The 142,737-nt window shown below is 43.8% G+C and overlaps 3 protein-coding genes, 1 long non-coding RNA gene and 2 other non-coding genes across 12 annotated transcripts in view; 4 read left to right on the forward strand and 2 right to left on the reverse strand.

Moving 5' to 3' along the window:
* MON1A (MON1 homolog A, secretory trafficking associated) overlaps positions 1 to 216 on the reverse strand; it is an 11,222-nt gene extending 11,006 nt beyond the window's left edge. Inside the window, 2 exon segments of the mRNA XM_040247028.1 lie at positions 1 to 98; positions 100 to 216. The exon segment at positions 1 to 98 is cut by the window's left edge and continues 69 nt beyond it. Coding sequence (XP_040102962.1) covers positions 1 to 98; positions 100 to 216 — 215 coding nt within the window.
* Positions 217 to 5,905: 5,689 nt separating this feature from the next.
* RBM6 (RNA binding motif protein 6) lies at positions 5,906 to 89,806 on the forward strand. 6 transcript variants are annotated; one of them, XM_040247032.1, is made up of 22 exons: positions 5,928 to 6,099; positions 6,473 to 6,635; positions 21,390 to 21,500; positions 25,140 to 26,695; positions 28,365 to 28,454; positions 30,001 to 30,070; positions 44,829 to 44,902; positions 73,034 to 73,108; positions 77,516 to 77,576; positions 79,645 to 79,911; positions 80,294 to 80,454; positions 81,277 to 81,374; positions 82,072 to 82,114; positions 82,245 to 82,326; positions 82,547 to 82,632; positions 83,398 to 83,544; positions 83,861 to 83,956; positions 85,042 to 85,302; positions 86,324 to 86,398; positions 87,081 to 87,178; positions 88,767 to 88,896; positions 89,634 to 89,806. In XM_040247032.1, exons 4-22 carry the CDS (start codon positions 25,769 to 25,771, stop codon positions 89,757 to 89,759), a joined length of 2,967 nt encoding a protein of 988 aa, XP_040102966.1. In that variant the 5' UTR covers positions 5,928 to 6,099; positions 6,473 to 6,635; positions 21,390 to 21,500; positions 25,140 to 25,768; the 3' UTR covers positions 89,760 to 89,806. The 6 variants fall into 6 exon arrangements, with proteins under 6 accessions (XP_040102963.1, XP_040102965.1, XP_040102966.1 ...); XM_040247030.1 differs by having other exon boundaries at positions 6,015 to 6,099; positions 25,417 to 26,695; XM_040247029.1 differs by lacking the exon at positions 6,473 to 6,635 and having other exon boundaries at positions 5,906 to 6,099; positions 25,417 to 26,695.
* LOC120868288 lies at positions 38,201 to 39,148 on the forward strand. The gene is made up of 2 exons (XR_005722189.1): positions 38,201 to 38,635; positions 38,668 to 39,148. It is a non-coding gene; the product is annotated as an uncharacterized LOC120868288 (long non-coding RNA).
* On the forward strand, positions 70,431 to 70,503 carry TRNAG-UCC. Its single transcript has one exon. It is a non-coding gene; the product is annotated as a tRNA-Gly (tRNA).
* A 2,152-nt stretch (positions 89,807 to 91,958) lies between the features above and the next one.
* LOC120868500 lies at positions 91,959 to 92,061 on the reverse strand. The gene has a single exon (XR_005722242.1). It is a non-coding gene; the product is annotated as a U6 spliceosomal RNA (small nuclear RNA).
* A 1,713-nt stretch (positions 92,062 to 93,774) lies between these two features.
* On the forward strand, positions 93,775 to 117,829 carry RBM5 (RNA binding motif protein 5). 2 transcript variants are annotated; one of them, XM_040247036.1, is made up of 25 exons: positions 93,775 to 93,887; positions 95,204 to 95,273; positions 97,303 to 97,468; positions 98,199 to 98,354; positions 102,072 to 102,141; positions 102,631 to 102,704; positions 105,187 to 105,270; positions 106,117 to 106,177; positions 106,673 to 106,738; positions 107,455 to 107,615; positions 108,065 to 108,162; positions 108,746 to 108,833; positions 108,996 to 109,073; positions 109,157 to 109,229; positions 110,102 to 110,187; positions 110,576 to 110,660; positions 110,866 to 110,957; positions 112,582 to 112,743; positions 113,317 to 113,466; positions 113,549 to 113,620; positions 114,414 to 114,593; positions 114,900 to 114,974; positions 116,017 to 116,114; positions 116,193 to 116,322; positions 117,186 to 117,829. In XM_040247036.1, exons 2-25 carry the CDS (start codon positions 95,257 to 95,259, stop codon positions 117,309 to 117,311), a joined length of 2,448 nt encoding a protein of 815 aa, XP_040102970.1. In that variant the 5' UTR covers positions 93,775 to 93,887; positions 95,204 to 95,256; the 3' UTR covers positions 117,312 to 117,829. The 2 variants fall into 2 exon arrangements, with proteins under 2 accessions (XP_040102970.1, XP_040102969.1); XM_040247035.1 differs by having other exon boundaries at positions 93,775 to 93,883.
* The last annotated feature ends 24,908 nt before the right edge of the window (positions 117,830 to 142,737 follow it).

The raw sequence follows: 142,737 nt of genomic DNA on the forward strand, positions 1-142,737 counted from the left end.
GGGAGGGCATGGGTATCCGGCCGGGCCCAGACTGATGGCTCAGGTTCGCAGGACCACGGCCCCCTGCGGACGCAGACATGGCCACGGCCCAGGCCACCACTCCCTCCCACCGCCCCTTGCCGATTGCCGGTTCAGGAAGACAGCATTCGCCGGCCTCTCGCGGCGGAGGCCCGGCTCCAGTCGCTGGGCCTGGCCCTGCCCGCCCCTGGTGTGCATTATGGGAAATGTAGTCCGCAGTGCACGGCCGCCGCGGGGCGGGGAGGGTCGCGGGTCTGGGCAGAGCCCGAGGCTGGGCCTGACCCAGGCCAGGGGTGGCCGCATCCCGCTCTGCCTTCTGCAGGGTCCCAGCCAAGTTCAGACACTTCCCCAAACCCATAGCCCCAGGTGGATCGCAGGCCCAAACTCCCCAGATCATCCGCCCCAGCGAACAAGAGGTTTACTTTGAGGAAAAGAGATTTTCTTTCCTCCCTAGCGCAGTTTCCGCCACTAATTGTGGAAGGACAGTGCAAGTTTGGGGGCTGGATAAATGTCATAAGTGAGCCCGGCCACACTGGCTGTAAAGGATGTAGGCACACGGCTTGATGCTAAAAGGACATCTTTTCGATCACGTTTTAATATATGAGTCTCTAGAATGATAGTTCTCAATTCTGCACATAGAATGACCTGGAGAACTTAAAACACACAAATGCCTGGAACTTTTGATTTAATTGGACTGGGATGGGCTCACGCATCCATATCTTTTTTAAACCTTCCCAGGTGATTTGCCAGGGCAAGGAAACTCTCCTATGAATATTTGTAATTTCCTAGATGCAAAGTGAATGGCACCCCACTCCACTACTCTTGCCTGGAAAATCCCATGGACGGAGGAGCCTGGAAGGGACGGGGGAGCTTGGTGGGCTGCCGTCTATGGGGTCGCACAGAGTCGGACACGACTGAAGTGACCTAGTAGCAGTAGTAGATGCAAAGTGATTTAAAAAACAGGACAACATAAAGCTTTCCCAACAATTTTATTTTTGGAGAGTACTTTAAAGAAATCAAGTTAGGGATTAACAACGATATTGCTCATGTGTCTCTGAAGCAATTAAATTACTTAATAGTCTCATGGTTAATTCACCCAACACTTTAGGGATGAAGGAAAAAGTCCAAAGTCACTCCTCTGATTATCCCTGTTGCTCCAAGCACCCCAATGCAATGTCCTGTCTCCATCTCAGTCCTATACCAGAATTGGGGGAACCCTGCCCCCGGGGCTTTTCTTACAGTCTCAGACAACTGCCACTTGGAGCCCACGTGCACAAACTGACTGTGACTGACACTGTGAGAAAGCTGTGGCCTTTTATGAGAGATGGCTTTGCTCAGGGCTATTAAACTCATGCACATAGTTTAAGGGAAGCTTTCTCCTCCCTTTTAGTTAAGAATATGTGAGAAAATGCCCAATTCCTTAGCTATCCTTAGAGAGAGGAGTCTCTCCAAGTTTTCACAGTCACTCAGTAATTTTTCTCCTCATTGGCTCAGGAGGACAGGCTTCCTCCCTTAGAGTAAATATTATTGATACAGTTTTACTCTCACTAGTCCTGCCATATTACAAGAGTATAAGCCAAGAAGATCTCATATTCTCTGATTTGAACAGAAATATGCTGACTACATTCCATTAACCAGAAGCTGCAGCCCATAGAATTGATCCCCAAAGAACACAAATTTAAAGATTTCTAACATACCCAACCAACCACAACAGTCTCCAGGTGACCTCAGGGTTTCTTTGAGTCTCATTCTTGCTTTCAAGCACATCAGTTCTATCAGATAGGACCTCTGTCACTTGGAAGTATTGCATCTCCTTAGCCAAGCAAGTGACCATATACCCCATGAGCTTCTAACTAACGCTTAACCGTCCTTCACTCTATGGACTTCCCTAGCAGTCCAGTGGCTAAGATTCTGTGCTTCCAATGTAAGGGGCCCAGATTCAATCCCTGGTTAGGGAACTAGATCCCACATGCTGAAACTAAAGATCCTGCATCCTGCAACAAAGATCGAAGATCCATGTGCCTTGACTAAGACCTGGCACAGTCAAATAAATAAAACAAATAAATATTAAAAGCATAATTCTCTTTAAAAAAAAAACCTCTGTTTTAATCTACCTATTGATCTACATTTGAATATTGGGACAACCCATCCTAAATATCACTTTTGCTTATAGAATTACAAAGAAATAAATCTAGGTCTTTGGCCTGGAGAATCCCATGGACAGAGGAGCTTGTTAGGCTACAGTCCATGGGGTCGCAAAGAGTCGGACACGACTGAGCGACTTCACTTTCACTTTCACTTTGGGATAATAGCACTCGTCAATTCTGTGATGGCTCTGTGGCACTGTATGACACTCCTTTAAGCCTTGGCCTTTGCCACAAACACCAAGCTACCCTGCACCTCCAGGTCAGGGGCTCCTCAAAATCTCAGCTTTCTGTTTTGTCTAGGCCCATGATTTGCATGGATCCAGTGTGTCATCTCTGGAGAAGGCAAAGGCACCCCACTCCAGTACTCTTGCCTGGAAAATCCCATGGACGGAGGAGCCTGGTAGGACACAACTGAAATGACTTAGCAGCAGTAGTGGTAGCAGTGTGTCATCTCTATAGCAGCAGTAATGAGAACTAGTTGTAAGTAAATGTTACTCGCTCAGTTATGTGTGACTCTTTGTGACCCTATGGACCACAGCCCACCAGTCTCCTTTGTCCATGGAATTCACAAGGCAAGAACACTGGAGTGGGTTGCCATTCCTCTCTCCAGGGGATCTTCCCAACCCAGGGATCAAACCTGGCTCTCCTGCATTGCAGGCAGATTCTTAACCATCGGAGCCACCAGGAGGAAGTGCAAAGGTAAAAGACCTCTGTTCTTCCACAGATTTCTTCTTTTTTTTTTCATAACTGGAGTGGCCATTTCAGAACCTGAGATGCTGTGAAGAGGTTATAGCTGAAGTAAAAGGCCTGATTGTATCCAGAGGCTGGGATCTGTTCCAGTCCTGTTGCTGTTTTGCTGGTGTGACTCAGGGCAAATTCTTTAATGACTCTTTCAGCATCTTCAGCAGTTTCCTCCTCCTACAAATACAAGATTATATAATACGAAGTATTCTGAACTAATAATAAAAATAGTCCTTTCCTGGAAATTTCAAAGAGGTTTTCCTTCTTGCCTTTATTGCTTTTGAAGTTCCTGGTAAAGCAACTGTCTTTCCTAATCTGCTGGAAAATTTCATCTGTGGTCCTTGTATCATCTGTATCTCTCCTGGTTCCTGTCTCTCATTTTAACATTTGATCAAGTCTCTACTTTCATTGCTGAAGAGTCATGGCCCCAAGTGTGATCAAGGCAGCAATGAACCACAGGTAGCAGAGCAGCCTTCCTCTTTGCTGGGTTCATCTGTGTCAGAATTTTAGGGGCCGAAAGTAAGCCAACCCACCTCTGCAACTGGATGTTGTACTCCCCATTCTGGGTGAGGGCACTGTTCTGAATCAGCTCTTCTAAACAGTTCATACTTTTTGGTCTTAGGTAGTATAAACAGCCTTACAAGTACTATGGGCCAGTGTAAGTTAAAAAAAAAAATCCAGATGCTTCCTCTGAAAACCCTCCATTATCACCCTAAGGAGAAGGGGAAAGTTGTCAAGAGCATGAGCCCTGGAGTAGGACTGACCTGGGTTGGAATCCCCCTACCTTCTACTTTCCAGCTGCAGCAAGTTAATCTTTCTGGGCTTTGGTTTCCATAACTACAAAAGGGGATATCACGTGGTTACTGTGAAGATTAAATGAAATAATGAAGGGTCAGCACAAGGCCAGGAGCAGAGTTGTGATAAAGGGTTGCAATTATTATTGCCCAAGGAGAGTGGGCATAAGGCAAAAATAATTAGTTCCTTCATATGTTTACCTCTTGGAAGGACAAAGTACTATGTGATAAGGGAGAGATCCACCAATAATGTACCAGTTTGGGAAGCAAAGTATCCACAGTTCTGTGTAGGTGTTATTCGTCTTCCCTGAAACCTCTTAGTGCTGGTGTGCCCCAGGGCTCAGGGCTGGAACTCTGCTCTCCAGTCTATAACTCACTCCTTCATTCTCAAAGCCATCTCATCCAGGCCCAAGGCTTTAGATACCAGCACCAGTGATATGTTGATACCTCTCAGATTTGCAGCTCTAACCCTGACCTTTAATTTGAACTCTAGGCAAATGTAGCCAATTGCCAACTCCAAATCTTTTCTACTAGGCATCAAAAACAACCTACCGAAAACTGAGCTCCTCCTCTTTCTACCATAATTGCTCTTCCCACATTCTTCCATCTTTCCAGGCAGTCTCCTAACCAGCTGGCCTGCTTCTGCCCTTTTCACCTTCAGCCTATTCTCCACACAGAAGCCAGAGGATCCTGTTTACCTGGAAATCACAAAATTATTCTGTTTAGAGCCCCCCAACTACTTTCCATCTCCCTCCTTACGGAAACCAAACTCCTTTGAGCAGAGACTGTTCTTGTTTAGTTTGTCACCTGTCTTCAATAGCCACCCCCACTCCCATCGCCACCAGAGCAGCAAAGTGTATCAGCCTTATTCAAGTTCCTGTAACGCCAGCACCTGATCCAGTGCCTGGCACACAGCAGGTGCTTCATGAAGTTCTTGAATGAATGACTTCCAGACAAGATGCCTGAGAAGTGGAAAAGTAACCTTGAAGACTACTTAACCCAACAATCTCTTTTCTCTACAGATGAGTATTACTTTATTTTAGAATAATTTATAGGCTTTTCTTGCAGCAGACTTCTTTGATCCCATGATGTTGAATTCAGGCTCTGTAATCAGGTTACCTTCCCTGAGGGGACACAGTCTGAGGATACTGGGTAGCTGGAATCAGCAAGCATTTCAACAATGTACAATCCACTTGGAAGCTTGAAGCTGGCCATTTGAAGAACATTAGCTGTGAGAAGATTCTGGACATGAGCTGCACACTGAAAGCTGTGCTGCCCTGTTTTCCACTAGATTGTTGATCTGCAAATAACTTCCAGTTCCTCTGTGACCTCGCACAAGTCACTCTTGGCCAGATTTATGGCCCGTGAGCTAGCAAGGCGTCGTGGAAACTGAGTGGAATTTCCTTTATAGGTAGGGCTACTAAACCTTTAAGACAGATGATACCCACAGTGTATCTGTGAATAGCACAGATTAAATGAGATAATGAAGGGTCAGCACAAGGCCAGGAGCAGAGTTGTGATGAAGGGTTGCAATTATTATTGCCCAAAAAGAGTGGGTATAAGGCAAAAATAATTAGTTCCTTCATATGTTTACCTCTTTGAAGGACAAAGTACTACTACCCACCAGTGATATTCTTGAGCTGGGAATGGCTAATTTGAAAATCCATCAGAAAGAAAAGAGGACGAGCGTGTGATTACTGCTTCACTATCCACTCCAGTGTTCTTGCCTGGAGAATCCCAGGGACGAGGGAGCCTGGTGGGCTGCCGTCTATGGGGTCGCACAGAGTCGGACACGACTGAAGTGACTTAGCAGCATCCTATGGGAGGGTTGGGAGCCAGGCTCTTGTGTGGGCCACAAACTCCCGCCCTGGAAGGCTTAGGTGGAGAAGGCTCCCTTCCATTTCCTTCACATTAACGGAGAATAAGTCCTTTTTAAGCTAGGCAGGCCAGGGTCCTGTCCGCACTCTGGCAGGGAGCAAATCTCGAGAAACCCAAGCCACCCATAGACTGCACGCTTTGCTCATACTCGAAAGAGCGAAAGAAGACCAGCGGCGGTGGGCTAAGGGCCAAACCACAACCCCCAGCAGGCCCAGCGGACCGGGGCAAGGAAGCGCACCCTCCCATTGGACGTGGGCAATAGCGTGCCCCTCACGCCCCGCCCCCGCAGGCAAGCACACACCCCCGCCCCGCCCCCGGCCCCCGCGCAGGGTACGCCGGGAGTGGAGTCGCCGCGACCCACCGCTGTATACTCCATCTCCCAGCGGGCCGAGCGCTAAAGGCGGCGGCACTTTTGTGGAGGCAGCGGCCCGGCGCGGAGGAAGTTCCGGTCTCCGCGGTGCTGGGTCGGTGGCGGCGGCTGAGGATTAGGAGGAGCGGGCCGCGGAGGCCGCGCTGCCTCGGTAAGGGCTTGGGGTGGTAGAGAGGGCGTGCGGGAGCCAGCGGGAAAGGAGCCGGTGCCCGGCCGCTTTGGACGTCGCGGGCCCGCGCGGCCTGGAAGCTGCGGCTTCGGTGTCGCGGGGCGGCCGCGGCCTCCCTCAGGAAGAAGAGTCAAGTGGCGGTGTGGTGAGGGAGGCGCCGCCCACGGGAGGAACGCCCCAGAACGGTCGCGGGCCCGGGGCGGGGCCCGGCCTGGCGGTGGAATTACCGGTCCCGTCTCGGGGCGGCCGGCTTCGGGGGTCCGTGGTTTGCGCGTGGTTGCGGTTGGGTGCCCTTGGTCCGAGGGGCTGCAGGCAGGCGGCCCTTTCTTCCTCCTTTTTTCCCCTGCATTTGCAGGAATCTGATCCACTTGCGAGGCATCGCTCGAGAGGGAGCTTTTCTTGTGCTTAGCCCGTAGCTTCGCCCTCAGACCTGGACAGACCGGAGTGGGCTCGGCAGGACAACAGGGCGCGAGAGCTCGGAGCCCAGCGCGCCGGGCTGGATCCCGGGGAGTGGTCTGGTGGGTCCTGTGCCAGTTGGGCGAATGTGGGAGGACAGGGTTATTTCCTCGTATTATGCACTCTTTAGATTCCTTTTAGTGGTTATCAGTAAGTCTGTTTTTCTCTTGACTTTAGAATTGATCTTGTGCTACTGGGCTTAACTCTGGGCGTGCCCTTTTTTTTTTTTTTAAATAAAGGAAAAGGTCTTATTTTGTAGGGTAAACTGTAAAGGTAATTGTATTTTTTGCACATTCCAGGTTTGCTTGTGAACATCAGAGTTGCGGGATCTAGATGGAGTTTAGTAGACTCTGATGCGCCCGGTCACCTGGTTCATTTTTCTGAACTCTGGATTGTGCCCTCAGTTTGTTAGCTTTCAACTTCCTGTTGAGTAGTGCCGCCACTGTGAATGGTTTAATAATGTCAACATCAGCAGACTTGTGAGGTCTATAGGGAGAGGTTTCAAGAACTGATAAGTGAGGGTAGGACAAGTAGTGTCTAATGGTATGTTACCATTTTAGTGAGACACAAAAATTGCACCTGAACCTTGCCTGGTTAGTTAGTATCTAACCACGTACCTAGCCCATAGGATAGGCTGTTTAGGATAGGCTATTTTTGGACATCTGTAGCATTCCTCTTCATTTAATTCTGTTACCAGAATTGGGTTTACTTTTGTTGCCTTTGGGAGCCTAGTTTTTTGTAGCCTTTCATAGGAGAATTGTCAATGGAGAGGTTACAAAGTGAATGCTCCTGTGTTATTGAAGATAACATGGGCAAGGTTATACTCTTCTGCCAGTGTTTAAATACATAAAATAATGTGTTAATAGTCTAACTCAAAATTGTATTGAGTAAAAAATTGTTGGAAAATTCTGAAATGTTTAAAGATCGTAAGTCATGGAGTCGGCTTGCTTAGAATAGACTCTTCTGCTAGACTTCCACAGTAGTTGTCCGTTTCATTCGCTTAGTTAGGGGGCATCTGTTGGGTCCCTTTTATCACCTTCCTCTCACACTGATAGGAACTGTAGGAACTCTAGAAATTGATAGGTTTCAACTGTCGACCCCTCTACGAACTGAGCAACACTGAACAAGTTACCTGACTTCAGTTTCCTTGTGTGTGAAATGAGGTTAAGAAATGCAGCCACTTCGAAGGTTGTTGTGAGGTTTACGTAATCCTTTTAGGATGGTGCCTGGTGTGAGGAGAGTGCTCACCAAGTGTTAGCTGCCACTGTTATCTTTTAAAAAAATTTTTGTCACTTCCCTGGCAGTTAAGTAGTTAGGACTCTATGCTTCCAGTGCAGGGGGTGCAGGTTCCATCCCTGGTCTGGGAACTAAGAGTCCACGTGCCATGTGGTGCAGCCAAAAAATTAAAAAGAAAAAAATTTTTTGTTGAGATAAAATTCACACATGATACATTTCACCCATTTAAGGTGTCTAATTCGATGTTTTTTCAGGTATTACAGTACTTTTTTTTTTTTTACAAAGTTGTGATAAATATATTTTGTTGCGTATATTGTAATGAAATTTGCCATTTAATCCATTTCTGTATGTAAAATTCACATACAATTCAGTGCATGAATTACATTCACAATGTAATGAAACCATCACCACATCTATTTCTAGAACTTTTTCATCACCTTAAACAGAAACTCTAACCATTAAGCAGGTAACTCCCTTGCCCTTCCCTCTAGTCCCTGGTAATCTCTAATCTGTATTCTGTCTCTCTGAATTTGCCTGTTCTGGGTACCCTATGTAAGTGGAATCATACAATAATTATCCTTTCATGTCTAACTTTTTTTCAGGTAAAACAATGTTTTTTAAGGTTCATTCATGTCGTAGTGTATATCCAAACTTCATTCCTTTTTTTTTAATTAAAAAGTTGAGATGTAATTGACATCTACATTCCCTTTTAAGGCTAAACAATACTCAGTTGCTGTGTATAGGCTACATTTTACTTACCTGTTCACTTGCTGGACAGTTGGGTTTCCACCTTTGGCGATTGTAAATAATGCTGCTGTGAACATGGGTATACAAATATCTTTTCATGCCCCTGCTTTCAATATCTTTGCATATATGCCCAGAATTGGGTCATATGATAATTCTGTGGATAGCTTTTTGAGTACCCACCATACTGTATTCCACAGCAGTTGCATCAGTTTATGTTCCCACCAGTAATACGCAAGGGGTCCGATTTCTCCACATCCCAACACTTGTTACTTTCTGAGTTTTTTTGTACAGTAACCACCTGAATGGGTGTGAAATAGTCCCTCCATCTCTTCTGCCTCCCTTTTTCTTAGCCATTTTGACCATTTTAAAATGTACATGTCAGTGGTATTAAGTACCTTCACATTGTTGTGCAACCATCATTACCATCCAGCTTCAGAACGTTTTCATCTTCTCAGACTGAACCTCTGTGCCCATTAAACAATAGCTTCCCATTCTCCCCACCCCTTCCCCTGGCAACCACCATCCTACTTTCCGTCTCTCTGAATTTTGCCTGTCCTAAGAAGTGAAAATCAAAGGAGAAAAGGAAAGATATAAGCATCTGAATGCAGAGTTCCAAAGAATAGCAAGGAGAGATAAGAAAGCCTTCCTCAGCGATCAATGCAAAGATATAGAGGAAAACAATAGAATGGGAAAGATTAGAGATCTCTTCAAGAAAATTAAAGATGCCAAGAGAACATTTCATGCAAAGATGGGCTCGATAAAGGACAGAAATGGTATGGACCTAACAGAAGCAGGAGATATTAAGAAGAGGTGGCAAGAATACACAGAACTGTACAAAAAAGATCTTCACGACCCAGATAATCACAATGGTGTGATCGCTCAGCTAGAGCCAGACATCCTGGAATATGAAGTGAAGTTGGCCTTAGAAAACATCACGATGAACAAAGCTAGTGGAGGTGATGGAATTCCAGTAGAGCTATTTTAAATCCTGAAAGATGATGCTGTGAAAGTGCTGCAATCAATATGCCAGCAAATTTGGAAAACTCATCAGTGGCCACAGGACTGGAAAAGGTCAATTTTCATTCCAATCCCAAAGAAAGGCAATGCCAAAGAATGCTCAAACTACCGTACAATTGCACTCATCTCACACGCTAGTAAAGTAATGCTCAAAATTCTCCAAGCCAGGCTTCAGCAATACGTGAATTGTGAACTTGCAGATGTTCAAGCTGGTTTTAGAAAAGGCAGAGGAACCAGAGATCAAATTGCCAACATCTGCTGGATCATGGAAAAAGCAACAGAGTTCCAGAAAAACATCTATTTCTGCTTTATTGCCTATGCCAAAGCCGTTGACTGTGTGGATCACAATAAACTGTGGAAAATTCTGAGAGAGATGGGAATACCAGACCACCTGACCAGCCTCTTGAGAAACCTATATGCAGGTCAGGAAGCAACAGTTAGAACTGGACATGGAACAACAGACTGGTTCCAAATAGGAAAAGGAGTATGTCAAGGCTGTATATTGTCACCCTGCTTATTTAACTTATATGCAGAGTACATCATGAGAAACGCTGGGCTGGAAGAAGCACAAGCTGGAATCAAGATTGCCGGGAGGAATATCAATAACTTCAGATATGGAGATGACACCACCCTTATGGCAGAAAGTGAAGAGGAGCTAAAAAGCCTCTTGATGAAAGTGAAAGGGGAGAGTAAAAAAGTTGGCTTAAAGCTCAACATTCAGAAAACGAAGATCATGGCATCTGATCCCATCACTTCTTGGAAAATAGGTGGGGAAACAGTGGAAACAGTGTCAGACTTTATTTTGGGAGGCTCCCAAATCACTGCAGATGGTGATTGCAGCCATGAAATTAAAAGACACTTACTCCTCAGAAGGAAAGTTATGACCAACCTAGATAGCACATTCAAAGGCAGAGACATTATTTTGCCAACAAAAGTCCGTCTAGTCAAGGCTATGGTTTTCCAGTAGTCGTGTATGGATGTGAGAGTTGGACTGTGAAGAAAGCTGAGTGCTGAAGAATTGATGCTTTTGAACTGTGGTGTTGGAGAAGTCTCTTGAGAGTCCCTTGGACTGCAAGGAGATCCACCCAGTCCATTCTAAAGGAGATCAGTCCTGGGTATTGTTTGGAAAGAATGATGCTAAAGCTGAAACTCCAGTACTTTGGCCACCTCATGCGAAGAGTTGACTCATTGGAAAAGACTCTGATGCTGGGAGGGATTGGGGTCAGGAGGAAAAGGGGATGACCAAGGATGAGATGGCTGGATGGCATCACTGATTCGATGGGCGTGAGTCTGAGTGAAGTCTGGGAGTTGGTGATGGACAGGGAGGCCTGGTGTGCTGCGATTCATGGGGTCGCAAAGAGTCGGACAAGACTGAGCGACTGAACTGGACTGAAGTACCCCATATACATAGAACCATAAATTATACAATATTTGTCCTTTCATGACTGGCTTATTTTACTTAGAATATCTCCAAGGTTCATCCATGTTACATCTATCGGAATTGCATTCCTTTCTGAGGCTGAATAGTATTTCATTATATGTCTATATTACATTATCTTTATCTTCTCATCTGTTGATAGGCACTGGGTTGTTTCCACCTTCCACCTTTGAGCTGTTGTGAATAATGCAGCAATGAACACGGAGGGGTGCACATATCTACTTGAGTCTCTGCTCTCATTTCTTTTGGGTTTATACCCAAAAGAATTGGAATTGTTGGACTGTATGATAATTCTGTTCTAAGTTTTTGAGGAACTGCTGTATGTTTTATGCAGTGGCTGCATACATTGTACGTGCCTAACAGCAATGCACAGGGTTCACATTTCTTCACACCCTCACTAGCTTCTGTTAGTTTCGTTTGGTTTTGTTTTAATAGCCATCTTAATTGGTATAAAGTGGTTATCTTGTAATTTTGATTTACATTTCTCTAATTGTTAATGATGTTGAGAGTCTTTTTATGTGTTTATTGGCCATTTGTGTGTCTTTGAAGAAATGTCTATTCAAGTCCTTTGGTCATTTTTGAATCAGGTTGTCTTTCGTTGTTGAGTTTTAGTTTTCTATAATTCTGGATATTAATCCCTTATCAGATACGTGGTTTGCAGATATTTTCTCCCATTCATGAGTTGTCTTTTTATTCTCTTACTGATGTTCTTTGTAACACAGAGATTCTAATTTTGATGAATTCCAGTTTGTGTATTTTTTTTGTTGACTCTGCTTTTGATGTCATATCCAAGAGATCACTGCCAAATCCAATGCCTGAAGCTTCTGGTTTGTTTTCTTCTGAGTTTTAGAGTTTTAAATTTTAGGTTTAGGTCTTTAAACCCTTTTTTATGATAGCTGGGCAAGGGTCGCACTTCATTCTTTTGCATGTGGATTTCCAGTTTCCCTATGATCAGTTGTTGAAAAGACTGTCTTTTCTCCTTTGAGTGGTCTTGGGACCTTTGTTGAAAATAACTTGACCATGTATGTGAGAGTTTATTTCTGAGATCTCTAGTTCATTGTTCTGTATGTCCTTATACCAATACCACACTGTTTTGATTACTGTAAATTTATAGTAAGTTTGAAATTGGGAAGTGAGTATCCTCAATACTCACTTGATGTTCTTTTTCAAGGCTATTCAGAGACCTATGAAATTTCGTAGGAATTTTAGGATGGGCTTTGGAATCAGATGGTCTTGAGTTTGCTTTTCCTCATATTAGTTATATTGTTTTGGGACAAGCCTCTCAAACTATTTGAGTCTCATTTTCAGAGTCTGTGAAGTGGGGATTGTAACAAAATTTACCCCGTGGAGGACCTGTGATGATTAAATGAGAGAACCCATGTAAAATACATAACTGTGGCAGAGTCAGTACTCAACTATTCTTGCCTTTATTATTGTTTCAGAGGTAGACATACTCAGAAAGGTCCCTTCCAGCTTAATGTGATTGTGATTTTAAACACCTGAACATAGTAGCAATAAGAATAATATTTAGTACATTGTTGCTTTAAAATTTTCAAAAAAACTTTTGGAGGCATGACTTATATATCATAAAAGTCACTGACTGTAGCTGTTCAGTTTGATGCAGTCATCACCACAATTCAGATTTAGAATGTTTCCAACACCTCAAAACATTCCCAAGTTTCTGTTTGTTGTTAATCTCCACTTCCCACTCTAACTGCAAGTCCTAGCATCCACTAATCTGCTTTCTGCCTCTGTAGTTTTATGTTTTTATGTAACTTCATACAATTGGGATATCTGGCTTCTTTCACTTATAATTTTTTTGAGGTTCTTCCATGTTGCATTCCATTTTATGAGTATATCACATTTGTTTATTCATCTACCTGTTGATGGACATTTGGATTCTTTTCAGTGTTTGGCTATCATTCATAATAAAAATGTTGCTATCAATATACTTCTTCTTATGCATGATCTCATTTACTCTTTATAGGAATCATATGAACCACTATTATTCCCATTGTGTAGGAGGAGAGCGTCGAGGCATATAGAATTTAAATATAACTTATCAAAGGTACATAGAAAGCTGGAATTTTTTCTTCCTTCCCCCTCGACTGTGCTGAGAGGCATTCGAAATGTTAGTTACTTGACCAGGGATTGAAGCTACAGTCTCAGCATTGGAAGCATGGAGTCCTAACCACTGGCCCATCTGGGAATTGCCAGTTTGAATTCAAACCCAGGCAGTCTGCCTTTAAAACACATTCACTTAGGCCAGTGCTCTTGAAATTCCCTTGAACCATCTAAATGGATTCGGAGAAGGCAATGGCACTCGACTCCAGTACTCTTGCCTGGAAAATCCCATGGATGGAGGAGCCTGGTAGGCTGCAGTCCATGGGGTCGCTAAGGGTCAGACACCACTGATCGACTTCACTTTCACTTTTCACTTTCATGCATTGGAGAAGGAAATGGCAACCCACTCCAGTGTTCTTCCCTGGAGAATCCCAGGGACGGGGGAGCCTGATGGGCTGCCATCTATGGGATTGCACAGAGTCAGACACGACTGAAGTGACTTAGCAGCAGCATCTAAAAGGATTAAAAATTTTTTCACCCTTAAAATTTTGAAAAAATTGTTTACCACTTTGTACATTTCTAAGTTGACATCTTAACACTTCTGTCATAGATGGCTGCGAAGGATGTATTTTCTGGCATAATATATTGCATGTGTGCTTTAAATATATAGTTGACAAAATCTTGAAACTGATTATTTAATTTATGGAAAATGTCTGCATTTAAATTTATGGCAAATCAAACCTTAATGTCAGTCATTTAGCCAAATGAGTCTGCATCAGTGGGAACATTCTAAGCCCCAATGATGTTTGAAATAAACTCTTAAAATAGTACTAACATTTACTGAGCAATTTATTTATCAGGCAATGCTCTAGTGAATTTCCATTGTCATTTTTTCCTGATAACTATGAAATAGACATTATCTTTATTCCGGATTTTTACAGATAAGTAAAGTGAGGCAATTAAGTTAAATCACTTGCTTAAGGACATACCTTGTGGCCAAGCCATGATTTCCCTCCCAGCAGTCGACCTGTGAACCCCACTAGGCACAGTAGGTCCAGAGACTGTCCTCTTGTCTCTTCACTGCCACACTGGGCTATCTTATAAAACTCACTTTGCTATCTTATAGAATTCACTTTTAAACTAGGAACCTGACTGTAATTTGCTGATGTAAGGGGTGAGGATATAAGAATATTTAGAATCTGGAAAATTTCTCCTCATAAGAAAAAGTGGCTCTAATGAAGTGTTTAAATGTCTCCCGACAGTAGTGAAGTCTAATTTATGCATGAGCTTGAGATCCCTGTAGGATGGCCAAGTGGCCATTTCTGGCAGACATTTGGACTTTATAGGAAAGTCTAAGCTAGAGATGGAGATGTGGAAATTATAATAGTAGAGATGGTAGTGATAGTGATTAAATTGGGAATGGACAAGATTGGCCAGTGTCTTAGCTTGGACTGCTATAACAAAATACCCTAGATTGGGTGACTTAATAACAAATTTATTTCTCACAGTTGCAGAGGCAGGACAGTTTCAGATTAAGGTGCCAGACAGTTTGGTTCCTAGTGAGATCCTTTTGGTTTGCAGACAGCTGCTTTCTTGCTGTATCCTCACATGGTACAGAGAGAGAGCACTCTCTTTTATTCCTTCTTCATTTCAGTTCAGTTCAGTTCAGTCGCTCAGTCGTGTCCGACTTCTTGTGCCTCCATGAATCGCAGCACGCCAGGCCTCCCTGTCCATCACCAACTCCTGGAGTTCACTCAGACTCACCTCCATCAGTGATGCCATCCAGCCATCTTATCCTCGGTCGTCCCTTTTTCCTCCTGCCCCCAAACCCTCCCAGCATCAGTCTTTTCCAGTGAGTCAACTCTTCGCATGAGGTGGCCAAAGTACTGGAGTTTCAGCTTCAGCATCATTCCCTCCAAAGAAATCCCAGGGCTGATCTCCTTCTGAATGGACTGGTTGGATCTCCTTGCAGCCCAAGGGACTCTCAAGAGTCTTCTCCAACACCACAGTTCAAAAGCATCAATTCTTCGGCACTCAGCTTTCTTCACAGTCCAACTCTCACATCCATACATGACCACTGGAAAACCATAGCCTTGACTAGACGGACCTTAGTCAGCAAAGTAATGTCTCTGCTTTTGAATATGCTGTCTAGGTTGGTCATAACTTTTCTTCCAAGGAGTAAGCATCTTTTAATTTCATGGCTGCAATCACAATCTGCAGTGATTTGGGAGCCCCCCAAAATAAAGTCTGACACTGTTTCCCCATCTATTTCCCATGAAGTGATGGGACCAGATGTCATGATCTTTGTTTTCTGAATGTTGAGCTTTAAGCCAACTTTTTCACTCTCCTCTTTCACTTTCATCAAGAGGCTTTTTAGTTCCTCTTCACTTTCTGCCGTAAGGGTGGTGTCATCTGCATATCTGAGGTTATTGATATTTCTCCCAGCAATCTGGATTCCAGCTTGTGCTTCTTCCAGCCCAGCGTTTCTCATGATGTACTCTGCATAGAAGTTAAATAAGCGGGGTGACAATATATAGCCTTGACGTACTCCTTTTCCTATTTGGAACCAGTCTGTTGTTCCATGTCCAGTTCTAACTGTTGCTTCCTGACCTGCATATTCCTTCTTAGAAGAGCATTAACCCGTTTCCTAAGGGCTCTACCCTCATGACCTAATTACCTCCTAAAGGCCCTATCTTCAGTTACCATCAAGTCAGAGATTAGAACTTAAACATGAATTCTGGAGAGACACACACATTCAGTATAGTCCATAGCACCCAGGGACAGCATCATGAACAGTGCTAGGGAACATAATAGAGCCTAGTTAGCATATTTGGTGGACATTCATTTATTTAGTCAACTGATGTTTAAAGGTTTTGTATTGGGGGGAGTGTTATATGAGAGAGACTGGAGTATGCTTACGAACAAAAGCAGAGTGGTAATATAGGTCAAAAAAAGGAGTTAAGGGACTTTGCCGCTGGTCCAGTGGTTTAGAATCTGCCTTGCAGTGCCGGGGACGTGGATTCAGTTCCTGATTAGGGAACTAAAATCCCACATTCCACAGAGCAACTGAGCCTGTGCTGTAACTAAGACGTGGTGCAGCCAAATATTTAAAAAAAAAAAAAAAATTTAAATGATAGTGATAGAACAAGGTAAGGGTAGAGTCTTCAGACTAGTCTTTAATCTTCGTACACAAAAACATTCCAGGAAGATTGTGGACTTGTATATTTTTTTAACAAATCAATATGCAGACCTTTGCCTTCAACAAATGCTGTTCTTAAGAATGGATCTTGCTCCTGAATGTAAGAGCTATAACTTTAAAATTCTTAGAGGTAAACTGAAAGGGAAAGGTTTATGTGTTGGATTTGACAATGATCTTTTAAAAGATATGACACCAAGGGCACAGTTAGCAAAAGGGAAAATAGGCAAATTGGACTTCATTAAAATTTAAAACTTTTGTGTTCAAAGAATACTGTCAACAAGGTAAAAGGCAACTCATAAAATGGGAGAAAATATTTGCAAATCACATGCCTGGTAAGGGATTAATATTTAGAATATGTAGAAAACTCCTAAACTCAACAACAGCAACAAATAACCTGTATCAAAAAATGGGGAAAGGACTTAAATAGACATTTCTCCCAAAGAGGATGGAAAATGGCTAGTAAGTATGTGAAAAGATGCTCAGCGTCATTAATGATAAAGGAAATGCAAATGAAGACCACAGTGAGATACCACTTCACACCCATTAGAATGGCTGTTACTAAAATACAAAAAAAAAAAAAGAGGAGTAAGTGTTGGTCAGGATGTGGATGAACTGGAACTTGTATCATTCTGTTAGGGTTGCCATAACAAAATACCATAGACTAGGTGGCTTAAACAACGGAAAATGATTTTCTCGCAGTTTGGAGACTGGCGTCTAAGATCAGGGCATGAGCAGGCTTAGGTTTTGGTGGGGTCTCTCTCCTTGACTTGCAGAAGGCCCTCCCCTGGCCATGTCCTCACATTAGCTTTTCCCTGTGCATGCATTTTTGGTGTCTCTTCCACTGACACCAGTCCTGTTGAATTGGGGCCCCACCCTTGTGGCCTCTGTCAACCTTAATTACCTCCTCAAAGGCCACGTCTCCGAATACAGTCACAGTAGGAGTTAGGGCTTGAAGCTGTGGGGGACACAATTCAGTCCATAACAGAACCATTTCCGCACTGTTGGTGGGAAGGTAAAATGATGTAGCTGCTGTGGAAAACAGTATGGTGGTTCCTTGAAAAATTAAAACTGATCCACCAATTCTGCTTCTGGGTGTGTATATCTCCAAAAGAACTGATCTCAGATATTTGTATGTGCATGCTCATTGTTAACATTATCCAAAAGATGGGAGAATCCAAATGTCCATCAGTGGATGAGTAGGTAAAATATAGTATGTGTACACAGTGGAATTATTATTCAGCCTTAAAAAGAAATGAAATTCCAATAGATGCTATAATATGTATGAACCTTGAAGACATTATGCCAGGTAAAAAAAGCCAGTCGTGAAAGAAGAAATACTTTTTAATTTCACTAGAATTAAGAGGAACTTAGAGTAGTCAAAACTATATAGACAAAGTGGAATGGTGGTTGCCAAGGACTGGGTTAAGAGAGGAGTGGGGAGTTACTGTTTAATGGCTACAGAGTTTTGGTTTTACAAGATGAAAAAAGCTTGGATGGATGGGGATAAAAGTTGCAAAACACTATAAATGTACTTAATCCCTCTTAACTGTAAAATGGTAAACTTAAATGTATTTCAAAATTTTTTAAATAATTTAAAAAAAAAGGTTTTTATTGATTCTTCATTTCCACCTCCCCTTAATGGGGGCTTCCCTGGTAGCTCAGTTGGTAAAGAATCTACCTGCAATGCAGGAGACCCTGGTTCGATTCCTGGGTTGGGCTACCCACTCCAATATTCTGGCCTGGAGAATTCCACGGACTATATAGTCCATAGGGTTGAAAAGAGTCGGACACAACTGAGTGACTTTCACTTCTCTTTCTTACTAATGCTTCTCTCATTTTACCAAAAAGTCACCTTTCCATTTGATATCTAAGTGAAATTGGAGAAGGCAATGGCACCTCACTCCAGTACTCTTGCCTGGAAAATCCCATGGATGGAGAAGCCTGGCAGGCTGCAGTCCATGGGGTCGCTGAGGGTCAGACACGAATGAGCGACTTCACTTTGACTTTTCACTTTTGTGCTTTGGAGAAGGAAATGGCAACCCACTCCAGTGTTCTTGCCTGGAGAATCCCAGGGACGGGGGAGCCTGGTGGGCTGCTGTCTATGGGGTCGCACAGAGTCAGACACGACTGAAGTGACTTAGCAGCAGCAGCATCTAAGTGAAATACACTACACCAGGGAGGATCCCCTTTCGGACACCAAACAGTGTTTATGTCATCGCCCAATGAAGAATATTTGGGTTGTCCTCTCTCTCTTTTTTAAAGCTATTATGGATAAAGTTGTGAACATTTTTCTACCGGTCTTTTGTTTTCGTGTATCTTAAGCAGATACTTAGAAGTTCAATTGCTGGGTCATGAGTAGTATTTCTCAGACCAGTTTCTAAATTGGTTGTACCATTTTGTGGTCATTTGAGTAGTGTATGAGTTCTGATTGCTGGAAATCCTTGTATATTTGATTTTGTAAGTCCTTTTAATTTTAGCTGTTCTAGTGGGTGTGTATCGGTGGGTTTAATCTGTTTCCTTAATGACTAATAATAGTGAGCATTTGTCAGACGTGTTAAAATATTTACTCCCTGTTCTGTAGTTTACCTATTCATTTTTCAGTATCTTTTGAAGAACAAATTTTAACTTTTATATTTTTCTTTATGATTAATGCTTTCTGGTTCCTTTATAGAAGTCTTCGCTGATACCATCTCAGTGGTTTTTTTTTTTTCGATTGGCCATTTGGCTTTTGACATCTTTGTTCCTCAACCAGAGATTGACCTTGGGCTCCCTCAGTGAAAGTGCCAAGTCTTAACCACTGGACCGCCAGGGAATTCCCTATGTTTTCTTTTAGAAGTGTTATAGTTTAGCTTCTACATTTATGTAGATCAACTTTCAGTTTTAACTTTTGAATGTGGTATGATGGTAGGCAAAGCATGGTTCTGGGGAGGAAGCCTGTCACAACTGAGGAGCAGTCTTTTCAAGGCCTTGTAACTGAAATGAATACATTTAATTTTTTTTGTTTTAATGAGAATTTGTAGGGAGTAGGGGGCAAGGATACTTCCAGGAGCCACTAGTTCTAGCTCCAAAAGGGTGTATTAAAGTTGCTGCTGTTTAAAAACTCATAGTTGGATCTTAGTTTGGTAGATGCTCACACCAATCCCTGCCTGTCGTGACCCCTTGATGCTATAGCTGAGTGTCCTGTTTGCTCCAAAGCATTTACTTTGGCAAAATTAGAGTGCTTAAAGCAGGAACAGGCCTGCTGTAGACCACAGCTAAAACTAATGAAATGGGACCCCCGGTTCTGCTTTGTTGGCGTTTGGAACTTAGGTCATGATTTAAGAGGGATGGCCCCGGGTTTTGATATTAATGCTGCTAGAGGTCGATTTCTTGGACCTGTGCAGGATGGACTCAAAGTGTTTGCCAAGAACTTTTTATTAATCAAGAATCAAAGGCAGAGGAAGCTCGAAAAGAGTCATCTGACATCATGGTTCTAACCTTAAAGGCTGCTGACCTGCAATGGAGAGGCTTTCGCAAACCCACTTGTTGGTTTCCAAGAAATCAAAGTTCTTTATGTTCTGGGGGAGTGTGCTTGTAAAGCTGAAAGTTAAGGGAATCCATGAGAAGTGCGTCACTGGATTGTAGTCCATAGCTTAATGTGATGCTTGTTGTCTCTCAGAGAATGACCCCTGTTCACTGTTCATGTGGAGTTACTTTTCACTTCAACCGTCAAAACCCTCATTTGCCTGTTTACTACCACCACCAAGATCTGAACCTGCAGGCAAGGCCTGCCACCTCAGCTGCCTAAATCCCCAGTAGATGCAGCACAGCAATAAGTAGAAGGGGCCCTGTGGTCAGTAAAACTAGGATGTAAGTCCAGGTGAACTCACGTGTCTTGCCTGAGTATGCTTGTGACATTCTAAATTTTTTCACATGTATATTGCCTTGGAAATGTCTAACTTCTCACAGTATTTTCACCGCTGCTTCTCCCGTATCTGTGAGTCTGCTTTTTTAGTTTTATTAGCAGTGCCCGCCACTTTTCCCTCCAGACTTCTGTCAGGTAAAACAGAGGCAAGTACCTTGCATCAGTCCTTTAGCCTCTCCCCCATACAGAATAGAACATTACTAGAACAGAAGTACATAGTTATTTACAAATCACTTTTCCCTTTGGTTTAAGGGAAGGAGCTGGGAAAGTGGGCTGCCACTGCTTCAAGACAAAAACCACTGCCATGCTGGGGTGAGGGTTGGGTCAGGGTCTACCCAAAACTTTCTGATTATTTTGAGGATAACTTTTGCTTCATTGAGCATTCATTTGCTCATCGTAAAGCTTTGACTGTTTTCTAAAGGCTGGACAAAGTTGGTTCAGACTGCTTATTTTTTAACATTTCTGTGGAGGAAGAAGGCTTTAGAATTTCATAGTCTGTTATTTTTGCTGACGTGGGTTGTGTTTTCACTCTCTTGATAGGGTATTCTGATGCAGAAAAGTTTTCATTTTTGATCAAGTCTACTTTATCCTTTTTTTCTTTTGTTGTCATGGTAAGAAATCGTTGCCAAATCCAAGGTTATAAAAGTTTGCCTCCTTTTGGGAATTCCCTGGTGGTCCAGTGGTCAGGACTTGGCTCTTCACTGCCTGGGCCAGGGTTCAGATGAGGAACTGGTATGCCACAGGTGGTGCCGTGTGACCAAAAAAAAGTTTGCCTCTTTTTCAGTAGCTGGAGTGCAGGTCTTATGAGGACTTCTTAGTCATAGGTTACGTGCTCATCTTTAGAGCAGTCACTGTGTAATAGACTATTCTGATTGGCCAGGCTGAATAGTGTAGGATCAGCCATGTGGACTGAGGGTAGTAAAAAAAACATGGTAAGGTACTGTTTCCAAAAAGGAGTATAGAATGGGTGCTGGAAATTTTAATAAATGTTTTATGAAGCAGTCTTAGTACTTTGAGAGATTGATGGTGCCCTTTTTTAAATTTAAATTTAAAATGTGTTTTGTTGCTGTAAATTAATATATAAATGTTTAAAAGTGACTTCTAAAAATATCCTTGCTGATGTGGTCCCTGATAAGCCAAACAGGAGGAAATTGGTTTAGCCTTTACTTCATGTACCCACATACTCATTTATTGTGGTTTGTTTTGTACAGGTACTGCTATAACCAGAGTTTGGTAGCAAAAGGATCTACTTATTGGGCCCTCTTGACATAGAAAGAGATGTGGGGGGATTCTCGATCTGCTAACAGAACAGGACCTTTTCGGTAAGTCTTAAAATTTGAATATCGAAATGTCTATTATAACAATGTAGATACTGTATAACATTTATGGCCTACTATAAAGAGGGAAATTTTCTTTGTGTAGAAATAGCTTTGATTTTTTATTTCTGATTTTTAAAAATAGAAACTACTTAAAATTTTTCTAGTCATTTCTAGAGTGATTGTCAGAGTAACTACTTAGCATGCCAAGTATTTTGTGTATTAGCATTTTTTAAATATTAACAAAAAATCCCCCAGTTTTAAAAAAATATTTTTTATCTTTTTTAGCAAAGTAATACGTACTCAACTAATAAGGAAAGCTAGTAAAAATGTATATAAGTGTTTATAAATGAATGTGAATGTTTCATTAAGTTCAGTAATTTATGTCTAGAATCCAGAGCCCTGTCTTTCCTATGACACATTATATTTCAGCCACCAGAAATAGTTGTGAGGAAGAAAAATTTATTTACTTAATGCAGTTTCCTAAGCTACATTACAATTTTAGGGGTTACTGGGTACAAAGATAACTGGAGAACATGGTACCATTCCTAGTTGTACATGAATTATACATTTGTAGGGAGAATGAATTACATTCTTTCTATACAATAAAATTATATAAAATATTGAATTTATAATTCAATAAATGAATTACATTATCGATTTGATAAGTGGAGAAGGTGGTACCATTCATACTTGTAAATGAATTATATCATAGATTTATAGGGAGTGAATTTTTTATAGCCAGTGTAATAAACACTGATGATATTTTAAAAACTTTAGCATTGTGTTTGCAGTTAATGAAATGCTATAGAAATGTGACTTTCGGCTGTAGTTTGTGTATGGCAAAGAAATCTTACTTTTAAAGTTATACATTAAAAAAAATTTATGCTCCAGGGAATTCCCTGGCAGTCCAAATGGTTAGAACTCCATGCTCTCACTGCCAAGGGACCTGGGTTCAGTCCCTGGTTGGGGAACTAAAATCCCACAAGCCTCTGTGGCATGGCCAAAAAAAGAAAAAAATTTATGCTCTAATTGAAACTTTTGTTACAAGTAAGTTTTCTTTTGGATTGGCAGTCTGCAGGATCTTCTTGTGCAAATTCAACAGTTATTTTATTATTCTGAAGTTTGGGGTTCCCATGGAAAATTTAGGTAGAAAAGTGAGTTTAAAAGTAAATCCATATAACAGTAAAGCTAGTTTCGTGAATAAAGGGATCTTTACTTTCTGCTTAGCAATCTTTAAGCAGTGGTAGTGATGCTGGTTCAGAGAAGGCAGTGGCAACCCACTCCAGTACTCTTGCCTGGAAAATCCCATGGACGGAGGAGCCTGGTAGGCTGCAGTCCATGGGGTCGATAGGAGTCGGACACGACAGCGATTTCAGTTGCACTTTTCACTTTCATGCATTGGAGAAGGAAATGGCAACCCACTCCAGTGTTCTTGCCTGGAGAATCCCAGGGATGGCGGAGCCTGGTGGGCTGCCGTCTGTGGGGTCGCACAGAGTCGGACACGACTGAAGCAACTTAGCAGCAGCAGTGATGCTGGTTATGTTTTTCCTTTAAAAAAATTAAGGTCTAGATCAGTGGTCAACAGACTGCAGCTTGTTTTTGTTTGACTGGGACATAGCCCTGATCATTTGTTTACAAATTGTTTATAGTTGCTTTCATATTGCAGGGGCAGAGTTGAATAGTTGTGACAGAAACTGTAAAGCCTAATGTAATTACTGTCTGACTCTTCATGGAAGAAATGTGCAGATCCCTAGTCTACATTAGTGTGTTTGTACTTTAATGTTTAAAAATCTATTCTACTTATATTTATGGATAATTATTTTCTGCATAAGGCTGTTTACACTGAGCCTTCAGAGCTAAAGAAATAACTTCAGCTCTATGGCATCACTGAAAAGTTTTTTCCAGAACATTTTTTTCTTTGAATCTATTATATAAAATTTTATTTCCCCACCTTAATTTTAGTTTAAATGTAAGTCATTACATGCCATTTTTTAAGGTCTTTGACCAGAGAGAGGCATAGTTTATATAGCATAACTTCGGGGAGGGGACTAATTTGGGTGAAAAAAGGTATTTTGCAGGAAAATGATTTTGTATTTATTTTCACAATTTGTCTACAAATTTGGTTGAAAATGATTTTCATAGCCACCGCTGTTTCATAACTAGTAGAACTGTTTCTTGAATAGTCTACATAAAATACAGTTCTGAGAACCCTAGTATAGTGATTACTGTAGATGTATTTGATTTCAGTTTTACCTGGTAAGGTAATCCTTAGGGTAATATTCAAAGACAGTGCTGTATGTGTTTTGGTCAGAGAACATGTAGATTTAGATAGCTCAGCGCTCAGCCCATGAATGTCTGCTTAGGCTTAAGTCTTCCTACGAGCTAACTCTTGGGATCTGAGTGATTTTACATGTGGGTGACACTAGAACTAGTGGTAGTGTCTTAGTGTTAGCGTTAAGTTGTATTATTTATGAATCACATTTAAACTTGCTTCTCTTATGATGAACCCCATACACATAAATAATGTTAATATTTTTGTGTTAATGAAGCTAATGGAAGTTATGTTCTGAAAATCTATTAAATATGCATCATTCTACTGTTTGGGTTACTATTGTTAAATTTCTGTTACTCCAGGAAGGGGTTTGGCATTGTAACTGTTGCTCTTGAACTGAGTGACCCAGAAGCAGTTGTCTGTTGAGTCTTTCTATAGCAGTGTAGTCTGAGTTCAGAGGGTCATATAATAGAACCTGTATTTTCTGAGAGGAACTTGATCTCTTAATACTTTTATTTTGCTGCTGAATAGCAGGTAACCATTCAGATCATTTTATGTTTTCCTTTTTTATGCCCTCCTCTCCCCTTCAAGCTCAAGATCCTAGGTACCTAATTGCCTATTTAAATTCCCTGTCTTTTACCAAAGTCAAAACATATAAAATGGTCTGGTGCTAGGTAGTGTGAAAGATAGGGCCAGTTCTCATTTATGTCTTGAGTTCTGTAAACTGAGAATGTGAATTTAATACTATGTTTTAAAATATATTGTATTACCATGAAAAATTAGATGAGGCATTAGAATCTAAAAAATCAGCTTCTTCATTTGGGACCTGGGGATAAAGCATGAAAGCCTAATGCTCTCTCTAGGTCCCTTTTAGCATTAAGCTCCTGGATGCTGTTGCTTGGTTTGGTCAACTTACACATGCCGTGTGGCATGATTCATGCTGCCTTCTGAGATACCCTTGAGTAGTTAATAATAGGACCCAGGTGAGAGCACTTCTGGGTGGAGCCACTGTGGAACTGCGGTTTAGATGCAGCCAGGGGTGATGCTCAGCTGGTGAACACTAGTGTACTCCAACTAGTGGCTTACAGCCAGTGTTTTCTTCATTTTGGGCCTGCATCTGTTCTGATTGGGTGGTGTCCACTCTGTAGCTGTCAATCAGATACTTTGGAATATTACTCTTGTTTGCACCAATGAGGAAGACACATCCTGAAACCTACTGTATAAAATTTATAGCGCATTGATTTTTCTGATGTATAGGAATCATCGTGTTGATCTTGGAATTCTAAGTTCCCTGGCTGTAGGAAATGGAAATTTTTGTAGAGTGTCACCATTGCTAGCTTATCTGGTGTTGCGGATTTTCCCTGTTGCAGGACTGGGTGAAAGCTTTTTCTGCAGCAGTCATGTTGAAAACCTTGTGTTGACTTTCCTCGTGTTCTGAAATGGGAACTTAAAAGTTTACTCCGCCACTTCGTCTTAAAATAGCAAAACATTGCTGTTTTCTGCAGATCTAGGACCTTGTTACAGAACTCTGCCAAAAAAAAAAAAAAATGTTTACAGAAGAATGTGCTGTGATTAGAGAAGAATATGCTGGTGTGTAGATTTCAAACTCTCTGGACAATATGAATAACACTGTCTTTGTTTCTACAGTGGGAGCCAAGAAGAAAGGTTTGCTCCCGGGTGGAACAGGGATTATCCTCCTCCTCCCCTTAAGAGTCATGCTCAAGAGAGACACTCTGGCAACTTTCCTGGCAGAGATTCACTTCCCTTTGATTTCCAGGGGCATTCGGGGCCTCCCTTTGCAAATGTAGAGGAGCATTCTTTCAGCTATGGAGCTAGAGACGGACAGCATGGTGACTATCGAGGAGGGGAGGGCCATGGACATGATTTCAGGGGGGGAGATTTTTCATCTTCTGATTTCCAGAACAGAGATTCATCACAGTTGGACTTCAGAGGTAGGGACATCCATTCTGGGGACCTTCGGGATAGAGAAGGGCCACCTATGGACTATCGGGGTGGAGACGGTACTTCTCTGGACTACAGAGGCAGGGAGACATCTCACATGAACTACAGAGACAGGGAGGCTCATACTGGTGACTTTAGAGGTAGGGATGCTCCTCCTCCTGACTTCAGGGGCCGGGGCACTTATGACTTAGATTTTAGAGGGCGGGATGGAGCCCATGCAGATTTTAGGGGAAGGGATTTATCAGACTTGGATTTCAGGGGCAGAGATCAGTCCCGTTCTGATTTTAGGAATAGAGATGTATCTGATTTGGACTTCAGGGACAAAGACGGAACCCAAGTGGACTTTAGAGGCCGAGGTTCAGGTACTAGTGATCTAGACTTTCGGGACAGGAATATACCACATGCAGATTTCAGAGGTAGACACCGATCCAGGACTGATCAGGATTTTAGGGGCAGAGAAGGAGGACCTTGTATGGAATTTAAAGATAGGGAGATGCCCTCTGCGGATCCAGATATTTTGGATTACGTTCAGCCCTCCACACAGAACAGAGAACATTCTGGTATGAATGTGAACAAGAGAGAAGAATCTGCACATGACCATACAACGGAAAGACCTGCTTTTGGCATTCAGAAGGGAGAATTTGAGCATTCAGAAACAGGAGAAGGAGAAAAACAAGGTGTAGCCTTTGACCATGCATCTCCACCAGACTTTCAGAACAGCCAAAGTCCTCTTCAAGACCAGGACAAGTCACAGCATTCTGGAGGTGAACAACAGAGCTCAGATGCTGATATGTTTAAAGAAGAAGGTGGTCTGGACTTTCTTGGCCGTCAGGACACTGATTATAGAAGCATGGAGTACTGTGATGTGGATCACAGACTGCCCGGAAGCCAACTATTTGGCTATGGCCAGAGCAAGTCTTTTCCTGAGGGCAAAACTTCCCAAGATGCTCAACGGGACCTTCAGGTATGTTAATAGAGTGGTCTACTGTTTTGTCTTTTAAGGTTTTATTTATTTACTTATTTATTGGTTGTGCTGGGTCTTTGTTGCTGTGCGGACTTTTCTGTAGTTGAGGAGAATGGGGGGCTACTCTTTAGTTAGGGCTGCCGGGCTCTAGAGCACAGACTCAGCAGTTGTACGAATGGGCTTAGTTGCTCTGTGGCATGTGGTATCTTCCCAGATCAGGGACTGAACCCATATCTCCTGCATTGGCAGGTGACTTCTTTACCACTGAGCCACTAGGGAAGCCCTGAATTGCTTTGTTGAGTTTTGCTTCTTCATAAAACTTTTCTGAAGGATGATGTATAGAGTCCGTTAGTCCTGGGTCTTACTTTACACTGCCATTAAAAAGGAAGATTTATAGTCACAAGTGGAGTGTACATTTCTAGAGAAAGGACCCTCGGTTCAGATCATATTTTTGATGTGTATCTCTTCCTTATCTCGCTTGATGGTACTGATTTAAATGCAGTGGGATAATTTAGTTTGAAAGTATTTGTCTTTGGGAGTTGGTTCTCTCGTCTCTTACGTAGTCAGGCCTTGTGGCTGTTTGTGGTTCATTTTCTTACTTAAAATCATTTAGAGAATATCTAGGATAAGAGATAGAAAATACCTAGTTAGGAGGAGGCAATGTTAATGTTGCAAATATTGAAGCTAGCTTAATTGACTTAAATGTTGATTTTCTGTATGTCTAATATATAATCTAATGTACATATAATCTTAGAATTATGTTTGCAGTTGGACATTGAAAACATTACCTTTAAAAATAGGTGTTACCCATCTCTATTGCAGTTTCTGTTATTTTGGACAGTAATTCTAAGACAAGCTGGTTAGATATTTGGTTAAAAAATGGATTTTGAGAATGTTAGAACTAGATGGCCATATAATTTATTATTCAAGTCAGGACACTTTCAAGAGTAAAAGAGGACACTATTTGTAATTATGCTCGGACAGTAGGTGTGGTCAAGTAGTTGTAGGAGACTTTTTTCCTAAAGGTTAAACCCTTTTTATAACTTGAAATGGAGGAGAATCAGAGCTGAGACTTTTGTGCATATGGAAAATGCAGACTTCTCTGATTTTGTACTGTTAAGTTATATCATCAGATGACACCTTATGATTTTGTTCTGGAGATTGTTTATAGGTAACATCTTTGATAAATGACATCTGATTTTATTTATGTGCTGTTTTCTCATTCAGGAAAAGAAAATTCTAGTTTTAAAAGTCTAGTTGATTTTTTTTTTTTCCTGTTTGTAAAAGTCCCTTTCAGTGTTGTTTCTCTTCATTTTCTGCTTTACTATTTCAAAATTCCTGCAATGAGCATGGGTCTTAGAACACTTATATTCTAATGATTTGAAATAAAATTTGGGGGGAATTCCCTGGTGGTTTAGTGCTTAAGACTCTGCCTTTTCACTGCCGGGGACCAGGTTCAGTCCTTGGTTGGGGAAGTAAAATCCCACTTAAAAAAAAAAATCAAGTTTTGGAACTCAGAAAAAGAGACAATTATAACTTTTTATATCTTCATATGATGCAAGTCATTTTGATTTTTTTTATCCTGAGTACTTGTATTTCATGTTGTTGCATTTTGCACAATAACATGTATTTTTTTTAATGAAATAAGTTTTTTTGCTTTGGATTCAAGGATCAAGATTATAGGACTGGCCCAAGTGAGGAGAAACCAAGCAAGCTTATTCGATTAAATGGGGTGCCTGAAAATGCCACGAAGGAAGAGGTAAGGCTCTTGTTCTTTTTTCTCTTTCCTTTTCCTTTCTTTTTTTTTTTTGGTCAGTTAAAAAATTTTAAAGACTTTTTGTTTTGAGAAATTGTAGATTCACAGGAAGGTACAAAGAAATCCTCAGGGAAATCTTGGTTATCGTTGACTCAGCCTTCCCCTGCCTATAGAGCAGAAGCTAAACCAGGAAAGTAGCTTTAGTATAATCCCATAGAGATCATTCATATTTCACCAGTTACTGAGTACTCACTGAGGTGAGGTTTGTAATATATTTATATATGACAAGTGATTGTTGTCCTCAGACCTGATAATCATCCTTGAGGGGATAATCCAAGTAGGAGGGAGGAGGGTTGGAGTGCTTACATAAAGATGCTGTTTATAGTAGTAAAAACTGGGAACTTTCCAACTCCTCAATGTTAAAGAACTTGGTAACTAAATTATGGATGACCTTAAGGAAGAATTTGGTCAGAATATACAATCACTAGAGCAGAGCTTTACTCTCTGTTAGGCATTGTGTGATACTTAAAAGCATAAGTTCATTTATTTGTCACAACGTCCTATGAAACAGGTACTCTTCATTCATTCAAAAATGAAGCACCTTTGTATGCCAGGCAGTGTTTTAGGCACGGAGTGATACAGTGGTGAACATTATAAAGTCACTGCTTCCATGGATAGTAAAAAGAATAAGCAGAAAAAAAAAATTCAGGCAGCAATGAATGCTCTAAAGAAAACTAAAGTAAGGGTTTAGAGTATCACTCGGGTGCAAGTGGTGTTAGATTGGGTAGGTAGGGAAGACATCACTGAGGAAGTGACATTTGAGCCCAGGCCTGAATGCAAGTGAGAGAACAGTCCATTTGAAAATGGGGAAAAGAGCTGACCAGGCTGAGGGAGTTCAGGGACCATGGTCCTGGATAGAAAGGAGCTCATTGCATGATCTTAGGTTTAGAAAATGAGACTCTGGGTGCTGAAAGGTTGCACAGCACATGAGGAGGAGAGACTGGGAATACTGGCAGTCTCATTTCAGAGCCTGAGCTCTTGAGGTTATGCTCTTCTGCCTTTTTTTTTGTACCTGAGAATTTTTGAGTAATTATGTTCTACTCATTAAATTGTTTTGGAATGCCTGGAGTGTATTGGCTTAATTTGGCCTTTGTAAAGTAATCATCGCTTTAAAGTTTGTAGAATAAAAACCACTAGGGGAGATATAGAGAAGGCAATGGCACCCCACTCCAGTACTCTTGCCTGGAAAATCCCATGGACGGAGGAGCCTGGTGGGCTGCAGTTCATGGGGTCGCGAAGAGTCAGACAAGACTGAGCGACTTCACTTTCACTTTTCACTTTCATGCATTGGAGAAGGAAATGGCAACCCACTCCAGTGTTCTTGCCTTGAGAATCCCAGGGACGGGGGAGCCTGGTGGGCTGCTGTCTATGGGGTCGCACAGAGTCAGACACGACTGAAGTGACTTAGCAGCAGCAGCAGCAGGGGAAATATAATGTTTAGTATTTGATTATGATGTGTGTCATTAGTGTGCATACCATATTCTTACAGATTCTTAACGCCTTTTGGACTCCTGATGGCATGCCTGTGAAGGACTTGCAGTTAAAGGAGTATAACACAGGTGAGTTTCATGACTTGCATGCAGCCTTGGGTTAGGAAGAGTCTGTCAGATCTCTGCATCTTGTGTTCCTCAAATTTTTTTTTAAGAAACCACAATTAAGAATTCCAGAAGCCTTCTGTTGATGCCTTCAAACAACAGCCAGCTATACCCTTAGCTGTAGTTCTTTGTGGATATTTGTCCACTCATGGGTGATGAGGATGTATTTTCCAGTACTTCTGAGTGCCTATGAGATACAAAGTGAGTGTTGTAGAATTTGTCCCCAAATATATTTTATGCAATTAAATCATTAAACTTGCTGCTGATGTTCTTCATGGTGGTGGAATGTTTCTGTTTGAGCCAGGTAAGATTTTAATTACCTTACTATACGTAAAACTTTACGTTTCATTGCTTCAGCATGGAATTTTCAACTTGCCAGAGAAATTGTACAAGTGAGTAGTTTCTTGAGATTTTAGTCTTTTTCTGAGGACAGGGTCCTGCACCGTGGATTTTGTTGAAATCCATGAATAGATCCAGAAGACCTTTCTTTTTGACCTCTGCTCTACAGATTGGATTTTCAGAATATCCTCCTAGTATCTTACAGTACCAAATTTGGTCAGTTTCTTCAAACCTTATTATAGAAAAAGTAGTCGAAAGTGAAACACTCAAGATATTGGACCAGTATTTTTAGGACTACCCAATATGAAACAAATAAAGGTAATTTTAAAGTGATCTATTATAAATTAAAGAAAGTAGAGCATTAGTTTTTTCACAAGTCTTAGAATTTCAGTAATTCATGTTAAAGAACTCTTGAAGTAAGAGCAAGCCATATTTTTGAGTATATAGTTTACCTTTAAATTACCTTTAATTACTATACTATTTTTGAGTAAATAGTTCACCATGGAATAACATTTTTGCATTAACTAGATTACTTCTTCTGATTGGTTTTACAGAATAAAACTGTCCACAAAAATTTTGGTGCTTGAAATAACCTGGTGTTTGTGTTAAGTACAGAAATTGTTTTCCTGTAATTTGACAGTGAACTCAGGAGCATTATTTCTCAGAAAGCTAATTATTTCTTTGTTTGAAACATACCAGCTCTAAATTTGTGGAAATATGACTAAGAGTAGGTATGTTCTCAAACACAACTTTTTTTGGGATGAGGGGTATGTGTCTCATAGAGACTTTCCTGATTTACTATTAACTTTGGAAATTAAAAATAGAATTTATAGGCCTCAGTTGCTTTTTGACTCACAGGGCAATAACTTCAGCTTTGATCTTATTTCATGAACTGTGCTTTCGTTAAGTATTGGTGTTTAGGAAAAAGATGTGTTTTGGTATTTAAATAACGGCAATTTTAATTCTTCATTTCTTTAGTACTCATTGACTTTCTACATGTATTGTCAGATTTATTAGCAGAGTAAAACCTACATTGATCTGTAGGGTTCACAGAGGAAGTCCTTAAATTTTCTGACAGCTATTAAAATCATAATTGGCAGACCAGAGACATTGATACAAATGTGAAATCATTCAGGACAGTAGTTTTAAAAAAATCAGTTTTCAGGAAATTCTGCCTTTTCTTGCCATTTTAATACATGAAGTGATCAGTTCAGTTCAGTCACTCAGTCGTGTCCGACTCTTTGGGACCCCATGAATCGCAGCACGCCAGGCCTCCTTGTCCATCACCAACTCCTGGAGTTCACTCAAATTCACGTCCATCGAGTCAGTGATGCCATCCAGCCATCTCATCCTCTGTCGTCCCCTTCTCCTCCTGCCCCCAATCCCTCCCAGCATCAGAGTCTTTTCCAATGAGTCAACTCTTCGCATGAGGTGGCCAAAGCACTGGAGTTTCAGCTTTAGCATCAGTCCTTCCAAAGAACACTCAAGATTGATCTCCTTTAGAATATATGCATATATGAAAATGTTGAATGTGTTGGTTGCTCAGTCATGTCAGTCTATGGGGTTGACTCTGCGACCCCATAGACTATAGCCTGCCAGGCTCCTCTGTTCATGGAATTCTCCTGGCAAGAGTACTGGAGTGGGTAGCCATTCCCTTCTCCAGAGGGTTTTCCTGACTCAGGGATCAAACACATGTCTCCTGTATTGCAGGCGGATTCTTTATCTGTGAGATATCACAGAAGCCATCATATTTGTATAAGTGCACAGATGCACGTGTGGGCACACATACACCATATTTATATAAGCTCACAAATACACACACACGTATATATACTTTTTAAAATGAAAGAATTGAAAGGATTGGATTACCAGTCCCATATTATCTATATTATATCACCATATGGCAAGTAGAATGAGCTTTTGAAATTATCAGTCATGTCATGTTATTCCTTTCCCTAAAACCCTTTAACACCCTTCCATCTCAATTGGAAGAAACTCCCAGCTTCTTGTTCTGACTTAACACAGTCCTGCATGAGCCTGTCCTTGGCTTTTTGTTTGACCTCATTACATACACTCTTTACCTTTCTTAACCATACTCTAGCAATCCTGAGCCTTCTCTCGTCCTTGACCATATGGACTTATTGCTTTGTTACAGCCTTTGCACTGCTCTTCTCCCTGATTCTCATTTTCTTTGGGGGTTTAGTTCTTGGCTTCAGTTTCAACTCTTACAGGCCTTGAGTCACCATCCAATCTAAAATCATTCCTCAGTCATTTTATATCATATTTTTTTCATCATAGGATTTATCACTTAGATATTTTTCTCAGTGGTTTTGTGTGTTTTATTCCTGTCATTGGAGAGTTAGCTTCATGACAGTAGGAGGCTTTTTTGGCTTGTTCCCTCCTGTTTCCCCGGTTCTTGACTCTGCCTAGCCCAGATGGGTTCCCAGTATACATGGAATGAATAAATGTGGTGTATATGGAATACTGTATTTGGAGAGCCCCTGTGGTCCCCTTTCAAGTGAGGAGACCCCATGGCACTATAGGTTACTTTAGGTTTTACAGCAGTGCACTCTTCCTGAGTGCTGAAGAACATATCTTGAGACAGTCAGATGTTCTGAGAACTTTAACATTTACCTGTTCAAAGATTATGTCTGAATTTCAGTAGAAATGGTGTCTTTTATAAACAGCCATCAAGTTTTTAGGTTAGGATAACCTGCAAAGACCATGTAGGTTGGATGTTGCTCCTAAGAGGGGGGTTGTGGGGTAATGTTCATCCTTGTTGTTGATGTATTGGGGAGCTAGTCTGTAACAGAGAAAAGCTTAATGCCTCTTCACTGACTCGAGTAATTATCAGCTTAATTTTTGTCTCATTTAGAGCTGTGTAAGTACAGGGCTACAACTTTTATCTAAATCTTTGGGGTCAGACGAATTTATGAATTTTTCTGATTATAGAAAGGTAATGTCCAATAGCTTATATGTGAATTATATCCCCCAGTGGAATGTGTATAAGATATAATGTTTCTGTAGAAAATGAATATTCTCACTAAGAAGACTTAAAGACTATAAAGAGGCTATAGTATAGGTCAAGATGTATCTCCAAATGACTTCACAGAAAATTTACTGAAAAACTTGACACTTAGGGGATATTCAGATTTTGGAATTTCAGATAACGGATAATGAACCTGTACCTGTTGTGTACATTTGAATTTTTCTATTGCCAAGTACAGATATAATAGTAGCCCTATTAATTGTAAAATACCTTGACTTATATGATTACATTTCTGGGATACGAAGTATCAACAATGAAATGTCTTTTGGTGACTGGGCAAACAAACTCTGGTATTTACTGTGGAATACTGCTCAGCAGCGGAAATGATGACACTGTGCATGCACGTAACAAGATGGGTGGATGTCAGAGACACGCTGTTAGGAGAAATTGGGCTCAAAAGGCTACATGCTGCAGGAAAAAGAAACAAAGTACTGATACATGCTACAACCTGGATAACCCTTGAAAACTTTACACTCAGTGAAAGAAGTGAGGCACAAAAGGCCACAGTATTGTCTGCTTCCGTTTATATGAAATATCCAGAATAGCCCTATCCATAGAGACAGAAGGTAGATTGGGTAGTTTGGTAGTTGTCAGAGGCTGGAGAAGAGGGAAGTGGGGAGTGACTGCTTAATGGATATGGGATTTCCTTTTGGGGGTGATGAAAATGTTCTTCTGGAACTAGATAGTCGTGGTGGTTGCATAACATGGTGAATGTACTTAATGTCACTGAATTGTACACTTTATGTTTTGTGTATTTGATCTTAATTTTAAAAAAGACTCCATACTGTATGATCCAATTTATATGACATTCTGGAAAAAGAAAAATGACAAGAATAGAAAATAGTGGTGCCAAGTTATTGGGGGAGGAGTTGACTGTAAGATGAAAGCATGAGTGAATTGATGGGCATGATAGAACTGTTTTATATATTGATTGTAGTAGTGGTGAGTCAGTGTTAAATTCACTCAAGTTGGTACTACTGTGGTTATGTAAGAGAACATCCTTATTCAGCTTGGTGAATGCTTGACGGTAATGATTGGTCAGAGAGATCAAATAAAGTGATATCCTCTGAGTGTCAGAAATGAAATGAATCAACTTTTCATGAGTATTATAGGAAATGATCAGACAAGAAGTAGAGAAAAGTGTGTACAAATAGACCTGACTTTTTTGTGTGTTTTCTGGAAGTCTTGTTATATACCTCCATTCCAATGCATATTTTTTAAAAAAGAATATTTTCAACCTATAAAAATGTAGTTGGGTTGTTAAGAATTTGTAAATTCCCAGAGAGGAGCTGTTTTCTGTACAGGAGACCTTTGGAGGCCTTAAAGTTTGGAGACCTTGGAGGCCTTGGTTGTTTCAATTTTGGTATGGGGGAAATGTCTCCATTATTTCTTCTTACTAAGAAAGGGCTGCTGTGCCTTCAGGGAGTTTTAAAATGATCTGGAGTACTTTGTTGTTGTTCAGTCGCTAAGTCGTGTCCGACTCTGCCTCCCCATGGACTGCAGCACAGCAGGCTTCCTGTCTTTCCCTACCTCCCGGAGTTTGCTCAAACTAATGTCCATTGAGTCACTGGTTCCATCCAACCATCTCATCCTCTGTTGCCCCCTTTTCCTCCTGCCCTCATTTTTTAAAAATTTATTTTAATTGAAGTAATAGTGGATTTACAATGTTGTGCCAACCTGCTTTCCAGCAAAGTGACAAATGTGTAAAGTTGTACACATAGCCATTCTTTTTTTAATATTCTTTTCCATTATGGTTTATCATAGGATATTGAATATAGTCCCCTGTGCTATTCAGTAGGACCTTTAGGACCTTGTTTAGATAACATTTTAAAAAATGAATCAAATGTACCTGAGTGATGGTGACAGGGTAGCAAAATCATTGCTTAATGAGTAAAGCTTAAGCTTCATTAGGTTTTTCCTGGTAACCTTGCAACTGAATTTATGTCACATTATTTCCTCTGATTGCTTTTCTCCAAATCAAAGAAAAAAAAATAGTCCTATTATCTTTTTTTTTAAATATAAATTTATTTATTTTAATTGGAGGCTAATTACTTTACAATAGTCCTGTTATCTTATCTCACACTCCAAGCTACAAAAATTCCTGGCAGCAATGTGTGAGGTTATGTGTGAATTGGAGGTTAAATAATATTTGTGATATGTTTCTTCAACCTGAAAGTATTAGTGCTAACTCTGGAAGTAATATACTGTATGAGTAGATCCTCTCAAGAAATTTTTGTCAGAAATTCTGACAGACTTGACTTTAGTTTCTAAAGCTATGCAGTGGTGTTATGTTGAGGCAGTCAAGTTTTCTGTTCCATTTGTATAAGTACTTCTATATTTGTTAGGAAATTAAAATTTTTCATTTTAGCTTTCAGATCAGTATCAAGTCCTAGAATGTGCTCACCTGGTTTATCAGACAATGAATATGTTTGACAGTGTACAAGCAAATCTGATGAAAAGCTTTGGTAAACCTTAACTAAGAGTAGTCTTGTATTTTACAATGGGTGCATGGAGGACAAGTGCTGCCAGTAAGTTAGCTGATTACAGTGGCATTTGCAGTTGAACTTGACATAGGGGACAAACCTCATGTAAATTGAGAAATGGAGGTCTTAACGTGTTCTGGAATGATGTCAGCAGAAAGCAATATATGCCTCTGTGTCATACAGGCAGAAAGATGATGAGAGATTTTATTTCCTCCTCCTATGTGAAAGGCGTTCAGTTGTGTCTAACTCTTTGCGACCCCAAGGACTATACAGCCCGTGGAATTCTCCAGGCCAGAATACTGGAGTGGGTAACCTTTCCCTTCTCCAAGAGATCTTCCCAACCTAGGGATCAAACCCCAGGTCTACTGCATTGCAGGCAGATTCTTTACCAGGTGATCCACAAGGGAAGCCCAGGAAGACTGGCGTGGGTAGACTATTGCTTCTCCAGCGTATCTTCCTGACCCAGGAATCTAACCAGGGTCTTCTGCATTACAGGTGGATTCTTTACCAACTGAGCTATCAGGGAATCCCTAACATCAATCAATTCTGGCACTAAGTGGATAACTATAACTCAGCCCAGTTCCAACACTTACTACCCAGAGTTGGCATCAGACTGCAGGTTTAGGGCCTCAGTCCCACAACTGTGCCTTTACTTCAGATACCAATCACAGGTTACCCGTACTTCTGTCGGAGCTTCCCATAATCCGACACCCTCTTCAGGTTTGATAATTGACTAGAATGGCTCACAGGACTCAGAGAAATAATCAGTTTATTATAAAGGAGCAGGTGAAGAGGTAGATAGGTACTTTGGTCTGGAAGGGTTCCAAGAGTAAGAGTCTCTGTCCCATGAAGTTGGGGTGTACCGCCCTCCTATAATGTAGATACATTCATCAACCTGGAAGCTTTCCAAATCTTATGATTTAGAGGTTTTTAGGCAGTTCCATTATGTAGACATTATTGATTAACTCATTGGCCGTTGGTGATTGACCCAATTGCCACTCCCTTTTCCATTCCCTGGGAGTTAGTGAATGAGGCTGAAAGTTCCATGCTTCTAATGAAGTCTTGGTTTTCTATTGACCAGTTGCCATCCTGAAGCTATCTAGGAGCCCACCAAGAGTCGTCTCATTAAGACAAAAGACTCATCACTCTTACACTCAGGAAATTCCCAGAGTTTTAGGAGCTCTGTGTCACGAAAGGAACAAAGACCAATACCTTTCTGTGATACCACAGATGGAAATTCTACAGCTACCTCTGGCTGGTACCTTCTGCCTTTAGTTGGGCATTAGTTCTCTTTTATAGGTCAGAGATGACCTAGACTCGTGTTCTGGTCAGCATGAGTGTCGCAGCATGCCAGTTGTCTAATAACTTCTCTAGATAACTAGTTCACTTTTGGAATAGGTGAGTGGCTGGGCTAGTGTGATCTGCTGTCATCCTGAACAGCTTCCAGCTAGGAAGACATTATCTTTGTGGAATGTTCCCAGAGCTCCTTGGGACATTGGTGAATTGTCCTTTTTGTACTAGGACCAAGGCAGTGGGGGCCAGTCAAAATAAAAATACCTTTGTACCTGTGGGAAAATCAGATATGTTTTTAGTATACACTGGAAATCAGTGAGGAAATTTATCCCTTTAAAATTTTAGCAGCAACACAGAGGCAGCTGAAATCAACCCTGAATGTTCATTGGAAAGACTGTTGCTAAAGCTTCAATATTTGGCCACCTGATGGGAAGAGCCAACTCATTGGAAAAGACCCTGATGCTGGGAAAGATTGAAGGCAAAAGGAGAAGAGGGTGAGATGGTTAGATAACATCACCGACTCAGTGGACATGAATTTGAGCAAACTTTGGGAGATAATGAAGGACAGGGAAGCCTGGTGTGCTGCAGTCCATGGAGTTGCAGAGTTGGACACAGCTTAGTGACTGAGCACCAACAGGGACAACTGTCTCATCTTTAGTCCCTGATAGTGAGTAGTGAAAGTTGCTCAGTTGTGCTCTACTGTTTGCGACCCCATGGACTGCCAGGCTCCTCTGTCCATGGAATTCTCCAGGCCAGAATATTGGAGTGGGTAGCTGTTCCTTCCACAGGGCATCTTCCCAACCAGGGATCGAACCCAGGTCTCACGCATTGCAGGTGGATTTGTTACTGTCTGAGCCACCAGGGAAGCCCAAGAAAACTGGAGTGGGTAGCTTATCCCTTCTCCAGGGGATCTTCCCAACCCAGGGATTGAACCGGGGTCTCCTGCATTGCAGGTGGATTCTTTACCAGTTGAGCCAGCAGGTAAGTCCCTAATAGTGCTTTGTAATAGAAGCACAGGAGTACTAACATGCATTATCTCATGCACCCCCAAAACCACCCTAGAAAAGAGTTAACCATCATTGATACCTGGCATATGAGATAACCCAGGCTCAGAGAAAAATGTCTTGCCTGAGAGCGAATGGTGAATTAGCTATGGTTTCCTGCTTATGTACAGAACTGTAGAAATCACTTTCTTGTGTGTGCTTTGGGGATGATACTCATTACAAGTGATGTGGCATTGATGAGTGCCATCGCCTGCCAGGTGAAAAGACCCTCCACACTTAGTCTGAAATCATCTCTGCATGGGCAATTTGCGTCAGCATTGATGCTGCTTCACTCGGGTGATCCTTTTGCCATTCCCGCCAGGTTAGAGTGTCCTTAGCTTGGAGCGGGAGTAGGTTAGAGTGTCCTAAGCTTGGGGAGCGGGGCGGTGGCAGTGGTAGTGGCATGAGCAGATCTTATTCCTATTCCTGATGGTTACTCTATAGGTTTTTTTTGCTTGTTTTCAAGTGAACAAAATTTGAACTAGATCATTGACTCTATAAAGAGTAGTTATCGCCAGATAAAAAGAAATTCCTGGGGATCTAACATACAGGGTTGTGACTATAGTTAACTGTACCTTATTGTGTATTTGAAGGTTGCTCTAAGAGTTGATCTTTTTTTAAATTTATTTATTTTAATTGGAGGCTAATTACTTTACAATATGAGTTGATTTTTAAAGTTCCCATCACAAGAAAAAAGAACTGTAACTATGTGTGTTGATGAATGTTGACTAAACTTACTGAAATCTTTTTGCAGTATATGCATACATCAGATCATCATGTTGTATCCCAAAAGTAATATAATGTTGTTTGTCAATTATAGTTTAAAAAAAAAAAAGAATAGATGTTCCCTTTTTTGACTTAGCATTTTGAGATGATCTATGTTTATCTACTTGTCATTAGACTCAGCTCTCTCTGAGGACCAGGGCACGCCCCTCCTTTGTACTCACATAGTATTCTTAATGTCAGTGGAATTGAAATGAGTTGAATAAAGGTGATCATTTTCTAACAACTGTCAAGCTGGGCCCACAGAACTATCATCAGGATGAAGTGACCCTAAGATTGATTTTGGATTTTGAAAACTACTTGAAGATACAAACCAAAAAAAAAAAATCTATATATCAAAAATAACCAGTTGGTGTAGATGGAAAGCTAGATAAAATACTGAACCATATGCAGTTTTCAAAAATTTAGCAAGTAATCATCAGTGCATATCTTCCTCGTTTCATATGTTTTATTATAAACCAACAATCCTTATATGCATGGTTGAAGGGGAGAGAATTGAAAGTGCTTTAAGATGTCAAAGTGATGGATTTCATGTGGGCCAGTTTCATTCTTCCCAGATTGTAGTTTGACATATAAATTAGATAGTTTCCTAATGAAAGCTGCAGGTACATACTCAAATAAATTTGAGATTTTAACAGAGCAAAGTACCTGTTGGAAACATTCACATAGGCCCTCTCTTGTCACGTTGCTTCCTTTGATGGGAGTTCAGACATCTGGATCAGTTTTGTTTGACTTAGTAACATCTCTAACCTGATAATGTTTTACTTTTCTTCTAAACACCTGTATTCCTAGTAGAGTGGAATTAGGAAAGACAGACCGATAAAACTAAGTTGTCTTGAATTTCTATTAAGATTTTTCATGTTGCTTTTTATATTCATAATGCTTCATTTCCACAGAAATAATACTCCTTGTTTACAGGGGGAAATCCCTGTGTTTTCTTTTTCCTCAAAGATACCAGATAACATTTTAAAAATTTATTTCCCCCTCTGCCTATGTTCTTTAAAATCTTGATTCTTTTTTACATTTCATGGTTGGTATGTACATTCTAGGCTATTTGCCAGTCAACCAGTACTCTCCTAATGGGCAATTCAACTGGACTTGTTTATGTTTAGTTGGGTTTTTCTAGATCAGTTTGAATATAGGGCTGCTTATCTCATTTGCCTAATTCAAAATCTTGGTGTATAAGTGTTAAGAAAGTTGGGCTTGGTTTAGACTAAGAGTTGTCTTAAATGGTCAAGAACCGTGTTTGCTAGCATCACTGAGTCAGTTTTCTAGGGGCAGAGACTAAAAAATTAATTCTGGGTTTGGATATTATTAATCAGGGCTTTGTTTTCTGTATCTCGCTTTCTCCTAAGCGCCTGTTAGCTTTTATCACAGATACTCTTTGGGGTAACAGGCAATCACATGGTTAATAATGATGGAAAGAACTGAAAATTTAATGTTACCTTTATAGATTTCTTTCCCTTGCTTTGTTATCCATCTCAGCATTGAAAAAAAGTCTTAAGAAGCATTCCCATTTCTATGAGAAATATATACATTTAGGTTAGAAAATGGAGTAAGATACGCTTTTTAATAGTCATCTAAATAAGCCACAAAGACCCATCAGCCCACCAGATTTCTTCCCAGCATGTGACTGTAGAAGAAAAAGGTGATAAAAGAGACTTTATTACTCTGTTTAAGTGAGAATCTGTCTGTGGGGTTGTTAACACTGAGTTTACCATCTTGATGATTCCACATGGTTCCTAGCAATTCTGAATGTAAGGTTGGTTAGTGGTCTTTAGAACAGTTAGGTCTCCAAGTAGAGCATCATCTTTGTCTACTAGAACTTTTCTGTGAATTGTAAAATTACATTTGTAAACTAAAGAAAAAAAATCCCAATTATCTCAATATAACAATACAGCGACTGCAAACATTTTCATGTACAGTTGTGTCACATTACATTATTTTCAAATTTGTGTATTTTCACCTGTGCTTGCTCAACCCCTCTCGCTTGCCCCACATGGACCCCATCTTCCCTCTCATGGAGTGAGCATGAGAGGTGGGGGTGTGACCTGGCTGTGGCTTCAGGTGGTCTCTCCAGTTTCCTCTGAGTGTGAGCATTCACTGTGCTGACTGTGATTCTGTCATTTAAAGTGATATGCTTTTCATACATTATGGCCCTTACATGCAAGCCAACCTCTTCATCTGGTGGCAGCCAAAAGAAAAGTGATCTCTTGCGACGCTGGAGGAAAAACTGTCAGTGCTGGACTTAACCTATATTGAGAGATGGTATGTTGTTCTTCACCGTCAGGTGTTGGAGTATATCGACAGAGCTTGGTTTTCATCTCCTATGCAGATTTTGGTCTCTAACCTCTGAGTTAGATGCAACTTCATTGTATTTAATTCTAGTCCTTTTTCTGTACACAGTTTATAATATATAATTGGTTTCATTTTTTAAGTTTTTAAAATACTATATTTAAACACAACTATATCAAGTATCTTACATTGTAATTTTTATAATCATCATTCACAATAGGACTTTTGGGGTTTTTGTCTTTTCAAAAGAATTTTGATAGCCATTATATTCAATTCAAGAGAGTGAATGCCTTGTAACTTGCACACTCGGGTCCACTTACAATAATGGTTCTGCCATAGACATTTCAGAATATCTGTTGTGCTCAAATTTTAGTATTTCTTAACGATAGGCATAGTTTTATCTCTGCTCAGACTTGTGGGGTCCTTTCTGTAATTGGGCTCCGTAGAGTTTAGAAGTCAGGTTAACCTAATATAGTGCAGTGATTAATAGCACTTGTTTGAATCTGGACTGCCGGGGTTTGAAACTTTGTATTGCTGCTTACCATTGAGATAATTTTGAGCAAATTACTTACTCTTTCTTTGACTGCTTCCCCTTAATGGGTAAAATGACGTTAATAATCTGTACCTTATATGATAGTCTTGTGAGGATTAACTGTATATGTAAAATGTTTAGAATACAGCTTTGTACCAACAAGGGCTGTGTGTATATTACTTGGTATCATCACTGGTTTTGACAATTTATGAAAATCCTCATAGTATAACTATTAGTCTTGGACACACAAAATGACTTGCATCAAGATTGGGTACTTTTAAGTTTTTATTTATTTTTAAAATTTTAAGTATTAAATATTTTTTCTTCTTTCTCTTTTGGCTGTACTACATGGCTTCTAGAATCTTGGTTCTCTGACCTGGGATTGAACCCAGATCCTAGCAATAAGAGTGCTGAATCTTAACTACTGGACTGCCAGAGAATTCCCTAAACTAAATTTCTGTTTTTGTCTAACAGCCAGAGTTTCAGGCAGGAGAATTTGAGTGTTGGACTTGTGAATTTAAGACTATATCTATTTTTTTTTTTTTTAATTTTTATTTCTTTATTTATTTGGCTCCCCTGGGTTATGGCACACAGGATCCTCTATCTTCACTGTGGCACGTGGGATCTAGTTCCCTGACCAGGAATTGAACCCCGGCCCCTGCACTGGGAGCTCAGAGTCTTAGCCACTGGACCACCAGGGAAATCCCAAGACTATATCTAAAGTGCATTGTCAACATGTAGTATCTCAGGATTGTATAGAGGCACTATTAGATGTCCCTTATGTCTCCTCTAGACTATCTTTTCCTTCCAGTGACATTATTATCAAAGTCTGTTCTTGAGCAAACTGTGAATGTTGTCATGAATCCTTTCTTTTTCTATACACAGATTCTGTGTGCTCCTCTGGGCCATAATAGTTACCTCTTTAAGAACAGAAAGGAGACTGAGGAGTTGGCCAATTTGGTGTCAGTTCTCTGTATTTTTCATTTTGGTAGCTATGAAGAGGGTTTGCTTTCCACCCACCTGGATGCTTTTTTGATAATGTTCTATTGAGGTAATCAACACACTTGAGCGAATGCTTGTTCCACGGCTGCCCCTTTCTTGCTTGTGGGCATGCATTTGAATGTTTACAGTAGATACTTCATGAGAAAACACACCTTAGTTGCCTCTACTATTCTGCAGTGTTTCCCAAGAACATTCAGAGCCCTTTATGAAAAGCAGAATGTTTTATGTGTGAGATGGTCACTGAATTTAATCAAGAAAGTCCACTTGAAAGGAATTACATAACAAAACAATTTCTGCTGTTATAATAGGATATAGACAAATGCATATACTGTTTCTTTTTAAAGTAGTTTCATTTATTCAAATAGTTACTAATCAGAGGAAACTGATTTTGTTGTGGTAAGTTTAAATAGAGATTTTAGGAGTTCTAGTTTGTGTTGATCAAAGCTGTAAAATACAGGTAGAAAGTCTCTGTCCACTGATGGTGATGCTGAGATTTCTAGTAGATTCCTTTTCTTCCTGGTTATTTCCCAAAATGCAAAGCAAGAATCAGATTGCAGCATTGTAACATTTTGTAATGAACTTGAAGTGTTTAACAAACCTAAAGTCACAGCTTTGCTGTCATAATAAAACATTTCAGGCTGTTCATTTCTTGTGACAAGGAATCCAACCCATTTCACCGAATTTGGCCTGTTTTTAAGTTCTATTTTCTATTGCCCTAGTTTTATTGGCTTTTTTTTTTTTTTTGGCCTTTATTACCTTAATCCAGTGATATCAGTTTCCTATTATTATATATACTTTGTGCTCATAATTGACCTAGGTTTCATGTGGTTTCTCTTTCCCTGAGTTTTATTTCTCATCTGAACAGATCGCATCTTTTTCTTGCTGTTCCATCTGCACAGTGTCACTCCTAAAGATGAGCTTCTTTATCCTGTGAGGCAGTGGAGGAAGCATGGAAGCCATTTGAGGAGCGTTGCATTAACAGGTGTATTGTTGTAGTCATATGGTGGCAGTATCAAGGAAATTATAGGATGGGTTAGTATTAGAGTGTATCAATTTGTAAATCCCATGACTTCTTGTTTCATGGGTCATGAGTGTCGACGATGACAGTTCTCAGGAAAAAGGTGAAAAGTCTTTTGTAGTCTGATGGTATGTTTAATTCTTTAACATGTATTGATTGCTAACAACTCCTGTCTCTCCCCAGCCTACCCCAGCTTTGTGCATAAGCACAATTTTGGACCCAGCTATTTGTACTTATTTATGCTTTTACACCTTCTTCCTTTCATAAAGATTTTAGCTGGTTTATGACTTGAGTTGAAACAAGGAAAAAAAAAAGACGACCTGATATGGTCTGTCCCCTGCCAACCAGAAGCTTCCTGTGGTGTCCAAACAGGATAGTTGCCTCAGTCTGTCAGCACTTCTGTCTTTGAAGGTGGTTTCTGCTTGAAAAGTGGTGACTATTAGCATAGCTTTTGGATAATTGCTTCTCTTCCTGTTTTGGGATACATTGTGTTTTTTTTCCAGATACTTTCCTATTCTTGTTGACTTTGTTTTTCCAGAAGATTCAGCCTGTGGTTACAATGTTTCAGGTCCCCCTTTGAACTTTCTGTGGGATTACCCAATTCTGGGATACCCTCACCAGATCATCAGTGCTAAAGAGGGCAGAGGATCTTCTTGGTTAATAGAAAAGGCCATTTTGGAATGACTCTCTAAATCCAGAAACATCCAGACTTTTCCTTCAGTACTTTTTATCAGTTTGGGGTAGCAGTACTTTTTTCTGCTTGGGAGGGAGGGGCCATTGGGAGGGCTTGTTTTTAAGGGGTTCGGAAACAGGGGATTTAAGTGTGTCTTTTGTGTTTTCAAGGCACTAACACCACTCCCGTCTGTATTTAAATGCTGTCCCCAGGTTACGACTATGGCTATGTCTGCGTGGAGTTTTCACTCTTGGAAGATGCCATCGGATGCATGGAGGCCAACCAGGTTGCTTTATACTTCGGTCAAATGATGCTGAAAGGATATATTTTTCATGAGTGGGGAGGGAGGGCTTCAAATGATCAAACTTTGGAAAGGTACCAGAAATCTATATTTAGAGCATTCCACATTCCAACCAAGAGAAACTTTAAAAGAGGCTGAGGAAGTTTCTCTAGAAAATTTAAGGGGCACAGAGTATATTTTAGAAATGCATTCAGTTGTCATTGGATCATATTCCAAAGACAGTAGGTGGAAAAAAATGACAGGTCTGGGGTTCTTCCCTTCAGAGTGTGACTGAGCTTGGGATCCAGATGCAAAAAAACGATCCTCCTTGTCTGTGATCTCAAGGAGCTTCCTGGCACAGGAATTTTAGGTCAGTACTTAATACCCAGACCTCGGGTGAAGACTACCAATGGCAAGTCCTGTGGCAGTCAGGTCCTGCCTGCATGTGCTACTTTTGCAAGACGGCCGTTGGGGAAAGGAGACCGGTTGATTGTAGGGGTCTTTTGCGTTCAACATTGTTCTTTACAAATTGGAGTTCCGTATTCGAGTTCTTAGCTGCATTATAGTTTGAGCTGATGAATCGAAATCTGTACTTACCTTATGTTTGAAACACCTAGATGTATTTAGCTTGCCATATAGGACTCTCATCTGGGTCTTTAACTGAACCCTGCCTGATAGTTTTGGGAGGAAATATGAAATGGATAGAATTCTTCTTGTCATCATATTTCCTTGGGAAAGTTGTTTTCTTTGTGATGTCTTAGTTCCTCCATCTTTGAAGTGGGAGAAAGAAGTGCTATAATTTGATTTTTACATACCCACTGCCTGTGCGTAACACTGTGATTTCAATATACCCAGAATCTTAAAAGAAGGCTCTGCCAGGGCATACTAGTATTGCATGAGAACTCTTCCTCTTTCATAGCCTAATGCCCTCTCATCAGCTTTGTTCCATTCAGCATGGCTCATTACACTTCACTTTTTCCCTTCTTTGACCATATTCTCCCCTTATGTCAATGAGGATGACATAACTCTAAATCTTTTGGGATCAAGAAGTAACTAGAAGAAACCTGACATATCTATTCCTGTTGTTAGTAGTGTAAATACTGCTAGATCCTTAGACAATAAGTGGATTAGGGCTGTATCCCCTTGACAGAGTTCCTGTTTGATTTGTCCATCATTGAGCCAGTCATTTAACAGATGCTAATTATGTGTTAGAAAATGCTACCTGCCAATATTTGGAGAGAAGAATAAAAGTCCTAGTCTGTATACTTATAGTTGATTCCATTCTAACAATCTATGCTAATTTGAGAACATTCATTTAACCCATAAGCATTTTGTTTTTATCAGTGAGTAACTTTTAAATCCTTTGCCACTGTAAGTGGTAGAAACAGAACTGGCAAGCCATGGCAGTTGCCATTTCTTTTGTGCCATTCTCCCAACTGTGTGTTTCTCCTCGAGGGGTGTTACTTTTATCATAGCTGATTAATCTGAAAAAATAACAATATTGTGTCTTAACTGCCTCTTCCCTCTATCTCTACCAAAAATCCTATCTATCTAAAGTATCCAGCCTCCTAAAGAGTGATGTCATGTGAAACTAGGGTAGGCATCTTTAAAAATAAGGATGATCCTTATGCTGGATTTCTGTTAGAGCCACATCTGGAAAAATGTTCATTTACATAAGCAGTGTCAAGGGGCTGAGGCCTAGAGACATCTCTCCCCCCACCTTTCCCACACATTCTTTGAACACTGTTAGGACTCCTAAATCCTGCATGAATGACCATTGCCCAGTGAATGGTATACCAGAATAAAACAAGAGCAAGGCCAGAATTTTTTAGATGTGAAATAGATTGTTTTGATGGGTAGCCATCCTCATGCTTAGGGTACCATACGTTACTCTGTGCAGGAGAACAAGTAAGAGACTCTGTCTTCTAAGAGTTTATAATCTCAGGCTAAGAAAGATGACAGAGATTATTATTTAAGAATTCCATAGAGTGTCCTCTCAGACAAAGTCTAAATTTCTGTCTGGTAACATTTTCAGTGTTCACTAGAGTTATTTCCTAATAAGACATAGCTATATTCTTATCCAGATGACCCCATTTCCTAGATTTTTATTCTCCCTTTGTCGTGGGCAGAGGTTACTCTGCTAATACTGCCATATAGTAGAGTCTTCTCACTGAACTGCTTAGACTTCATGATGTGATCAGTATCCTTTTTTGAATAACCTTTACCACAACTCAGGGCTTCCCTGATAGCTCAGTTGGTAAAGCATCCGCTTGCAATATGGGAGACCTGGGTTTGATCCCTGGGTTGGGAATATCCCCTGGAGATGGGAAAGGCTACCTACTCCAGTATTCTGGCCTAGAGAATCCCTTGGACTGCATTGTCCATGGGGTCGCAAAAAGTCAGACATGACTGAGTGACTTTCATTTTCACTTCACCATGATTCAGATGTGTACAAATCATTTTGATAAGAAAAAGAAGAGTATAGGTTCTTTGGTCAGATGTTAATGTTACTTCCTAGCTGGGTTGTCTCTGGCAAATTTCTTAATCTCCCTTGGCCTCAGTTCCCTCTGTTACTTGTACCTCAGGGGACTCTGGAGCAGATTCAGTGAAATCTTCCGTTCACGAGTGCCTGCTGTTTACCAAGTACCTTTCTGGATGCTGGAGATGCTGCAGTAAACAAGACTCAGAGCTCCTGTTTTGGTTACAGAAGGCAGAGCATGCACAAGTAGACGAATTTAAAATAATATATGGTAGTGCTGAATGCTATAAAGATACTGAAGCAGGGTATTAAGAGAATGCATATGAGGGCAGTTTTAGATGAAGTGGTTAGGGAAACTTCTTGAAGAATAACATGGCATTTGAGTAGTGACTCTTGGTGAATAATGTACACAGAATACTTACCATAGTGTCTGGTATCTAGTAAGCATTTGAAACTAGACTGTCATCTCATCCTCCTCTTCTTCATGTCAAATAATTTCCAACCATATTTTGGGAAAAAAAATTTCATACATGGATATTCTTTAAGTTAACAGATGTGGAGTAAGCTCCCAGGGACATAGCAGTTCATAATCTTATGAGAGCCCTAAGAATGTGGGGGAAGAAGTCCTTAGGGTAAGGAGGAAGTGTTTGTAAAGGGTGTCTGTTCATCTCTTCTCCTTCCTTCTGAGTTTTACGTATAGACCAAATCATCTTCAGGGCACCTCTGAGTAGTCTGTATGTATGCTTCTGAGGAGGTTTCTATGAGATGGTTTGGATTGAATTTTTTATAACTCTTTGCTATCTGACTCGGTGTGAAATGTCTTATTTTTCATAGACTGATACTTACACATCTGGGGAAAGGGGATAAAGAAACCTTCTGCTAGCTTGCTTTCTCAGGTATTGTGGGGTATGTGTACATATGAGGTTGTTCAGGATGATGACTGAGGCTGCTCCACCTCTTTTCCCAGTGCCTTAATGGAAACCTCAAACCAACAGGATGCTCTGCAGCAATACTGAGCATGGTGGCCAACGGGACTTATCAGGGCAGCTCTTAGCCAACGGCTGTCTGTCTGGGAAAATAACTTCCCACAGAGGTCTGTCAACTCCTACCATCTCTGTGTAGGAGAACCGGAAAGCCAGCAAACACTGTGAAGTGCAGAGCGTTTTATACCACCCCCCCCGGGAGGGGTATTTCTAGCAGTATCATATGCCCTCAGCTTGCTTTATTGTCCAGGTCCCTGGGGATTGAGGATGACTGTTACCTACTTTCACTGTGTGTGCCATTGCACTGGGACCTGGGGAGGTGAGTGGGAAGCATTGTGGTAGAATATCTGTGTCAGTGGTTGCCCAGTTACACTCGCCCTCTCAAACCATTGTCATTTGGTCTGCAGCATTTTATTCTCTCACATTTGCAGGTTGATGTTTGTTGACTATTTCTGTTCAACCAAACTGTCGCTAAAATGCCCGTTTAGGGTTCTGGGAGAAGAAGTTATTTCTGGAGTTTTTACTCAACTTTCCTAGCATCAGTGGCCTTCTTTAGCCAGAGATGACTTGGCTACATGACAGTATCAGCCTAATTTTGTAAAGTACAAGGAAAAGAATGCTGTTATCATCTAACATGAAAATTCCTTAAGACACTGGCTTATGCTAGTACGTGGGATGAATAGAATACATGAAGTTTTATGAGTGTTTTTTTGTGTCAACAAACTTAAGAGAGTTTGAGCTTTTGTAGGTACCAGAATAGCCAGGGTATTTCTGAAGGTATGTGAAGGAAGCCAAATCTTAACTGGAATCTGTTGCCTGAAATGAGATGAATAGGAAAAGCTTATGTTTGGGGGGATGGGAAGACTGTTCTGAGACCATGATGGAAACAATGAGCAAAAACCCAGTTTTTTTTTAATCTTTTTTGGTTGGTAGCAATATTGTATGAAACATTTTAACAGTTAAATTGTGTGCTTTCAACAAAAAAATAAGTCTTCATAAATTCCTGCAAGGCTGTGATGTTGCCTAAACCCTCATGCTAAAACTACTTCACTGAAGAGAATGTGGCATTCTGGCCAGAGCTCAACTGTATAACTTGTGGCTTGAGTCATGTCATTCTTTTGTAAATCGACAATTATTGAAGAATCTCCCTCTCTGGAGAGTTGTATTCAGGAAAATCAAAAATGATTTTAAGGATTGGTGATCTGATTATGCAGTTTGGTTTTCTGTCCAGTGATTTGAGTCTTGGCTGGGCACCAAGCAATATATCATAGTAGTTAAATACATGGACTCTTTGCTCCATCTGACCTGCTCAGTGGGTAAATACATGGACTCTGGAGGCAGACTGCTTGGGGTTGTTTCCCAGCTCTGTCACCTTCTACTGTGTAACTTGGGCAAGTGGCCTAACACAGCATCTCTATGTCTTAGTGTTCTGTCATCTTTCTAGGGATTAAATGAGTTAATGCCTATAAGGTGGTTAGAACTGAGCCTCGCATGCAGTGAACATTGAGTGTTTATTTGTTATTAACATGACAGCTTCTCATCTGACTGGAACAAGAAAGTCCTGAAGTTGCAGCAACTCCAGTCTTGGCTTCATGGCATATATGGTTAAAAAAGGATTTGGGGGCAGTGCCCAGAGGATTATTTTTACATCAGCAGCGCTTCTCATTTAGCCTGTTGACTGGGACTGATTTTCAGCATACTGCTTCCAGATCTCTCTAGGAGTTTCTACTGCCTCAATGTTCAGATAACCAGTTCTTTTGAGAGAAAGGGCAAGAAACATACTTCCGTGGAGCATGAAGTATAGTTAGACCACAATGGCAATCTAGCCTGTGACTTTAAAACCCTAAACTCTGATAACTAGCCCCTGGTTTTGCCATATCTCAGATTTTCTCCAATTATTGAAAAAGGTACTCTAAATTGGATTCAATTTAGTGTTCTTGAATTAGAGAAGTAAACACTTATCATTTGGCAGTTTTGAGATGAATTTCTAATGTATCTCCTATGATGAAGTTTATAATTATTTTTGTTATACATATTTCATGGTTCATTTCTGTGGATTGAAGTAATTTAGTTCCTGATTTGTTCTAAATTGGAAATGTGCATGTATGTTTTAACCTTGTACTTTTGACATTGTCCTATTTTGTTCAGCTTGTAATTTTAGTTAATGTTTGACTTTTTATAAAAATGAGATTGTGCAAAGTGCTAATTTTGGAACTTGATTGAAGACAGTTACTGAAAAAAAAAGCAGAATATGTATAATTCTAATTATGTAGTTCAGGGATTAAACAGAGGCACAGACTCTCTGTGGTCTTTTTATAGCTTTGGTTTATGACTTTGTAAACCTCCAAACAGCATAGTGTTAGGAGCACAGACAGGTTTAAGATTCCAACTTCATCACTTCCTAGCTGTTTTGTGATTTCTGAAGCTCAGTTTCCTTGTCCATAAATGGAGGAATAATCACAGTACCTACCTCAGAGCAGTTGTGAGATTTCAACATGTAATGTATGTGAAGCACCTGGTACATATTCAGTAGTACAGAGTGATTCTGTAACACTGAACTGTTCTTGGTTGCCTGGCTTTTTCTTGGCTGCTAATACCCCTCCTGGGACTCAGAGATGCCTAAAAAGTGGCATTGCTTTGAGTGGCAGCCAGCTCGTGTAGTGTTGTCCAGTGTCTCTTCCATGAAACTTAGGTGTCTGGACTGAAAGTAAAAGAAGCTGGGTAGCACCTGTCATGACAACTTCTGAGGGACAAGTGCACAGGCATGTGAGGGCAGAGGACCATGGCCAGCATCCCACAGTGGAAAGCCTTCTTTCTGAATTTAGCAATGCTGGTAGTTTTAGGACATACTTAGGCTGCAGCTGGCATCAAGTGTTTATTAGGTATCTTCTCCACTCAAGTTGACCTTGGAGGTTATTATGCATCTTTGTGTCTCATTCTCCACAGGGCTAAGGGTTCAGGTGTTGACATTCTCTGCCGTCTCGCTCATTTGTATATGAGCTAGATACATAAATATGTACCTATTATTATGTATTATATATAATATATACACATTTCTTGTTAAGAGTATCAGTGTGACTTTGGTAGTCATGGATAAACATCCATGTTAATAATTATCTTTAATCTCACATGGTGACATTAGTGGTGCTAATATTGTATACCAATGTTTATTTTACTAGAATCTATGACCAAATGAAATTTGTATTTTATCTGTATAAATGCTGTTTCCAAAGGAAAATATAAAGTAGAAAAAGAAGTATTATCATGGAAAGCAGACAATTGGTTTAGTTCAGTCGCTCAGTCATGTCCAACTCTTTGCGACCCCGTGAATCGCAGCATGCCAGGCCTCCCTGTCCATCACCAACTCCCAGAGCCTAACCAAACTCACGTCCATTGAGTCGGTGATGCCATTCAGCCATCTCATCTCCTCTGTCATCCCCTTCTCCTCCTGCCCCCAGTCCTTCCCAGCATCAAGGTCTTTTCCAATGAGTCAACTCTTCACATGAGGTGGCCAAAGTACTGGAGTTTCAGCTTCAACATCAGTCCTTCCAGTGAACACCCAGGACTGATCTTTAGGATGGACGGGTTGGATCTTCTTGCAGTCCAAGGGACTCTCAAGAGTCTTCTCCAACACCACAGTTCAGAAACATCAATTCTTCAGCGCTCAGCTTTCTTTACAGTCCAACTCTTATATCCATACATGACTACTGGAAAAACCATAGCCTTGAGTAGACGGACCTTTGTTGGCAAAGTAATGTCTCTGCTTTTGAATATACTGTCTAGGTTGGTCATAACTCTCCTTCTAAGGAGTGTCTTTTAATTTCATGGCTGCAGTCACCATCTGCAGTGATTTTGGAGCCCCCCCAAATAAAGTCTGATACTGTTTCACCATCTGTTTCCCATGAAGTGTTGGGACCAGATGCCCTGATCTTTGTTTTCTGAATGTTGAGCTTTAAGCCAACTTTTTCACTCTCCTCTTTCACTTTCATCAAGAGGCTTTTTAGTTCCTCTTCACTTTCTGCCATAAGGGAAGTGCATATCTGTCATCTGCATATCTGAGGTTATTGATACTTCTCCCGGCAATCTTGATTCCAGCTTGTGCTTCTTCCAGCCCAACGTTTCTCATGATGTACTTTTCATGTAAGTTAAATAAGCAGGGTGCCAATATACAGCCTTGACGTACTCCTTTTCCTATTTGAAACCAGTCTGTTGTTCCATGTCCAGTTCTAACTGTTGCTTCCTGACCTGCATACAGGTTTCTCAAGAGGCAGGTCAGGTGGTCTGATATTCCCATCTCTAAGAATTTTCAACAGTTTATAGTGATCCACAGAGTCAAAGGCTTTGGCATAGTGATAAATGGTTACCAGGCACTTAAAGAGGGGGAAAGCAAGAGGGAAGAGTAAGTGACTGCTAATGGGTAATAGGGTCTCTTTTTGAGGTGGTAAAAAGGTTCTAGTATTAGATGGTGGTGATGGTTGACCTACCTTGTGAATATACTAGAACTCGTTGAATTGTACAAGGTACTATGAAAAAGTGAATTTTATGGTATATGAAGTTTTCAGAAAAAGTCTTTAAACTTTGCTTGGAAATTAGTTCAGGCTCCCAGCCTCATAGGAACGAATCCAGGTCTAAAATAAAATACAGATTCACTTATCCCCCCCCCAAAAAAAGGTAGTCTGTCAGTTTGTCTGAAAGCTAGAGATTTAAAACTTTGATCTTAAAATGTATGAAGAATTTCTTTGTTATTGGTATCTACATACCACAGAAGAACATTTAAGCTTAAAGTCCAAAAGGTGATGGATGGAATTGGTAACAAGCCACATTTGAAGCGGACATTTGAAGTGGCTGTTAGGCTTGTGCACAGTAGTTGCTCAGTATAGTCAAGTGGGCATTCTTTTTTAGTATCCACACAGAAATAAAGGGAAAGGGAATTCCTTAGTGGTCCAGTGGTTAGGACTTGGCATTTTCACTGCCGAGGATGCAGGTTCGTTCCCTGGTCCAGGAACTAAGATCCCACAAGCCATGCAAAAAAAACCCCAAAAGTCCTTTAGGAAAAAAATTGTTTTTTAAGGTGATAATCCTTTAACTAGATGCTTTGTAGGTACCAATGTGGATCTTTCTTGGTTTCCTGGAATTGTTAACCAAAGCTCAAAATTGAGGTGGGGGTAGAGAAGCCGAATCACTGGTGAGGCTGTGCCCTCCCTGTATATATATATATATATATATATATATATATATATATATTTCTCAGAGGCTTCCTTTTGGCAGTATTGACACTGTGGCTGTCATCTTTGACCTCTAGTACCAGAGGAATACAGAGGTCCTTTTTTTTCTTTCAAGGAAAAAACTTATTATTTTCATAATTTAAGTATCATAAAATTCATCCATTTTAAATGTATAATTCAGTGATTTTTAGTAAATTTACCGAGTCATGCAACCATAATCATTAAGATTCCTATTCAGGGATACATTTAAATTAGAAATAAAATTATTTCAGACTTAAAGATAAGTTGCAAAAATAATACAAAGAATTCCTGTGTGCTTTGTACCCAGATTCCCAAAATGTTAACATTTTACCACATTTGAATGCATAGATTTTTTAATATTTTTCCCTGGTGGCTCAGATGGTAAAGAATCTGTCCACAATGCCAGAGACCCAGGCTCAATCCCTGGGTCGGGAAGATCCCCTGGAGAAGGGCATGGCAACCCACTCCACTGTTCTTACCTGGAGAATTCCATGAACAGAAGAGCCTGGCAGGCTACAGACTATAGGTTTTCAAAGAGTAACAACTAAGTGATTTACACTCTTCTCTTGAAGAGGCATCACTGAACTTAACCTTCCTGTCACACTCCCTCACTTGGTGGTTGGAGGTAGTCTTTGGTTGGGGAGAGTAATATGTAAAGTTTTGGTGGGTTGAGTACTGCTTTGTAAGGTAATAAGGGCTTAAGATATGTTGTCTGTGCTTCCAAGAGGGTTCCCTGCTGGGCAGGACTGAGCTTGGGCTTTAGATTTGGAGCATGGGAAATAGGGCCAGATTCAAATTTGCACTCCTGCACACTGTAAGGTTTTTGAAGGTCTTTAAAAACAAAACAAAAAGAACAAATGTTTTCCCTCATGAGAGAGCTGGCATTTTTTTCCCCCCAAACTTTAAGCTTTTTATTTTGTTTTGGGGTACAGCCGATTAACAGTGTTGTGGTAGTTTCAGGTGAACAGCGAAGGGACTCAGCCATACATATACATGTATCCATTCTCCCCCAGACTCCCATCCCGTCCAAACTGGCACATAACATTGAACCAAGTTCATGTGCTATACCATAGGTCTTTATTGGTTATCCATTTTGAATATAGCAATGTGTACATGACCTTCCCCAACTCCCTAACTATCCCTTCCCTTCGGGGAGCCATAAGCTAATTTTTCTAAGTCTGTGAGTCTCTTTCTGTTTTATAAGCAAGTTCATTTGTATCATTTCTTTTTAGATTCCACATGTAAGGGATGTCATATGTACTTTCCTTCTCTAACTTACTTCACTTGGTAGGAGACTCCCGTGGTCCATCCATGTTGCTGCATATGGCATTATTTTGTTCTTTTTAATGGCTGAGTAATATTCCATTGTGTGTATGTACCACATCTTTATTCATTCCTCTGTCAGTGGATATGTAGGTTGCTTCTGTGTATTGGCTATTGTAAACAGAGCTACAATGACCATTGGGGTGCATATATCCTTTCAGGTTATGTTTTCCTCCAGATATATGCCCAGGAGTGGGATTACAGGGTTATATGGTAGGAGAGCTGGCATTTGGATGCCTGATACACAAAGAGGGACTGTATGCTAGTTAGCATTAGACCAAAAAGCAGCAGTTACTACTCAAAAAACCAGAAAGTTGAGAATTCCTTAAACAGATTGTATTTCACTGTCATTTTTCCAGGGATAATTTAAAATGTGAGTGCTGATTTTCATAGCTCTTGGTTATAGTCTATTAAATATTGGAAGTCTTTGGATCAACTTTTCATTTGACTTTATTTTGAAAGGTTTCATGGAGCCTTCTACCTGGAGTCAGCATGTTGAAGTAGTTATAGAGTTTCAAAGTAAAAGATTCATATATTGTATATATTTTATTTTAATACCATTTTATTGTAAATGGGACATACCATGCTATGAAAACTGTTGGTCTGTCTGGAGTCACATTGGATATATCAGAAGCAACTCATTTTAGCTTTGGTTAGGGTGGTGAATACTGAGCACTTCTATGCCTAAGACCTTGGACTGGGTGGTGTACGCCTACTAATGAAATGGACATGTCTCCATATAGTCTAGTAGTAGGAGGCTGTTTAAGCATGTTTTATTTTCAAGACTTTTCATTTTGGAATAATCGCAGGCTTTAAAGGGGGTACAAAAATAGTAGAAGACCAGTACTCTTCACTCCAACATTTCATAGTGTAGTCATCAAAATCATTGTTAGCATAGATATAATATTATCTAATATAAAGAGCTTTTCAGATTTTTCCAGTCATCCCCTAATGTCATTTTTCTGGCTTGAGATGCAATCCAGGATCACATGTTGTATGTCCTCTTATGGGGCTTCCCTGATGGCTCAGCGGTAAAGAATCCTCCTGCAGTGCAGGAGACACAGGAGACATGGGTTCGAACCCTGAGACAGGAAGATCCCCTGGAGGAGGAAATGGCTACCTACTCCAGTATTCTTGCCTGAAAAATCCCATGGACGGAGGACCCTGGCAGGCTACAGTCTAAAGGGTTGCAAAGACTCCGACACAACTGAGCAACTTCACACGTCTCCTTTTATTCTCTGTGGCAGCTCCTTAGTCTTCCTTTGCTCTCATGGCCTTGACACTTCAGAAAAGTACTGGCAGTTATTTTGTAGGACTTTTCTCGGTTTGCATGTCTGTTTTCTTGTGATTAAAGTCAGGTTATGCATTTTCAGCAAAAATACCCCAGGAATGATGTGTGTCTTTCCCTATATGTCATCAGATAGCACGTGATTTTGTTCTATTACTAGAGATACTAACAGACCACCAAGGTGATGTTTGCAGCTTTCACCACTGTAAAGTTACTATTTGAGGTATAATTAACTTATTAATTATAATTAGTAACTTTTGTGAGGATATACTTTGAGATTATATAAATATCCTATTTCTTAGCATGCCTTTTTCACTTAATTTTAGCATCCATTAATAGCGCATGCATGTAAAGTTGCTACTGTGGATTTTGTCTAAGGGTAATTTTCTATTTCTATCATTTCTTACACATTTTTTAGAATTCTGCTCTAAGGATGAACCATTCTATATCCTTTATTTTATTTACTGAACAGAACTAAAAAATATGGTGTATATACATATATGCACTTTTATATCTATCTGTGTATATATATTTTTAAAAAAACATGATTTCATCATGTTATCTTTCCCAATTCCAATCTGGTATTACAGAGTTCATTCTAGCTTTACCTCATTCTTATTTGTAATTCCTTTTGCCAAAGTAAAAATCCTGGGTCTCATCCAGAATATATTGACTTATTTGCTCAATCCTAGAGTATACATAAATTAGTTTCAGAATTTTTAATTCATACCCCTATAAAAAGTGGAATACAATATTTGAGTAGAGTTGTTTTTTTTTTTTTGTCTTTAGCCTGAGAGTATATATCAAAATACTGTTTTCTCAAGTTAGGTTAGTTCTCCACCACCTCACCCACTCTTCTGTGTGGTGCTTATTCATTTCATTGTACAAGAAGTAGAAAACGCAAGTTAAATGAAGAGCGTTAACTTCTCCAGTAATGTCTTTATTGTTTTTTTTTTTAAAGATAAATTAGTGGATTTTTCCTTTTGAATAGACTTTGTTTTTAAAGCGGTTTTAGGTTCACACAAAAAATTGAGCACCCCACCTCCACCACTGCACCCACAGCCTTTCTCACCATCCACCACGGTACGTTTTCTGCAATCAGTGAAACAACGCTGATACATCATTATCAACTCAGAGTCCATAGTCTACATGAGGGTTCACTCTTGGTGCTGTACATTTGTGAGTTTGGATCAATTTATAACAACATGTATTAGTAATTATAGTATCATGCAGAGTTGTTTCATTGGCTTAGAAACCTGCTGTGCTCTACCTGTTCATCCTTTCCTAGATTACAAATCCCTTTTTTGTCTCCAAAGTTTTTCCCAGAATGTTATGTCGTTGGGATCATATAGTATGTAGCTTTTTGCACATTGGCTTCTTTCACATAGTAATATGGATTGAAGATCCCTCCATGTCTTTTTGTGGGTTGATAGCTCTTTTTTTTTTTTAAAGCTCTGAATAATACTTTATTGGCTGAATGTACCACAGCTTGTTTATTCATTCACCCATTGAAGGACAACTTAATTGCTTCTAAGTTTGGGCAGTTATGAATAAAGCTGCTATAAAATACATCCATGTGTAGGTAGGTTTTTATATGGCATAAGTTTTCAACTCATTTGGGTAATACTAAGGAGCATAATTCCTGGATCTCATAATAAGAGTATTTTTAGTTTTGTAAGAAACTGCCAAACTGTCTTCTAGAATGGCTATAGCATTCGCATTCCCATTAGCAATGAATGAGAATTCTATCCTCTCCAGCATTTGGTGGTGTCAGTATTCAGGATTTTGACCATTATAATAGCTATGTGGCTCTGTGTGTGTGTGTGCGCACGCACTCAGTCATGTCCAACTCTTTGCAACACCACAGATTATAGCCCGCCAGGCTCCTCTGTCCATGGGATTTTCCAGGAAAGAATACTGGAATGGGTTGCCATTTCCTCTTCCAGGGGATCAAACCTGCATCTCTGGCATCTCCTGCATTGGCAGGTGGCTTCTTTACCACTGAGCCATCTGGAAAGCCCTGTGTAGTGGTAACTCATTTTAATTTGTATTTCTCCAGTGACATAGGATGTGAACATCTCTCCATAAGTTTATTTGCCAGCTCTAAGGTTTTCCCCCACCCTCACTCCACCCCTGTTGTTCTTTAGCAAGTAGAGAAGGGTCCCATCTAATTCTGCTGAGAGTTTTTATCATGAATGACTGTTAAATTTTGTAAATGCTTTTTCTGCATCTGCTGATATGACTATTTTTTTAAAGCCTGTTATGATGGATTATGTTAATTGATTTTTCAGTTGAAACAGTCTTGCATTGCATACTTGTAACCACTTGGTTACAACATATAATTCTTTTGATACATTATTGAATTTGATTTGCTTGTATTTTGTTGACAGTTTTTACATCTACATTCATGGGCGGTACTGGTTCTTTCCATGTAATATCTTTGTCTGGTTTTAATGGTAGGGTGATATCTGCTGCACAGAGGGCTTCCATGGTGGCTCAGCGGTTAAGAATCTGCCTGCAGTGTAGGAGCTGCAGGAGATGCGGGTTCGATCCCTGGGTTGGGAAGATCCCCTGGAGGAGAGGGAGAGCATGGCAACCTACTTCAGTATTCTTGCCTGGAGAATCCCATGATCAGAGGAGCTTGGCAGGATCAGTCCATAGGGCCACAAAGAGTTGGACATGACTGAAGGGACTTAGCACAGCACCCTGCTGCATAGAATGAATTAGGAAGTATTTGCTCTACTTCTGTGTTATGGAAGAGACTATAGAAAATTAGTATAATACCTTAAATGTTTGGTAGGCTTCATTAGTGAACTCATCAGAGCCTGGTGCATTCAGTTTGGGAAGATTATTAAAGATTACAATTTCTTTAATAGATATAGGCCTATCCAGATTGTCTTTTTCACCTTGTGTGAGTTTTGGCAAATTGTGTTTTTCTAAGAATTGGTCCTTTTTCATCAAGGTTATCAAATTATGGTCATAGAATTGTTCATAATATTTCTTTGTTATCCTTTTAATGTCCATGAAATCAATACTGATGGCCTCTATTTCATTTTTGATGTTAATAGTTTAGTCTGGTTAGGTATTTTTAGTCTGGTTAGGTATTTTTCCATTTTAGTGATATTTTAAAAATCCCAGCTGTTGGTTTCATTGATATTTCTCTATGAATTTTCTGTTTTTAGTATTGTTGATTTCCACGCTGATTTTTATTTCCTTTGCTTCGTTTGGATTTAACTTGTTCTTTTGATATTTTCGAAGGTGGAAGTAGAGATTATTAAGTTTTAGGTCTTCATTTTTTCCTATTATGTGCATTCAGTGCTATAAGTTTCCTTCTGCTTTCTTTTCTCTGCATCCCACAAATTTCAAAAAGTTATGTTTCAGCTTCATTTAGTTTCAAATTTTAAAAAGTTCTCTTGAGAGATATTTTTCTTCTTTGACTTATTTGTTATTTAGAAATATGTTATTTAATCTCCAAATATTTGGAGATTTTACAGCTGTCTTTCTGTTATTGATTTCTAGTTTTATTCTGTTGTGATCTTAGAACATACATTGTATGATTTCTGTTTTAAAAGTGTTAAGGTGTTTTTTTGTTTTTTGCTCAGAATGCTGTCTATATTAATGAATATTCCATCTGAGCTTCAGAAGAATGTGTTATTTTTCTGTTTTTGGATAAAATAGTCTATAATCATTGAATAGATTATTACTGTTATTTTGATGTGTGCCCTTCCAAATTTTCCTGTGCACATGTCATCTATAACCTTTGTATTTACAAAGTAGGATTATCTTGTTGTTTAGTTGCTAAGTTGCAACCCCATAGACTGTAGTCCGCCAGGCTCCTCTGTCCATGGGACTTCCCAGGCAAGAATACTGGAGTGGGTCACCATTCCTTCTGTAGGATAATCTTGAGCACTTGATTTTATAACATTTTCACTTCACGTATTGTGGACCTACTTCCTTGCCATTAAATACATTTTTTCTCACATCAATTTAATGACTTTATAATGCTCCATAGTATAGGTTACCATGGTTTAACCATAGTTCTTCATTTGCTATTTTAAGATTGCTTTTTTATTTTATTAAGGAATAATAAATGATGAATGTTCTTGTGGCTAAATAGTCACACATCCTTAATTACTTCTTTAAGTTAATTCCCCAAAGTAGACTTGCCAGATTAAGAGGTAAGCATATTTTATGACTTAATAAATGTAGTCAAATTACCACCCAGAAATTTCCCTATTTATTTATTTATTTACCAACAGTGTTTGAGAGTACCTGTCTTTCCCATGTCCCAGTGCGTGCAAAGTGTTAATAACAAAATATTTGTATTGAGTAGTGGTGCGTGAATATTTGTTATTGTATTATCTACTTTTCTATGTGTTTGAAATATTTCATAATTTTTAAAATATGTTACCAGTGTAGCAAAGAAGGGAATGATTTAATTTTGTCTTAGGTTATTAGTGAAATAAATGTTTTTATATTTGATTACTACTTTTTTCTTTTGTAAATTGTTGGTTCCTGATAGATACATACATAGACAGCTAGAAGTGGAAAAGCAACAGGACACCTTATTCACCCTGTCTAGTCTTAAGGTGAATAAGGAGAAGGAAATAATAACCCACTCCAGTATGCTTGCCTGGAAAATCCTATGGACCGAGGGCCTGGTAGGCTACAGTCCATGGGGTCGCAGAGTCAGACATGACTGAGTGACTAACACGCAGTCTTAAGGTAGATATATATGGGATATCTATTAGAATTTTTGAAATGCTGAAAACAAGTATACTACCTGAATATGACCTGGTGTTTCCCAAGAATTATCTCTCAGAAAAGAGAATCTACCCCCCCACACTTTTTTTTTTAAAGAAAGCAGAGAAATTTAACACAGTTTCAGTGATTATTCTAGGATTATAATCTCAAAAATAAAATATCAAATAGCATTTTTATTAAAACAAGTATTCAAATTCACGTACAGGACCAATGAAAGAATTGATTATTGTGGTTTCATGACAAAAAGTACTCCTGGCTTAGGATAAACTTCCCCACAATAACATTATTCACAGATTCAGAAAATTTGTTTAATGGACGTATAGTTGATTTGCAGTGTTGTGTCAGTTTCTATTGTACAGCAAAGTGATTCTGTTATATATACATTTTTTCATATTATTTGCCGTTATGGTGTATTGAATAGAGTTCCCTGTGCTGTTCAGTAGGACCTTGTTGTTTATCCGTTCAATATGAAATAATTTGCATCTCTCATACTCTCAATCCTTCCTCCCCCCACTCCTGCAACCACAAGTCTGTTCTCTATGTGTGTGAGTCTGTTTTTGTTTCATAGATAAGTTCATTTGTGTCATAAATGAACATTTGTGTACAGATTTTTGTATAAACAAATTTCAGTTCTCTTGGGTATATGTCTAGGAATGGAAATGCTATAACTTTTTGTTGTTGTTGTTGTCTTTCAAGAGCTTTCTCCTAATGGATTAGGCTCCATTTTGGAGTGGTGTGGTATTGAAAACACAGAATACTCAGTTCCAGTGACCAAGTTTCAGTTCTTAGATGCCTTGGGCATTCACACTGCCATTTTTGAATTTTCCCTTGGACTGTGGTTTGTTTTGTTTTTGAAGCACTTGCTGCCTTGGGCATGGATCAGCCTTTGTTACTTGGTTTTGAGCATAACCAGAAATTGTAGTTGAACAGTCAGTTTTCTTCTTTTCATTCCTCACAGGTTCTCCTGCTCAGAGTCAACCTTTTTTTTTTCTTTAATAATTCCTGAGGTATCTTAGTTTAAAGATATAGAGTAAAGGTGTTTTTCTTTCTTCTTCTTTAACTTGATTCTTGTGCACTGTGAATCCAGACCAATGCATAAATTCACCATGAACTGGAAGAAAGACAGCTCATAGAAACATTTGAGTTTATTCCTATCATATTTCTAAGCTTAGCTGGACTTCTTTAAGTCAGAGAACATGACTTTTGGTGCCTTGCCTAGGAAAGTGCCTCTTGTGTCTCTTGAGTACTTGGGATGAATGGGACTCTGTGTTGTCAGGCATGTGCTTAGGTAATTTCAAGATAGTACTGAGCTCGGAATCAAGATTGTTGGAAGAAATATCAGTAACCTCAGATTTGCAGATGACACCACACTTATTGGCAGAAAACAAAGAGGAACTAAAGAGCCTCTTGATGAAGGTGAAAGAGGAGAGTGAAAAAGCTGGTTTAAAACCCAGCATTCAGAAAACTAAGATTGTGGCATCCAGTCCCATCACTTTGTGGCAAATAGATGGGGAAACAATGGAAACAGTGACAGACTTTATTTTCTTGGGCTCCAAAATCACTGCAGAGGGTGACTGCAGCCATGAAATTAAAAGACGCTTACTCCTTGAAAGGAAAGCCATGACCAACCTAGACAGCGTATTAAAAAGCAGAGACATGACTTTGGCAACAAAGGTCCATCTAGTCAAAGCTTTTGTTTTTCCAATATATGGACGTGAGAGTTGGACCATAAAGAAGGCTGAGCACTGAAAAATTGATGCTTTTGAACTTGTTGGAGAAGACTCTTGAAAGTCCCTTGGACTGCAAGGAGATCACACCACTCATTCCTAAAGGAAATCAGTCCTGAATGTTTCATTGGAAAGACTGATGCTGAAGCTGAAGCTCCAGTACTTTGGCTACGTCATGCAAAGAACTGACTCATTGGAAAAGACCGTGATGCTGGGAAAGGTTGAAGGCAGGAGGAGAAGGGGACAACAGAGGATGAGATGATTGGATGACACCACCGACTTGATGGATATGAATTTGAGCAGGTTCCAGAAGTTGGTGATGGGCAAGGAAGCTTGGCATGCTGCAGTCCATGGGGTCGCAGTTGGACACAACTTAATGACTGAACTGAACTGGCAGCACATAATGTGCTAAATATTTGTTTCTGTATGGTAATGCACACTGAAAGTGGGGTTTCTGACTATTCCTTCTTGATAACCCTTTAGTGATCTTTATAGTTTCTGCACAGTTAGAGGGCTCTTATCCTCCCAACTTGAGTAGCCTCTTGACCTGCCAGATTCTGGTACTTCTGTTAGGTTTCTACCCTATTATGTTTGGTAGCAGATAGTAATATAGTATTGGTGTTCTAAAAGAGGTCACCACATCTTGTTTGTCGTACTCCAGGAAATAGTGAAAGGAAGAGCTTGGAAAGTGCAAAGTAGGTTGTTAGGGGCCTTACATTTAGTCTTTAAAAACACAAGGGAACCACAGGAATGACACTATTGGGAAACTCATGTAATAGAATATAGGCTTGACTAAAGGGGAGAAACTGCAGAGTAAAGAGTCTGTTAGAATCTGGAGCAGAAATTGAGATGTGAGGAGATGATGGCTTCCACTAGGGGGTGGGAGCAGGTATGTAATGAAAATGTCAGGCTTGAAAGAAGACTCTTTAAGGTTTGGTAACACTGGATATTGGACAGAGGGACAAGAGAGAGCAGATTTAGAGGCCTCTCAGAGGTTAGAAAAAGAGTAGTACCTTGAACAGAAAGTAAACATCTGTAAAAGGAAGGCACTGGAAAGAGAGAGGTGAAGATGCTTGCTGAGTGTGAAGTTGACGGCAGGATCTTTAGGTTACTGATAGAGATTCAGTACTGGTGCCTGGCAGAATATAAACATGCGGTTTTTTTCATTGTTACTTTTTGTATCTTTTGTTCCACTATTTAACTAGTTTTCAAAAGTCTTAGTCTTTGGAGTAGAATAATACCTCCCTCTGCCTATCACCGATAATCTCCAAAAGCATCTAGATCAGTTAGGATTAGATTTGGTTAGTGACAAAACTCACCAAAAAACTCACAAAACTAGAATTAACTATGGCTTAAATTGAGATGATTTATTTCTCCTTAACATAAACGAAATCTAAGCCATCCAGGTGTTCTTAGGGTGGCATGATCGTCAGGGATTTGGGCTCTTTTCACTGTGTAACCCTATCATCCTCAACATGTGGCTGCGACCTGACTGTCCAAGGTGGTACCTTGGGTGTTGGCCATCACTTTGACTTGCTGACCAGTGGTAAAGACGAAAGGATGAAAATGGACATTGCTTTAAGAATGAATGCTTCCTGAACTCTGCAAGTACTATTTCTGCTTATGTCCAGTTTATTCGAATTTAGTTACAGCTTCACTTAACTGCAGGGAGGTTGGGAAAATTCTTATTCCAGGCAGCCGTGTACCCAGTTAAAAATCAAGGATTTGCTTCCAAGAAAAAGGAAGCAAATAGTCATTGGGAGGCTACTCTGATTCTCGTAATTTTCCAGGCTAAGAACCAGATTCCGAATTCTTTTAGGTCATGTATGAAACCTATTTTTTTCAAACTTTATCCTAATAATTAAAAAATTATGAATAATAAAATACTAATAATAAAATAATTATCCCAGTAATAAAATTATCCTAATAATAAAAATACTAAACAATAATAAAATATATAAATAAAATATTAAAATGTACACTTCTGGTTTTGTATTTTTTAAAATGTCACATAGACTGAGGACTAGTAGCTAAATGGACACTGGAATAGACAGTGTTGATATTAGTGTCTAAATAGTAGCTAAATAGACACTAAATACTAGCTAAATAAACACTAAATAGAGACATAGTAGCTAAATAGACACTGTGGCATAGACTGTTGATATTAGTGTCTAATATTTAAATTCAGAAGCCAGAGAAGTTAGAACATGATAAAGACTATATTTTAACTAGGCAGCTTTGGGTATAGCCTTTCTGTATGAGTTGTTCCATGACTTACTGTTTGTGAACTGTACGATTTATAGAGGGCAGAAGTAGAATGCTCCCTCCCTGAAGGCACTAGCATTTCTGCCAGGCTCATGTTATCAATATCTATGTATGTCTTGATCTTACTTACTGCTGGCTCTCTCACGTAAGTGTGGTTTATCATTTTCTTCTCTCTGGGTAATATCCAGCTTTGTCCATTGTATGTGCTGCTCACAGTGCATTTTATATGTGGTCAACTGTGTCACTCAGTTGACCTCTTAGCATAAACTTTCTCACTCCGTTTGTCTCTCTTCACTTCTGGCAATAATAAAAAATACTTTCCAGTGTGTGTTTCTCCTGATAAGAATTTCAGGTCAAGATATATGCTCCTTATTTGTTTAAAATGATACTTGTTTGTTGTTCTCGTGCTTTGAAAAATAATCATAAAAAATAATCTTGAGAGCATTGCTAGATTTTGTTCACTACTGAACCCCCCATATTTCATCTGCTGTGAGGAAATAGCTGCTTTTGAATAATGAAAACATAGTCTGTTCTGGCTATGGATTTTGGGGGATGCGGAGGCAGTAGGGAAAAGGTTAAAGGCATTTTTAATCTGTAAAACTCGAGAAGTCTTCCCACAAGAAGAAATGATCTCAGTATACTGAACTGAAATATTTTGGAGAGGAGCCAGCTGTGTTGTAATGTTGACTACCTTCTAAACTTCAAACTGGTGTGCATTGCCTTTTGACAGGACAAGACACAAAGTCAGACTATCCTAAAAAAATCTAGACATGCCTGCTATTCTGTGTGCTGGAAACTTCAGGATGCTTCCTGACACTGCTCAAACTTCTCCCCTTTTTAATATGTTCCCCCCCACCCACCCAGTTTTTCTTAAGAAGAGAAATTTTTATTTATATGATCACTTCCCTTGGTTATTCTGGTGATTGTCAAAAAATAAAAGGGATACCTTTTAATATACTAGATGGTGTATCCTTAGGTCTTGAGAATATTTCAAAGCATCCAAAGGTAAAGTGTGTGTTAGATTTCTAGAGCATACAGGTTTGAGCAGGAGGGTTTCTTGATGGCCGGAGGCCGTGCCTTTGTAACACTTGATAGTACCTCTAGCTGGGATAGTGTTAGAGACTTCCTGGCTTTGTCTCTTCCCAGGCTCCTGGGTTTCTGCCCTGTGCAGAGATCATTCCCTTATCCTCTAGACATATCTGCTGTGGTAGCAGCCATGCTATTACAGCTCAGCAGATGTTGCTTCCTCAGTATGGACCAATTTAACATGGGCATGTCTTCATGTGAAAAGCCATCCCTTATTATTAGGGGCTGAAGTTTGATAATTCTGTGTTATTTGTGTGTGAGAAGGAATAGATCTAAAAGAGTGAAGGATCCTGTCCCAGCGAACCTTCTGACTTGACGCTTGCATTGTTGGTCTTGTTGCTTCTGTCAGTGTGGCATGGGGTCTGTGGCTTTTTGACTAAGAAATAAAGAATGGTGGCTGGTTGCTTTGCTGTAGTTGAACAGTGTGTGTTCAGAAATCTGGCAGCTTTGTATTTTATTCATCTTTTCAAGGTCCTGTTTCTGCAGAAAGTATGTCAGCTGGGTTCTCTGAAATGTCTGAGCCTAGGACATTGAAGCCAGAGAGGCTAATAGAGACTGCTTTCAAGAGAGCTAAGGTTCTTGGGTGGGAGGTAAGAGATAAAGAGCCAGGAGAAATAATCTCTTTTCATTGGTGAGGCCGGAAGAATAGCTGCTGATGATTCTTTGGGGGACGCCTGGGTAACATTGTACGGCTTTTGTGGTGGGCTCAGCTGTGTGGCCTGTGCAATGTCTTAGGACTTGTGGGCTTTATCTACTTACTCTCTTGGCTGTTCCTGCTACCTCCAGTTGTCAGCTCTGAAAGAAAAAGAAATGAGAGAAATGGTTTGAATGTTATTCAGCAAACAAAATAAGAAGCTTGATGTTTTCCACAGCTATTTTAGAAACTTCCTTTTTCTTCCCCTACAGTGACTCTGTTTAGAGACCTAGACAATGAAGCTTGAGTATATGTCGAATTTAAGGTCCGCTTTTCCCAGAAGAAAAGAGCCAGGGGAACTAGAACAGTAGTTATCTCGGAATAGGAAAGAATAAAATGGAGGTTATGGAAGCCTGAATTCTGAAAGGAATTCTGAGCATCAGTAAGCTATGTTCGAACCTGATATCCTCTTCCACAAAGATCTAGGTCATATCTTTATTTGGAAATTAATAATTGATTAACGAGGGAAATCTTAACTGAGGTCTTTATAAATATTGGCTGAAATGTTGTTCTAAACCATGCAAAATGATAACAAACTGAAAGTTTCAAAAACGATTTGCATCTTAGTGGTTCATAGTTGTTGATTATTCTCAGTACTGTTAGCTGGAGCTTGTAAATCGTTTCTTTGTGGTGAAGGAATTTGCTGAGTGCCCCATCTGCCTGGCAGTAACAAGCCTCATCTTCTAACAAGGAAAGAAAAGACTTTTGGCTGTTTTGATCATTTAATTTATTTGATTTTTCATTTATTTGTTTGTTTATACTTTGCCTCTTTGTTTTTGCCTCAGATGACTTAGAATGGGAGAGTCTCATGTATTCCCTGGTAGACGAGTTGATTTCTTCCTAAGTCTTCCTGGAGCTAAGTATGACATCATCAAAAACTGCAGATCACTGATTTTCTTTGACAATGACAGAGGCATTCTCTGGAGGAACTGGGATCTCACTTTAAAATCCACAGAAGAATGGCAGGGAGTGGTGGTGGAGTGGGCGGTTTATATTCACAGCACCAAATGCCTGTGTTGGGACCTGTGTTGTGTTCCTGGAGCAGAGTTCATCTTGAGACCTTACTTCCACTGAGGCTGAGTCTGGTCGAAACACAGTCCAGCCATATGCCTTCAGAGAACACAAATAAGGTTTTAGTTTTATTGTGATACAAATTGTTTCCTTTTAGGAAATGATAGGTAAATTGGTCAGGTAGTAAAATAGTGTTATTAAGGAGCATTTTAGAAAATGTTTGTTGTGCTTTCATCTGGACAAGAAAAGATATCAAGATAAGTCGCTGCCCAGAGGGTGCTGTCTCCTTGCTCCTCAGTGTTATTTGGACCCTCAAGTTCGATTCTGTTTCTAGCGGAGTTCCCTTCAGGACCTCACCTCGTGCTTGCTTGGAGGGCGAGTTGACTCCTGTCAGATGAAATGCCATTCTAAGCAGAAGGTACTCTGGAGTCAGTGGACCAAGCTAAGGTTGTCACAGAGCATTCTGTGTAGTTTCATCAGGATTCTTGGCCTCTCCTTCCTTCCTGTCCTTTGCTCTTTCTGACTCGTTTTGGTTTTGGCCTCTGAGAATACTTAGTTTTACAAGATGTTTGAGCTGTTACATATCCTTGTACCAGAAAGAATGAGTCTAGCTGCTTTGCAAAAGATTTCTACAAAAAGCTTCCCTTTTATGCTGAGGGGAATGACATACGAGCAGCCCTCCACATGCACAGGTCTGCATCTGTAGACACAGGGCCAGCTCTACTACACCATTTGTGCCAGACTGCAGCCTCCTTGGATTGTGGCATCCATGGGGTCCCAGAACCAGTCTCCAATGGTTATCAAGAGATGACTGTACATCTGTGTTAAGCCTGTTATTTTGTTCCTCCTGATTTATTTCTGCAGGTCCATTTGATTGTTGTTATTGAAATTCCTTGTAGAGTACCAGTTAGCAGCCAACTTTGTCTTAGACACAGCACCTAAAGTAATCATAGGTGCTTTAAGCACATTAAGAATACCTTGAGCAGGCCAGTTTGGAGGACCGGCAGCACTATCAGGATCTTTGTAACAGTTTCTCTAAAAATTCCTATGGTGCCATTGCCTGTGAATTTCTTTAGACACTAGCTTATGCACTTTTTCATCAGAAGCCAGCTCAGTTGTGTGTCAAGTGTTAAAGAGTTAGCTGACACTCTGGAAGTTTAAAAACAAAGAAAAGCAAGATGGTGAAAAGAAAACCTGCTGTTTGGTCCCATGTATATTGCTAACTAGCTCTATAATCCTGAACAGGCTGCTCTGTATCTCAGTCATACTTCCCCATGGGGAAATAGATTTTATATATCCCCTATTTGCAAGGATCGATCAAGGTGACATTCGTGAAGAATGCCTTTGTAAACTATAATTGCTTTGTGAATAAAGATTACTATCTCTGATAGTACCAGTTTTCAACCACCAGTAACCTGACTCTCCCATCCTGTGCTTGGAAGAAGCACAAATCTTCAAAGAGGGCTTGCTGATTTTTCAGTGTAAGTTGTATTCACAAGGCTCACATACTTTCCGCCTGCCTTTGATCCTGCCTGTCACTCCGTTCTTGAATGGGATGACCTGTTAGGTCACACAGCAGCCGTATTCTCAGTACAAAGTAGAACTGTGACTGTGCTTGTAGGAGATCTTTAACAAAGACGCAGAGCTGCTGCCAGAAATGTTCTTTCATTTCCATTTTCTCCTGTACCTCCTAGTACCTTAAGAATCCTCGGACTTGGTTATAAACCTGCAAAAACTTAAGGTAGAGTCTCAATTCTCTGACCCAAGTTCTTTTCACAGGTCACAAAATGGGGCTATCAAGTCTCCAAAAGCAGCAGATGAAAAGGGAAATGGGGATGTGCATGTTGAGTTTAGCAGCCCTCAGGCGCAGGTCATGGTCCTCTCCAGTGTCCCTGAGGTGGACAGCAAGCACTCGCTGTGCTGCTCAGAAGGTTGATCATCTCTCAGTCCTTGCAGCTTCACGTTAAGATACCCTTAGGAACGCATCTGTGTGACTTTGTCAAGTAAGGGCTTTCAGTTTAGGAGGATTCAAGCAGGTTTTAATCTAATTTAAGCCTAATCTCCAACGACTGAGAAAGGACATGGGTGTCTTTGGTTTTACTTTCAAATATATGATGGTACCAGATGGAGCCAGATGTAATTAGTCATACTTGCAGTCTTCATGGGGTTGCTTCAGGAGCCTTAATAAACAACCCACTAATTCAAATGATTAATAAAATTTCTAGTGTGTGAATGAAGATGGTAGGTATTAGACAATGAAATGTGGACAACCAAACAGTGATGAAATCATCCTACCCAGCTCCCCACAGGTTGTTTCCCTAGGAGACGCTGGCGGATCTTGACTCTATGAAACCTGAAGAAAAGACCTGACAAGCATGGGGGGAGTGCAGCATATGTCACGCCTGTGTTTTGTATATCTGAGCAGCTGATGTATGATAGCAACTGGGGAATCAGATCATAAGTCAGCCATTTGACTTTGTTCCGTGTCTGTTTATTCTTATTCAAACAGTTGGCTGTTTTTCAACAGTGATGGCTTTCACAACCGTTTTGTATTCCTTAGCAGTGGTCTCTGGTAGCCTTATATCTAGCCATGTGCAGGTGGAAAAGAAAGGGCCATCTTAGTTGTAGATAGAGGACCCTGAGAAATAAGAGATGGTGCATGGGGAATTCCCTGGTGGTCCAGTGGTTAGAACTCTGTGCTTCCATTGCAGTGGGCACAGGTTTAATCCCTGGCCAGGGAACTAGGATCCTATAAGCTCTGCAGTGCAGCAAAAAAAAAAAATTATACATGGCCTTTTTAACATGAGTTGAAGGTGATCTCCAATTGATCCTCTATGAGTACTCCTAGCAGGGAGAGTTCCCTACCCTTGGCAGAAAGTCCTCAGAGGCTCCTGGAACATCCATCCGTATTTGTTATCTGAGAAGTAGAATGTGCTCCTTGCCTTAGGAATTCCTGAATCTACTGATGCCTCCAAGTGGTGAAATCAGAGTTTGCAGACTGCTATTCACAGTAATGCCTTGTTCTGAAGGCACTGTTCACTGTTCAGATAGCATCCCACATATTTTATGGACGGGTATATAGATGTGCACTACGACAGCAGAACCTTTCTCCAGAGCTCTTGTGTGCCGAGTACTCCAGTCTTCCAGGCATAGTTGGATGCATCCAAGTCTTTTTTTTTTCATTCCATAAATGCTTATTAAGTTCCTTTTCGGTACTAAGTAGTGGGCTGACTACTGATAACAAAAGACCAGCAAGATTTAGCCTGGTTGATCAGATATGGTCCAGCAATTGAAAACTAACACTAAAGGCTGTAATAAAAATATAGGTTCTGACAGGCAATGACCCTGCCCTTATGAAAGCTTAGTCTTTCAGTAGATTGAAATGGGGTACGAAATATTAACCCCTGACAAGCAAGTGAGAAATACACTTATTAAGCCTAACTATATCCCATGCTAAGCACTTGCAATGAATTAATTCATCTTGATAACCACCTTGATACATACTATTATTCCTACTTTACAAATAGAGGAAACTGAAGCTCAGAGAAGTTTAGGACCTTGCTAAAGGTCATGGAGTAGAGGCAGGATACAAATTTAGGGAACTTGACTGAGAGTCCATTATCTTAAATGACTTAAATGACACACTGCCTCTGGATGGAAGGATACCATCTTGACCAACCTCCTATATGATAGGGCTTGGCAGAGTGATAATCCCCTGACCCTCCTTGTCTGCACAGCTGTCTCTCTTTCCTATACTGGCTCCTTGGGCAGCTTACCTAACCCTCAGAGTGAGCAGGAGTTGCCAAATGTAGCCTGTAGCCACTTACGTACAGCCCTAGAAGTTAATCTGACTCTGCCTTTGACAAGCTATGTATCCTTGCCTCTCTGAGCATGTTTCCTCATCTGTGAAGTGGAGAGAATGATCATGGGATCATTTAGGGGTTAAAGAAGATAACAACACAATCTTTGCCTCTGAGTAAGCACTTCAAGTTGGTTAGCAAATTTTTGTTATCATCATCCTCTGGTCTTGAGAGCAAACCACGAAACAGTTTCTCAGAGACCAGATTCTAAGACCTAGGTAGGCGGGCAGGTTTTTTTTTTTTTTTGGTTTTGACAAGACAATAATTTTATTCTGTGTATTTCTCTTGACTCTTTTGGTGTGAAAAGCAGAGAGGTAAAGCATTATTTGACAGATGTATGGATTCAAGCAAGAAACTGAGGTCCAATTGCAAAGAAATGCCTTGTATAACTCAGAGCCCTGTCTGAGGAGACACAGAGGACCCTAGAGGGCGGAGAATGAACACAGCGCAGGGGCTAGTTCCAGAGTCGCATCCTCGGTTAGTTCACTTGCAAGTGTGGGTGAGGGTCCCTGGTCATTAGGCAGAGATTTTTTTTCCCCCTCTGCTCTAACACCTATCTGCTGTCTAGTGTTTATTAAACAAAATTTATTTCATTTTTCTTGGTGTTAAAGAATTCGTGTCTTGTCCAAAATGCAGAGGCAAAGGAGCTCTGTAACTGCAGGCTTGTTGAACTGCTTTTCCCCACCTGTTCCTGTGCCAGAGTTTGCCAAAGTGTTCACTTGCCAGCTGTTGCTCCTCACTTCTCACGGCCAGCTCACTCCGAAGGCTCAAGCCGCAGTGACGCGGCCGTTTCTGCCGCTGCCACCGCCAGCAGCAGCCACTAAGTTTCCTGCTCTAAGGATGTGACCTGCCGTGAAGCTTTCACAGTCCTCTTTCCTTCCTGTCTTCAGTGTTGTATCTCTTTCTTTTGGTGCTTTTGCCATGCAGCAGTATTGCAAAAAAAAAAAAAGTTTTCAGGCACCAAAGTGAAGAGCCCTTACTACCTTACCATAGGAATTTGAGTTAGCTATGGCAAAGAAGGAAATTGAGAGGGCTCCTGTGCCTCTGTGCTGAGCAGGAAGGAGTTTGCTTCTTGACAGTGTGCTAGCTCCCTGGCCAGGTGGGGGACTTGCTGGGATTATATGACCTCTGGAGGAATATAAAAAGAAAGACAGCGCCCCCAACCCACAGGAGCCAAGGCTGGAAGACCGATCTCACCTTCTCCCACTCCCTTTCCCTAAGCTTAAGCTTGCCCTGCCAGCAGACACTGCCCCAAGACTGTGGCTTATAACAGCCATTTCCTTTTGTCCATGAATAAGCTCACTCTTTGTAAAATGTTTCAGCTTGGGGGACTGGAAAGGCTCTCTTGTGCCTTCCTGTCTCTTCATTTCTCCAAGGGTTAATGTTGATGGCTCTGTCTTTGTCTTCACAGGGAACTCTAATGATCCATGACAAAGAGGTCACGCTCGAGTATGTACCAAGCCTGGATTTTTGGTACTGCAAGTGGGTGAGTGCCCAGAATTCCTCTCTTTAGAAGTAAGGATCCAGCGTCATGGTTCCTCCATGTTTCCAGGAATGCTGCCTGGTGCATTATACATTGCCAAGGGCAAAGTTCTTCTTTCTTGGTTCACTTCAAATGAACTGGAGGTCAGGGCAAGGTCATCCCAGCTACCGCCTGTGGCCATAGAGGTTTCAAGGCCTGTAGATGGAGACCTTTTCCCAGGGACATATGCCGTGTTTTTGTTGATTTTGAACTGAAAGAAAGACAGTCCCTTGATTTAAAGCCTACCCCTAGTTACCTTTCCTGGGAGTGGTTAAAGAGGATTTACTAATACTTCAAAAAATCTGTATACAGAGGCTGGATCTATGAGAGGTATACTTTTTTTTTGGATATTCAGGGGTTTCCAAGGATATAGAACTTCAGGTAATGTAGTATTTATCCTGTTTAACTTCATATTCTTGAACGGTATATTTAAAGATTTTAGGTTATACTCTTTTTAGATGTCCAGTTTGATTGCAAATGAGTGTGAATATACATTTTATCATTTTTCATCAGGCTATTAGTTTCAAAAGTAAGTTTGAAAAGTCTATAAAGTTTCTGAACCAAGATTCACTAAAAATATTGTAGAACTTGATAAAATTAAGTAATGGCTTTAGCTTGACATTTTGAAATACAATTTAAATAGATATAGTTGTCATTCACCAAAGCATTCATAGTTCATGGATATATACCATAAGCTGTCAATTTAGAAAGAAAGACATTTAATTATTTTTTAAATGGTGATGAACTAAACATAACATTAGTTTGCTGTTTTAACCATTTTAAAGCAGGTAATTCAGTAGCTTTCAGTACTTTCACAGTGAAGTGCAATCACCAGCACTAAGACTAGAACTTTTTCTTCACCCTGAAGGAAACCCCGTATCTATTAAACAGTCATTCCCCATTCCCCTTTCATTGAGTTTCTGGAAACCACTATTCTGTTTGTATCTCTGTGAATGTGCCTATTCTGAACATTTCACGTGAGTAGAACCATGTATTATGTGACCTTTTGTCTGCCTTCTTTCACTTACCGTGTTTTCAGGGTTCATCTGTGTTAGAGTGTGTATCAGTATTTCGTTTATTTTTATGGCTGAATAATAAATGGATATGCCATGTTTTGTTTATTCATCAGGCAATGGACATTTGCATTGTTTCCATTTCTTGGCTATTGACAATAAGAATACCATGAATATTTAGGTACAAGTTTTTGTTTGAAAGCCTGTTTTCAGTTCTTTTGGGTTTATGCCCAAGAGTAGAATTGTTGGGTCATATAGTGCTTTCATGTTTTAACTCTTTGAGGAGCTGCTAAACTTTTTTTCGTAGAAAGCAGCTGCACAGTTTACATTCCCATCAACAGTGTCTTAAGGGTTCCAGTTTTTCCACATCCTTGCCAACATTTATTTTCTTCCCCCTCAAACCACCACCCCCCCGCCTTTTTTTTGGTAGTAGCCATCAAACTATTTAACAACCACTAGTGGGTGTGATGGAGAAGGCAGTGGCACCCCACTCCAGTACTCCTGCCTGGAAAATCCCATGGACTGAGAAGCCTGGAAGGCTGCAGTCCATGGGGTCACTGAGGGTCGTACACGACTGAGCGATTTCACTTTCATACATTGGAGAAGGAAATGGCAACCCACTCCAGTGTTCTTGCCTTGAGAATCCCAGGGACGGGGGAGCCAGGTGGGCTGCCGTCTATGGGTCGCACAGAGTCAGACATGACTGAAGTGACTTAGTAGTAGTAGTAGTAGTAGTGGGTGTGAAATAGTATTTCATCTTCATGATTTTGATACTGATTTGCAGTTCCCTAATGATTAGTGATGTTGAGCATCTTTTCTTGTGTTTGTTGCCACTTGTGTATCTTTTGGGCGAAAATGTGTATTTAGGTCTTCTGCCCATTTTTAAGTAGGTTGTTTGTCTTTTTTTTAAATTGTAAGAGTTCTTCTTGGCAATTCCCTGGTGGTCCAGTGGTTAGGACTCAGCACTTTCACTGTGGTGACCCAAATTCAGCCATAAACTGTGCAGATTAAAAAAGGTCCTGCCCCCACCAAAAAAAGGTTGTAAGAGTTCTTTATATATTCTGGATGTTAATCCTTTATCAGATTTGGTGGTTTAGGTCACTAAGTTGTACCTGACTCTTGTGACCCTATTGACTATAGCCCACCAGGCTCTTCTGTCCTTGGGATTCTCCAGGCAAGAATACTGGAATGGGTTGCCATTTCCTTCTCCAGGGGATCTTCCTGGCCCAGAAATCAAACCCAGGTCAGATAGGGGATTTGTAAATATTTTCTACCATTCTTTGTGTTGTTACTGTGTGTTACTTTCTTGATAGTATCCTTTGATATACAGTTTTAATTTTGATAAAATCCATTTTATCTGTTTTTTTTTTTTTTTCTCTTCTGTTGCTTGCCCTTTGGTATCATGAAAGTATTGCTAAAGCCAAGGTCTTGAAGATGTATCCTTATGTTTTCTTCTAAGAATTTGATAGTTTTGGCTTTTAAATATATTTGGACCTTTGATCTATTTTGAGTTAATTTATGTTCAGGATATGAGGTAAGGGTCCATCTTCTTTGGAATGTGGATATTCGGTTTTCTGTGAACCATTTATTGAATTAACTATTATTTCCCCATTGAATAGTTCTGGTACTCTTGTTGGAAATAATTTGCCCATAGATGTATAGATTTAGTTATATAGACTCTCAGTTTTATTCTGTTGATCCATATATCTCTTCTCATGCCAGTACCACATTGTTTTGATTATTGCAGCTCTGTAGTAAGTTTTGGCAGTTGCAAAGTGTGAGTCCTTCAGTTTTGTTCCTTTTCATTGTCTTGAGTACTCAGTGTCTCTTTACACTTTCCTATAAATTTGAAGATGATCTTTTCCATTTCTGCAAAAAGGCCATTAGAATTTTGAGAACATTTTGCATTTATGTAGTGATTGTCTCTACATCTTGGAATTATGAGTGATTTTTTTTAATAATCAGAGCTGGAGGGAGCTAGCATTAAAGAGAAAATTTTGAACTCTGTTTTCTGTTGAGCAGCAAAAAAAAAAAAGATGTTGGTATCTGATGTCAGAATTATACAACTGTTGCCAAGGATGTTGCTTGAAAGAGCAGAATGGCTTGGTTAGATTGTCCCCTAAAATATCAGGCCACTCTTTTAGCTATTTCAGGGGTATTTTGTAATTTCTGTGCTTATCTGGAAGGATTGAACTGCCATTCCTGCATATGGGATCTTTGGCCTGATGTGAAATACACTGACTTCTAAAAAAAATTCATAGCAGTAGTAGTCATAATAGCCAAGAAGTGGAAACAGCCTTAATGCCCATCAGCTGACAAATGGATAAACTAAATGTAGTATAGCCATACAGTGGAATACTATTTGGCAATAAAAAGAAATGAAGTACTGATCAGTGCTGCAGCATGAATGAACTTAAAAATACTATGCCAGATACAGAAGATCAATTCTGTGGGACTGAAGGTAAGAATGGAAGATGACTGCACTAGTTTTTTCTTTGGGGGATGAAGAAAATGTTCTTAAGTTAAGTTTTGGTGATAATCTTACTATATATAGATGTACTAGAAATCCTTGAATAGAACACTTAAAACTGATCAATTTTATGGTGTCTAAACTATAGCTACCTAGGTTAGGATCATAACTCCCCCACTTAAAGCTCTGCTGTTCGATCTTCCCACAGTATCTATAGGGGATAGATTCCCCTATATTTTGGTATCAAAATCCACAGATGCTCAAGTCCCTTATATAAAATGATTTTGTATTTGCATATAACCTAGGCACATTCTCTGACATACTTTAAATCATCTCTAGATTACACATAGTAGATAATACAATGTAAATGCTCTGAAACACTTTTAACACCCTCAGAACAGCTACCAGAGGTGCCACCTGTGGATCTTCTTCTTCCTTCCACGCCCTTTTAAGATCAGTGTTTGAGAAAGGAATTGATCACTGAATTCTTCTTGGTTCCAGCCAAGCCTGAATCAGGCCATCGTAACCAGTTCAGGATCAGATTTTTGGGTGCAGGCTGAGTAGTCACAGCCTTAGGACAGAATCTCCTATAAACCACTTAATAGTCCAGTTTCCTTAGTAAAGTTTACTTCCGGGAGAAATCTTTGTCCAGAGCAAAGGCATTTGGGCTGCTCAAAGGTCCAGCCAGATACCCTGTTAGAGGCAGCTCTCAGACAGCAGCTCACCGGATTCTGTGCCAGCTCTGACGAGTAGAGGATATCAGAATGGTCAAGTTTTACGGGAATCTGGGATATGGCTTATTTCTTTCATTTTTGGCAGTTGTCACTGTGTCATATATATAAGGCTTTTTTTTTTGGTCAAATTGAATTATTTTCTTTCCCCGTGTAGTGTAAGGCCAGCACTGGTGGACACCGATCTTCATGTTCATTCTGCAAGTGCCCAAGGGAAGGTGAGTGGTGGTGGAGGCGGAGGTGGTGGTTATTATTTTGTACGCTGAACATGACAAATTTCCTGCTTTCCTTGGCTTTAAAGAGTCACCATCCCTAAATACAAGTTCATCTGTAAAACTCTTAAACTGCTATGTGATAGCTAACTTTGTGTGACCTGTTAGTAAATAGTTTTGGGTCTCGGAGTTCCGCCAAGGGCAGGAGATGGATTATGGGCTACTTAGCCTAGGCAGCTGACCATAGGTCAGCAGTATTGTTACTTAGGATATTGTTACAGTTTAAGGGTATTAGGTTGAGGAAGAGTCTACATGGCATTCATCCATGTGACCCCTCTACCCCTACTTCTTTGAAGTTATTGGGGACAGTTTGCTATTGTTATTGCTTTCTCATTTACATTCTAAACATTTGAGGATCTTAACACAAACACATTCCTTAAAGTAACAGTAAAAGTATAAACAAGACAAAATCAGGATTGAGGGTATGTGTTATTATTATAGTGATAAACCTACCAGCTTCTCAGTGACTTGATTTTAAAGTTAATTTCTCCTGAGAACCTCTAGGTAAACAGCCTTAAGAGTCTGTCAAAGGCATTTATAACAGTAGTCCTATAACAATGACTGTTACGTGCCTCTTTCTGATATTATCCTGTAAGGAAAGCTAGTACCTGACAGTAAAATACAGTTCAGTGCTGGGATCCTGGTAGTCTTCTAGAAGATTTGTTTGTTCCAAGGTTAGACTTTAGTGTGCCTCCAAGGAATTTTCTAGCTGGGCTTTTGGCCTGTAGTGGAGATTCTGCTCTCAAATGAGGGCTATGAAGCAGGTGTTCTGAACATATTTGCGGGGAGGCTGTATATGCTCTAGAGACCAAACCGGCATGTGGGAAGGTGAGTAAATAACTTTCCTATCAACAGGTGGGAGATTTTTAGCTTGCTATATTACTCCAGTTATGCAAAATTGTGCTTTCCCTCCAGAAAGTCATCTTTTCAGTCTGTTCTAACAAATGAATAAATGGGTTATAGAAACCCTTGAGCACCATACCACTAAGATGTTGAAACAGCTTTAAGCTAGAAACATACGTGGCAGGCATTCACTAGTCGCCTGTCACCACTGTTAAGTAATCTCTACACTGCTCCCATAGAATGTCTTTTTGAGCCACATGACTTCCCTTAAGAATGAATTAACTGTTAAAAAATGCCCCCAATTAACTGGGCACATTATCCTGATATAGAAAGAGATTTGAAATGAATCATTTATATCTTGAAGGACGTTTACCTCTTACAGTTATTGGCATGTAAATGAGCCTTGTACAGGTAGGTCTCTTCTTACTTTTGCAGGAGACTGAGGTGTCTAGTTTTATAGAATTTGAGCAGCTATTTTAGTACCATAACACTGGAAAAAGAAAGACTCCTAGGCATAGCACATTTGACATAAATGTTTCTAGCAAACTCCTGGAAAGACCATATGTTTAATACTTTTTTCCTCAGATCTGTTCTTATCAGTAGTTATAATAGTAAAGTCCAGGGTCTCTGAAAGATTTAAATGTTGGGGAAGTGATAAAAAACTCACTCATAAGATTAAATTTTTTAAATACTTAGTTTCTGCTGTAAACTGTTCTATTTACTGTCTTTTTAGCCTTTCTGCTTAAAGTTTGTCAGAGGACTTTTTTGTAGGTTTTTTTTTTTTTTTTTTTTTTTTTTACTTTTAAAAATATTCCAGGGAATTCTCTGTTGGACCAGTGGCTAAGACTCGGCACTTTTACTGTCATGGTCCAGGTTCAGTCCCTGGGTAGGGAACTAAGATCCTGCAAGCCATACAGCTTGCAGGATATAAGCCAGTTCCCTGGCAGTATAGTGATTAAGACTCTGAGCTTCTACTGCCAGGGGCACAGGTTCAATCCCTGGTCAGGGAAATAAGATCCCACATGTTGCTCACTGTGGCCAAAAAAACACAAAAATAAAAACATTCTAGTGCGAGTATTTGTTGGCAAGTAAGGAGGAACCACAAGAGTAGTATTTGGGGGATTAAAACCTGTTGGAGATTCTTTTTCTATTTCTGTTCGTCTAATGACAGAAGCTAAGCAAGAATTAGTAACCTACCCTCAGCCTCAGAAAACATCCATACCAGCACTATCAGAAAAACAAGCCAGCCAACCCTCAAGGTCAGCTGATAAGGAATCTGAACCCAAGAAGAGGGAAGAAGGACAAGAACCACGCTTGGGACATCAAAAGAGAGAATCAGAAAGGTATCTGCCTCCTCGAAGGGAAGGACTCAGCTTCCGAAGAGACCGAGAGAAGGAGCCATGGTCTGGGGAGACACGCCAGGATGGGGAAAGCAAAAGTAAGTGGTTTGTCAGGGCATGTACCAGTCTGTGACCACCACGGTTGGGGCATAGATGACCTGTACTGTGACTTCCTACACCTTAGTAAAACAGCTCAACCTGATTGTAGATGCTATTGTTTTTTGCAGGCCTCGCTGTCAGAATCTATATCCTCCAACTAGCAAGTTTCTATTCAAATGTAGCAAGGCATAACTTTAGATTTCTAAGTATTGTGAAAAAAAGTGTGAAGTATTTGACTAACATTGTGATAGAATCACCCTTGGTAGAGCAGGGTAACATCTGCAGTATAAAAAAAAAATACACTCAAACTCTGAAGACTTCAAAATTGTAAACCTTTCTCTCTTTCCTTTCTTCTCTCCCATTTGTGCTTGGTTTGTTCAGCAATCATGCTAAAACGCATCTATCGTTCCACTCCACCGGAGGTGATAGTGGAAGTGCTGGAGCCCTATGTCCGCCTCACTACTGCCAACATCCGTATCATCAAGAACAGAACAGGGCACATGGGCCACACCTATGGCTTTATCGACCTGGACTCCCACGCAGTGAGTTGCAGTTGTCCATCACCCTCATCCCCCAGGCCCCTCACCCTCTCCTTTCACCCCAGGATGGCCTAGGAACAGCTGGCTATGGAAACCTCAAGAAGGTTGGAAGGACTTGACCCTTAAAATTGTCATGTGCCACTTGGCACCATAACCCCTGTTATTGTTTTCTTTGGCTCATTCAGGTGAAGTGACTGCCCTAGAAAGTTGGAACTCTGAGTGGCTTTCCAGGTCTATTTCTTGTCTGGTGGCATTTCAGTTTCCAGTTAAAATAAAGTGACAGCTTAGTCACTTGGAAAATCTGAGTACTGAACCTTTTCAAGATTTTGTTGAATTTTCTAATTTCTTAAAATCATTTTGACCAATCACAGTTTTATGTTTGATGGTAACAGAATATTCACTCTTTTTCCTCAAAGTGTTGCTTTAATAGATTCTTGTGCCTTGAATTTCTAGTTGTTGGGCCCTTTTCCATGTAAGTAATGCGAGGGTAGCAATGAAAATTATGTTTTGCACTCAAAAAAATCACAAGAGACTTTGTAAACTGGATCTGATGCAGTGACAGTTGCAGACTAAAAGAAGAGGATTTGAAGTTTTGAAATTGATACTAAGCACTGATGGCCACACTGACCATTATTCTGATCAGCGCTTCATTAAGGGTTGCTTATTTTTGCCAGTGTGCTCTTAGTGTTATAATGATGACCAGAACATAATGTTTAATAAAGTTTTTTTTTTTTTTTTTTTGAGAAGGAAAATCCATGTTCAGTTTTCTTTCATAGCACATGTCCTTTTCTTTCTTTGGGTTCAAATGAGTCTTTGTTTCCCCAGGAAGCTCTTCGAGTAGTGAAAATCTTGCAGAACCTTGATCCACCATTTAGCATTGCTGGGAAAATGGTAGCTGTAAACCTGGCCACTGGAAAACGAAGGTAAAGCAGAGGGATGGGACTCCTTTCTGTTACCCCACTCAGATGTTTGGGAGGCAGCTCTTATCTCTGACTGGAGATACAGATGGTAAAGCATGCTTTCCCAGTGTGAGTTGCTTCAGATTCACATGTATATTTTCTTTTTCTATAGCTTGCCTTGTTCTTTCTCTAGTTTTTCTTTTTCTTTTTTTTTACCTTTTAAATAGTAGTACTGAGTACTTATTTTTTTCCCCTCTTAACTCTCTGGTCTTTTGGGGCCCCAAGTGATGGTACAGCCTTGGATGTGCAAAAAAAATTGCAAAATGTCCTTGCTCCCTGGAATCCTAAGAAAATGCTGTCTTGACTTTGTTCATACCCCCATAGTGCTGGGAAGTCTTATTCTTCTTTACTCCTTCACTCATCTTGACCCAGAAGTGGTAACTGGGTAGTGGCAGCATCAGAGAGGCAGGCTTACAGGGAGGGGGCAGCTCTGTTCTGGTACCCTCAACTCAATTGCTGTTTTCCTCCAGCAGATAGTTATACAGGAGTCTCGCTGCTTCTCCCTTCAGGAATCTCTGCATCACCAGACCAGGAATCATCTGGGTTGATTCCTTTCCGTGCCACGGGGGGAATAGAGTTTCTCAGCAGATCTGTTAGGGTTGGGCACCCCTCAAGTGGCTTTCGGTAGCAGGCTCAAGACATGTTGTGTTGTTTGTTGCAGAAATGATTCTGGGGACCATTCTGACCATATGCACTGCTATCAGGTAGGCTTCAGCAGTTGGGGAGTGCTTTGTTAAGATCCTTGAAAGCGACCTTCAGTTCTCTCTAATGGGTGATTGTTAAGGTAAATGGCTATCCGAAGTTCCATAATTTTAATTTGTTTTTCTGTGATAGGGTAAAAAATATTTCCGAGATAGGCGGGGAGGTGGCAGAAATTCAGATTGGTCTTCCGATGTAAATCGACAAGGACAACAGTGTGAGTAACCTTTGTCTTGTTTCTGTTGTTCTTTCTAGTTTGATTGCCCATCAATTGAAATCTTGATGGTCACAAAGTTGGCAAGTGAGGGGTGCTCACTCACGAGAGCTCCAACTACAGGTTTTCGGTTGGCCAGCCTCCTTAGATTGTTCTTGATGAGTCCCCAGCACGGGCTTCTTTGGACAGGGGCTAACACTGGCTCTGGTTTTATTCCCTCTAGCTTCATCTGACTGCTACATATATGATTCTGCTACTGGCTACTATTATGATCCCTTGGCAGGAACTTATTATGACCCCAATACACAGGTGAGTTTGGGGCTTTGTTATTTTGTAAATCATTCTTTTATATTTATTTACTTATTTTTTAAGATTTATTTATTTATTTTTGGATGTGCTGGGTCCTCATGGCTGCGTGAGCTTTTCTCTAGTTGTGGTGAGTGGGGACTACACTTCATTGCAGCGAGTGGGCTTCTCATTTCAGTGGCTTTTCTTGTTGCCGAGCGTAGGCTCTAGGCATGGGGCTTCAGCAGTTGCAGCTCACAGGCTGTAGATCATGGGCTTAGTAGTTGTGGCGCATGGATTTAGTTGCTCCACAGCATGTTGGATTTAGTTGCTCCACAGCATGTGGGATCTTCTTAAGCCAAGAATTGAACCTTTGTCCCCTGCATTGGCAGGCAGATTCTTAACCTACTGGACCATAAAGGAAGTCTTTATTTTGGTGTGTATGTTTTGTTTTGTTTTTTTGGTGTTTTTAAATGTCCAGGTTTTATATTGAGTTATAATTATGTAGGTGGATTTTAAAGATGGCAATCTTCATGTTAACTGTTGTGTATATAGAAAAATCAATGCCTTGTGACATTACAGGTGAGAACAGTGCTGCTCTTGGGAAAAATGGACAGTGAGTGGTCTGGCTACCTCTTGACCCCTGGAGTGGGTTTTTAGGTTGTTTGATATGTTTTCCTCTAAGGCAAGAGAAAGAAAGCTGTTTCTTTCCCTCAGAAGAGAACTGTGCTCCTTAGACGTGGAATTTCTGGGAAAGTGAAATGTTCTACAGACTTAACTGTTTTGCAGCAAGAAGTCTATGTACCCCAGGATCCTGGGTCCCCTGAGGAAGAAGACATCAAGGAGAAGAAACCCAGCAGTCAAGGAAAGTCAAGTAGCAAGAAGGAAACATCGAAAAGAGACAGCAAGGAGAAAAAAGACCGAGGAGTCACGCGGGTAAAAGGGCGTGGGAATCCTGCTTCCTTTTCGCCACAGTACACACAAAATGTATATATCTTTCTAGATAGAATTGTAGTAAAGGCTGAAAGAGATAGTGTACATAAATGTACCATCTGGTACCTGACATAGAGTAATCACTCAATATATACTAAATGGGATGTGTTTAAACCTTTTTTTATTTTGGAATCACTATAGTAATATCACAGATATTTCACAAATTAAGAGGTTTGGAAAATCAGACTCATTTCAACAGGTGAACTCTAAACCCAGCTTTTATGAGTATCATATAAAAATTACCTGGGATTTTAATCAGTTTCAGGAAAATGCCAGTGAGGGGACAGCTCCCCCAGAAGATGTGTTTAAGAAGCCTCTGCCTCCCACTGTGAAGAAGGAAGAGAGTCCTCCACCAGTAAGGCTAAGCTGATGTGCTGGGCTAGGGCTGGGGCTGATTGCAAATGGGAAAGAAGGTTCAAAGGTTGATGACTCACTTCGGTATTGGTCCTGTAATTCTCTGTGTCTCACAGACAAGTACTCCTCTTGAGTGTAAACATGAGGTGCATTTTTCCGTCTGTTAGTAGGAGTGTTCCTTGAGACTCAGAGACCGTTATCTGTCCTTTTTCTCTCTACCTTCTGCCGTTCCTACCAGACCAGAGAATGCCAGCCATTTTTAAGTTAGAATCTTGATTTTGTTAATTCTTCTCTTCTAAATGACCAAGGAAACATGTTTTCCTGGCCCTAATGTTTTCTACTTTTTGATGCTGCATGAAAACATCTTAAATGTCAAGTGCATACATATGTCGTTTTTATCATTTGCCTGCCAGAGTGAACAAGGCTAACACTGGTACCCGTTTTTTAGATGCCTTAAAAGTGATAGTCTCAAGGTAATCAAAAGTTATTTTGATGCTAGGCCAATGATCATGTATCATTATTTAACATTTTCTATAAACTCATGATAAATACTTTTTGCTGCTCTACATTGTTGATTCAGTTCACTGTAATGTCTGTCCTAACCCTGCCTTTGTCTTTACCTTATTCAGGAACTGGATCTATTTACCTGGGTGTTTATCCTTTAGTTAGTTTTAGTCCATCTCCTAAATCTCTCTTGCTATAGGGGTTTCTGTGCCCTGGATGAAAGTTGTCTTTTCTCCATGGGTTACAATGTCTCTGCCTCTTTAAAAGTAACTTGTAACTTTTAAACTCTTTCTTTGAGGGCTATGTGAGTTTCCATTTCTCTTCCTTCTCATCACTCTGCTATTGCTAAGGTCACTTCTAAGGGAACCTTTCTGGCTTATGTCAGTGGACAAGGAGAAAAATCAAGCTCAAGCCATGTTGCTTCCATCTGGAAGATGAACAGTGTGGTCAATGGGCCTGTTTTGAACCCAGTTCATTATCCAAACTAAAAGAGAAGAAATGAGATGCCCATATCAGAATACCTAGAAAACATGCCCCAAATACAGGTTGAGGTTGTGTTAATCCCTGGCCTTCTCCTTCCAGCCTAAGGTGGTAAACCCTCTGATTGGCCTCCTGGGTGAATATGGAGGAGACAGTGACTATGAGGAGGAAGAGGAGGAGGAGCAGACCCCTCCTCCACAGCCCCGCACAGCACACCCCCCGCAGCGGGAGGAGCTGACCAAGAAGGAGAATGAAGAAGACAAACTCACTGACTGGAATAAACTGGCTTGCCTGCTCTGCAGAAGGCAGTTTCCCAACAAAGAAGTTTTAATCAAACACCAGCAGCTTTCAGATCTGCACAAGGTATTAGGGAATGGGCCCTGGCCTTCTAAAGTTTGACTGTCATCGTTGAGCAGTACAGTAAAAAGAAGCTTATGCTGTCCTTCTCACTCTGTCTCTTCCCCAGCTCCTCTAATTAAATCATTCTAATTCAAAAATGAGTTGTTTTTCCACCTTTTTGTTCATGAGTGGCTCTGCATTAAGACTGTGCCTAGCTTCAGAAAACTTCAGTGTATAGACACAAGGCAAGTGGTATGTCTGGGGTTGAAGCACCAAGGATAGAGGCTGTGCTAAAGTCAGGAGGAGCAGGGGTCATGGAAAAGGACACTCACTTGCTGGGTTTCTCATCTTAGCTCTACTATTAACCTCACAGTTGGTCTTCAGATAAGGCCCTTTACCTCTCTGATACTTGGTGGCTTTACCTGGTTCCATCTAGCTCTGACAGGGTGCAGTTTTCTCGAAAGGTGAGTCACATTCTGCCATATCTTCATGTAGACACCTTAAGTTTCTTATATATTCCAGAGGGCATTGTGTGGTGAAGCCACACGTGAGGAGTGGGGTACCCTCAAGGAGTACAGGGCTCTCAGAGCAATCTGTTGTTTTGTGTCCTTGGAGTTCCTTTTCATGTTTGTCTCTGGGTGTGAAAGAGTGACTAGAGTCAGGATGGCTGGTGATGGTGGTGGTAGGCAGAGCGTGTGGGTATTTGGTTTTCTTCAGTGGTGTCTTCAGAGTCCCCTCTCCCATTTTTACCTTGGATAAAGAGATAAAAACCAGGTTTGTGTCTTCTACATTTCAGGGAGAAGTAGGATAAAATTCTGCCTTGTGCCACAACATGGAACTAATCTATGTGTCAGAACATGGGTTCCCATTGGTGAGGTTAATGCAAGATTTAGGGGTTGCTGCTTCCATAGTACAGTGATCACTTAGGAGAGTTGGCCAGTGAAAGGAGCCACAGTCCTAACACAGCTATCAGAAAAGGCCTAGACACATTGCTCAGACCACTCTTTTTGTAGACCTACACTCAAAGAACTCCTTCTCTTCTCAGCAAAACCTGGAAATCCACCGGAAGATAAAACAGTCTGAGCAGGAGTTAGCCTATCTGGAGAGGAGAGAACGGGAGGTAAGATTTGGTGGCATGTTAGTCCCTTGACCCCAGCTCTTTTAGTTTTCTGGTGTAATATATGCAGGCTGTGCTGAAGATAAAGAACGGAGAAGCCCCAAAAGATGGTGTGTACATTTCTCAAAATTCATCAAACTACGTTAAAGTGGTTTCATTTTTTAAATTTATAAATTATACTTTAATAAAATTGGTTCCTTCAAAAGTAATGTTAGGGTCTCTGGGTAGGTCACATAACTCTCCTCTTTCTTGCCCAGCTTTTAAAATCAATGAAAGAATGTTGGCTTGGGCTGCTGAAATAGCATCTTTTAGGGTTAAAAGCCAAGTTGGAGGAAGTAGCTTAGTCTGAGAGCCAAATGGACTTGCTATTTAGACCACACAATTAGGCGGACTCACTTAGGCAACTACAGGCTTTACTGGCCTATGACGGGTCTTATGTAATTGTTAGGAATCCATCTGTGGAGGCTATCTTTTCCTCAGAAGAGGGGAAGATAACCTGTTCTTCCCAAATTTACCACTTAAGAGAAGCCACTACTTTCTCACGAATGTTTAAAGTGAGAGATTCCAGGAGTTACCAGTTGAATTCCCTTCTCGTTATAAGAAATACCCAGAATAAAGTGAAACTCTCCCACTCCCCCACCCCCTCAGATGGAAATCTCAGATCTGTTCTTCTCCTTACCAACAGGGAAGGTTTAAAGAAAGAGGAAATGATCGCAGGGAAAAGCTCCAGTCTTTGGATTCTCCAGAAAGGAAACGCATTAAATACTCCAGGGAAACTGACAGGTAAACTAGAAACTCTTCACTCAGCCTACAGCTCAAGGCATAATGATCTCTTTCTCCAACTTGCTGCCTTTTTCTGATCTCAGAGAGTGAGGTTATCGGGAGCAGGTTCTGTGTGAACTCTTTGAGCATGAGGTTCACCCCAGCCTTTTGACCACCTGTCTTAACATAGGCAGTATATATGTTGGCATGAAAGAATCATTGGCTGCTTAGCTGCTCAAAACCAGGGCTGGAATGGCTGTGGTTGGGAACCCTTCCTCTTCTCATCAGTAATGCTGTATCTCTTTATTAACCTGATAAGAATGTCACACTCCTGGACTTTTTCTACAGGGAACCTTCATTCTCACGTGTATGTGTGTTAGTCGCTCAGTCATGTCCGACTCTTTGCAACCCTATGGACTGTAGCCGGCCGGGTTCCTCTGTCTATGGAATTATCCGGACAAGAATACTGGAATGGGTTGCCACATAAGTGTTGAATAAGTGGTTGGTTGGTGATACATAATCTGTAGCTTCCTGTGCTTGTTCATGGTCAGAGAGCTCCCAAGTTTTGAGTCCAGAGTTACAAAATTTTCTGATAGCCACTGTGTACAGATACTGCACCGAGTGCAAAGAATATTCAGGGGGATAAGATAAATATTATCTTTGGCTGTCTGAATGAACATAGACTAAGGAAGACTTCGGTGATAATTTGTCTCATAGAGCAGACACAGAAATCCAGTGAGGAAGGGAAGGGCATTTTAGTTGCAGGGAACTGCATGTTTCATGGATGAAAGCGAGAGGTCATGATGCATTTGAGAAGTTGTAGATAGCCTGATGGGCTGAATACTGGGAAAATGTGGTTGAGTGACGAGGAGATAAGGCTGGCTCAGTCCAGTTCATGAAGTTCATGCTCTTTGAACACCTTACTAAGATTTTGTCTTAGGGCAATAGGAGGTTATGAAATGATTTTAAGTAAGGTGCTGATCTAGTGAAATTTGGGCAGGTCTCTTCGTTGGTAAGGGAAAGAACCAGTAGGCAGGAGAGAACACGCCTCTGGGGGAAAGGTCGCGATCTAGCATTATGTTCATGGCTGTTCATGGTCTGGCTCAAGCAGCCTCTGGTCAGCTCCTACTGCTTCCCTGGTGGGCAAGCTGTATTCTTTCACTTTTCCCTGCTTGTGTCCTCCTTTCCTCCTATGCTTTTTCTAGCTCACAAGCTCATCATTCATTGAGAACCTGTTCAGGTATACTCTTTTGTTAGAATTCCTCATTTGTGATGATTCCCCTTCAGGTTTGTGATTTTTTTATTTCCATAATAGATATGTACTGCTGCCCCATCCATGGCTGAGCTCTTCAATGTGCTATAAGCATCTGTTGACATTTTATCCTTCTCACATCCTTCCCCATGAACAGGGTCAGGTCTTAGTTTTTGTATCCAGGACAAAGCTGGTTTCGTAGAGAGCAGGCACTGAAAGATACTGTTTAATATTCTTTTTTTTTTTTTAACTGTTTAATAATCTTAAGAGGAGGCATGTCCGAATCAAAAGGACAGAGGTTTTTATTGGGCTCACAAGCATATCACTGGAGTCTTAGTATGTATGCTTCTTTTGCAGCGATCGTAAGCCTGTTGGTAAAGAAGGCATCGACAATAGCAGCAAAGGAGGCTATGTCCAACAGGCCACTGGCTGGAGGAAGGGGGCAGGCCTCGGATATGGCCATCCAGGATTGGGTTCGGCGGAGGAGGTGAAATGGTTTCCATCTTGTTAGGGGTGTCATGAACCTGGTGTATACCTCGGTTCCTCTCATTCTGTGGCCCACAACTATGTCCCAACCTATTAGGTGGGCTTTCTCCACCACTGGCAAAGAACTTGAGAGCTGAGAAGGCTGTCAGTCTTTATTCTTAGGTTATAGCTAGGCATGCTAGGCTCTTTGCAGTTTGATTGGTGATGGGAAGCAGAGAGAAAAGTTGGAGTGGGGCTCATTTTACTGTTACAAAGAGTAAGACATAGGGCAGCATGGGAATCAGGCCGTTTGAGAGTGAAGAATAATTTGGTGAAAAGAACCAGGAACCAGCAATAAAAGGTATAAAGGCATCTCAGAGAGGAATTGTTATCAGAGGTTTTTGATGGCTAAAGTTTGAGGAGCATGATATTAGTCCTGGTTCTCATGAAGGGCCTCACCCCTCATGTTTCAAGAAAAGAAGATAGAAAAGGTGATACAAGGGAACAGTGCCCATTTTGTGTTGTCTTAGTCCCGGTCTGAAAATGCCAAGTATAAGAGGTTGGCTTCTCATATTGCTGGTGTTGAATCCTGAAGTCATGGTGTCACCATCCTTCTTATTCATCTTGAGTGTTTATTAATTAAGCATTCTTTAAAAATTCTCCTGTATCTTGCTTTCCTTACTAGTCCAGAAATGTTAAAGACCAGCCCTGAAGCTAATTAATTTAGAGCCCACTTCAATGTTTGTCTTTGTTCTACAGACTGAAAGTCGGATGAGGGGTCCCAATGTGGGAGCTCCAGGAAGAACGAGCAAGAGACAGTCCAATGAGACTTACCGAGATGCTGTGCGAAGAGTCATGTTTGCTCGGTATAAAGAACTCGATTAAAGAGTGGAGACAAGTCCCATAGGACACAACCTCCTTCTTGTTTTGTTTGTCCGTCTCTCTTTTTGTTTTGTTACTGTTCTTGCTGCTAGAACTTTTTTAAATAAACTTTTTTTCAATGTGATTTTTTTTTTGGGGGGGGTGGTTAAATTTTTCTCCCAGAGATGGGTGGGGGTTGGGGGTAATGGTAGGCGGGGGAGAATCCCTTGATGTGGGCCCATTTGAGGTGATGCTGAAATGGCAGCAAGGGCTTTCGTGAGCCCTGGAACACTGCCTACTGTCAGTGTGAGAGGACTGGCTGCAGGGACCTTTGAACACTGGCTTGTATGAATACTGTCAGATCTAATCTCATTAGTGAAAACAGCATCTCATTATTGTAACTGCTAAGGCTGAACCTATTTCCATAGGTGGGTTTATTACTCATTAGACCTTTAGAAGTGCTCTTCTGACTTTGTTGGTGGTCGGGGGAGGCAGTGTTGTGACACCTCTTTTTCTGAGTGTCTGCTGGGTGTTCAATGCTTCACACATTGTGATCACTACAGCAAGCTGGCATACTAGGAATTATTATGCCAACATAATAGGAATTATGCCACTTCTCTGCAGCCACTGCCCCAGTTTCTTCTTCCCTCCATGCCTAGGATTCTCCAAATAAGTGTCTGCCCTCTTTCAAATCTTTCCTTATTGCCCACCATATCACTCATACCATTTCACAGAATTTGCTTCCAAAGGAAAGGATTTTTTAAAAAATTCTTTGTAGTTAAAAGGACTGCTATATCTTGTGAACCTATTAAAACTTAAAAATAATATCTCAAGGGAGCATATGGTACTAAGAATTGCACTTCTCAGGTATCTCAGGGGAAGAATGATTCTTAGGAAGAGAACTGCATGTTTGAAGGAACATCTTGATTGTATAAGGTAGGGGTTTGTAAACTTCTCTGTAAAGAGTCAGAGAGTCAGTATTTTAGTCTTAAGTCATAGGATTTCTGTTGCAACTAACTCAGCTCTACTATAGTAAGAAAGCAGCCACAGGCAATACAAGTGATTTGGCTGTGGTCCAATAAAACTTTATTTACAAAAACAGGTCACAAGCCAGAATTGGCCCAGGGCTTGTGGTTTTTGCCAACCTTTGGTCAAACAAGAGTCTGCATGCATAAAGGAGGACCAAGGAGGGTTCTATTTAAAAAAAAAAAATGAGTAGCGGTATTGGCATTTTTGGACAGGATGAGCAGTGAGGGGTGGGAGAGGTAAGGAGATGGAGGAATATACCAAGGAATAAACATTTCTAGCAACAGTAAATGTGAATTTAAATAGTTTGCTATGCTGTGTCCAAGAATAACCCGTTTCTCTTAATCTTTTGACCCCTTCAAAAAGGAAGACAAACAGGAGTACATTGGCTTCGGGATCAAGAGCCCCTAGTTCTGGGCCTTGCTACCACTAGGGCAGCATTTTAGAAGAAGGGCCATTTGAATCTTTCAGCCCTAGACAGATGTACTCCAAGAGCCCTTCTGCTCTAACTGATAGTCACGAGTGTATCTGTGATATGTCTCATTACTCTCTGTCCAACCTTCATTGAGTAGGTCAAAACACTTTTTGGAAGCTGGTCCAAGCTTTTCCTGAACTAGTCAGACTAAGTTTTCCTTCTAACTTGGTGTCATCCTGTTGGACGCTACATATAGATACATACATACATATGAAAGTGTAGAAAAGTCTATGTGTGTAGACAGTACTACGGTCTGAATGCTTGTGTTCCCCACCACCACCATCACCTAACACCAAAGGTGATAGTATTGCTAGGTGAAGACTTTGGGAAGTAATTAGGTTATGAAGGTGGAGGTATCAGCTGTCGTAATGGGATTAGTGTGCTTATAAAAGAAATTCCACAGAAGTCACCATGTGAAGATACAAGAATTTTGCAGCCTAGAAGAGGGCTCCCACCCAAACATGCTGGAACCTTGATCCTGGACTTCCCAACCTCCACAACTGTAAGAAAAAAATTTTCTGTTTACAACTTAACCATTCTGCAGCATTTTGTTATAGCAGCTGGAACAAAAGGTAGATAATAGTTAGGGAAACAGGTAGGGAGGTAGATAGATAGATAGGAAGATAGAGCCAGGAGAAGAGAGAAAAGTTATCCATTCTGAAATCCAGTGATTTCTACATTTCCATCTATTCTCGTGGGGTGTTTTGGGCTTTTTTCTTCTTTTAAATATGGAACGCTTCACAGATTTGTGTGTCATCCTTGCACAAGGGCCATGCTAATCTTTATCGTCCCAATTTTAGTATATGTGCTGCCAAAGTGAGGCATATTTTTAAGTATCCAAAGAGTTTCCAGTGTCAGTCACTTAATGTCCTTGAAGTTGAAGGATAAGCCTTGGTTAAAACATGTTTTTCTGGGAAAAAGATTTCCTAGTATATCTGAAGCTTCTGGTTTGAAATCTCTTTTGCCATCCTTCTACTTATTCTTGAAAGATTTCTTCTTACCCAAAAAGAGAAGAGTATAAGTTTGGTTTTCCATAATTAATACCTTCCTCTGCATTGTTATGGTCTAGTTTTCAATTTGTATATGTGACCTTAAAAATCAGTTCCCTTAAACTGTATCTATAAAGAATGCCAGTGGGCAAGTTATGTCAATTGGATACATAGGTATACCACCATCTGACTGATGAGTCAGGGTCCAAATATCTCTCGAATTGCTGAAGAATCTCTGCTGCTTCTGCTGCAAATGTTGCACTTTTAATTTTGGTGGTGGATTCATTTGTTCACTCAACGAATATTTATTAGTGTATACCGTGTGCCTGGCAGCAGCAGAGGCACTGGGGGATATAAAACTAAACAGAGAAAAGTCCCCACCCTTCTGGAGTTTACATTCTAGTGGATGAAGGCATGGACTCAAACCAAATTTACTAATTCAAATCCTAGTTCCACCACTATAGTGTGGAACCCATAGTGTGACCTTTTAGCGTGACCTACTGTTTCTAAAACAAGGACAGTGATAATGGTTTTGACTAGGAGACCAGCATTTGAGGCAGCTGTTTAAAGGTAGAGTCAACAGAATTTGCTGACAGATTGAGTGCAAGGGAAAAAAAGTCATGGATGGCTCCCAGGCTGTGTTAATTTTGAGATGTCTTCCCAGTGGCTCAGCGGTAAAGAATCCACCTGCAATGCAAGAGACACAGGTAGGCATGGGTTCGATCCCTGGGTCAGGAAGTTTCCCTGGAGGAAGAGATGGCAACCTACTCCAGTATTGTCTGGAAAATCCCATGGACAGAGGAGCCTAGCAGGCTACAGTCCTTGGGGTTGACTGAACACAGCATACACATTAGACAGCCAATTAGTAACTACTAAATTGTTGTTCAATTGCTCAGTCGTCTGGACTGTAGCATGCCAGACCTCCCGGGCCTTCACTATGTCCTGCTCAGAGTCATGTCTATTGAGTCGATGGTGCCGTTCAACTGTTCTATTAACCCTGGAAAGTAACTTTCCCGTGTCTTTGCCTTAAACTAAAGATTACCAATAAGATAATATTCTGAAGACTGCCTTCAAGAAACTTCTTAATTACCAGAAACGTCAATTTTCTTACTTGCAAAATGGGATTAATAGTCATCCCAAAAGGTTATGAAGATGGAAATAGATATTTGTGAAGCATGCAGCCCAATAGTAAAATCTAGCATTCAATAATGCAAAAGGTGATCAACCTACGTTCCTTCTAAAGTAAGATTAAATGTGATGGTTTACATCGCGTCGGTGAAAACAAACTGTACTAAGGCCCATGTAGCAAAGGCAAATAATTACTATGCTTAATCAAGATAAGAGGTCTAATCCGGATCTGGAAAAGGCAGACAAGGCCGAGGTTTTGAAGAAAGGGAAATACGTAGGAAATTGACACAGGCTGTAGCTAAGTGACGTGCTGCCCTAGCGACCACAGTTCCCAGCAGCCCTCGCGCAGCCAGACACCTTCGCGGATTGGCCGCCTCCTTAGGCAACGTGTGGTGGGGGAAGGGGATAGGCGCGAGGTACTGTGGGTAGGAGACGGCCGTCGGCGGAGGCGCCATTTTGTGAAGCGGCCGTACCCTGTTGGAATTCCTTGGCATAAACTGCTATTGCTGCTACTTTCGTCCTTCCTGGGGGTAAGTGCGGCGGCCGCCCGTAATGACTGGCGGTTCTTTCTGCTGTGGCAGGCCCTGTAGAGCCTCCCTGTCAGCCGCAAGCTGCGGCCGTTCAGCCCCAGCGGGATCTCGAAGGGCTACCCGAGGCATTGGAGGGCCGCGCCCCTCCTCGGCACAAGCGCTGTCAGCTTTCAGAGAGCGTTCTCCCGGCCAGCCCGAGGCCCTCTTCTCTTGGGGCTGTGAGTGTGCCCCTCCCGGGACGTGTCTCCAACTCCCAGGCCAAGTTGAGCAAGGAGTCGTCGTCTGTCCCTCAGATACTTCTCAGGGGCGCCCTGACAGTCTCTAGCCGCCATAGCTCCGCAGGTTCTCCTGAATCAACTCTCTCCGGAAAGCTGTTCGCTGAAGGGTGATCTGGGGCTGGGAACCTCTTGGGGGTCGGGAGGCGCAAGTGCAAGCAGGAAGAGAAAGCTGGACGCCTGAGTCGGTCGCGCAGCCTGTGGCACCGCCATCTCACCCGCGACTCCCCACGGAGGTGGGTCTGGGCAGTGCCCAGGCGTTGAGGGGCTGCAGCAGGGATTCTGCCCAGGTCCTTGTTCCTCCCTGATGGTTCTGTTCCCTGTATTAATTCACATGTTCGTTGAGCGCCTGCCTAGAACAGGCGCCAGGGACGGCTGTAACTAGTTTGTCAGACCTCGCAAGCATCGAAGGCCGTCTAGCTGTGTGTTTTACCACCGTCAGTGCGCAACGGGGCCAGGTTGGCTGCCTCAGGGACCTGTGGTGATTATTGTTACCTGGGAATTAAGTCGTACGGAGGTTTACTCTTGGTTGATATAGCTTTGGATCTGCCGTTGCGTTTAAACGGAGTCGATTTTCAGTTAGCCCAGCATCGGCTTTCTGAAAGGTTTTAAATTTTTCATGAGTAATTTTTGAATTTTGTTTTGCTTCTTGAATTAATAAAGACACTTTGGTTAATGTTTTAAGGCTCAACTACCCCATTGGAGTTGCTTTGATTCAGAACACAGGGAGCTGATTGCAGCTGTGCCCTTTTTGCTTTGTAATCCTACAGTGGGAGCAGGGAAGGCATCTTCTGCTTGCATCCTTTTATGGGTTTGTGTTTGAATATGGAATCTAATATTTTTAACTCGGCTAGCCTTCCTCCTATGCTTACTGTTAACAAAACCGTCGTTTGATTTTAATGTTGACAGTCGGTCCCCACCCCTCAACCTTAGCTCGTCACTGTTAATGGTTTGAAGAAATTCCAGTCTCAGTGGTGTCCCAGCTATGAAACAGGACTTAGGTGATCTCCCAGATTTGCAGCAACGGATCTCTCTTGTCTCCTAGAAAAAAGCAAATTTGAACCTTTTGGAGCAGTGTCCTAGATCTTCATTAGAACGATGGGTTCAGACAAACGGTAAGTTATTACTGTACATGCCTTTGATCTCAACATTTCAATGGGGACTGAGCTATTTGTTGAAAATTGTTTACCATATTAATATTTGAATCTGTGTTTTGTGTCATGCATTCTGTGAGCACTTTCATGATACTTGCTCGCATAAACACATGGTTTAATGAGATAATGAAAAATCCTGTGTGAACTGTCCTGTGGTAAAAGTTGAGGGGCCTGTTAGAACAGTTAGGAACCTGTGTTTTCTTGGAAACAGCCAGGAAAGCTTCCTGGAGAAAGTATTCTCTTATGGTGAAGCCTGAAGGGTAAGAAAGAATTAAGCAAAGAAGGGCTTGGTGGAGTAGGAGATCATGAAGGTTCCTGGTGTGGATAACAGCCTCTGGCAGAAAGTAGGAAATTGTCCTGTCTCTTTGCACAGTACCTGGCTGTGGAAGGCAGTCAGTGAAGGCCAGTTCTCATTATTATCCCGTCCATGACAAGATGATCCAGATTATAGAGCTGAGAAGCTTTGGACCATGAGTTACATTAAAAAAGAAGAAAGAAAAACTGCTGAAGAATTAACAGAGAATTAAGATGAGAGCATTTGGCTCCTGTGTCATCTGTGGAGTCTCCCACTCAAACCATTTGATTTAAACACACAACTTCTGCTTATTCAGCCAGCTGCCTCCTTAATATTGAATCCAGGCCCAGTGATAGATCAAACTGATGGCCCACTGGGACTCGGGAAATGTTCATGTTACATGATGTCATTGTTTGGTTCCAAATAAACATTTACCGTTTTAGGGTCTCTCATTCATATACTTTACATTGTGAAATTGCCCTGGACTATTTGTTATCATTCACTTCTTTTTATTAAATTTGTATACTCTAAATGATGCCCTAAAAGGCCTTCCCTTTATTTTGTCCTTATACAGAGTTTTATGAATCTGGTAAACAATTTATCAAAGAACTGTTTGTAAAGAGACACAGATGTATAGAACAGTGTTTTGGACTCTGTGGGAGAAGGTGAGGGTGGGATGATTTGAGAGAACAGCATTGAAACGTGTATATTATCATACGTGAAACAGATCGCCAGTCCAGGTTCAATGCATGAGACAGGGTGCTCAGGGCTGCTGCACTGGGATGACCCTGAGGGATGGGATGGGGAGGGAGGTGGGAGGGGGATTCAGGATGGGGAACACATGTACACATGGCTGATTCATGTCAATGTATGGCAAAACCAATACAATATTGTAAAGTAATTAGTCTCCAATTAAAATAAATAAATTAATTTTTTAAAAAAGAACTTTTTGTATCTGTGGTCCAATGAGTTTAAGCCTTTTGTTATTAGATTATTAGCCCAGTGCTGCCTAGTAATGAAAAATAAATCAGATGTTATAGGAAATAATGTTCTCTGATGATGCTTTTTATTATAACAATTGAACTTGGTTAACTGCCTAACGGGGAAAAAAAAACTTAACTCATCCAGTTCAGTGGTCCATTTCTCAGTAGTGAGAATACCCTTCAGAGTGGATGAGTCAGGATATGTTTTCTTTTGAAACTGAATGAAATGAGAATACATTTGACCCTTAAACAACACAGATTTGAATTGTACAGGCAGATTTTGTTCAATAAATACAGTACTACATGATCTGTGGTTGGTTGAATCTGTAGATGCAGGACTGGGTATACCAGGGGGCTTACTGTGCAACTTCAGCATCCATGGATTTTGGTATCTGCAGCAGGTCCTGGAAACAGTCCCTGACAGGAACAACTGTAATTGCATTCTTCCTATTTAAATTGATCAGTAAGATCTGAAATCAGGGATGAAAGGAGCGATGTGTAGATCACAGGCTTGGGGAAATGCAGGATAAACATGGACAGACAGCCTGTCTCAATTGTAAGTTGTTATTTGGTGATCAATTTTAAGGGATGCATTGAACTATTTGGATACCTTATAAACCAAAATGTGGATTGAAAATTTTTTCAACCATGTTTTCTAGAAGGACAAAATGTGATTTACTTAAGAATAAAGGAAAATTTTCTTCCCTGGCAGAGTGAGTAGAACGGAGCGCAGTGGAAGATACGGTTCCATCATAGACAGGGATGACCGTGATGAGCGTGAATCCAGAAGCAGGCGGAGGGACTCAGATTACAAAAGATCTAGTGATGATCGGAGGGGTGATAGATATGACGACTACCGAGACTATGACAGTCCAGAGGTGAGTGACCAGCAACTATTTATGGAGTTGTTAGAATTATGAAATAAGTATACCAAGTGTGAGAATCTCTCAGGAGGAGTGTTTTATTCAAACACTTTAGTATTCTGAAATCTGTTTAGTCAGCTGTAATTCTCAAAGACAGACGGAGATGTGTAATCAGAATTCTTGGCCAGGATTTACATAGGGCTCACCAGGCACTCTTTTGAGCACATGGCTAAGATGAACTTATTCAGATCTCACTACAACCATGTAATGTAGTTACTGTACCCATGTTAAAGATGAGGCAATTGGGGCGTAATTATATACCATCCCTTGGCCTCAGATAGTTTCTGAAAGTTGTAGTTTAATATTGTAGCGTAGCTTTTTTTCACATTTCTTTCCATATGCATCAACTTTGTTTAGAAGTAATGTTGTGCTACCCATATAATTTGGCACTTTTTTTTTCTTTTTTATTCATATAATCATCTTATTTTAACAAGTAATACTGTTTGTGTGTAGATATACTGTTCGGTGAGTTGTTAAACCATTCTTCCTGAAATTAAATGATTGTTGCCAGGTTTGGGGGTTTTTGTTTTTTTGCTATTTTAGAAGACACTATGGTGAACATCATTGTGGAGTTCGTGTATTATCTCTGTTCCTAAAGATGAATTATTAGGAGTGGAGGGAGTGGATCAAAGGGTATAAAAAGCCCAGTGTGATTTGAATTACAATTTTGTTCATTGTAAATCAGAGAGAACGTGAAAGAAGGAACAGTGACCGATCTGAAGATGGCTACCATTCTGATGGTGACTATGGTGAACATGACTATAGGCATGACATCAGTGACGAGAGGGAGAGCAAGACCATCATGCTTCGCGGCCTTCCCATCACCATCACGGAGAGCGATGTAAGGGGACCAACTGTTCTAATGAGCCATCAGTAGGCCCAACAGACTCTGAGCTTCTACCGTTATTTTCTGGTGTTCTTTTTAGCTCAAACTAATATGTAGTGAAGTACCTTTCTATAATTAGGGTGAAGTTCTCTCAACTGGCTATTGAAGCTCAATATACAGTTTTCAGAACCACAGGGAACAGTTTTTATTCTTTCAATAATAACTCCTAGAAGATAGTCAGTACATTTTTGTTGAATTGGTCACTTATTCACTGAGATTATATCCATAAGAACATTTTAATAATTCAGCATCCTTTGATTTGTTGGAAATTGTATTATCCATTTGAAACCTCTGGAAAGCTTTTTGACAAGCCTGGCTTCCCCCTTCTCAGACTGGCCAACTATGGCTTTGGTGCACTGGACACTGCCTGGTTTCCATTGGTATCTCTGGCCTTCACCATTCCTTCCAGCCCCATCCACCACTTGGCTTCTGCTGCAGGCGACTTTGAACATGTTCATTGTTCTGCCAATATGCCCCCTTGCCTCCCCTTTTTTTTTTGCTGTGCTGTGTGGGCATTTGGGATCTTAGTTCTGCAACCAGGGATGGAGCCTGTGTCCCCTGGGTTGGAAGCACAGAGTCTTAACCTGTCTAGTTGTGGACGTGGGCTTAGCTGCTTTGCAGCATATGGGATCTTAGTTCCCAGGCCAGGGATTGAACCCACGTCCCCTGAATTGGAAGGTGGATTCTTAACCATTGGGCCACCAGGGACGTCCCCAGGCAGAATTTCTTATGTGTATCCCCAACCCTTGAACTCAGGAGGCTGCCCAGCCAGTGTCTGTAAAATGAATGTGATGTTTTGAAATATATTTTATAAACCATATAAATCATAGTGTTATGCCAGTATCTGTTGTCTTGGGGTATTCAAGGTAATAGTCTGACTATGAATTTTAGAGCTGTATTGAGTTCACATAGCCTTGGTCTTCTAAAACGCTGGAAGTGACAAAATGTGAGATAGGATGTTTGAGTTAATAGTGGGTATTTATTTGTGTTCCAAAACACACTTGTCCCACTGTGTACTGTTACACTGCAGAACCATGGATCCTCCCTCATAAACGCTGAAGGATGGTAGCTAAAGTTAACAGATAATGAAGGCAATGCAGAGTAGAAAGGGATGTGTTGGAAGAGGTCTTGTTGAAAGTAGTTCTGTGGAATAGTAACTTGATGCTTCTTAAGGGAGCTTTGTTACTGGTGGAGGGTAAGGAAGAGCTCCAGGGAACTGTTAGTTGAGCTTATTCTTGAGGGATAGAAAACGTTTTGATCTGGTGGAGAACTGAGGATTAAGGCGTGGACTGGTCCTAACTAGCTTGATTTGACTGAAATCAAAGATGTTTGGCAGGAGAAAAGTGTATTTGGGGGCCACTGCTGGCCCTAACTAGCTTGATTTGACTGAAATCAGAGATGTTTGGCAGGAGAAAAGCGTATTTGGGGGCCACTGCTGGAATCTTTGAAAGCCCAGCTAAGTATAAAAAAAAGCTGCCGAAGTTTTTGCCTGGTAACAAAAGCTGTGCAGGTTTGAATGGTAGAGTCGGAATGGTAGGGGCTAAAAGGAAGGCAGAGCTGAGCTCAGGTAGCAGTAGCCATGGGCATGTAGAATAGGGGATAAAAGAAATCCTGCAGGAGTCAGTTGAGGAAAGTTTACTTGTTGATCATGTTGTTCCCTTGAGTCTGTTACGCTTGTGGCCCTTGAAGCCTGCAGAAGTGGGTGGCAATGGGAAGAGCCATGCCCTAGCTGACCCTGGGGGCCCTACCTTCTGGTAATGAAACAAGATTGTAATTGTTGTTTATTTCAGGCTTCTCGGGGAACTAGAAGTGCTTACCATAAGAAGTCAGGTTTTTCCAAGTAGGCTTTCTGAGATTCCCCAAATTTGTGCAATATTTGTGGGAAATTTGCTTGTTGGGCTCTTTGGTGGTGGTTTAGTTGCTAAGTTGTGTCTGACTCTTACGATCCCATGGAAGCTCCCAGGCTCCTCTGTACATGGAATTCTCCAGGCGAGGATACTGGTGTGGGTTGCCATTTCCTTCTCCAGAGGATCTTCTTGACCCAGGAATCGAACCTGGATCTCCTGCATTACAGGCAGATTCTTTACCAACTGAGCTATGAGGGAAGCCTCCTCATATTGGGACCTTTAAAAGCATTTTAAAATGATAGTGTTCTCTTGAATGAACTTCAGTTTATCACTTCCATCATTATTTGTCCTTTGTAATCCCCTCAGGGACATATGAACTCCTAGAGCAACTGTGTTTAGTTAATTTTGTTACTATGTGTGTTACTGTATCACTATATTCATAGTTTGTCTTTAGTTACTCTGGTAACTAAGTTTTCGGTAACTATGTTGCCAAGCATGAACTTGAGTCAGGTGATTGGGTCTGGCTTGATGTTAACACTTCTACATACTCTCTATTTGTGCTAGTCTCCAAAGCCACTAGGAGTATTGACTCATGCTCTTAGGGGAAATACAAACTTAGATTCCTGTAAGCCTCTGGTCACAACATTTTCACTAACAGATCAATACATAGCCTTATTTCGTGTATATTTCTGTTTAAATGTGCCTTATTTAATATATACTTTGATTCATTAGCATTGAACACTAGACAGCACTTCAGCACTACACCTGGAGAGCCATTTTAAACAGTGAAATCGCCAACAAAAAGTACAAAAATGTGAAATACCTGCCAGTAAATAGACCAGAAGGACGACATCTGTTTTCAATATGAAAGCTGATACAAAGCATAGCATACTCTGCCAGGAACATGTGCATCAGGCAACTCAAACTTTTTACTATTCTGCACATGTTTGCAAATGACCTTGAAAGCGCAAGTGGTATTCATTTGGAGTATAATGAATTTTAATTAGTAGGCAAATCTACCCCAAATAATGAGGACTGATTTTACATAATCCTGCAACCTTTACACGTAGTAATGAAATGGGGAAGCCACTAAGAGTCTCTCACAAATTTGTCCCTGGTGTTTTTCCTGAGAGTATTGCTGCCTGGTATGATTGCCGGAGAGACTGATGTCTTTTTTAATGTATTTTGCTTTTTGCAGTGAAGGTTTGATTTGAAATTGGTAATAAGTTTAGCAGCCAGAAGTCTTTCTTAAGGCCCAATTCATGTTCACTTTGATTTACTAGGAGCCTAAGAATATTACAAGATTTTTTTTTTAATGTAAATGTAAGGAAACTATTTCTTTAAGACATTGTGCAAAAAAGGTTTCTTTTAAGGGAGTTCCTTGTTTTGGGGCTCTGGATTTCTTAGTCTCCTTCAGAGACTCTACATATCATCTGCCTCTTTTAAATCTTTTTCTTTTCTCCCTGGTCCTTTAGAACAAAGGACAAGATTAGCCTGAGGGGGCGGGTGGAGGCTTGAGGGTCAGCACACCACAAGCAAGGCTGTGTCTCACAACATAAAGTAGCTGTACTTGAGGAAATCCCCCATCAGCAGGTAAAGAAGGCTTTCAGAGCTATTATAGTATATCAGTTTCTATGAGAAGCATCCCTTCTTTTGTTCTATTTTTAGACTAATTGCATTTTGATGATAGAAGTTTAAAAGCTTGGCCAATTAAGCTTAAGTAATATAAGCTTAAGTTGATGTAATCCCTAGTCTTTGAACTCTCTTTAGTGTGGAATGGTTTGTGGCTAAAGCTTTAACAGTAAATGTGTAAAACCCTGTGCAGATTCGAGAAATGATGGAATCCTTTGAAGGCCCTCAGCCTGCGGACGTGAGGCTGATGAAAAGGAAAACAGGTGAGAGCTTGCTTAGTTCCTGCTGTTCTGGTTCTCTTCCCCATTCCCACCTCAGTCCCTAAAGAACATCTGATATTCCCCAGTCTTCAAGCACATGAATTCAGAATGAAAGGTTTGCCATGGCTAAGGAATGTGACTCTTTGCAAACGATGTTAGAAAGCACCTGAGGACCTTTTTAAAAACTTTGTTTTTAGGGGCTTTTTTTTCCCTTCGGTAAGTAGTGATGTATAAACTCCTTGTTTGACTGTTTGTAATCGGTTGCATGGTTACTTTTTAAGCGTGGAATCAAATCGAATGGCATTTAGTTCAGGCGGCTTGGTTCCTTGCCATGGCAAAGTATCAAGAAGATCCCCAAGTCAAGTCACATTTGTAAAGCTGCTTCCCAATTGGCTTTGTCACGCAGTGTTGAAGCAGTGGGAGAGAGATTCACCTGTTATAAAGGAACTGACTAACACGAGTATCCCGTCTATATCTGAATGCTGTCTCTAGGTGTAAGCCGTGGTTTCGCCTTCGTGGAGTTTTATCACTTGCAAGATGCTACCAGCTGGATGGAAGCCAATCAGGTTGCTTCACTCACCAAGTCTAGATATTCATGAAAATGGAACAAGTCTGTACAATTAAAAAAAAAAAAGGTTGAAGGAGTGGTTTGTTCCAAAGGAGTGACTTTACAAAAAAAAAAGGCTTTGTATATATTAAAATTGATGTTACTGGAATAAACACAGTACCACACGTTACACTGCAGAGTTTGCTCTGCCTTTAAACATGGCTACCTGACATGGCCTTGTTAACCACTGAATATTTGTCTGGTAGTTATCAGAACATCTTGAATATTCCCCCTTTCCTCCCCTGATTATATTCCTGTTTATTATATCCTTTGAGAGTCATCTTAGATTATACAACTCTCAATTTGACAATGAAGAGAATATAATTGAAGTTTGCTGTAGGAATTTTGTAAGTAATTATTTCAACTTGGAGACCTCAAGCCTCCTAGAGGCATAACTGCTCATATGGGTCTTCAAGAACTATTTAAGGATCTAGTAGAATTTATGAACAGTAAGTCTGATGAGATTAGCCTAAGAGCTGGTGTCCTGCTGCTGTCTAATCTAGTTAGAGTGGCATTAACATCCTAATCTCCCTGAGAATGCCTCTTAAAGTCTGTTCAAAGCAAATCTTTGATGATTTCTTTGATGTGGCATTAACTGAATCATTCTACAGTTCATCAAGATAATGTTCAGTGCTTGGCACATAAATAACATTTTTTGCCAGAACTCCAAAGCACAGTATTGAATGCCTTAACCAAGTGCATTCTGGGAAGTTTGCTTAACTCATTATGTTGCTTCTCTGTAGCATTTTATGATTTGTTACTCATAAATAAGAGTTATATTCTTTGGAAACTTAATATCATTAATAATGTGACTCACTAATGAGGATATCATTTTGATTGACTTGTTAGATTTTTAAGCCTCTCACATCCTTAACCCAGAGGTGACAACCTGATCTTATAATGGTAGATCTTAATTCATTTCATACCATGGACACCATCCTAGTAAAATTCAGGACATAACACAAGCTTCATGTGAACCTGCTTTCTTTACATGACAGCATCTTTTTAAAGCATCTTATTAATATAGTCGATGTATCAGAATGACTTGGGAGTTTAAAACTCCTGGGAAATTGAAACCTGAAAGACACTTAAAAGCGGCACAATTTTAATGTATACAAAGCTGTGTTAACGTGTAACTATTTCATTACAGTTCAAATTCACTCCAGAAATGAAAGGCCAGTAGGATTAGGGACTCAGTGATAGTTTGGAATCGCCCCAAACCAGCACATCCCTCTTAGTGGGATGATCTGTTGACTTATCTCCCAGCTTCTTTATTTTTGCTTCTGTACAACACAGTGAGTGGATGACCTTCAGCTTTTTCCCTCTTGGCCAGACATGCAGTCTTGCCTTTAGATATTGCAGAGACAACATTCACAGCATGTCTTAACTCTTCCAGGATTTGCGAGAACCAAATTACTCAACAGTATGTATGTTTGGAGGGGTTAGACTCCTTTAAAAAGTTTGGATATCTAACCTCCTACTTAAATCCCTTCTGACGGTGTCAGAACACCCCGCTCCCTTTCCCTCCCCCCAGAAAAAAAAAACAGAAAAGGTGTTCCTGTTAAAATGAAGGCTCTTTGGGGGCAGATGCTGGGTGTGCTCTTGGTAAACTGTTTCAGCTCGGAATTTTCACTTTTGAAAATAAAATCCCTTGTAGTCACGCAGTTGACTAGAAGGATGAGGTGGTATATGAACACTTAGACACTTTTCCTAACCCCCTGAAGAAACTTCATTGGCCTCCTGGTTACTCATCTTGAAGAGAGTACCATCTTATTTCAGTGAAAAACACATCTGTCACTCAGGACATCACGTGGTTGCACTTGGCAGGAAGAAACCTCATTTAGCTGTTTTTAGAATCGATGGCATTCAGACTAGTGTCTCCTGAGAAAATTGTCACCAGCTTCCCTTTAAAAATGGGTTTCCCTCTCATTGTCCCCAAAGGACACATCCTGAAGCAGGAATTTGGGTGAAGGGGAAATGTAAAGGCTTTCACTTTGCATAAGGATGTGGGACTGGGGGAACAGTGAAGCGAAGCCCAAGGACACCATGCTAAGGGCTAACGTAGGAGACAACCTCAGAACTGGGAGAGTTGTGTCTTCTGCTCTTTGAACTAGATTGTCAACTCTCAGGCAGCCTGTCAATGCTGAATGTTAGGACTTCTGTCTCTGCTGGAGACACGGCCTGGTGCATGTCAGCGTTTATAGCGTGTGTCAGCTTCCTCAGCACTCCCTGACTCCGTTTACCTTTACTCCGCATCCCATTCTCTTACTGCCTATCTGAAGGATTGGATGGGCAGAGTATAGGTGGCGGTGGTTGGTCCTCCCCGTATGTTGTCCATTTAATTCCAGAGCACTGATTTTTCCGAAGTGTGCTCTGCCCTGGGAAAATGGACACATGTTCCTCACAATGGGAATAACTAATTACTTCTTTTTTTTTTACAGAAAAAGCTGGTGATTCAAGGAAAGCATATTGCAATGCATTATAGCAATCCCAGGCCTAAGTTTGAAGATTGGCTTTGTAACAAGGTAAGCACGTGTTCTTCCCAGACAAACCAAACTCTTGGAGTTTTCTGTTTTCTATTTGTTTGACTATCCAAACAAGAAAATGAGTAAAATACATGATTACCAGCTTTTATCAGGAGGTGATTTTCATACTTTGTGACTTTCTTGGGTCCTCCTGAGTAGGTATTAGAGGACAGACTCCCTCAAACATGAGAGATTTTAAGAACCAGATTCTAAGCCCAGTGTTTCAATTAAGATTTTAAGTTTGTTTTACTTTACAGTTTCTTAATTCTAGCGCGCTCATCTTTTGGCAATCTCTTTGTTAACAAAACCCTTTGTGGCCCTGCTCGCGTTATATAAGGGAGTTATATAAGGTCTGTTACGAGTAAGGAATGGTATCCATGGGCAAAACCCTAAGTGGGCAAGTGTCACCAAAGTCACAAAGTAGGTGTTGCTATTGGCATTTTGAGAGTACTTGGTGTCACATGTCCAGCAGGGCTCTAGACAGAATTTCATTCACATTGTATTTGTGTATATAGAGTGGTATATAGTATATAGTGCTTTTCTGACATAAGGGAGAACTTTGCCAGTGGCTTGCTGCAAGGTTTTGGGGTGAACTGAAACTTTTCCCCAACTTGAGAAAAATGGAAATCTACTTCAAAACACATCAGAATGTATTTTTCTGGGGGTCATTCATATAGTGAAATTTTTAGGTTAATGCTCCTTTGTCTTCAATGCGTAGGATCACCTTCTGCTTTTATTGCTCCTCACTGGGACTTGCCTGTGACCCTCTTGCTCTAACCCACATTGTTACTAGTAAACCTGGCCTACCATGAGATAGGATAACAGATAAAACTTTTTATTTTCCAGTGCTGCCTTAACAATTTCAGGAAAAGACTAAAATGCTTCCGATGTGGAGCAGACAAGTTTGGTAAGCCCAGATTTGGCTGTTTGGGAATATGTATTGAAACTTGACTAATTGGGTTGTCTGTGAACCTAAGGAAAAGTACAGGCTGTGGGGTATTTAAGCAATAACGTATATATTTTCCTTAAACCTTCTACCTTAGGTTATGTAGTTATTTTCTTTAAACCTCCTTCCTTAGATTTAGTAGATCCTGCTGTTGAGTGCAAGAATACAAAGAGTTCTTTTATTTTTCAAAATTAAGTCAGCTTTCCTGCTTTGCATTCTGTATCTGCTTTTCTTTACAGAGATGAAGTCCTCCGAAGTCCTCCAGTGGCCTAGTTTTTGCATTCCACATTTAAAATTCATGTCAAAATTAATGAGGTTTTACTGTAGCCACAAATGGTTAAAAAAGAAAAAATAACAGCTACGTTTACTTAAAACTTTGGTATTTGAATGTATTTATGTTGGTTTGTTGTTTGTCTTCAATTACTGATTCTTCCTCTTTTCTTCCCTTTCTTGTAGACTCTGAACAGGAAGTGCCCCCTGGAACCACAGAATCAGTTCAGTCTGTTGATTACTATTGTGATAGTAAGTGCAAATGTAATCTTTTGGCTGTTATATTGGAAACTGATCTCCGTTGGATGTTTTTTGTTCTCCTGCTCTTTTTTAACGAGGAGCAGTCAGTGGCTTCAGATGTCTTGTTAAAGACTGATTTTTGGATTTCTTTTCAATGTCAAAGTGAAAGATATATTCAGTTGACCCTTAAACAACAATGGGTTTGAACCATGTGCATCTATGCTGGTTTTTTTCTTTCTTTTTTTAAATGAATGCTACAGTACTACACTGGGCTCCCCTGGTGCCTCAGACAGTAAAGAATCCACCTGCAGTGTGGGAGTCCTGGGTTCAGTCCTTGGGTTGGGAAGGTCCACTGGAGGAGGGCATGGTAACCCACTGCAGTATTCTTGGCTGGAGAAACCCCATGGACTGAGGAGCCTGGTGGGCTACAGTCCATGGGGCTGCAGAGAGTTAGATACTACTGAAGCGACTGAGCACACACAGTACTACACTGTTTACTGGCTGAGTCTGGGGATGTGGAACTACCAGTAGAGAGGGCTGGCTGTAAAGTTATACACAGATGTTCTATTGCATGGTGGGAGTGGGGTCAGCACCCCCTCATCCCCCTGCATTCAAGGGTCAAATATACTGGAAACCTCCCAAAATGGGTTTGTTTGTACTTGAATCTGCTTTGAAAGGCATTGGTGGTAGAAATGCGTGTCTCTGTCATTTGTCTCGTTCACCTGCAGCAATCATACTTCGAAACATAGCTCCACACACTGTGGTGGATTCCATCATGACAGCCCTGTCTCCCTACGCGTCCTTAGCTGTCAATAACATTCGCCTCATAAAAGACAAACAGACCCAGCAGAACAGAGGCTTCGCGTTTGTGCAGCTGTCTTCTGCAATGGTGAGATGTTCATTGAATCTTTCCTTTTAAAAGAAACTGAGATAAGAGGCAAATGTGGTTCATCCAGTTGTGATGCTACCTACGTCTAATGTTCTTGGAGCCCAAAGTTCAAGACTTAAGTAATGACAGTTATTGCAGTGCTAAATTATAGGCCGATGGCTTTAGTAAGTGGTAAAAATACCATTGGTATACCTGTAGATAACTGGCTGAACTGAAGTCTGAGCCACAGTTTAGTCTTTTTTCATGCTTTTAGATTGACCTAGCACTGGCTCCATTAATAATACTAGATACCTTGAAAGAGGGCTTTTTAAAATTTCTCATGATTTCATATCCACAGATAATAATGAATTGCCTTTTTTTTTTTAATTTCTTTGACTAGGATAGGTGGTAGATACTTTCAGTTGCATGACAAAAATCACAAAATTGTTTTTCTTCACATTCTCCTGCAGGATGCTTCTCAGCTGCTGCAGATACTACAGAGTCTCCATCCTCCTTTGAAAATTGATGGCAAAACTATTGGGGTTGATTTTGCAAAAAGTGCCAGAAAGTGAGTGGCTTCATTGCCCTTACTTCAAACCGCTGCATCTACATGCTTGTCCGAGAATGCGCTGCTAACTACACTCGAAGCCCAGTACTGAGTGGGATCCTTCCTAATTGGCTGGGAAGGATGCACTTGTCTTCTTAGCACTTATTCCCTCCTATCCTCAATACCAGTTGCCAGAAAGCCTGAGAGCAGGACAAAACAGACTTGGTAGATGGGTTGAGAATATGTGCTATGCAAACTGCTTCAGAATGGTGGAAACCCATCTGGAAATAATTCTTTCCTTCCACAACAGCATGCTAATACAGCTTCATGTATGTAGAGCTTCATTCTAGTGATGTAAATTCCCCATTTCTAGTATCATTGCCCATCAAGTGGACACCTTATTAAATAGAAGAGTACAAAAGAAAGCAGCTATACCGCAGGGACACATGCCCACGTAGGGCTTTGCCTGTGGAGACCCTTCCTCACTCTGAAATGTGGTATTGCTGGCATTGGAGACCTTCCAGTAAAGTCTGGGTAGCGTGGGGTTAAGTGATGGGGAAGCATACTGATATAAAGTCACATGGTTGGATTTTTGTGGTTTCAGAGACTTGGTCCTACCAGATGGTAACAGGGTCAGCGCCTTCTCCGTGGCTAGTACCGCCATTGCTGCTGCTCAGTGGTCATCTACCCAGGTAAAGGGAAGGATCTTTCTGCTCCAAGTAGTGTGGTGGTGGTGCCCAGATTCATAGAAGTCAGCTCTGTGATTGTGCTTGCCTTAGAAGCTCTGCAAGGACATTTGAAGACCTCAGTGTCCACTAAGTCTGTCTATGTTTCCTCTTCTTTTGACATTGTAGTCTCAGAGTGGTGAAGGAGGCAGTGTGGACTACAGTTACCTGCAGCCAGGCCAAGATGGCTATGCCCAGTATGCTCAGGTGGGTAGACTGGACCATTATCTGACTTCTGGTCTCCAGAGTTTGTCCAAGGATGGCAGCTTTAATGGTGGACTCTTCTTCAGTACTCACAGGATTACCAACAGTTTTATCAGCAACAAGCTGGAGGATTAGAATCCGATGCATCATCTGCATCAGGTAATAGATTTCATATTCTTTTTATCTCCTGTTTAAGCAAATACAGTTGAGGACATAGAGCTAGATGTTCTCATTAGATCCAAATAAATCTAGGAGAGCCATTTTCCTGTAAGACAGGGGATTGGGCACTTTCAGGGATGTCAGCATGTACTTAAGCTTCTGGGGCAATATTGGCATTGCTTATGCAGTGGGCTTCCCTGGTGGCTCAGATGGTAAGAAGCCACCTGCATGCAGAAGACATGGATTTGATCCCTGCGTCAGGAAGATTCCCTGGAGAAGGGAATGGCTTCTCAACTCCAGCATTCTTGCCTGGAGAATTCCACGGACAGAGGAGCCTGGTGGTCTCGAGTCCATGGGGTCACAAAATTCGGACAGGACTGAGCGACTAACAGTTGTGCATATCAGGAGCTGATACAAAGCTCTTGGAGACTATGCCATCATGAGTGTTCATTCTTGAATTTAATTCAGTATTTTCCCTCTCTGTGCTGTTTGGAATTGTGGGTGCCCATGTAAGCTCAGGTGAGCAGTCTCTTGTCCAGACATCAATCAGAAGGGTCACTCTTAAAAGCTGTTGCTCTAGTTTTTGTTCCAGTATTACAAAGGTGTGGCAGTTAAGTCTATTTTCAACCCCAGAGCAGATGTGGAAACCTTCTTCCCCTTCTTAGCCATCATACAGAATGTCTGACTTTGTGTATCACATTCTAGTAGGATTATAAAAATGAGAATATCATAGGTTAAAGAGTACTTACTGGGAATTAGGTGGTTAAGAACTGACATATACAAAGACAGAGTCTAGATTGGGCATTCCAGGTAAGGATGTTTGGTGTAGAGTTCAGTGCCTTGGCTGTTGTAACTCCGGTGTTTATCATCAGGCACAGCGGTGACCACCACCTCAGCGGCTGTTGTATCCCAGAGTCCCCAGCTGTATAATCAGACCTCCAACCCACCCGGCTCTCCGGTAATCCTGTCATCTTAGATATAGAACTGGTGATTGTTGGGGAAATTGTTGCTGTACAAGTACTACCTTTTCTCACTGTGTGAGCCAGGATTGACTGATACACACACATTCCAACCTTACTTCTTTCTGTCTAATCGTATTATGTACTGAAATAATTTTGTGTCTGTATTTTAAATGCAAGATTCCACATAGGGTCTATTTATACTATGCATGCTTCGACTTGACCTTTAGGAAGACAGTTGTCAGCATGTGTTTTGCTCAAGGATTGCCCTAGACCATTGCTACAGTGGGTCTGTCAGGGGGCCCTTGCTGCTGGATGATTGCAGTGATTTAGTTCTCTTGAGAGGCTTTACAGTTGAAACTATATTGAAGCTGCTGTTCTTTCCAGACTGAGGAAGCACAGCCTAGCACTAGCACAAGTACACAGGCCCCAGCCGCTTCCCCTACTGGTGTAGTTCCTGGTACCAAATATGGTAAGCCAAACCTCATGGGGCTGTTGACAGTTGGAAGGTCCTAGTTGTTGATTTTGTTTAATAAGCGCTCCTCTCCCTTTGTGGGTGTCAGCGGGACACGTGGGGATATGAGAGAAGACGACCTGCTGCATCTCAGTGGCTTAGAATTGGAAGTAAAGCCAGTGTCTTCCCTGGAATGACTATGTGCTGGGTTTTGTTTTTGCAGCAGTGCCTGACACATCCACGTATCAGTATGATGAATCTTCAGGATATTACTATGATCCAACAACAGGGCTATACTATGACCCCAACTCACAGGTAATTTAAGGGGTAAAACAGACGTTTTGAGGTGTAATGTACTTACTGAAAAATTCATGAAACTGACTCGTGCAGTTCTTGCAGTTCTTTGAATGTTTGTTTACATATATATACATTCGTTCATTTACCAGCACCACGATAAGAGCAAGAACATTCCTAGCACACTAAACATTCTGTGGTGCCTCTTGTTGGTCAGTCCCACCTCCCCTGCCCCAAGCACTGTTCTTTCTCTTATTGTCATGGATTATTTTGTCACGTTAAATTTTCAAGTGACTGTTAATCTTCATGTAGACACCTATATACAAATTTTAAATTGTGATTTTTTTTCACCTGAGAGAAAATTCACATTTCAGCCATTTAGAGTGTTCAGTTCAGTAGTTTCTTAGTGTAGTCACAGTGTTGGGCACCATCATCTAATGTTGATGAACATTTTCATCAACCTGAAAAGAAACCCTATACCCTATATATTAAGCAGTTACTTCCTAATTCCTTCCCACCCCAGCAACTACTGCTTTCTGTCTCTCTGGGTTTGCCTGTTCTAGACATTTTGTATAAATGGAATCAAATAATATGTGACCTTTTGTGTACAGCTCTTTTTTTACTTAGTATTTTTGAGAGTAGAAATCAGCAGATCTGTGGAGTGACATTTTATTTTTGGCAGTGTATAGAACTTTTTAAAGAGGAAAGGCAACATTAACACTCCATAAATAAGCAACTGTTTATGACCAGAAGCTGTGTATATATATATAGAATAGTAAAAATAAGTGCTTTTAACAGGAATTTGGCATTGAGAGCTTGTGGTTTCTGAGAGTCAGGTGTGACACTGTGTAGGACTTGCCAAGCGGGCTGGGCCTGTACATGTTGCTTCCACTGCTCTTTTTGTGGAGTCTGGCCATTTCCCAGGCCATTCTTCTTGGTGGCCATAAAAGTTGTGGCTCCCGTGTCTGACGTGCACTGCCTCCCCTGAAAAAGATACAAAAGGCAGTCTCTCCTGAGCCCCTGTTGAGCAGGTAGAGTAAGCAATTGGACAATAGAGAAGAGAGAGAGCTGCCACCTGTTCTCTGTTCTGGTTCTCCCCACACACTTCAGATCAGGTTCCTTCACCTGTCACTTCCTTCCAGGTTCCCAAGCTGGTTTTTACAACCGTGTTTGGTTGCCCGGGCGTCCAAACAGAACAGGCAGGGCTCTGTATGATTGAACGTAGCAATGAGATGTTAACTGATTGTCATGGAGGACATGTGAGAAAAAGCTCCTCCTGAATCACTTGCTCTGGCCACCTGGTTTGTGTAAAGGGTCTGTCTGTGGAAAGGAGTCAGGCTTATTGCTCTTTGGGTACTCTCCAGGCCCAGGGATTAATTAATAGAAACTTGAGACTCTGAAACCACATTCTACTCACCCAAGAAGTTTCACATCTCTTGGCCAGCTGGTTCACCATCCTCACCTACACCAAGGTGTATAGCACCTCCTCTCTGCCCAGGAAATATTACTGATCTGCATCATGCTTTATGTTTTTATGTTTAATTTTTTTGACAAAATAATGGAGATGTAAAGGAGTAAAAGTACTCCTTTAGGTTAGTGGTTTGACCCAGGAGAAAGTCTGCATGAATTGTGTCTTTTATTCTAGTATTACTACAATTCCTTAACCCAGCAGTACCTGTACTGGGATGGAGAGAAGGAGACTTACATGCTGGCTGCGGAGTCTAATTCCCACCAGCAGACAGGCCTGCCTCCTGCAAAAGAGGGGAAGGAGAAGAAGGAGAAACCCAAGAGCAAAACAGCCCAGCAGGTAAGATCATGACCCAACCAGCAGGCCCATTTTTCATTTTTTTTTTTAATCAAGGGGTGGGGTGGGGCTGTGGCATTTAGCTTTATTTGGATTCTTGAAGACTAGGTCATACATCTTATTTACATTAAGCTCATAGTCTAGTTAGTCTCTCAGTCATGTAACCGCATGGACCATAGCCTGCCAGGCTTCTCTGTCTGTGGAATTCTCAGGTCAAGATTACTGGAGTGGGTAGTCATTCCCTTCTCCAGGGGATCTTCCCCACCCAGGGATCAAACCTGGGTCTCCTGCATTGCAGGCAGATTTCTTTACCGGGTGAGCCACCAAGCCCTAAGTTCCTAGAGCATTGTGCAGTTTTTTAGTATTATTCTTTGTTATCTGTCAGTTGCCTGAAAGACTCACAGACTTTGGAACAATATTCATTAATGACTTTGGTAATATGCAGTATCTCATAAAAGATAAGGGCAAAAGGGGTTTTGTTACAGTTTGTTACAATAATGGCTTATTATCTTGGCATAGGAGACTGTTTGCTAAGTTCCTCTACCTAAAATCTCTGTGATTGTTGTTTGACTGTAGATTGCCAAAGACATGGAACGCTGGGCTAAGAGTTTAAACAAGCAGAAAGAAAATTTTAAAAACAGCTTTCAACCTGTTAATTCTTTGAGGGAAGAAGAAAGGAGAGAATCTGCTGCCGCAGATGCCGGCTTTGCTCTCTTTGAGAAGAAGGTAACAGGAACAAGGATGGCCTTACTTCGTAAGGGCAGCTTAGGTAAAACTTGAGGCTTATGACTTGTTCTGTGTTTCCCAGGGAGCCTTAGCAGAAAGGCAACAGCTCATCCCCGAATTGGTGCGAAATGGAGATGAGGAGAACCCCCTCAAAGTAAGGAAGTACCAGCTTTAAACCAGTGTTTAAAGGCTCTGTCTGTGCTTTGTGTCTCACTTTGATCTGCATCTTGGCTAATGTGAAAGTGTTAGTCACTCAGTCATGTCCAACTATTTGCAACCACAGGGTCTGTCTGTGGAATTCGCCAGGCAAGAATACTGGAGTAGGTTGCCAGTACCTTCTCCAGGGGATCTTCCTGACCCGGGGATCAAACCTGGGTCTCCTGCATTGCAGGCAGATGCTTTACCATCTGAGCTAAGCATCTGGCTAATCTCATTCCTGCTTAAAACGGATGTGTCCCTGTCAGTGGGTATTTGAAGCAGCTTATATACACAGAATCTATGTTCAGGGCTTTGTTTTCTCTGTGTGAGAGCAAGTGAGATGGAACAGAGAATAAAGCCCAGATTCCGGAGCTCAGTTGAGTTTTATTGCATTTGCAAATACTTTTAACAGTCTGGAAAGAGAACATTAAGACCAAAAAAGCATATTTTACATGCTAGATACTTACCTGAGTGGGTCATTACTCTCATCTGTTGTAAAACCTACTCTCATAGGTTTTCAGACATGGTCAGTAGTTTGAGAAAAGTCATCCAGGAAGTCTTCTTGGTTCCCAAGAGGGCTGGTGGTGGGAGGCTGTCAGGCCCAGTACCGGAAGACCTAGCTGCTCTACTCACTGATATGTGACGTATGGATAATGGGCATTCTCTGACAGTTTGGATTAAGCGTTACTTTAGCCATTGCTGTTTCTCTGTTGCACATTTCCAATGACCCACCTTCCTCTTGTCTCTAGAGGGGTCTGGTTGCTGCTTACAGTGGTGACAGTGACAATGAAGAAGAGCTGGTGGAGAGACTTGAGAGTGAAGAGGAAAAGCTGGCCGACTGGAAAAAGATGGCCTGCCTGCTCTGCCGACGCCAGTTCCCAAACAAAGACGCCCTGGTCAGGCACCAGCAGCTCTCAGACCTCCACAAGGTGGCCATGCTTCTCTGAGCTGATCTGAGGCAGGGAGGGGAGGCAACGAGACGCTGTGGGTACCCTGATGGTAGTGAAGTTTCAGTAAATACCTGCGTTAAGTGATTGCCTCTTAGAAGGCAGCTCTTCAGTATAGTCTATTCCTAGAAGGTAGCTCCTCAGTATAGTCTGTTGCAGATTGTGAGTAGAAAGGAGCATGGCAGCTCCAGGTACACCCACCTCTGGCTTTCCTGTTGTAATTAATTGGACTTTGACTTGGATGGAGCACAATAGATACTAATAATGTTTGTTAAATCTCTCATACAGCAAAACATGGATATCTACCGACGATCCAGACTGAGCGAGCAGGAGCTGGAAGCCTTGGAGCTGAGGGAGAGAGAGGTGAATGGGGGTCAATGTGCCACTTGAGTGTCTTGGGGTAACTGCCCTTGGCTTTTACTCGTAGCACTTGTTCCAGGTCCCAGGGACAGGGTAGGGTATGTCACATATCTGTCACCTGGCTGTCATGGCTCATGTAGACTGGACCCAAGCTGTGTGCACTGGGAGCCCTGCAGTGTCCTTTCTTGAGGATGCTCGAGACCACTCACAAGTCTTGGGTGCCAGAGACCCACTGGTGAAGAACACTGGGTTTTAGTAAGGACAGAGTAAACTTGTTGGGCCTGGCCAAGGAAGCCTTTGTGGACAGTGAGGGGAGCTCAGATGAGGCCTGGGGAACAGCAGGACAGAATGATTGCAGGTGGCCTGGAAGGAAGCAGTGGGGCCCCTAATGAGCCGTCACTTGGTAGTTGATGAAGCAGGTTGAGAGCCAGCCACCCAGGGGTTTAAGTACAAATGGAGGCCTATGGCTTAGAGATGAACCTTTGAGCAAGTGACTTGAAGTTGCTCGCCCCAAGATGGTTCTGAGGTATCTATAGCTAAAGCTTTTTACATTCCTGTTTTTTCCTACTGTTTTATGGTGCCAGCTCCCCAGGGACTGTAGAGCAGGTCTCAGGAAGCCACCTCTTGGCTCTGTCTTCCCAGAGGTGGCCCTGTCCAAATGCTGAGGAAGAACGGCAGCCCTGCCCTCCTCTCCCTCAAGGACCTTGGCAGGCTGTGCCCACCCCCAGCAGTGCCCAAACTCTTTGCCCACACCCAGCAGGCTGGTTGAAGAGCTTGACAAGAAGTGACTCGTTAAATTAAACTGGTTGTTGGAAACGTAGTTTTGCCCCAGGTTCCACACACAGATCATCTCTTCAAACCTGCTGTTTGGGATATGACAAAGTGCAGCCAGGGAAACAGGGCATGTGGCATTTGCAGGCACTCTAAAAGGCCAAGCTCCAGATGAAGGAAGCACCTGAGGTGACAGTCTGAAGTGTGGGTGCTGGCGACTGCGACAGATTGATTGAAGTCTGAATATCTCTAATCGGGCTGTTCTCCCACGTAGATGAAATACCGGGATCGCGCTGCGGAAAGACGGGAGAAATACGGCATCCCAGAGCCTCCAGAACCCAAGCGCAAGAAGCAGTTTGATGCTGGCACCGTGTATGTGTTGTGCACATTTTCCGCTTTCTGAGACGGGGCTCTGGCTGTTTTGAGTAACTATGTGTTTGCCACTGGCAGGAATTACGAGCAGCCCACCAAAGATGGCATTGACCACAGTAACATTGGCAACAAGATGCTGCAGGCCATGGGTTGGCGGGAAGGCTCAGGTTTGGGGAGAAAGTGTCAAGGCATCACAGCCCCCATTGAGGTAAGCAGTGGGACTGGGCTTCAGCAGCCTGCAGGCTTGTCCCAGAGTTGGGATGAGGTTGAAGCCCGCAGAGGGCCTGGGCCCCAGTGGGAGTTGTGTTCCCTGCAGCCGTCTCATATTGCACCCTCTTTTTAAGATGTCAGTTGGAACAGGTGTGGTACCCAGCTTGATTTTCTGGTTTTTGGGTCTCTTTGGGTAAAGCCTACCTTCTTCTAAGGAGCTGTGTCTTTCTACATCCTTCAATATAAACAAACCTTAACGCTGACTCAGTAGCTTAGATCGGATTTTCAGAAAGGTACTGTGCTTTAATTTCTAAGTGACTTTTGCTTATGTATAAAACTAATTACACTTTAGTAGGACTTTGATCCATGATGAGAAATCCTTTATTCAGTCAGAGCTCAGGACCAGAGGCCCTTGACCACTGGCCTTCTAGACAAGAGCACTGCCAGTGATTGCTCTCCCTGACCTGGCAGCATAGCTTAGAACAAACACTTGCTGTTGATTTGTGCAGGCGAGTTCTGCTGACTTTGAGCTGTCCTGCCATGATCTGTACCTAAAATTACCAGACCTTCCCTGGGCTTTGGTGCAAGGCTTTGGGGCCCTTTAGCAGGCACAGTGCTTGCTGAACGGGCATGGAATTGGGGGAGGACGTGCTTCTGTCTGCCTTTCTCCCTCACCCATTTGATGCCCTCAGTCCTTCAACCTACTCCAGGTCTCCAAAGTAGAAATCCCTGTCTTCGTTTAAAATTTCTGTCTCCTGGCGGGGTGGTCCAGCTCAGTAGAGAGTGGGCTAGACATAGGGGAGAGGGAGCAGTCCACACGCTACCTGCCAGCTGCTGACTACAGTTTCATTACCCCCCCAGGCTCAAGTCCGGCTAAAAGGAGCTGGCCTAGGCGCCAAAGGCAGCGCATACGGACTGTCTGGTGCAGATTCCTACAAAGATGCTGTCCGGAAGGCCATGTTTGCCCGGTTCACTGAGATGGAGTGAAACACGGGGATGAGAGAGAGAGAACGAAGAGCTCCAAAGAGCACAAGGAATGCTCCGTCTCCTGAATTCACTCTGACCACCTTTCTCTTTAAGGGCATGCCCTGTGCTGTTAATGGTTTTTAGGGTGAACCAGTTCATTCTGCAGGGTTCTCCCACTTAAAGGAGGTCCCCTTGTATGGGTTATCTGGTGAATGGCTTGCCTTCCTGCCAGAGGGCCTGTGAGCAGACCACGAGGGGGGAGGGTCTTTTATACTTCAGTGTACATATTGTAATGTAGTGTGTGTTTTACATGTGGAGCCTATGTTGTGGTCCATCAGCCCCTTGCATTCCCAGGGGGTATTGAGATGCCCTAGGGTGGTATGTGACACCAAAGCCGCCTCTGTCATTTGTTGTGCTGTCTTTTCTCGGCAAAAGCCTTATGTATATTTGTATATTACACATTTGTACAGAATTTTGGAAGATTTTCAGTCTAGTTGCCAAATCTGGCTCCTTTACAAAAGAAATACCTTGAAAAATGAGTGTGTGTGTCTCTTTATTCTTGGGTGACCAGGTAAGCAGAGCATGTTGGAGCCAGTCAAGCCTTGTGATAAAATAAGTACGTGAAAATTCCATCATAACTGAGTCCGCTTTTTCCACTTCCCTCTACTCCCTTCAGGCCTGAGTGAGTGCGAGCACTTGTGCACCTTCACTGTTTACAGACTGTAAGTCCAGACAGGAGGGTAGGCATGTTACTGCTCTATGAGGGACAACCTCCCTGCTTTTGGGGGCTGAGGTGGAGGAGCTGAGAGGCCCTTTCTTTCCTGAAGCACTTCACTTCTCCACGTCATCTTAGCTGCCCAGGAGGTGGTCAGGGACATTGCAAGGTTTTCCATTCTCAGCAGCAGTGTCCCATCCTTGTCATCATTTTGGCCAGCAGGATCGTGCCTGACAAGGGCAGGAAGTGTGCCTGAGACTGAGGCTGTTCCCAAGACCAGCTGCGATGGGGTACCCATGCCGCCCATCTGGCTGAACTGAGTGATTGGGCTTTGTGTTTGGCATTTAGTCATGGAGGGGGGGAACTTGTTAAATCTCGAGCTCCGTGGCTTTTGTGGCTGGGCATACTCTTCAGGCAGGCCTGGCCCATATAAAATCAGGATGAAGAATTGCACAGGAGGAGCTTTAAGGGCACGGACCCTCACCCCAGTTTCCTTGGGGGTACCTTGGAGAAGTTGAGCCTAGCTTTGCTAGGGAGATGCGGAGGCAAATGCAGAAAGCTCAAGCTTGGGCTTTTGTGGGCTAGGGCTTGGAGACCTCACAGACGAGGGCCCAACTGACATCCCCATCTAGGGTCAGCCAGGGGCAAGGGTGGGGAGACCAGCCCCACCTCCAGAACTTTTGCAGAACCTGGTGCTCTTAGCATCAGAGCAGCAGTCACAAGCAGCTTCATTAGACACCGCCAACAGCCAGCCTGGACAGCTCTTGCAGGTGAGGACACACATCAGGAGATCTGGGAAAGCAGGTCACCAAAGGCCGAGCCAGTGCGAGCTGCTCCCCTGGGGAAGCCACAGCCGAGCACTGGCCGGAGTGCCAGGGCTTTGTCAGCCATCTTGAGCCTCAAACTAACTGCCCACATCAGGAAGGGTGCTTGATCCCAACCTACTTGGTGCTCTCAACTGCTCTGGACCACTGCATCTGCTGTCTGCACTGCCATGGGCTCTCCTATAAACATGAATTTAGCGTCCATCCTCTGATCAGCCCCTCAGAGAAGCTGGCAGCCCACTTTCCCACTTTCAGTCTGTTCCACAGCTATTCCTGTCACCAGCATAACTTAGCCAGGTGACTGCTGCCCCCATCCTGGATCTGAAGCCATGGCCCAGTTTCTATGCTTTCCTTGGATCTCATGTAAGACAGTATTTGGGAGATCCTGCTAGTGATAAGTGACTCTCACCCCCTGAGAACCTGAGGCTTAAGCCCAAGGACCCAGGCATTCCCCACTGCTCGTCATGGGCTGCTCCAACCCCAAGCCCAGGAATGAGTGTGCCAGGTCCTGCCCTGCCCTACCCTGCCCACAGGGTTGCTGTTCGTCCCAGCCATGGCCAATGGTGGTGCTATGAGAGCAGTGCAAAGTTCTCAATCAGTGAAACCCAAATTCTGAATTTGGAAGGGTCTCCTCTGACCTAGAGGGATCCTCCAGGGTTCCCAAGTCCAGCCCGCCCTTTGCTGGGACAGCTGCTACACTGTGCAGGGCTTTGAGAGCCGTCCAGGAGCAGCTGTCATGGCCATGCATCAAAAGAGTTTCAAAGCCCAGATGAGCAGCCAGGCCTGAGCTAAGCTCCCCAGGCATGCACAGTCTGGCTGGAGGTCTCAAGGGCGCCTGGAGTCCAGCCATTGGGCACCCTGATTCCCAAAGGATGAAGCCCTCAGGGACAGGTGGGGATGGGGGGGTTGCGGAATTGCCCTGGAGAATGGACCCTGGAGAAGGGCTGTGCTGCTGGTGGCCACCAGGTGGCAGCACCCCACCATTTATGGGTTGGCCTGGTTTAGGTGTCTTGGTGGAAGTAGGTCTCATGAAGTCTTGGGGTGCTGGGCTTCTTGCAGGCCTCTCAGATTCAAGGAGACCTGGCTAGAACTTGGCCTCGAAGATCTGTGTAAAGTGGAAGAGGCAACAAGTTTGGGGATCTGCAGGTTCTTGACAGGTCCCTTACCCCCAGGGATCACCTCAGGCTAGAAAAGGAAATTGTCGCCCAGTTGTGGGGCAAAGGGTCAGGCTGGCCCCATGCACAATAAGTGCTTCAATCTCTTAGCAATCCTTCTCAACCCAGGTAAATAATTTCTATGGTCGATAAAATGCATTTCTGCCTCTCACACTCCCTTTACCCATCTGCGTGATTACTGACACAGAAATACTCCCTTGGCAGGCTAGGGAAAGTTAGGGCTGAGCTTGCCCAGGGCTCTCAGGTGGAGGCAAGGGATGTCCACGTGCCCTCAGCCAGCCTCGCAAATGGTAGGAGGCCTGGGAAGCTTTCCAGCAGGAGGCACAGCCAGGGGCAGAGCCCTCACAGCATCTGATTAGTCTCTGAACCACTTTTAGTCTCTGAACCATTTTCATCCCATTTAAAGAGGAAACAGGCTCAAAGCAGAGAAGTTGCTGGAAGTTATTATCAGGTTGGCAAGTGCTGAGCCTAGATTCTGACCTAGGTACCCGTGCCCAACTAATATCCGGGTCAGCTGAAGGGACTCAGTAGAAATGGGTCCTTAGCTGCAAGCGCAGGGTCAGTCTCTAGTTGGGACAGGATGACATGCTCCGGCTGATGTGTTGGGCCTGGGGGTGCCCCCCTCAATGCCCTAGAGAGAGAAGACAAACAAGGAGAGGCAGGAAAAAAAAGACAACTGCAGACAAAGCAAGGCCTAGAGGATGCTGGGAAAAGGAGCAGGGAAAGGTCTGCAGCGGCTGCAAGGGGCGGGAGGAGGCTGCCGGGCAAGATAACAAGGAGTGGGGGTGGCCAGGTCTGGGGCAGTTGCTTCCGCTCCTCCCCCTGGCCGCCAAGGAGATAAGACATTCAAGTAGCAGTGGGTGAATTCTGTGCGATGAGGGGGTAGGCGAGGGGCAGCAGGCTGTGGAAAGAGGAGGAGCCAATGGTCTGGCCAGGACCCCTGCCGGCTTTCCTGCCAGAGTGAGCAGCGCCCTTCATCCCCCCAGAGCCTGGCCCACCCAGGCCTGGCTCCCGCTCCAGGCAGGCACCAGCACCCTGAGTCCAGCTGTTGGACAGGAGCTATTTGAGAATGATTCACGGATGCAATTAAGTGTCCCCACACTATCCCCTTGCTCAGGCGGGACGAGGGGGAAGGGGATTAGAAGGCTAGAAGGCGATGCGGATATGGGAACCCTGGCCTGCTATACAAGGGTGAGGTAAAGCGCAGCAGAGTGCCCCAGGTCATCCACTGCAGATCTCCAGCCTGGAGCAAGGGAGACTGGGCCCAAATGTGGGGGGAGGAGGAGCGCTTCTCCTTTCTCCCCAAATCCTAGCCTGGCTTTAAGGGTGGTCCTCTGCATGCACAAGCAGGCAAGTGTAACACATGCACACGCACGCACAGGTTTGGAAGCACAGGCATGCTTCTCCAGCGTGCTCGTGTGTTGGAGTAGCACACGAAGATACTAAACTCTACCCCACCCCAGGCCTTGCCCATGCCTAAGGCATGCAAGCTCACACACACCTCTTCCCAACCACCTGTACATGGGCAGGCCAGGTCCAGTCATGAGTTCTAACCCCTGCACATGCTTACAGCCTGCTCTGGCCCAAGGGGGCAGCAATCAGACTTGCACTACCCTTGAAGGAAGGAAACTTGGTCTGACAACCTGTTGGGAGCTGGGAAAGAAGTGGGAGGTCCCTATCTGCCATATGCGGGAAGGGCTCAGACTGGCAGGACAGAGGCACACTGTGCGCGTGTGCATGTTCGGCGCACACGCACTGCAAGCAGGGACGCACGCACCGCTCTCCCTCAGTCTTTCAGGCATCCCCTTCTGAGGTAGGTGGGTCTTGGGGTTTCCACTCTAAACAGGCTTTTGAGCTTAATGAACCCAGAGTCCTGGGTCTACTCAAGGGTTGGAATGCAGAGCTGCAGCGGGAGAGGAGGCTGTGGAAGGGGACACGGTGCTCCTGAAATACTGGCTCAAAGCTCAAAACCTTCCTGTTAGCCACAGCCGCGCTTATCGGGGAGAGGATGGAGCCACCTTCTCAGACAGACTACAGACTGAGGCTCAGAGATGGGCTGCCGGCAAACCCTGGCTGATACGGTTCATCTACAGCTCTTGGAAGCACAGGGCTCCTGTCCCTGCCCCTGGCCATCTCCGCAGGTTGGTGTCCTATCCCATCCAATACTGGCCTCTGCAGTACCCGCAGACACAGACATGGAGACCCTGGGCTAGTAGTGCCCAGAATCAGCTGGGCTCTGCCTCCTTTCTCAGACTGGGATCTCCTAGGACTGGATGGCTTCTCCTCTAGGAGTGTGCACCCCAGCACTGGCTTGGCTGGGCCTCTCCTCTTAAGTCTAGGAGCCCCAGCCTGAGCCCCACAGGCTCTACCAGACTCAGATACACAACGTGAGCAGCAACCACACACCGCTGTCCTCCCCTCTCACAGATTTTTCTGGTTCTTATTAATGTAAATGAAATCTGCTCAGCGTCCTTAATGGAAAGCGTTCCTGGAATTTGTGCACACGTGGTGGGGGCGGGGTGGCGGGGGAGGCGGCACCCTAAGATTAACCCTTGTGTAGCCAGATAGAGAATCATGACTGTATAGTGACCCCCCACCCCCCCCACCTCGCTGGGCCTCAGGCTGTGGTGGGGCTTGGTGGAACCAGAACATTCAACCCCTTCTAGAACTGTGTGCCTGCAGCATCAAAAGTGGCAGAGCACCATACATGCTCTGCCTTCTGCCCCGAGACCAGAAGTTCTGGTCTAGAAGTTTCTCAGAGCCTGAGAAAGGTGGCCTTGACAGAAAGGGGGAGCCCTAGAAAGTCCTTGACCACGGAGGGGCCCGGCCAAAGAGTGGAGGGGGAGGGGTGAGGAGGGGTGGTGGCTACCAGCCGGCTGCCCTTCCTGTGTTCCCCTGGCTCTGTCCTGAGTTGGGAGGGAGGATCCAGGCAACAGACCCTGACTCTCTGAATCTCCCCACCCAGCCGGGAGAAGACCATGCCTCTGTGGTGCCCCCCGCCCTCATCCTTCTTCTACCCACCTTACTTCCGTGATAGGACAATTATCTTCCTAACTTGGGGGTGGGTGGCAAAGAGGGAAGCTGGGGATCCCAGGGTAGGTGCCTAGAGAGATCAACTGTAGGCGTAGGGGGGCAGCGAAGCCCTGGCCTGGGGCCCACAGCGAGCCCCGCCTGGCTCCCTCCCCCAAAATCTGGATGCTTGTTCTGGCATAGCCCTCAGCCCGCCGCCGCCGGGCCCCAGTAGAGCCGTGTTTTACTGCCTTTCGTGGCCCGGACAGGGATGTCTGCTTCATTGGCGGGAGTAGAGGAAGAGTCTAAGATTTCAATTTCTCCCAGGTGTGGCTCAGTCTGGAGGATGCCTTGGGGAGGCTGACTGAGGGGCCAGCACCTGGGGGGGAGGGCAGCGCAGAGAGTGGGAGAGACTGTTTAATGGGAGAAGGCCACAGAGGGGGTCTCTGAGAGGGAAAAGGGGGCTCTGGAGAGTGGGTTGGAGGGGCAGGGGACTCGGGGAGGGGGTTGACGGGAAAGGGGTCTCCTCTCAGAGTGGGACTGGCTTCAGTGGGGGACAATAGACCGACAGTCTTCCCTCCCACCCACACCTGTCAGGCAGGCTGGGGGAGGGGGACTGACCCACTTAGCTGTCTCCCCTCCCAGGCTTCCCACTAATGAGCGCTCTGGGCTTTGGGAGGCAGCCTTCCCCCCCAAGGCTGTGCCTGAGGCTGTCCCTTCCCCCCAGTCCCTCATTATCTACTGGGGGTGCTCACTGGCTCAGGCTGCCCCCCTTATCTGCAGCTATGCCTGCCTGTGGCAGTGAGGAGGTGGCTGTGGCCCCCAAAATGTACCCTCTCGGCCCTATCTCCCCTACTCCCCCAGGGCTGGGGAGACAAAGGCTCCTGCTCCCTGCCGTGCAGCTCAGCGCTGAGCAAAGGGCTTTGATTCCACCTGTGGGCCCCACCAGCATGCCAATGAGGGAGGCAGGGGGCCTCTGTGGCTCATGGGAGAGCTGGCATTGAGGCGCTGGCAGGACCCCTGGGATGGGGAGTCTGCTCTGCTCATCAGAGGGGTTTCCAGCAGCTGTGGTCAGGAGTCCTTCTTGGTGGGGAAAGCAGGCCCATGATGGGTGATGGTGGGAGGGGGCTCCTGAATGTGTGGAGAGCGCAGCTGTGGAGGGTGGAGAATTTGGAGTACCATTCAGGGTGGGGGGCATATCTGGGGGCTGATGTGTGGGGAGTGCTGCTCTCAATGACATTCTGTCTGTCAGAGGACAGTCCAGGGAGGAGGCTGCCATGTCTCTGGTACCCTTGGCTGCTTCTGAATCCTCCTCCCCCACATTCCTGGGGGCATGGGGAGGTCTGGTTGCTGGAGCATACCCAAGTCCCCCCAGGCTCCCTCTGACTCTGTCCCGCTGTCCATCTGTCCACCCCCCTCCCCGAGGAGCCCAAGGCCCAGGTGGCACTCTCCCCTCTCCCCTCGCAGCACCCTCATTAGGAAAGGACTTTGAGATCCTTCTAAAGCATCTGCCCCAACCCCCACATCCCCAGCTCAGAGTCAGCTGCAGGCTGTAGCCCCTAGAGCTTGATAAATATTTATGACAAGATAAGTAGGATCTGTCAGGTCCTAGCCCAAACCTTTGTCCTGGGAGCTAGAGGGAGAGACAGGGTCAAAACCTCAGGACTTGAGTGTCTGGGGGCCAAGCTAGGTCTCTGGTTCTGGGTGCTGACAGGCCTCCTGGGCTCCATACACTAATGAGGTGGCGGGGTTGGGCTGCCCCTGAAGCCCTGGGTGCCTAAGGGAGCTTCCTCCAAGGTGCCACGCTGACCAAGGTCATTCTCCCCAACCCTGGCAGGTCTTGTATGGGGGTGCGAGGAGGGTACACGCTAGTACTTGGGTCCCATTTACTTCCTGCAGCAGCGTGGATATCTGCTGTAGCCAGGGTGGGGTTAAAGCCATACTTAGGGGCAGTTCTGAGCTCAGGAATTCAAAGAAGCCCTGAAATTGAAGAGGGAATGAATGAGTGCCATTAATGATTAAGTCCAATGAGACTCTGGGCATTCCTGGCTAAAGAGATAGGGCCGAGGTGATCCAAGGGGTCACCATGGATTCCAGACCTGGCTACTGGGTGTAAACCCAGCAAGGCAGCCAAGCTGGGCTCCCGGCTGGTGATGAAGGGGTCGGGGCAGCCTCAGGAAGCCTGGGGAAGGAGTCCCTACCCGACCAGCCATTCTATGGCTCCTGCATAGAGGGGCCCCAGATCTTCTTCCTGGGAGCAGGGTGCCCTGCTGAGTTCTCTGAGACAGAAGCCAGAAGCCCCAATGAACCAGCAGGAACTGGCCTTTTGCATGTGACTCCAGGAGCTCCTGGGGCATCAAATACTGGCCTGGGGCCACGGGACCGCACCAGGGTTGGGGACCAGGAGGGGGATGGAGATTGAAGCAAGCTGGGGCCCGCCAGTCTCGGGGGAGCTGGAGGGTCCCTGCTCTGAAGAGAGGATGGCCACCTTGAGAAAAATGTGTGGCGGCAAGAGGTCCCAATGTCCCCACCGGCCAGCTCCATTGCGCCTGTAGTTCCTGTGTGTGTGCCGACTGTGTGTGAGTGAGAGGTGCAGCCTGAGTGCACCCCAGCTGCTGCCCCTCTCGTGGCTCAGGGTCTGCGCCCTCTCCCCATCTGTCATGACTCCTGCTGCAGTGGTTCGAGCCACTTTCTTTTCTTTTTTTTTTTATTTTATAATTGTATTATTTATTTGGCTGCTCTGGGTCTTAATTGTAGCATGTGGGATCTAGCTCCCTGACCAGGGATCGAACCTGGGCCCCCTGCACTGGGAGCTCAGAGTCTTAGCCACTGGACCACCAGGCAAGTCCCATCGAGCCACTTTCTCAGACAGTTCAGTTCAGTTCAGTCGCTCAGTTGTGTCCGACTCTTTGCGACCCCATCAATCACAGCACGCCAGGCCTCCCTGTCCATCACAAACTCCTGGAGTTCACTCAGATTCACGTCCATTGAGTCGGTGATGCCATCCAGCCATCTCATCCTCTGTCAGCGTCCTCTTCTCCTCCTGCCCCCAATCCCTCCCAGCATCAATCTTTTCCAATGAGTCAACTCTTCACATCAGGTGGCCAAAGTATTGGAGTTTCCGCTTCAGCATCAGTCCTTCCAATGAACACTCAGGACTGATTTCCTTTAGGATGAACTGGTTGGATCTCCTTGCAATCCAAGGGAGTCTCAAGAGTCTTCTCCAACACCACAGCTCAAAAGCATCAATTCTTCGGCACTCAGCTTTCTTCACAGTCCAACTCTCACATCCATACATGACCACTGGAAAAACAATAGCCTTGACTAGACAGACCTTTGTTGGCAAAGTAATGTCTCTGCTTTTTAATATACTATCTAGGTTGGTCATAACTTTCCTTCCAAGGAGTAAGCATCTTTTAATTTCATGGTTGCAATCACAATTTGCAGTGATTTTGGAGCCCCCCAAAATAAAGTCTGACACTGTTTCCACTGTTTCCCCATCTATTTGCCATGAAATGATGGGACCAGATGCCATGATCTTAGTTTTCTGAATGTTGAGCTTTATTTAAGCCAACTTTTTCACTCTCCTCTTTCACTTTCATCAAGAGGCTTTTCAGTTCCTCTTCACTTTCTGCCATAAGGGTGGCATCATCTGCATATCTGAGGTTATTGATATTTCTCCCAGCAATCTCGATTCCAGTTTGTGCTTCTTCCAGCCCAGCGTTTCTCATGATGTACTCTGCATATAAGTTAAATAAGCAGGGTGACAATATACAGCCTTGACGTACTCCTTTTCCTATTTGGAACCAGTCTGTTGTTGCATGTCCAGTTCTAACTGTTGCTTCCTGACCCGCATATAGGTTTCTCAAGACTGAATGTTAATCTCCCCATCTGACCCCAGCCAGGCACTTCCTTACCCACAGTTTGACTGAGCAGGGCGGATATGGGCTGCTACGGGCTCCTGAAACCTTCTGGAGGGTTTTGTGTTTAACATCCGCTGTCCAGAGCTCAGAATTCCTTAACCTGGGCCAACTGGGCTGGTGGGAAGGGAGGACCCTAGGCTGGATCTCTCCTCTGAGGGCTGGGTGGAGCAGCTTCAGCAGAGGTGGGACCCTTCTGGGTTCAGCTTTCCCACCTGTGAGATAGGCTGTTGGGCTGGAGGAGTGAGGAAAGGAGTGCCTCTCTTTCACCCAGAAGTACCCAAACTCCTGGAAGACCAGGCCAAGACAGCAGTGAGGAAGGGGTCATCACAGTGCTTTGGGTTCTGGCTTCTCCAGAGTCAGGAGGCATCTCTTACCTGCCTGAGAGGTGCTTTTCCCCTAGACGGATTCACTCTTCTTTCAACCCACCCCTGGTAGTCGCCTGGGGCTACACAGCCTCCCTGATGCTCCAGTGTCTCCTCAGAACTCTTGTGCCATGCTTTTGGCAGAAGGGAATTCTGGGAGTGGGTCTGGCAATCCAGATTGTGACAAGCCTGCTTGAGGCTGAGACTGGGAGGGTAGACACTCCCACCCTCTTTGCTGACTGTCCTGCACACACAGACACACACAGACACACACACACACACACAGAGCCAGGTCTCCAAGGCCACAGACAGCTCATATAATCTCTGAACTTGGCTACACTAATGCATTAATGGAAAAGCCTGAGACTCCAGGAGCCAAGATGCTCCCAGGTGTGTCTAACAAGCATCTTCTGGCGTCACTGGTAACCCCAGAGACTGACTCTGATGGTAGGATGTCAGGCCATAGGGCCAATGAACCTGAATGTCCAGTCTCTTGCATGGAGCCTGTAGCGTGAGAGTCATTTGGCACCCAGTGGCTGCACGGTCAGTCCTGAGCCCACACCAAGACCTATCAAATGGGACTTGTGCTTCTGGTTGCCAGGCTGTCCTGGGGTTCCTGAGAGTGTCCTCAGAGGAGCCTTTCTGTCCCTCCCTGAGCCCTGACTCTAACGCAAGTTTCTATTGATAGGTCTGGAATCCTGGAGGCTGGAGGCTCTTGGAGGAGAGGACTGTCGCCTTGAGAAACCCACCTCTAGGTATGTGTTGTCATCTTCCAGGTGTATGTAGCAGCCCTCCAGGTATGTTCATCTGTCCTCAGGGTATGTTGCATAGTTGTCCTCCAGAATTCATGGAACTAATTCTTGGTCATACGCTTTTCTTTCTTGGGGACCAGCGACTGACAGTAACTCCCAGATTGCCTCTCCCTAAGGTCAGGGGCCGACGACTTGAATGGTCTCTAAGTCCCAGGTTGTGCCCAGTTAAGAGCTCAGTTAAGCAGGCTCAGGATCCCACTCAGGTCTCCTATGGGTCAGAGATATTTGAGAAGGGAGTGGGTGGTAGAGGTTAGGGGATTATTCCTGGCGGTATTTTCTCCTCTGATCCCACTGCCAGGAGAAGGCATCCAGCCTGGCCTCCTGGAAGTGTGGGGGTAGGTGATCCCAGGCTGGATAACAACCCACCCCCAACACAAAAAGTGCTCCTGCCTAGGCTCAGCCTCCTCCACCCACCCCCTCCGGCCACCTCCCAAATCCCCAATCCCAGCAGCAAACCTCCGTGTTTGCCTGTTGCCATGGCAATGGGATGCACCTTTCTGTTACCATGGCAACAAGCCAGGGGTTTTTAAAATTCAGTTGAGGTAATTTCCACCCCTCAATCCTCATCCTCAGACACCTCATTCTTCTCTTTTCTTCTCTGAATCTTAGAAGGGAGGGGTTAGAAGACCAGAGGGGCCAGTGGGAAGACTTGGGCCCCATCCCTCCCCAACTCCTTCATGTACCCTAGACCCCAGAGAAGAGGGCACCCTCTTCCCCATTCCCTGTCCAGATCCAGGTCCACAGGGAAAAGATGAGGGCTTTGCGTGGCTGGGCAGGCAGAGGCCAGCACACTTGGGAAGCCTGGTTGAGAGTACAGCCTGTGTGGCTTTGCAGGAGCAGAGAGAGTCAGCAGGGACCCTCCCAGACCTCTCCTCCATGTCTCCAGGGCTCATGTGAGGATCTCAGGCCGCTGGGACCCAGACCCCAGGATAATAGGGCCCAGATGTTGTTTATACCGTGTCCTGGTATTAAGGAGCTTAGCTTAGGGAACCCTGTGCTGGCTGGATTTGGGCAGAGGGCATCTGAGAAGGATTGAGGAGAGGGATGCAGACACTGTCCAGTCCCTGCCCCTCCGCTCCCACTAGTGTCCTCTCTGCTCAGGACCCCGCTTCATTAGTCTGGTCATTGTAAATTCTTGAAGCCCGGCATCCCCTCCTCGCCTCACCTGCCTCCTGACTGGGAGAAGAGGAGCCAACCATCCAGGACAGACAGGTGGTTGCCCCTCTGAGCAGAGTAGACTGGGTCTAGAAAATGATGGGGCCCCAAGCCCCATGCAGTACCCCCATCATGCTTCACATTCATGTAATTCCTTTACACTTTGACTTGTCTCTGTAGCAGATCCATGCCCCACAGGCGGTGCCTCCCCCAGAGAAAAGCTTTCAAGGCAGAAGATGGGGAGAGTCCTGCAACAAGGCCACCCTACCCGCCTCCCCTGTGCTCTCCCTATGGCTGTGCTCCCACCCTATCGGTCATTTGGGTAGAGGGGCCCTTCTTCCCCAGGATGGATGTAGAGTGCCAAAGCCAAGCACTGCAGGGCCAGCAGATAGGGGCCAAGGCACTTCCATCTTACCTGTCCCTTGAGCCCAAGAGTTGAGACTGTATAGTAACAGCCCTTCAGAGGTCATAGATGGGCAGGCCAACCTTGGGAAGGCCACAGAGAACCCCAGGCACAAGATAGAGGGGTGTTATGGCCAGCCTGCCACCACCTGCCCACTTTTCTTTCAGTTCCTATCCTTCCCAGACACCCAGATCAGGGAAGCCCCAGGGTAGGCTGGGGAGGAGAGAACCCCAGCCCAAGCCCTAGGTGAGAATGAGAATGTCCCAGGTGGAGCAGCTCCTCTCTACAGCCTATGACTCCCCACCCCCAAGGTTATGACACCCAGACAGAGCCAGACCCCTCTCTCCCCCAGCCATCTGTGGCTACTAGGCTCCTGAAGAGCTTCCTGGTATCAGGGAACTGATACTGAACCACACTACACCTCTACGAAGGCCTCCACACTTGAGAGCCTGTAGCTAAAGTACTGAGGAGCAGGACTGCCTGAGATTTCTCTTGTGAGCAGCAGGCGTCTGGTGAGCCTCACTCAGTGCGAACTGGGGGCTTGGCATCAGCTAGAGGACTGTTCAGACCCTCCAAGAAGGTCTGCTGGCCCTGGCAGGCTGGTGCAGCACTGGAGCCCCCATCTTGAGTCAGAGGAGGGGTGTGGGTGAGAGGGGGATCAGCAGGGCAAGATGGGTGTCAGCGGCATGGGAATAGAAACCACCCTACCCAGCATACCTGATGGCCTAGTTTCTAGGCACCATCTCTAGGGTCAGAGGCAACATCCTGTCTCCCATATCCTGTGTACTCACATCAGGCAGGGACCAGGTCTCACACTCCAGAGATGGTGTGCCTGGACCAGTGTGACACCTGAACATCAAAAGGCCCCAAATTGTCCTGCCTTAGTGAAGAAGGGTCCCTGGAGCTTTAGAACCAGGAATCTGGGCCTAGAAGCCTGACTCCCCAGGGGGTATTTGAAAGAGAAGCTGAGGAAGTGCCAGCAACTGTTTATAGCCTATGGGATATACCAGCCCCATCTCCTCCTGCCAGCCACCTGCAAGCTGTGGGGGTGAGCATCCCTGCTCCAGAGCAGGAGACCCCAAAGGTTCAGAGACAGCAGACCTGTCTGAAATCCCACAGCTCACCATCTGCACAGCCCTGGGAGCTAGGAGCAGGGCCAGTGCTAACCCAGGGTACAGTGTTGTAGGGGAAGGGCACCGGAATGGGGACATTTACTCAGAAGGCCAGGGCAGGGCTTTCAGCCCAGGCCAGGCTTGGCAGGACTGGTCAACAGGAAAGGGTGGTTGAATAGGCCTTCTGGTAGGAGAGTGGAGTTCAGTTCCCTCTGCATGGAGCTAAGGCTTTCTGAGTATAGAGGTATAGGGGTGGTTGCTAAGGGGTGGTTGCTGAGGATATGAATTGTCCCATCAGCTGTTTAGGCGATCCAGCCATAGGGGCAGGGAGGAGGTCAGAGCTGGCAGTGTGAGGGGCACCAAGTGTCATTGAGGCAGGTCCCTACTGCTGGCTGAGCAGGCTAGATTTTAGAAGCTGAGGAAGCCCTCCCAATCCACCCATCTGATGACAGTGCTTTCCACGGAGCCCCTACAGGAGGCACCCCTGAACCCCAACCTCCTAGCCCTCCTGGTCTCCTAATGCTCCGACAGCCCATTCACCCCGGGTTTCTCTGGGTTTCTGTGGGGGCCCAGGGTCATGGCACCTATTTTCTCAGTCCCAGGCCTGTCTTCCAGGAAGATTCCAGGCAGATGGGCCGGCAGAAACCATACCTGCCTAATGTCTATACCCCACCCCACCACCACCACCACCACATTGGGACCCATGAAAGAGAGGGGCCCACCACGGGGCTGGTCTGTGTGTGAGGCAATGAATGAATTTGCCTTAAAGCTTTGGAAATGCAGCTGTACCTTGTGACTAACTGGTTGACCTAACTGTTACCCAGGGCCCCCAGGACCTGGGGACCAAGTGTGACTGAGACGGATGTGGTCTCCATCCTCCCAGAGCTCACAGTCCTGCAGGCAGGAAGGACAGTGCTGACCCAGAGTGACTGGACCTGTGATGAGGGATACAGGAGACTGGGGATCCCCAGGAGGGGAGACTAGGCCATCTTTGAGGAGAGGTCCCCAGGCTGAGCTGGCCAGGTCCTGTGGTCCTGAAACTGCAGCCCTGACTGGAAGGGGAGGAGTGTCAGGACCCAGGTATAACCCCCTCAGAGCTGGAGCAGTCTTGATTGGCTTTCCCTGAGACAAGTCTCTGGCGAGCTTGCTGGGGGACTGCAGGGGGCACCTCTTGTTCACAACAGTGGATACCCTGGGGACACGAAGCCACCCTCAGGCAGTGGCAGGGCCTCAGATCACTGCCTCTCACTGACCTGAAGGACAGGCCAACTCAGATCTCCCAGGAAACTGGCTCCATGCATCTGACCAGAGACAAAGAACCCAACCAGGAAGTGACCAGGGACGTTCTGGCCAGGAACACTGGGGAGCAGACTGTGGGGTTACTTAACCCCTCAGCCTTATTTGGTTCCTTCCCAGCAGGCACTCCCTTCCCAGGGACTGGTTTGTCTTTCCCAGGGCCTGCCAGGGTGACCCCCCACCCTGATGCACTAGCCAGGCAGACACCTGCCCCACTTCCCAGGGACACAGGGGTGAGTTGCCCCACATCTGGACAGGTGAAGCCCATTTTTCACCAGCCGCCAGACTGGAGCCAGGAGCCAGAGTCCTTCCTAGGAAACCATCTGCCCAGCTCAGGTTGCCTGAAATGGGCACCAGCATCTGAATAAACAGCCCGGAGTGGGTCAGGGCTAGAGGTGGTGGTGGTGGGGAGGAAGGGCCCCCAGCCCCGCCCTGGAGCTCACGAGAGTCCTGCAGCTGCCTTTGTCCCATCAGTCCTGCTTGATGACCACATGGACCTCCCACCGCTCAGCCCCGTGGCTAACTGCTGCCTGCCCACGATCAGCCGGGCTGAAGCTCTCCCAGGCCCTCCTCAGACAACCTGTCTTCTCTTCCTGGCACATGAGTGGCCTCTGCTGCACTCCAGGGAGACCCTGCCCATGGGCATCCTTTCCCCGCCACTACACCAGTCAAGCTGGGCTGTCCTTCCTAGTGTCCACCACTGCCCCAGTGCCAAGCACAGGCTGGCACACAGTGGGTGCTCAGTGAACATTGCTGCCCATGGTCATGACTGTGGGATGGGTGGTCCCAGGAATAATGCCTGAGCCAGCTTGGACCAGCAGTTCTTCCTGCTCCTCCAGCCTGCGTGGCTTGATCCAGCTCTGAAGGCCTGACCCAGACTCAGAGCTGGGCTGGGCCCCTAGTGGGAGCTGCCCATGGGAGGCCCACCCTTAGTCCAACTGTCCCTGCTCCTGCCTACCTGGGGAAAGAGGGGACTGGCATGGCCCCTTCCACAAGCCCCCATCTACAGGCTGTGGGGCTGCTGGGGACACAGTATCTGGATGCTCCTGCCTGGCACCCCTCACAAGGCTTCAGCCCCCACTTCACCTGCTGCCTAGGACTGGGGGCAGAGGGTGTATGGACCTTCGAGCATCTTTCCTGGGAAGGTCTGTCAGTGCTCTCTGTCTCCAGATGGGGGACTTCCAGATAGTGCAGGGGCAGGGGCTCTGGGGTCCTGGGTGCCTATAGGACTGCACACTGGGCTCCTCAGGGACCTGAGGGCACACAGGGGTCCCCAAACGACCTGCCTATCCTTGCTATGAGATCTTGGGCTGGAGGGTGGAGGGTGGGGGGTGTGTGTGGGGGGAGATGTGCCAGCCCCTCCCTCTGGGTACTTCAAAAAGCAGCGTGTGCATCCCCCAAGGTTCATTTTCCATTTCCTGTAGGTCGGATCTCAACCTGACAGGCATCCCCTCTCACCTCCCAATCACCATTCCTCCCGCCCCCTCCCCCTGCCCCCTTTTCTATTACCCACCCCTTCCCCTACCTAATGGGAACACACCCCCACCCCCACAGAGTGGCTTCCTCTCCACTGCGTCTGGTTCCCACTGCAGCCAGAACAAGAGGCCAGCACTCTGACCCCCTGCCTTCCTGCAGTCCCTGTCATCTCCCCCTCTGCCCTTCAGGCAGCCCCATCCCATCCTGAAAGAGCCCCCCCCCACTTTGGGATCCCCCTCCCCAACCTAGGGCCCCTACCCCCAGCAAACTTGACTCATTTCAGCTCCCCTCCCTCTCGGGCAGAGGCAGGGCGTTCAAGTCCATTTAATCTTGGCAGAATGCAATTTCCTGCTTCAGGGAGCTGGCGGGTTTAGGAGGCTTAATGAGGGGGGAGGGGGGAGACGGGGAAGAAGAGAAGCTGAGCGGGGCTGGGAGATGGAGACTGAGTCTCTGAGAGGGGTGGTCCAGGAAGCTCAGGGATGTGCCTGTGTCTTGGGGTTGCCTGGGGGCGTCTTTGGGGGATCACACAGGGGTCAGCTCTTCAGCTTCAGGTCTGGGGCTCCTTCGCACACCTCCCCACTCCAGCTATGTGGGGTGGAAATGGGGGAAGGGGAGGGGCCTCAAAGTGGCCCACAGAGTGAGTGTGTGTGTGTGTGAGTCACATCTCTGCTTGGTCAAATGGTGGGGGGTGCAAGTCCCAGTGTGCAGATGGGGGAGGGGGTCCTGGGGAAGGTGTGCAGCTGGCAGGTCTCAGACCCCCAGGTGGGGAAGTGGGCAGCCAGGCTGGAATTTCAGCCCCAAATGGGATGTTTATCTGGATACTGCCACCTAGGAGGCAGAGAAGATAAGGGACAAAGGGGCCTCTGAGCTGCCAGCAGCCCCACAGCTGGTGGGGGCAGGGCAGCCAAAAGCCTGGCCTGCCACCCAGAACCCCGGGCAACTCCTGGGGAGACTGAGGCTGGGTGTCTTCCTGTGGTCCCTGCCCTACAGCCCCACCTGGGCCTCTCTCCCCACCCCTCCCCATCCCTCCTTGCCCTGGTTCAGGCGTTCACTTCCTGAAGCAGTCCTTGGAGGAGCCACGACCCATCAGAGTCCCCAGGCAGGGCTGGCAGAGCCGTGGTCAGGCAGGGGCGCCCACAGGACACAGGCCTGGGGGAGGGTGGCAGGTATTTTCAGGGAAAAGCAGACAGCCTGGAGCCGTCCAGGAGCAGCGCCCTGGATAGGGAGGTTCTGCTAAGCTTGCGGCCCCTGGTGAGGGGAGACAGCAAGGAGGGTAGAGAGGCTCTGAGGGCTCTGGAAGCCAGTCTGAGCCCACTCTCTGCTAGGAATTCTCATTTATGGGGGCCTGGGAGGAAGGCCGAAGAACACCACGGAGGGCCTAGCCCTCAGCCCCTTGTGTGAGGCACTCTTCCTCTGGGCTGCAGTCTCACCATGTGTGAAGAAACGTAACTGGGGCAAGGTTTCTGAGGAGTAGCCCAGACCTCCTTGGAAACAGGTGGGTTCTGCCCAAGCCCCAGGGTCATCTGGGGGTGTCCTTGAATGGCAGCCAGGTGTGTAGAGGATACAATAGGGACCCACCTGTGACCTTTGCCCTCCCACACGTCTCCAAGCCTCCCAGCTGCCCATGAGTAATGAAAACAGTATCTTCTCCAGAGGAGGCAGCCTGTCTCTCCAGGGAAGCTAACACAAATCTACCAATAGACTATGCTCAGGGGCAGAAAGGTCTGCAGGCTGGAGGTCAACAGGAGCCCCCCACCCCAGCTCCTTGTGAAGGGCTGACCTGGTTCCCTGCACCTCTGCTTCCCCTCTGACTAGCTCACCAGCTGTCTGCGCTGCCTGCTGTCCTGTCACTGGGCCTCTTCTCTGATTGACAGCTCCCCAGGGATTGTCCCTGGTCCACATCTGCCCTCACTCTCACTCTGCTGAGCTCAGGGCCTTCCTGGCTCTTGCAAGGGTCAGAATGAAGCTCCTCTGCCACTTCTCCTATCCTCTGTGCCAACACGCATCTCTAGTACACTCCAACGCTGATTCTGCTCAAGACAGCCCTGTGATCTGGCCTTCAGGACACCTTGACAGGTCATGCCTCCAGCCTCTTGCCCAAGTTGTTCCTTCATCCTTCAAGCTGGGAGATCTCTGATTGGTTCTTTAAGGTCCAGTGACACTGTCACTTCCTCTGGGCGGCCATTCCTGAGTCACTCTCCTAGCCCTCCGCATACACACACCCGCTTGGGATATCCCCTGGCCAATCCCAGAGCTGGTCTGGGGCCCTGTCACCTTGCTGACCCTGAGAGCTCCTGAGTCATAGATGTTTGCAGAAACTGTGAGCTGGACACTGCAGTTAGGGCCAGAGTGGGGCTGGCCTCGAGGGAAGCAGGTGTGTGACCTGGGAGTCCCTCCTGTGCTGTCACCGCATTCCCTTGACAACCGGCATGCAGGCCTCTCCCTGGGAGGACGGTGTGGTTGCCTTTGCTGGTAGAGGCTCCAGCGGAGCAGTTCTGTGTGCCGCCCTCTAGGTCCTGGATGTCTGAGGAGCTGAGGCAGTGGCTGGATATGGAGTCCCTTCTGCTGGCTGAAAAGGGTCCCCACTCTCTCCTGGAGCTCCAGCCCATGGCAGAGGAGTTCAGGTAAGCCCTCATGCCCCTGGGTCTCTCTGGCACCTGCTGGAGAGAAGCAGTGAGTCATAGCAAGGGTGACCCAGGCAGAGAATGCCCTACATACCAGGTGCCGCTCCCAGAAATCCGCTCGTAGTGGCTCATTTCATCCTCCCAGCACCCTGAGATGAGAGACTAGCTCTCATTTTCCAAATGAGGAAACTGGTCTCCAGAGAATAAGCAAATGAATGTACGTGGGCCATGGGTGGGTAAGACCCTCGGGCAGCAAGGCTTGGAGTCAGAGGGTCCTTGATGGGGCCCTGTGGAGACCTTCCCACACTTGCGTGCACTCATACTGCAGCCCCAGCCTTGCTGGCCCTGACGGTTGGGTAGGCAGAGTGAGGCCCGGTGACCTCAAAGAGCTCAGTGTCCCCGGGTGTGTGTGCTCATGTTCCCACGTCCATGGGAGCCCCGGTGGCTGCTTAGAGAGCAAGGCCAGAGCTGCACGGCCTCTGCTACCACCCAGGCTGCACACCCGTCTCCACACTTCTGTGACACTCGTGTTTCTCTAGATGCCAGGCCATTTCCTATCTGAGACCCATCTCCCAGCCCTCAGGGGGCCTCTCCAAGGTGTAGGTAGGGTCCAGGGCAGGCCTGGGCCCTGCAGGGACTTGATCCCCCAAACTCCGTGCCATTCGGGGCTCCTAAGGTGGCCTCGTTTCCTCAACCCCAGGCCTACAAACCTAGCCTACCACTCCTTGGGGACAATTTTGTTGTTTAGTAGGTAAAGATTCTGCTTGCAATGCAGGAGATCCAGGTTCAATCCCAGAGTCGGGAAGATCTCCTGGAGTAGGAAATGACAACCCACTCCAGTATTCTTGCCTGGAAAATCCCATGGACAGAGGAGCCTGGCGGGCTACAGTTCATGGGGTCGCAAGAGTGGTTTAGTGACTAAACTACCACCACCACTCCTTGGGGACAATTTTGTTAAAACTTCAGCCCACACTGGGATGGAGAATCAACATGGGAAGCTGGGATTGGGGAGCTTACGCACCCAATGGGCAGGGGCTCAGTGGCAGTCTGACCCACGTTTCAGCTGTGCTGGGTCTTCGTTGCTGCGTGGCCTTTCTCTAGTTGTGGCAAGCTGGGGCTGCTCTAGTTGCCGTGTGCGGACTTCTTACGGTAGCTTCTCTTGTTACAGAGCACAGGTTCAGTCGTCGTGGCTCACAGGCTTAGCTGCTCCTTGGCATGTGAGCTCTTCCAAGATCAGGAATCGAACTCGAGTCTCCTGCATTGGCAGGCAGATTCTTGTCCACTGTACCACCAGGGAAGCCCAGTCTGACCCATTTTGTCCATCCTCCCAGAACTGCACCCTCAGCTCAGAGGAGACTCCGCCAGACCGTCTGAAGTTCATGGTCCAGAGTGAGTATGAGATGTGTGGAGACATTAGCCTCCATGGCCTGGCAGTTGGTTAGTCGCTCACTTGTGTCTGACTCTTTGTGACCCCATGGACTGGAGACCGCCAGGCTCCTCTGTCCATGGGATTCTCCAGGCAAGAATACTGGAATAGATGGCCATTTCCTTCTCCAGGGAATCTTCCTGACCCAGGGACTGAACCTCTGTCTCCTGCATTGTAGACAGATTCTATACTGTCTGAGCCACCAGGGAAGCCCAAATATAATGTAAGTGCCATGTGAATAGTTGAAGATGAGTGGAAAATTCAAGTTTTGGTCTTTAGAATTTCATGGAATTTAGGGCAGGGCACACTGATATCTGCAGAATAAATATGTGACATTTGACCAAGACACAAGGTAGAGAGGTTGTCTCCTAAGAGTTCAGGGGACAGCGACTAGCTGGGCAGTTGGGGGGCCTTTTGGGGGAGACAGTAGTTGAATCTGGGCACTACAGACCAGCCCTACCCATGGGGCTGGCTCTACCTGCAGAATGTGTGCTGGAATTTCTTCCTTGTTCCAGCCACCCAGCTCTCTGCGTGCCTCCTCTCCCTCCCGCAGGCAGGGGCTGGGTGTACAGAGGGGAGTGGGGAGAAGGCTGCCTCATGGTTGCAGGGGGGGGGGGGGTGGGGGCGGGGGGGAGGGGCTGCAGTGTGGAATGGGGCAAAGAGAAGTCGGCACTTGGGCTTGAGGACAGGAACTGCGGGTACTTCAGGAGAGGACAGGGGTCGGGCGGGCTGGGGGCCCCAGTTTTCTCCCAGGGATTGTGAGGAGACCAGCAACTGGGAAGAGGGACGGGAGAGCAGCCACCTCCTTCTGAGGAGGAAATGCCCCTCTGTGCCCCTGACCAGCATCCCGGGGTCGGGACCTGACCAGGACTGCTGCCTGAAGAGTGCAGCGTGGGCCCAGAGACCCTTCCCTGTGAGCGGAGTGGATGTGACTGACGTAGACGCAGCACACAGTAGGTGTTCAGACAGGCTGTGGACACCTGAATGCTTCGCTCTAAGTGGCAGGAATAGTCTGGAGGTGCTGAAGGCAGGCCGGCCAGAGGGTGGAGTGTGGATTTCTGATCTCTCCCTACGCAGGCCCTGCCCCTTCCCTCCCTCCAAATCCCCCTCCCACCTTATCCCTCCATCTAGGTTGGTCCCTGCTCCTTCCTGCAGCAAACATGAGCTTTGCTGAAACTTGTCCTCGGATTAAAGCTTAAACCACTGTCTCAGGGGAGCGGGGCAGGGAGCCCGGCCAGCCAGGCCACATGTGTGGAGGGTGTATGAGGCTAGGAAGGAAGCCACTTTCCCCATTCCAAAAGTCTGGGTCAGATCTCATACACAAAAGGGAAAAGTGAGGGGCCCTGGCTGAGTTGAGCACACCCAGGTTCCTGTCCTCTCGCTTGATGCTCACAGCTCCCTTTCTGGCCTCCTAGAAGCCAGAGGAATCCCTTAAAATCTTAAATCAGACTCCACTGCCCTCATTACCCTCAGGCCAGTCCTAGTCTTTCCTCAATCAGAGGCTACACCCCAACATTCAGGGGGACCCTAGTTTGGAATCCCCAGACAAGGTTGCCCAGGAACCTGCTTCTCTAGGACTTGGTATTCCCTTCTGCGAAATGGGTGCACAGTGATGTTCTGACCAATGTGAGCCAGAGGCCCTCATCCTTCCTAAGACTCCACAGATAGCACAAGTGGAGCCCCTGATTCCTGGATGCAGGTTCAGAGGCCAGGTAAGGCCAAGGGGTCCACTCCACCCAGTTATGTTTGGAAATTAAACCCTCACAGGACAGGATGGCACCCTGTCCCAGGGTAGGGAGCGTAGGCTTGGCTTCATTGCCCTGCCAACCACACATGGAGCAGGGAGGTACATCATTCTGGACGGAGTGCTTAGCAGGCACCAGGTTGGCTGGGGCAGTCCCAGCTCCCCACTGCCTGGCATCCGCCCTGCTACCCGACACTCCTCTAAGGCAAGAGGCCATGAGCTGTAGTGGGGAGATTCTCTGCATGGAGCCTTCCTCCTTGGCCAGTCCCAATGCTGCTGTGTCCCAGATGCCTTACAGCCCAGAATAGGTGATGGCGCTGGCCAAGATCCTCCATTTCCTGGCTCCTGGGGGGTGGAGACCCAGATGGGATGCTCTGGGCTTAGATCTCTGGTCTGAGGCTAAGGACAGCGGCCTCGTATTGTAGCCCTTCCTCAGGGAAGGCCTGAATCCAGGCTAAGGGAGGAGGACCAGGATGGCAGAGTGCCCAGGGTCTGCCCACCAGCCCCTCCCGCTTCGGGGGGTTGCCTTATCTGGGCCCCATTTCCCTGCTGGCAACGAGGGGCCAGGGGAGGCCATGCCGCGGCTGTCACGGAAGGGACATTCCCCAGTCGTTTGGAACTAAGTAAGTCCAGATCTCAGCTTGCAGGCCTGGCTGCAGGACCCTCCCTGGGCCCCCCTCCCCCAGGACTGTGGCCACACAGACACATGGAAGGGGGTGTGTGCAGCAGATGTGGGCCTGGGAGGCAGCCAGAAACCCCACAGGATCAGAGCCCGGCGCACTTAGCTTGGTTGGGGGCCTGCCCTGGTCTCCCCTAGCTCTGAGACACACCTCTGCCTGAAGGACTATGCCTGCCCCTGGCCGGGCAGGGCTGGGGGTGGGGTGGCTCACAACTAGATTTTCCCTGCCTTTAAAGCCAAGGCAAAGTTGACCTTGAGTCTCTGGGGCCGTAGCTGGAGACACTCTCTCCTCATCCGCTCTTCCGTAGAGCAGGAAGCAGCACATGGGCACCCATCTCTGCCCTCCGCAGCTCCAGGTGGGAGTGAGACCCTTCAGGGCAGGAAGCAGTGCCCAACCCCTGGCCAGAGTGCAGGGGGCCTGGGCAGAGCCCTTCTCTCATTCAGTGATGATGCTGTATACCAGTCTCTGTTCTAGGTGCTGGGAAAAAGCAAATAGAACAGTTCCTGCCCTCTTGATGCTGGTAGTCTACCAGGGGTAGAGAAATGGACAATAAACAATAAGCAAAAAGAAGAAGAAATAAAGGAGGAGAAAAAGAGAGGAAGGGAAGGGAAAGGCAAGTGCATGGAGGTGGTGGCGACAGATACTCCTCATGACAGGGACTATTGAGCAAACATCTGAAGGTGGTAAGGGAGAAGCAGGGGGATGCCTGCAGGAAGATCATCCAGGTTAAGTCAGTTCAGTCACTCAGTCGAGTCCGACTCTTTGCAACCCCATGGACTGCAGCACACCAGTCTTCCCCCGTCCATCACCAACTCCCGGAGTTCATTCAGACTCATGTCCATTGCATCAGTGATGCCATCCAACCATCTCATCCTCTGTCGTCCCCTTCTCCTCTCGTCTTCAATCTTTCCCAGCATCAGGGTCTTTTCCAATAAGTCGGTTCTTTGCATCAGGTGGACCAAGTATTGGAGTTTCAGCTTCAGCATCAGTCCTTTCAGTGAATATTCAGGACTGATTTCCTTTAGGATGGACTGGTTGGATCTCCTTGCAGTCCAAGGGACTCTCAAGAGTCTTCTCCAACACCACAGTTCAAAAGCATCAATTCTTCGGCACTCAGCTTTCTTTATAGCCCAACTCTCACATCCATACATGACTACTGGAAAAGCCATAGCTCTGACTAGATGGACCTTTGTTGGTTAAGGGAACAGTCATGAAGTGTGCCTGGCGTGAGAGGAAGGGAAGAGGAGGCTGTAGCCAAGAGCAGGAGGACGTGAGTCAGAGATGAGGAGGGGGGCTGGGGAGACAGCCACTGCAAGGACTTGGCTTTGACTCTCAAGGAAGTAGGAGCCATTGAGAACTTTGGTCAAGAGAGAGACATGCCCTGGCTTCCATTTTAACAGGGCTTCTCCGAATCCTGGCTGGTTAGCAGGAGGCAAGAGCAGAAGCAAGGAGCCTAGTAAGCAGGCTACTGTCCCTGTCAAGCGAGAGATGAGATTGGCCGCGGAGGTGGTGGCTGCAGAGCTGGCGGCCAGGGAGAAGGTAGGAAGTGGTCAGCTGACCTTTTGTATATTTTGAAGGTGAAATTGAAAGGTCTAGATGGAGATGTGAGAGTCCAGGCTGATTCAAAGACTTTTTGGCCTGAGCATCTGGAAGGATGGGACTGTCTCAGCTGAGCAAAACGAAGGAGTAGCTCCAGATCCAAGGTCTTTTCAGCCACACTCTGCACCCCCCACCCCTACCCAGTGGTCGGGGCTGCCCAACCATAAATGATTCTGGGCCCAGGCACCCAGAAAGAAGGCCTGTGCCATGGGGGCAGAGGAGATGCAGAATTCCCATCAGTTCTTGGTAAAGATTCTTTTCTGGAGCAGATAAGGATTGAGCTCTAGGCCTAGGACCTGGGCTCCCCAGCAAGGGCTGGGCAGGCCCGAGTGGGTAAGGGATGGCTGTCTGGCCTCTATCTAAACAGGATATGCTCAGGCTGGCTGATGGTCATGGGTCACTTGGCAGCCAGCCAAGCTTAGGCTCACCCGAGCCCCACCTCCCTCAATATACAAACACACACACACAGAGTAATACAAACATGGGATGAGATGAGTATGGGCAACTCAGATCCCATGACTCCCTCTTTTGTTCACTCTGAGTGCACGTGAGAAGCAGTGGCTGATGAGTCTCTGTGGGGCCCAGCCAGAACACAGAGAGATCTGGGTGTCTCGGTCTCTGGATGGACTTGTAGAACCTCTAGGGCCTAAAGAAGCTTCTGACCCAAACATTAGGACTGGCTTCCTGGGAGGTCGTGTCTTCCCATAGGCCTACAGGATCTAGGAGGAAAGAGGAAAGGCATTCCAGCACAGGGGATCAGCATGTGCAAAGCCCCAGAGATGAGAGCGAGGGCAGAACTCTTCAAAGAGGCCTGGGAGGCCTGCGGGGCTCCAGAATGGAAGGGGAGGATGAAGCTGCCTCAAGAAGGGAGCCTGGCCCCTTGTGCAGAAAAGGACAGTGTGTGGAGGGTGTTGGAGGTGGCCACAGGCTCTGGGCTAGAGGAAACACAGGGCTTACACTGGTACTGAATGAAGAGCATTCCTAGCAGAGGGGACAACAGCAGAAAAGGCCTAGAGGCAGCTTTGGGGAGCAGCCAGGGAGGTGGGTCGTTCCAGCTTTTGATCGGCTCCGAGCCAACCCCTGGGGCAGGCTGGGCAGGAGAAGGCTGAGCC

The sequence above is a fragment of the Oryx dammah genome, unplaced genomic scaffold (assembly GCF_014754425.2).
Source record: "Oryx dammah isolate SB20612 unplaced genomic scaffold, SCBI_Odam_1.1 HiC_scaffold_9, whole genome shotgun sequence".
Classification (NCBI taxonomy): domain Eukaryota; kingdom Metazoa; phylum Chordata; class Mammalia; order Artiodactyla; family Bovidae; genus Oryx; species Oryx dammah.

Bases quoted from the DNA above. Each gene is read 5' to 3' on its own strand.
- RBM6 (XM_040247029.1), top strand. From the start codon at position 21,457: ATGTGGGGGGATTCTCGATCTGCTAACAGAACAGGACCTTTTCG. The intron at 82,115-82,244 runs GTAGGCTTCAGC...TTTCTGTGATAG, and splicing joins ACCATATGCACTGCTATCAG to GGTAAAAAATATTTCCGAGA. The intron at 88,897-89,633 runs GTGAAATGGTTT...TTTGTTCTACAG, and splicing joins GATTGGGTTCGGCGGAGGAG to ACTGAAAGTCGGATGAGGGG.
- RBM5 (XM_040247036.1), top strand. The intron at 109,074-109,156 runs GTGGGTAGACTG...ACTCTTCTTCAG, and splicing joins GCTATGCCCAGTATGCTCAG to TACTCACAGGATTACCAACA. The intron at 112,744-113,316 runs GTAAGATCATGA...GTTTGACTGTAG, and splicing joins AGAGCAAAACAGCCCAGCAG to ATTGCCAAAGACATGGAACG.